This window comes from Phyllopteryx taeniolatus, chromosome 13, assembly GCF_024500385.1.
Source record: "Phyllopteryx taeniolatus isolate TA_2022b chromosome 13, UOR_Ptae_1.2, whole genome shotgun sequence".
Lineage (NCBI taxonomy): Eukaryota > Metazoa > Chordata > Actinopteri > Syngnathiformes > Syngnathidae > Phyllopteryx > Phyllopteryx taeniolatus.
The window spans coordinates 10,297,046-10,416,343 of record NC_084514.1 but is presented as its reverse complement, the minus strand read 5'-3'; the positions used below and the strand labels follow the sequence as shown (position 1 = coordinate 10,416,343).

General features: G+C 43.6%; 2 protein-coding genes and 1 long non-coding RNA gene across 8 annotated transcripts; 1 reads left to right on the top strand and 2 right to left on the bottom strand.

The window, feature by feature from the left end:
• Nucleotides 1-6,653: 6,653 nt before the first annotated feature.
• On the bottom strand, nucleotides 6,654-26,387 carry LOC133488239 (phospholipid phosphatase-related protein type 3-like). 5 transcript variants are annotated; one of them, XR_009791586.1, is made up of 10 exons: nucleotides 25,904-26,387; nucleotides 24,182-24,285; nucleotides 23,281-23,466; nucleotides 22,390-22,519; nucleotides 20,976-21,171; nucleotides 19,769-19,826; nucleotides 18,636-18,809; nucleotides 15,143-15,964; nucleotides 9,519-14,595; nucleotides 6,654-7,462 (listed from the first exon to the last, which is right to left on the bottom strand). XR_009791586.1 is itself a non-coding variant. In XM_061795874.1 (9 exons), exons 2-9 carry the CDS (start codon nucleotides 24,260-24,262, stop codon nucleotides 13,828-13,830), a joined length of 2,415 nt encoding a protein of 804 aa, XP_061651858.1. In that variant the 5' UTR covers nucleotides 24,263-24,288; nucleotides 25,904-26,387; the 3' UTR covers nucleotides 6,654-13,827. The 5 variants fall into 5 exon arrangements, 3 of the variants coding, with proteins under 3 accessions (XP_061651858.1, XP_061651857.1, XP_061651859.1); XR_009791585.1 differs by having other exon boundaries at nucleotides 6,654-9,694; nucleotides 9,786-14,595; XM_061795874.1 differs by having other exon boundaries at nucleotides 6,654-14,595; nucleotides 24,182-24,288.
• Nucleotides 26,388-30,578: 4,191 nt separating this feature from the next.
• On the bottom strand, nucleotides 30,579-117,171 carry grin3ba (glutamate receptor, ionotropic, N-methyl-D-aspartate 3Ba). 2 transcript variants are annotated; one of them, XM_061795827.1, is made up of 12 exons: nucleotides 115,905-117,171; nucleotides 65,266-65,933; nucleotides 60,244-60,740; nucleotides 59,111-59,382; nucleotides 57,619-57,855; nucleotides 53,463-53,609; nucleotides 52,186-52,331; nucleotides 47,765-47,880; nucleotides 38,157-38,308; nucleotides 36,022-36,186; nucleotides 34,098-34,165; nucleotides 30,579-32,899 (listed from the first exon to the last, which is right to left on the bottom strand). In XM_061795827.1, exons 1-12 carry the CDS (start codon nucleotides 116,505-116,507, stop codon nucleotides 31,987-31,989), a joined length of 3,984 nt encoding a protein of 1,327 aa, XP_061651811.1. In that variant the 5' UTR covers nucleotides 116,508-117,171; the 3' UTR covers nucleotides 30,579-31,986. The 2 variants fall into 2 exon arrangements, with proteins under 2 accessions (XP_061651811.1, XP_061651812.1); XM_061795828.1 differs by having other exon boundaries at nucleotides 32,761-32,899; nucleotides 36,022-36,295.
• On the top strand, nucleotides 65,773-74,188 carry LOC133488208 (uncharacterized). The gene is made up of 4 exons (XR_009791582.1): nucleotides 65,773-65,899; nucleotides 65,999-66,037; nucleotides 66,129-66,233; nucleotides 72,703-74,188. It is a non-coding gene; the product is annotated as an uncharacterized LOC133488208 (long non-coding RNA).
• Nucleotides 117,172-119,298: the final 2,127 nt, after the last annotated feature.

Genomic DNA, 119,298 nt, shown 5'->3' with positions numbered 1-119,298 from the left:
GAGGGGAAATATTATGGAAAATGTACTTTTAAATGCTTGTATTAAAAAAAAAAAAAAAAAAAAAAAAAAAAAGTTGGGTGTCTGGAGTGCTTGCCCACCCATCAAGTGTAAAATAAAAGTGTGTCAATGTTATTTGGCGCCCCTCTTCATTTGCAATTTACATATGCTTACAAAATAAATTGTATAGCGCTGTTTTTAACATTGTCTTTCATGTATACAACACCCAATTCAGGAAATAATAATCTTTTAATAATTTCATTATTGTCACTTAAAATGAAAACCTAATCGATACATGTTGTCTACTTTGTGCGTGTATGTATTATAATCTTTTTTTTTTATGTTGAGGTTAAATGCTCAGAAACAAGTTATCAATTTAATAGTACATAGTGCTAAATAACTAGGGGCAGGGAGGCTATTAGCACAGGTGGGAGTAAGTGACAATGCGAGGTGCAAGTGACCTACAAGTTTCAAGTTACTGGGGAGAAAATCAAGCAAACCCAACTAAGCTTCAAGCATGTTAAGTCAAGTCATTGGGCCTACTTGGTTTCAGATTTATCATAGTGGGATGCGACCGTCAGAATGTGTTACTTGACTCTATTTCCCTTATGGTCACCCAAAAGGGACGACTGTAGTCTGCAAGCTAAAAACAAACTGAAAACAAAATCCGACCCAAAATCCTAAACTACTGTATACACAGATAGAACAGGAAGGCCAAAGCAGAGATTCAAACCAGGACCTTTCAAATGAGGCAGACACAAACCCCATCCAAAAAAGTAATTTCACAGAATTGGAGGAAAAGATATGCTTTACATTGGACAGCTATTACGTTGTAGATTACCATATTAAACAACACTATATTCGATTTACGTTTTACTATATGTACAAAAAAAAAAAAAGATACCATGACTGAAATGAAAATGATAACAGTATTTTTATACAAGCTTAAAAATACAATGACCACTGTCACAATTGTTTAATACCAAAGTCTCTCGTCCTTGCTGTTAATGGACCACTAGTGGTGTGTAGCATGATGTTCTGGCCTTTCAAGTAGTTTGCTAGAGATCTCACGGAGTGAGAAAAGAAAGATTACTCACCTGCTTGACTGTGGAATGACAAACTTTGACAAAGGTTCATACTTCCTGGGTATAGGATCGAGCACATTCAGACTCACACCACAGGAAGAATGCCACACGAACACACAAACCAAGAGTTCTTCAGTGTAGCACTGATGATATAACATTCGGTGCGGTCCAAACCATATGACATACAGTGTGTACGGAAAGTATTCAGACCCCCTTAAATTTTTCACTCTTTGTTATATTGCAGCCATTTGCTAAAATCATTGAAGTTATTTTTTCCCCCTCATTAATGTACACACAGCACCCCATATTGACAGAAAAAAATGGAGTTGTTGAAATATTTGCAGATTTATTAAAAAAGAAAAACTGAACTATCACATAGCCATAAGTATTCAGACCCTTTGCTCAGTATTTAGTAGAAACACCCTTTTGAGCTTATACAGCCATGAGTCTTTTTGGGAATGATGCAGTTTTTCACACCTCTGCTTTTCCTCTTTGCAGATCCTCTCCAGTCATGTCAGGTTGGATGGTGAACATTGGTGGACAGCTATTTTCATGTCTCTCCAGAGATGCTCAATTGGGTTTAAGCCAGGGCTCTGGCTGGGCAATTCAAAAACAGTCACTGAGTTGTTTCTGAAGCCACTCCTTAGTTTTTTTAGCTGTGTGCTTAGGGTCCTTGTCTAGTTGGAAGGTGAACCTGAGCACTCTGGAGAAGGTTTTCGTCCAGGATATCCCTGTAATTGGCCGCATTCATCTTTCCTTCGATTGCAACCAGTCGTCCTGTCCCTGCAGCTGAAAAACAACCCCACAGCATGATGCGGCCACCACCGTGCTTCACTGTTGGGACTCTCTTGGACAGGTGATGAGCAGTGAGCGGTTTTCTCCACACATACCGCTTAGAATTATGGGCAAAAAGTTCTGTCTTGGTCTCATCAGACTAGAGAATCTTATTTCTCACCATCTTGGAGTCCTTCAGCTGTTTTTAGCAAACTCCATGTGGGCTTTCATGTCTTGCACTGAGGAGAGGCTTCTGTCGGGCCACTCTGCCATAAAGCCCCGACTGGTGGAGGGCTGCAGTGATGGTTGACTTTCTAGAACTTTCTCCCATCTCCTGACTGCATCTCTGGAGTTCTTTGGGTTCTTCTTTACCTCTCGCACCAAGGCTCGTGTCCCCCGATTGCTCAGTTTGTCCAGACGGCCAGCTCTCGGAAGGGTTCTGGTCGTCCCAAACGTCTTCCATTTAAGAATTATGGAGGCCTCTGTGCTCTTAGGAACCTTAAGTGCAGCAGACATGTTTTTGTAACCTTGGCCAGATCTGTGCCACAATTCTGTCTCGGAGCTCTTCAGGCAGTTCCTTTGACCTCATGATTCTCATTTGCTCTGACATGCACTGTGAGCTGTAAGGTCTTCTTTAGACAGGTGTGTGGCTTTCCTAATCAAGTCCAATCAGTATCATCAAACACAGCTGGACTCCAATGGAGGTGTCGAACCATCTCAGATGGTTGATCAGAAGAAATGGACAGCACCCGAGGTAAATATATCAGTGCCACAGCAAAGGGTCTGAATACTTATGGCTGTGTGATATTTCAGTTTTTCTTTTTTATCTGCAAATATTTCAACAATTCCGTTTTTTTTTTCTCTCAATAAGGGGTGCTCTGTGTACATTAATGAGGAAAAAAAATTAACTTAAATGATTTTAGCAAATGGCTGCAATACAACAAAGAGTGAACATTTTAAGGGGGTCTGAATACTTTCCGTAACCGCTGTAAATACAGTATATATTAACTAACCGACACAGTGCCTGTCTTCCTGACCTGCTACTCACCACCAGCAGAGTGGTGAGGTATTCTGACATCACCGGGTCTTCTATCTTCACCATGCAATTCAGAATGCACGTTTGCAAACTCCCTCTAAGAATACAAACAACCCGTTTTAATATGTGCATTTGTGAAAATCCCATCTATTTATCATCAGCAAATAATGGCACTTACTCTAATTTTTGATCAAGGAAGTGCAAGCATGCTTTCAAGCGGTTGTTTTCCAATTTACAATTTTAATGCTGCCATCTACTGGTGAGTTGAATTCACGTTCACTCAATTAAAAACAAACAAACAAACAAACAAAAAACGGTACTTGTTGAAACGCTTAAGTCAAAATAGAGGCCAAACGCCTCATGATAACGCTGTAGAATCATTCAACAAAGAAAGTGAAAATTAGGTTTCTGTCTTTGTTATAAATGATCTTTTTTTTATAATACATAAAGTTAAAAGTAAAAATTGTGCTGTAAGGTACTACATTAATTTTCTGGGGATTCCAAGTATTTCACGAATGCTTTGTGGTATAAATCAAAGGTTTTATACTGTGGTGAATATCATTATTATTATCCATTCTACAGTATGTCTGCTTTGTTTTGTTTTGCTTTATGTTTCTGTCCTGTGACAATATGACCTCATCTCCATCACAAGTAGCTTATTGATGATGTTTACCAGTGTGGAGAGAGGCAGTGATGTGGGATACTTGGCCTTGTCCCACTGGAAACTCGTCACCTATTTCATGTTGTCCGCTGACACAATCACAGTATCACACACACTCGTACGCACAAAATACACAAACATGAAATAATTTTTAGCTGCAAAATAAAAGCTGTTAATTTGCAACACAGAGAGGTGCACCAGGGTAAGTGAAATCAAGGGAAAGGGAGGGTAAAGACAGTGTGGCACAGCATCACAAATATACAATTCCTCTCAGAGACTTCACAGGGGCCTTTAAAAGAGACTGACGATCTCTCTGTTGATGTATTGTATTGCATTAGACATATTAGTTAACACTTCTGTGCTTGTCTCCCCTAATATTTCTATGTCGTGAGGCTTATAGTATAAACTCCAGATGGTATGTGTGTGTTCATGTATATTAATCCATCACATCTAATTAACCCCACAATGTAAATAACACCTTCTAAGCATGAATTACGTGTCCGCGTGTGGCTGGTGTGATTTACCTCCATTGGCTAAGAGGTTTTCCATCGCTTTGTCACCGTCTTGCTCCATCACCTCCCTCATACACTGACATGTTTTGTTCATCACACTTAAATCACACATGAAATGACAGCAGGTAATTGCATGTCAGGGCAATGACTGACACGCAAGCTTATCATGTGGAACCATTGTAGTATTCAAATAAAGAGCAATGGACCGAATTGAATATAAATGAAGCGATGCCATTTATCTTTAAGTTACCATTAATTAATCATGGGAACATTGCAGATCAGATCAGTTACTGGCTTTAATTAAGGACTTCGCTGCAACTAAAGTGCAATAAACCCTTCAACAAGAAGTCTGATGGGACGTTAATAAACGTCTTCTAAAGTCAAACAAAAATAGCAAGTTTAGGGTTAGGATTCTTACCTTCAAGTTATCTTCATTTGGGATTCTGTGTACTGACACAGTGGAGTCTGTTTCACCTGAGACTAGCTACCTGACGGCCATCCGGGTGGATGGATGTTATGTAGCACATGTAAAATGCATTCCATTCATACCGACAGTCATTGTACAAAATGGCTTTAGGGGATTGCTAAAAAATGTTGTTTGTGCCCACTGTTCATGAAAATATATAAAAAAAAAAAAAAACCACTTGTCGACAGACGTTGGATGAAACAACAAGTAAAATGAAGAACTAACTTTATACAACAAAGTTGAAACGCAAAGAGTGGTCGTCAACAGAGAGTCAATTAATTGTTATCTTCTAGATAATGCGTTAGCACAATATACTGGCAATATTCAGATTTTTTTTAGATGAAGTGATATAAATTATTGAAATCATTTTCACTTTAGTTTTTATTAATTTGGCTTTATGTTTAGTAAATTTTCCAAAAAGGAAAAAATGTAACACCACTTTCTAATAAAAAAAAAAAAAAAAACAGCTCTAGTTAATGATGTTTTCAGGGTATAAATACAATGACCAAGGTTTGCTGGAGTGAGGCAAAAAAAAAACAATTCTAAAAGGGACCTCGATGATGACGTGTCAGATGTTTGGCGTGATGCGTTTGTTGGACGAAGTATGAAAGTCTAAAGTCTGGACAAATATGGACGGCATGAATTCATGAGTAACTTTGTCCTGATCAATAAAATGACACTAATACACTCAAAAGTTTATTGAACATTTTTTTTCTCTCTCTCTCACCAGTCCAGCGTCCTGAATTATGCTCGTCGTAATAAATGTTGACTGACGTTGTGCTCATACTTGACGTTCAGTACTCTGGTCTGGAGTTTAGGGTTTAGGTTAGCGTTTTAAGGTTGCATTAGAAGTTTAGGTTGAGGGGCTAAGGATTGGGAGTCGAGGTTTGGTGTTAGGTTTTAAAGTAAGGGTTAGAATTAATGGTACAGTTTTAGAGATTAGGGTAGAGATTGGGATTTAAGGTTTAAGGATTAGGATTGGGTTTAAGGTTAGATTTTTATGTTGGGAGTTTTAGATTTAGCACTATGGTTCAGGTTTTGGGGTTTAGGGTTATAGTTAGGGTACAGGGTTTGGGGGTTTCGGGCTAGGCTGATCCACCAGGATTCAGGTGATAGTGTTGACATTGATGGTTAGGGTCCAGGGTTTTGGGTTCCCGGGTTAGGTTTATTCACCTGGTTTCAGATGATAGCATTCCCCCTTGGACAAACAAACAGCACTATCAGAGCAATCGCACCAGGGTTAGTTTGAGCTGAACCAAACGTGAAGCGTGAACATGGCCCTAAAAGCCAGTCCCTTAGACTCATAGACCTGAGCCGAGGCAACAGCTCCAGTTGGCTGTATCCAATGAGCACGTTGGTCGGTTCGCGGCCATAAACCATTCCAGGACACTTGCATTGGGATGCACGGCGTTTCATCTCTTGCTCACGCCCACATTAGCATGGCTCAAGCTTCATTGTTTGAGTGAGATGACTCCCCAGAAGGATGCAAGCTTGGAAGTTAAAGATCCTTTTGGGGCTCCTCGAGACACAACAAAAACTCCTTACGGGAGCAACCAAAGGCTGTCAGCAAACAAGCAGCTGCAGTCGTCTTACGGAACGGTGGAGTTGCCTGCGGTTGTTTTGTTTTCGTTGTCCTTCTTCGCCCTTTCAGAGGAAAACTGTTTGAGCAAATCTGAGGCCTTCCGGAGTCGTTATCTCCTCCTTCAGCTGCAGACGCTTTTCCCTCCCTGGCAGCGACCAGGCGGGAATTCTCATTGCCCCTTTTTCTTCCTTGGGTTTGATCTCCTTTCTCTTCTTCTGACAGCTGCCAGAAAAACATCGAATCGCTTTAGCGTTCCCATGGACTTGGATTGAGGATGCCATCCTGGATTGAAAGTCCTTTAAAAAAAAAAAAAAAAAAAGTCAATGCAAAATGGTTGTGTCCGCCGAGGACACAACCAATTTAGCAGCGGTCTCAACCGTCGGTCCTTTGGCCATTTGGTACCAGGCTGCACAGACGGGCTGAACCAAAATATTTTATTGATCATCACAGTTTTGAAGGAACCTGTGTTTTAAAATCTCCTATAACTCCTGTGATTCCAAGCGTGCTCGTTTTTGTGAAAGAACTTCGTTCACAACAATGTATAAAACCAACCAATTTATTCCTGACAGAGGAGTCTATACATTTGCAGAGCTCTGGGTTTGTAACTACCCTATCTTATCCTTAGCAGATAAAGTAGTCGAACTAAAACTATCTGATTCTACCCCAGACTTATACAAATGTTTCCAACGGGCCAGTATGGAATCGCTGTCGTCTGATTGGTCCGTAATCTGACGTCATCGTTGTTCTGCGGATCATTTGATCTGGCTCCAGACTTCTCCTCCAGGTGTCGCCTGCAGATTCCGGTCCACATTCCTGCATTCAATGTTTATAGTAGCTTCCCGCAGTTCCTTTCTTCCTTGACATCTGTCTCCAAATACCCCCCGATGGGGTATCTTGCAATATACTCCTACCCCCTATACCTACTCAATACACATCCTCGCTTACCTTCCAAACTAGTTATCCCATGAAACTCTATATTATATTCTATTACATATAGAATTACATATTAGAATATAAAGTATTCTATATTCCCTTCAATCCCCCAAGTTGATCTTCTGATAATCAGAAGATCAACAACCCCTACACCTGCAGGCCATTTCACGACAATACTCAACAAAACCTAATTTAAACACAGCAAATTGAGAAAAAAAATCTTGTGAAGGGGACACAAGGGCGTCGATCAAGGCAGCGAGCGCGCTCATTGTCTCCCCGTCCTCCTTCAGCAGCAGCTGCAGATCTTGGCAGTGGGGGTTCTTCTCTTCAAAGGCCTTGAGAGCAAACCTGATGACAAGTCTCCTGAGAAAACACCAGTCACTCTCCCAGGTGAAATCCGCCATATGGTTGATCTCCTGCTGAGAGAGAGGCTTGATCACATTGGGGGTTATCATAGAAAACCAATGCACAAGTGCCTGTCCATTCCCCGGGCAGGAAGTCCCACAACAGAACAACACCACACATCCACCACAAATCAGACCTCATCTTACTTAATCGGGCCGCATCCTAATAATCCATAAAAAGTGTGAATTTACAAAACCACTTGATCCTCATTTTTTGATGCTGGTACTTTAGCAAATTTTCTCATTATCGGACTAGATGAACTTTATGTCGGTCGTATCCAATTAATAATAATCTGTCCTAGTGGATCGGCCCCTGAGACATCTATACCCAAGGTCAAGACCGTAAAGGTCGCTACTGGTTTGCCCCACTCTCTCCACGGGGGCCAGTTATATCACCCAAGGTCAACAATACGGGATGTCGGTCCCTCGGGGTTACTGAGTGCATACTACCTCTTTCCAATTTGATCCTGTCCTTCCACCGCCAATTTCTATTCTTCGTCGGCTCCCAGTATCCCGGTTTCGAGTGGATAATCACCTGCTTCCAGCTGTAACACAATCCACCTGCTCGTTCGCTTTGAACCTATGGTTCAAAATAGATTCCTGTAACTATAATCAGGGATATCACCAGAGTCATGATTATAACCTTCTTTGACCAGACATACAGGATGTACATATTTCCCCCTTTGTTAAATGACTAATTTAACACCAAAACACAACACCATACACAAACAAACCCTTATATAAATTAATCACAACTCTGCAAAAGATATCCGTGCCAAAGGGATGGACTACATAATTCCTGTATACATACTCCAGAGAAGGGACAAGTCAGCAATTGTCACCCAACATTGATATTATTCCCCAACCAATTGTTAATTTGTCTCACAAAAGTGTTAATGTCATTAAACCAAGAATCACATAAAATCAGCGTTAAGTCAGCACACCAACATCCTGCAATACAACAATAACACTATCAAGCTCCATCCTCCTGGGCGTCCTGTAAAATAATGTTATTTCAACAAATCAGTCATTCAACAGTCTGTAGACCGTATTCTCTCGTCAGTCACACTGTCCTTGGTAACTAAAGGTCTATAGTCTCTTTTACGTGATCACATCCTTCACTACTCCTGTCAGCCAGCTCAGTAGTGCTCCATTTCTGCTTTTTAATTAAGACGACACAAACATTAAACACAAAACATAAACAATTAACATGACATGACAAGCGAGATTTCACAGACAATAACATTAACCTGGACCCAGGAGTGAATGTCCTCTCACATACAGCACACAGACAAAACTGAACACAGCACACTTATTGGTTGAACCATAACACCTAAACCACTACAGACCAGGCTTCTATCCATTGCATTAATTAAACGATCCTATTGTAAATCTCCCTGGCCCTTTTTTTTTTCCAATAGAGGACATGTTTGGGACAAGTAGAATCACTTGTCCGATCTGATTACTTGTATAAGCTCATACGTCGGAATATAATGGTTAACCAGCGCTTTGTCGACAGACGGCACTTTTTCTTTTGCACAAGGATAGCCTTTGGGCCATCCAGAAAAAGTGCCGACAATTATTAATAAGTACCTTATGCTTTGGACTGGGACCACCATTGTCGGTTCGGTCATTACCACCACATAAATTCGGGCCTCGGCCCATCTCAGTGTGTTGCAATTCCCTCTTCGTTGTAGGGCAAACACTGAAATCTTGACATATATCACGAAAAACACAAAAATCTTTTACCTTACGCAGAAGATAAGGGTGCCACCAAAAGCGCAGCTTGTTCAGCATTGACAGATAACTTTCATGTGTCAGGGCGTGCTTCCTCAACCATTAACGGCGTGAACTTTCGCTTGTCTTCCTCTGGCGCCGCCTCCTGGAGGTCGCGCACCACATCAACTGTTACTTCAGATAACAGATACTGCAGCTTGAGCGAAGGGTTTCATAACATCATTTATGGACCAAAGCGTTTGGATTTCAGAATTTGGGTTTCCGCGAAATCTTCTACGGCCTCTTGTTTACAAGGATAATACGGCACGTTAACAAAAGCAGTCGGGTTTACCTCGAATGTTACCGGAGTCACGGATGTACACAGACCCCCGTCTGCAGGACCCTCGGACCACAATGAGTCCGGCAGAGAGCTCAACAGCTGTGCGGCGTCCTCATGGTCCGAGAGTTCTCTGCCATGGAATCGCGCTAAAGTCACATGCTCCAACACCCCTCCGTCCACCATGGTACCTTGAATACAAAAACATTCAGTACTAGGAGAGTAGAACACATTGGGTATTTGATCTTGTTGCCAATCATTTGCCAAATGGCATTTTCTCACCATCGGTCCCAGTTCTCAGGCTTCATGACCTAGTGCAAGTAAAAAAGTGTGGAAAAGATGACAAACTCATCATAAACCACTCACTCTGCTCTGGCGTCAAGGTGGAGGCAGCTGCCACACCTTGCTTCCCTATGTAAATACTTTTACTATTGAGCATCCAGTTTTCCTCCTGTATTGGCTCAAAAGCTTCTCTCTAAACCAAATCGTCATTTTTATCATAGTACAGTGTGAGATGGAGGGGATCGATCGGAGGGCTTTAGGAGGCAAGAGAGTCGATTCAGGGCTTCCACCTGCAGGAAGGCCGAGTAAACGCCTCCTCCTTCCTTGGTTTCTGCAGCGGTCGCTTCCGGAAGTTCCGTGCAGTGGACAATTTTCCACTCTCGGTTCATATCGTCAGTCCGTCCGGGCTACAAAGGATGGTAGCCCTGGTTTAGATAAGCAGATCTCTGCCCATCACATTCACTGGAGCCCCTCTTTTCATCAGGACAAACTGATGTTCATGTGTCTGTCCAGCAATTTCAGTCTTTAATGGTGTCGTAATCGGCAGACTCATGGGCACCCCTGCACAGCTCATTCAGGTGGTTGTCTTCCCTTAGCGGGGTTCAGAGGCTCTGTCTTTCCTCCGTCCCCTGGCTCCGGGCTCATTGGGCATTCGGACCAGTCCTCTTCGCAGTAGTACTGGCGAGATGGCTCTTGTTGCTGTGGAGCCTGCTGCGGATGCTGTTGCCGGGCCGCGCCCAACTCTCCCTCGTGAAGCTTTGTAGCCTCCTCTTTGAGGTGTGGCCTCTCCGGGTTCCACTGGAGGTCGCTGTTGAATCATTGGGTAAACAGTACATTGGCGATCCCAGTGTCCATACTGACCACAATTGAAGCACGCTTGGTCCGTTGGAGGTTGGCAAGGGCTTCCCCTGCCTCCGTTGGTGTACTCTGTCACGACTCCCGCCTCGTCTCCTCATTGACCCCTGCGCCATCCACATCTGTTTTTCTGCTTCCATTTTTATTTTTTTAATTTATTTATTTTTTAATGGCCACTTTACGGGCCTGGGCCAATTGTAGCTTCAAAAGTTGTTCCTGCATGTCCTTTACCTCATCTGATGATTTGTGTTTTCTGTCGACAAAAGGTTTCAAATGGTGTGACACATGACAATTAAAGAAGCTATCTCCCCCTTTCATGAGGTCAGGGTCTTTAAAAGTTCAGTCCTAACTTCAACCGGTAAGGTGTCAAGTAAAGCTATTCTATAAATAACATTTGCCTCCCTTAAACGGGAGGGATGTGACCCGGTCTTATCTGTCCAAATACTTATGCAATTTTCGAAGTGAGAACTGGGATCCATGAGAGGTTTGAAGTCCGGTAGCTTCGGCACTGTTGGGGAAGAGGAACATGTCACGGGTGACTGCAAACATATGTCACCACACGCCAGGCTCATGTTGTCCGTCAACTTTTTCAGCCCCTGGATCCAAATTACACCAACAGCAGCCAGTCCGGGCAGCCGTTTCTGTAAAAACTCAAAATTTTTTAAAGACAATTTTTGTATATTTACCCACCTTTTTGAATGCGGGCTCTTGCGGAATTGATAGGAGTTTTATTTCCCCTCTACAATTGGTCTGCCATTTGAGCCGCTCCCTTGACCGGCAATGCCGGTTATAGTGACGTCACTGGGGCCGTTTTCGGAAAGGTCCGTAAATTGTATTTAGCGGGGGAATTTGTCGCTCTTTTTTTCTTCGCTGAACAGCTGCCATGGCAGGGCACCCCAGACAAATCTCGTAAATTTTTCTACTCAATTTTTCATTCTCTTCTATTTTCTTATTCAAATCTCATTTCTCTCTCTACCCTGCAGCATCCAACTTTTCCTTCCTCCTTTTTTTCCCTTTCAGAATAACCTCTCTGTTACGTGAAACAACTTACATTCCTTTTTCTTTTCCACTTTGCCCACACACTTCTTAATCCTGTTTGTTTCTTTTTCTGCCTTTCTATTTCAATCCACAAATCCGACAAATATCACATTCATTACCTCGACACTCGACTGTCCAATTCACAACCCCGAGTTTTGGTGGCACACTCATCTTATTCTAAATCGGTTTTTGGGGGTCCCAAAATCCCCAACGTCTACCGAAACGTTACAATTTGAAACCGCGTCCGATTTCAAGTCAGTCTACGACGGGACAAGTAGGTACCTTGTTACCCTACTCCCAGGATTTTCTCTGATCCTGGTCTGTCAGGTACCTTGTTACCCTGACTTCTAATTATGCAATTTTAACAACACAACGTCTTATTAACTATTGACAACAAAACAACTGTACCACAAGTCTCCCAAATTTCGCAGAATTCGTGATATAATCAAACAGGCTTCTGCTCACCTTTTTTATTTCGGTGCACCGGGGAGATTTGCAGTCCAACTGAATTCCTCCTCTGTCTTTTTATCTAATGTTCTTCCAGGATCACGTCGGGCTCACCATTTGAAGGAACCTGTGTTTTAAAATCTCCTATAACTCCTGTGGTTCCAAGCGTGCTCGTTTTCGTGAAAGAACTTCGTTCACAACAATGTATAAAACCAACCAATTTATTCCTGACAGAGGAGTTTATACATTTGCAGAGCTCTGGGTTCGTAACTACCCTCTTATCCTTAGCAGATAAAGTAGTCGAACTAAAACTATCTGATTCTACCCCAGACTTATACAAATGTTTCAAACGGGCCAGTATGGAATCGCTGTCGTCTGATTGGTCTGTAATCTGACATCATCGTTGTTCTGTGGAACATCTGATCTGGCTCCAGACTTCTCCTCCAGGTGTCGCCTGCAGATTCCGGCCCACATTCCTGCATTCAATCTTTATAGTAGCTTCCCGCAGTTCCTTTCTTCCTTGACATCTGTCTCCAAATACCCCCCGATGGGGGGCCTTCCTGCAATATACTCCTACCCCCTATACCTACTTAATACACATCCTCGCTTACCTTCCAAACTAGTTATCCCATGAAACTCTATATTATATTCTATTACATATAGAATTACATCCATCCATCCATCCATTTTCTGAGCCGCTTCTCCTCACTAGGGTCGCGGGGGTGCTGGAGCCTATCCCAGCTGTCATCGGGCAGGAGGCGGGGTACAGCGTGAACTGGTTCCCAGCCAATCGTAGGGCACATCGAAACAATAAAACCATTCGCACTCACAGTCATGCCTACGGGCAATTTAGAGTCTTCAATTAATGCATGTTTTTGGGATGTGGGAGGAAACCGGAGTGCCCGGAGAAAACCCACGCAGGCACGGGGAGAACATGCAAACTCCACACAGGCGGGGCCGGGGATAGAACCCAGGTCCTCAGAACTGTGAGGCTGATGCTCTAACCAGTCAGCCACCGTGTCGCCTATAGAATTACATATTAGAATATAAAGTATTCTATATTCCCTTCAGTTTGAAAATCACGTGCATCTGCCTGGGCCTCTGCATACGTCAAACCTCTTGTCGCAGTCACGTGATATAATATATATATATCAAAAATTAAGCCCACAAGTTAGTAAAAATGAGTAAAATGAGTCTTTGGAAAGGTTCTTCAGAAAGGGAAGAAGGCCAAATGATGAGACAGACGAAGAACCTACAACTTTCAAGAAAAAGAATCCTGAATTTAAAAGACAGCAGTCCAATTTGGAAAATGGGTTTATCGATACAAATAATATTGACACACCAAGCCCGCTCTGCGTACTATAAGGCAACGGAGCCTTAAAAACTGCCCAAAAAATCTGGAATACCTTGCTTCCATTTCCAACACCCTATCTTTACAAAGCAGGATTTCGGGCGACCAAAACAAAATTACAAAGTAGACTGGACATACACTATGTAACGTTATCTCCCAATACCCCAAGATGTGACCGGCTCATTGAAGAGGAACAAGCGCAGGGCTCCCACTTAACACAACAACTACGTTCAGCATAATGGCGAGTTGTATTTTTAATAGCTTGATTTGATTGAATTCTTTGCCGGTCTTTCAAAATATTGCTTGACATAAAACTTGTCCTTGGTGCAATAAAAGTTGGGGACCGCTGCACTATAGCATCCGCTCGTTCTGCAACGCCTTGTAGTAGTGCTCCTGCTCAGCATGGCTGCGGGCCGACACAGAGGGCCGGCGGGGCAGCGTGGACGAGTGGGACAGCATCTGGTCATCCATCAGCAGGTCGGGGTGAGGCGGAGGGGGTAGCATGGTCGAGCACGAGGGGTGTGGAGGGGGTGGCGGCGGCATGGAGGAGGCAGGGAGCGGCGGAGGGGGCAAGGGGGATGAGGAGGGTTGCGGAGACACCTGAGAAGGCGGGTGAGACAGGAGGGAGGAGTGTGGTGGGGGTGGCGGGAGATGGGGCGACGACAGCTGGGGCGGGGGAGGCAAAGTGGAGGATGAGGTTGGGTGCGGCGGGGGCGGGAGCTCCGGAGCTTCGCCACCCAGAGACTCCTTTTTAACCGGGAGTGTCCGGTAGTCGCGGTAAAGCTGGGCGTTGTCCTGCCCCCGCAGCACACCACGGTGCTTATCCAGCGCCGCCGTGTCGCCGGCCATCAGATTACCACTGATGGTGTTCCTCCACTCCCACGGCTTCCCGTTGGAGGCCGTCACCCGCACCACCGGGTGGTGGGGGGCATGGGCATCGATGGTGACGATGCTGCCGCTGCCGGCGATGCTGCCCGGGTTGCTGCCAGCGCAGCTCTCCCGGTCGGAAGGGATCCGGTAGTAGGGTGACTCGGAACAGTTGGAGCCACCGCCTGAGGAGGAGCCGCCACCCTCCATGGGGACCCCGCCATGGCTCTGCTGCTTGGACATCGCCATCACCTGCAAGGTGCGAGGAAATGTCAGGAAGGAGAAGACTTTTGAGGTGTTTTTGAGTTATCGTTAGTCTATCCCAGAGGGTTTTGAGTGAGGGGCAGGGTACACCCTGGAGTGGTCAATAGTCAATCGGAGAGGACATATAGACAACCGACCTCTATCACATTACACCTTGGGGCAATTTATATAAAAACACAAGCGTGCGGATAAGAAACTCCACACAGAAATGTGTGAATGGAGAATGAAACCCAGAACCTCTGACCTGGAAACAGACACGCTAAGCACACGCACCAGTGGGCAGCTCGATTTGCTAATGGACAAACGTAAAAAAAAAAATTCAACTAGCCATTCACATTCACACCTATGGACAATTTAGCATCTAGATAGATCTAGGTTTCTGGAGAAACCCCACCCAAGCACACGGAGTAGAAACCCCAAGAAACACTGTATCTTGTACTGACTGGTGACCTGTCCAGGGTGTACCATGCTGGGATCAAATCCAGATCCGCCGTTATGAAAATAGATGGCCGCTCATTCTTCAGGTCCACCTTACCTGAGTGACTCTTGACTGAGCGGGTGGCTGAGCAGGCTGTGTGTTTGGCACCCTGGGGGTGGACACCGCAATGGGCCCAACACTGGGCTCCTTTGCACCGCCCCCCTCAGTGAGCGACAGCCACTTGGCGCGGGTCTTGGCGCTCTTGGGGGAGACCGGTGGCGGACGCGTTGCCTCCTCTGGGATGTGGACCAGCGGCAGAGACACCACCATCCGGGCCCCGGTGGGCGTCGCCATGCCCTTGTTGGCTTGCACTTTGGGGTAGAGAGACGACGGCACCCCCTGGTCGCCCGCCCCATCTGCGGCATCTGCGGCCTCCACCCCTCCCTCGCCCTCGTCCTCATCCCGGGAGCTTTGACTCCTCAGCTCCAGAGAGCGCTGCTTCCACTCCGACACCAGCTGCCGGGATCTTTGGGGGTCTAGGGGCATGTGGAATGTCATGTGGCGCTGGGAGGTGAGCGGCTCGTCGGAGGGCGAGATGGGGCTGTTGCCGTTGGCCACCCGGGGCAGAGTGTTGCTGAACGTCACCATAGTCTCCTTGCCCATGGGCCCGCGGGTAGCCAGGAGCTCCACGTCGGCACTGGCTCGCTTAAGGGAGGCCAGGGAGGCTTTCTCCCGCCTCACCTTGCTGCGCGCCCCCGAACCCATGGCTGCGGCCAGCTCCTCGCGGCTCTCCGACACCCGCGGCGTCTTCCTGTAGAGGGAGTCGTGACTGCGCTGACTCAGCACCCTCAGCGTGTCCTTGTGCTGCACCCCCGACATTTTGGGACGAGGCGACGCGTCTTCTTCGGACGCTTTGAAGTTTGCCACCGCGTACACGGCCTGGAGGGAGACGGAAACAGCATCAGGGGCACTGCCCAGCAAAATCCGGAACGTACTGAATATGTTGCTTTACATTTAATACAGAGAAGTGATTCTATTCCAGTTTTGTTTTTGGTCAATGGGGCAGGTCTAATTGAGCCCTACGAAATCTGCCTAGCAGCATGAACCTGAGGAATTCTGTTGCTGTCTCGTTAGCAGGCAAAAATTGTTTTATCATTTTATAAATGATTTTTTTTGAAGGAAGAAAATAAATTGTTAACTGTTGTTAATTGTAATTTTTATTTGATTTAAGATTGATGATGTTTTATTAGATTTTTTCAAACAGTATTGAAACATCCATCCATCCATCCATTTTCTGAGCCGCTTCTCCTCACTAGGGTCGCGGGCGTGCTGGAGCCTATCCCAGCTGTCATCGGGCAGGAGGCGGGGTACACTCTGAACTGGTTGCCAGCCAATCGCAGGGCACATAGAAACTAACAACCATTCGCACTCACAGTCATGCCTACGGGCAATTTAGAGTCTCCAATTAATGCATGTTTTTGGGATGTGGGAGGAAACCGGAGTGCCCGGAGAAAACCCACGCAGGCACGGGGAGAACATGCAAACTCCACACAGGCGGGGACGGGGATTGAACCCCGCACCTCAGAACTGTGAGGCTGACGCTCTAACCAGTCGGCCACCGTGCCGCGTATTGAAACATTATTTTTATTATTATTATTATTGAGTTTATCAAACAAATGCAATTTGTTTTCTGTGCAGTTTAGTATATTGATGTTGACAGAAAAATTGGAAACTTTCGTGAATTAATTTTTTATTAAAGAAAATACAACATTAAAAAATACAAAAGAAACTTTGAGCTTTTAAAAAAAAGAAGGAACATTGGAACTAAAAATATACTAAGTGATAAAAACAGTGTAATATATATATATTAGCCGACAGGTTAGAGCGTCAGCCTCACAGTTCTGAGGACCCGGGTTCAATCCCCGGCCCCGCCTGTGTGGTGTTTGCATGTTCTCCCCGTGCCTGCGTGGGTTTTCTCCGGGCACTCCGGTTTCCTCCCACATCCCAAAAACATGCATTAATTGGAGACTCTAAATTGCCCGTAGGCATGACTGTGAGTGCGAATGGTTGTTTGTTTCTATGTGCCCTGCGATTGGCTGGCAACCAGTTCAGGGTGTACCCCGCCTCCTGCCCGATGACAGCTGGGATAGGCTCCAGCACGCCCGCGACCCTAGTGAGGAGAAGCGGCTCAGAAAATGGATGGATGGATATAGAGAGAGAGAGAGACATTTTTTCCCCCATTCATTCTTCCTTGACAGGAACACAAAACTGCCTCTGCCTGTAAATGTGAAGGACAAGAGGGAAGATCTGCAACAACTCATTTCTTCTTCTCTTTCTCCTCCCTAAAATTGAGTGTGAAATTGCTGCGGCAAATTCTTATCCGATTACTGCTTCTCTCTCTGTCTCTTTCGTAATGAGAAATGCTAAATATAGCTCGCCGGGAAAGAGAAAAAAGAAAGAAGAGGTGACAAACAATAGAGTTTGTGTTGGCGCACACAATAGGACAAATACAACTCAAGGCGCTTTATTTAAAGAGACGGTATCCTTTAACTGCTGCCAAACGTTGGCTGGCTGTTCATTCGGTGGCCATGCATATCCCGATGACATGCGATACAAGCTGCCTTGTCACAACTAGAAATACATGGTTGCAAGTAGACGACCGCGACTGACTTCTTAGTACAGCATTTTGAGTTTTTTTTGTGCATTAAGTGTAGAAATAACTCGAGAAAGCAATTTCTGTAAAAACTGCATGTGACGCTGAAGGGCGGACATTGAACTGAAATGCTGTGGACTTAATTGATTTGTTGCAATGAATGTGAATTGGTCAAATGTTTTCATTAATTTGGAGGTTTTCTCATGGAAAATATAGACCTACGCAAAAATTGGAAATTCTTGGAATATCACAAAATCCTAGCCTGTATGAACTAAAATCTTTGATGTTGCGATGGTTTGAATCGCTTGAGACATCGTTTATTCAGGAATTTTGTCACGAATAATTTGGGAATCCGATAGAGGCGGAGCCCTGCCGTGAATAGAAATGCAATGATATTTAATACTATAGTTTAAAACCGTAAATATGATACCAAAAACAGTTTCGTTTCATTTCAAACTCAGATGATTTCATTTAGAAAAAGTAACTTTCACTAACAACCCAGGCTCAGTTTAGCTCCACCCTGACATGCGTAGCTTGTCTCTCAGTCGAGATGTATCACTTCAACATACTTCCTTGACAACAATTATTGTACGACTTTCCTATGTAGACAGGGCTATGGCGGCATCTTGGGGTATTTTGAGGGCGTTTCAGAAAGAGGGAAAAATCGTTTTTTTCTGGGGTAAGGGTTGCACGGAAAACAATCTAGTTGGTGAATAGCAAAAAAGCAAATGGGCGCGGGGTAGTTACATTTTCGGAATCTTTTTTGAAAATCTTCACATGGGTGCCAACAGGTGCCTTTGTGTTAGACTTTATAGAAAAACTTGCGAGCAGGTGAGTTCATGTACGTCGATTGATGAATTGTGGAGGTCTGCCTGTATCTTTTTCCGTTATTTCCTAGATTTGAAAGTGGTGTCAATGCGCAGTCGTACGAACAGGTTGCTTTCCGCACCGACTGACCAAGTAGACGCCGATGCCGGCTCCGATCAGGTAGCCCACGTAGACGTCGATGGGGTGGCTCCGGTGCTGGGTGATCTGCGTGAGGCCGGCCAGGCCCGCCGCCATGCAGAAGGCGAACACCAGCAGCGGCTTGAGCAACTTGGTGGCGGCGCCGATGCTGGCGTTGAAGTACATCTGTGCGCCCACACACGCGCGACAATAAATGTTGTTCATTGTATGAGCGTAAATACAATGAAATAAAATACAAGTACATTCAATTCTTACTTTTCAAAAGTTAATTAAATTAAAATGAATACAATAAATGCAAATCCCTAACATGATTTAAATGAATGATAACAAAATGGACTCAAAATGTCGAATGTATAAATAGGCAAAATAAACAAAAATAACTACAACTACATATAATCCAACCCCCAAATTTGTATTACATTAAAATAAACAAAACTACAATGAATAAAATAAACTACAAAAAAAAATGTAATTATAGTATATATATATATATATATATATATATATATATATATATATATATATACATATATATATATACATATATATATATATATATATATATATAAAGAAAATACAAACAAAATAAGAAAATAAGGAAATTTCAATTAAAAAATGATTGAAAATGATTAACTAATTCAACAACAACAAAAAAAACAAAAACGACAATTTATTTATGCAGTAAAGTCAAACTGCGGTGTACTGCAAATATTGCTTCATAGTGACTGCATGTTTGTGCTGCTTCCGAGATATATAAACCAAATGAAACACAATCGAAACTCTGCGTAGCATTAAAGTCTCAATAAGCGTAGAATTGTTTTACATTGCACGTTTGCATTTTGTGAATTTTATACCGCAATGCAAATGGGTTGCTGACTGAAAGAGATTTTAAAATGCTTATTCAGCACTTTTTACAACACAGAAGACACAACAAAAACCTCCAGGGTGATATTTGTATTATTCATGTTGTGGTTTGCGACCCAATTTGAGACTAAACGGGAGGAATCAAAGCAAGCAACGTCCGGCGTTACCTTACTGAATGACACAGCTCCAAACTAAATTTCATTGGTCACCTCATGCAAATTAAGAAATGTCGAAAGTAAAAAAAAAAAAAGTATTCTTACGGAAATGTAGACGGCGGCAAAGCCAGAGAGTGTTGCATGCTGGGATGGGAAGGTTTTCCTGGAAAGGAGGGAAAACGACAGCGTAATTGCAATAAATGAAAGATCAGGTTGTACAACACGAGTCAAGCATGTCAGTGGGATTGTTGGGTGCTGTGTAATCAGGGTGCTGCGCAGTTTTCGACAGGATTAGCCCACAATCTGCTGTATTAGCAATAATCTCCATTGTTGCGTACACGCGCCGTACAGCAAGCGTGCGACGGGAATACGCATTCGGAAATACACGTTTGCTCTTCCGTCTTCTTACGATGACAAAATGAATCAGGTGATAGGATAACGTTATGTGAGTAGTGTACTAATAGGCAGCTACTGTGATAATATGTGTCTATTGTACTCGTATTTCACCAATATGTAGGTATTGTACTTATATGTTGCTATTGTGCTAATATGACAATTTAAGCAACTAACATGTTTCTTTTTTATGACTACAGTATGTAGGCAATTCACTAATATGGAACTATTTTACTCATACTATACATATATTGTACCGTTATGTAGGTATTATGTATGTATGTATTGTACTAATACAGTATGTTGATATTCTACTAACAGTCAATTAACTATGTATCAATTGTACTAATATGTCAGTATTGCAGTATGTGTATCTTTTGTACTAATATGTATGTTGCATTCATATGTAGGTATATTGTACTAATATGTAGAGCACAGGTGTCAAACTCAAGGCCCGGGGGCCAGATCTGGCCTGCCATCATTTCAAGTGGCCCGTGAAAGCAAATCATGTGCATTGAATTCTTGTTTCTTGGTAGCATACCAAAACTTCAAATTTTCTTCAGTATTAATGTTGAGATTTTGTACTTTAAAAAAAACAAACAAAAAAAACATTTAAATAATAGGGCGGCACGCAACTAAAATGTGTTTGACACCCCTGAATTGTAGAGTATTGGACTATTACTGCATGTAGGTGTTTCACTTATATATAGATGTTGCACAAATATGGACTGTAGGTATTGGATTTACAGGTAAGTAGTGAAACAATATGTAGCTTTTAAATCATGTAAATATTGTACTAATATGTAGGCATTGGACTAATATGTGCATATTGCACTCATGTGTAGGTGTTCTCCTAAAATGCAGCCATTTTACCAACAATTGTACTAATATGCATATATTGAGGTAATTCTTGTCCTACCTGGCCGACATAATGGCGTACTGGTCTTTGCCCATGCAGATGTCCTGCGTGACGTAGGCGTTGTTGTCGCAGGCCACGCCCGGCGCTGTGTAATTGGGCTGGCAGACGGTGAGGAAGAAAGGGGCGTGGTAGCCGGTCGCCAGCTGGATGACATCCGTCACCAGCGCCGTTGCTAGGAGACCGAACACGTGAACACCTAAGCGGCAGAAAGGAAAGGAGGGAGGGACGCGGGAGTCAAGGTCACCTCCGACTTCAAAAGTGCTCGAGTGGATCTTTTTTCATGGAGTAAAAAGTTAAAAAAAAAAAGAAGCAGTTTCTGCTATTTTGCCACCTGAGCACACTGACAAAAGCAAACTAAACTAAAGTCAATTTCCACTCCAAAGCGTCAAAGAGGCCCTCCAGATATTTACCATCATATCACGCCTCTTTAGCACTTGGTCACCCTTCGTTTAACGTGCGTAATTAGTTCATTACCCACGCCCTGAAAAGGGAATGAAGTCAGCAGGTTAACGCTCACCGAAAAACAACAAAAGTGAGCCTCCGCAGACACTTCATTAGGTACACCAGTGCACATCTTTTGGGACAAGTTTTTCAAGTCCAACTGAAAATGAAACGAGTTTAAAATTTTTGAAAATAAAATACATTCAAACACGAATACAAAAAAAAAGACAGAAAACTAGCAATGACAGTAAAAAGAAAAAATATATATAATTCAAACACTACTACTATTCAAATATGAATGAATGAATGAATAAATAAAGGGTGCTTCTCCTCACTAGGGTTGCAGGAATGCTGGAGCCTATCCCAGCTGTCATCAGGCAGGAGGCGGGGTACACCCTGAACTGGTTGCCAGCCAATCGCAGGGCACATAGAAACAAACAACCATTCGCAATCATAGTCATGCCTACAGGCAATTTAGAGTCTCCAATTAATGCATGTTTTTGGGATGTGTGAGGAAACCGGAGTGCCCGGAGAAAACCCACGCAGGCACGGGGAGAACATGCAAACTCACACAGGCGGGGCCGGGGATTGAACCCGGGTCCTCAGAACTGTGAGGCTGACGCTCTAACCAGTCGTCCACCGAGCCGCTAATTAAATAACATGATATCAATTTTATATGAAAATAAAATAATGCGTTGACAATTTTTGGGGAGCTCAAGGTCCTGCGCAGTAAGGAGTTGTGAAATAATATTATTATTACAAAATAAAATAAAAATGAAACTAAAAACAAAAAATGAAATAAAATAATAACTCAAACAAAGATGAATGAAATGAATTAATGAAATGAATGTAAAAAAAAAACCTAGTTGTACTAGTACAAAATTTAAAACTAAATACAAAAATAATTTTAAAAAATACATAACAAAATTAAAAAAAAGAAAAAAAATGAATGAAAAAATGGTCAGTCACTCACCCACGAAGCGCACGGTCCTGCGCAGGAAAGAGTTGAAGCTGCATCCCCCGGCGTTGATGCTGCCCTCCGTCTTGGGGCAGGTCTTGAGTTTGGACTGCATGCAGTACATGAGGCCCTCCCCCATCATGATCTGTGTGCAAAGGCCAGGAAATAAACAGCAGGCATTAAAAAAACAAACAAAAAAAAAAACCATCCATTTCCTGTGATTTTAAAACTAGGGGTGATGGAGAACGGCGGCTAAAATGCTATTGATGTTGGCGATCGCTTCCAATCAGAGTGATAGATGACTTTGCTGCTTCTTTCCATGCTGCTGATGGATTAACATTTTGTGTGTGTGTGTGTGTATTGACCGAGGAGGTGTGTGCGGAAGTGTAACATTAGTATGTCAAGTGTGTATTTAGCATTCATTGTGCATTTCTTGTAGAAGAGAATTAATTGTTGTCTCCGTGCACATTATTATTAGCGGTTGTAGCTATTATTGATGTTCTGCTTCTCATCACGGTTTCAAACAGGGATGTTAGCATGCTAGCATAGCATAGCGTCGCTTAAAGTGAAAAATAATGCAAGCCCGAAGTGAGAAAAACAATTTGCATATGGTGGGTAATGAAGATGTTTTGCATGAAAATTACATTTTCATTCATTTAGTTGTGGAAAAGAGAGGCACAGCAGCTTGAGAAAAATAAGGAAAAACACAATTTTGAAACCTATGACACTAACTTCAGCTTTCTGTTTAAAGCCAACTGGTGCTTCTTTTTTTCAATCTATAATTTAAAAAAAACAAAAATCCAACTATTTTAGTGCAAAGTGTTTTTCTTGAGGGGAGGTTCAGAAGCTTGAGTCAAATCCAAATGAAATTGGGAATTTTCAAAAGGTGCGGATCCGACGTCTTACCGAAGCGGCGGGTCCGGCGAAGGCCAAGCTGAGGAGCATTAGCAGCGGGATGAGCTCGTCGCCCGTCTCCACGTAGGGCATGGAGAGCCGGCGGTCGTGGCAGCGGAAGCCCACCGCGGCCGGAGACAAGACGTCGGTCAGCTCCAGGAAGTACAGCGACACCAAAGACGACAGCACGATGGGGAGCTACGTCGAAGGATCGAGGGTCAAAAAACGATAATACGGGCTGGGCCAAAATTAGGTTGGGAACTGTTTTGTTACTTCGTTACGTTTACGTTTATAACAATGACATTAATGCTCCAAATGTTTTCCTTCACACAAAATTCCCATCTGTAAAATGTTTAAATGAAAGCCTCCGAGAGCAAGTTATAACAGAGGCTAAAGATTAGGGTTTAAAAGTAGGCCTTCGAGGTGAGGGTTAGGGTTTCAAAAGGGGATTAGGGTTTCAAGACAGTTTTAGGGTGTTAAGCGTTTCATGGGAGGGTTAGGGTTTCAAAGTAAGGTTTCAAGATGGGATTAGGGATTCCAAATATGGTTTTGGGCCAGGGTTTTAGAGTAAGGTTTTAAAGCAAGTGTCAAAATGAGTTTTTTTTTTTTAAAGCCAGGATTAGGGTTCCAAAATAGGGTTTGTGTTCAAAGTCAAGTTTAAAAGTTGGATTTCTAGCCAAGGTAGGGTTTCAAGGTAGGGTTTCAAAACAGGCTTTCGTGGCAAATATTAGGGTTTCGTGGGCGGTTTAGTCTTTTAAAGTCAGGTTTCAAGACAGGATTAGGGTTTCAAAATAAGGTTTCAAGCCTGGGTCAATGGGTGAGATCCTTGTTTCCTTCCTTAACATAATGATAATAATAATAATAATAATACAAGAAGATGATTGCTGAAAGTCCGTGGAGTGCGCGGGCGTACCTCCACAAAGTAAAAGCACGGCAGCAGCGTCACGCTGTCTTTGGTCGGTTTCTTCTTGGCTCGGCTTTTGGGGGACGCCATCTTGGGGTGCGACCACTCGCAGCCTGCTTCGGGACGCGCGGGACACCGTTAGACACTCACGCGAAGACAAGACACACAAGGAAAATCAAACACATTTAAATATTTACACGCACATGCACGCACTGTAGTGTTTACCATAGTGGCAGATCGGTCTGCGCCAAGACTGGGCGCTGGTCTACGAAATTACCAAAACCGGCCTAACCCGAATCTGGCCCGAATTGCACCGTTTCCTTCCCTGTGAGCACTAAGCAACATATCAGTGGGACGGATGGAAGGTCTCCAGTGTGGCGGAAAAGCAGCTTTGTCGGAGCCAAGCCCTCTCCCCGGTCTCGTCTCAGTGACCTGCTCCACTCACACACACTTAAACCGAATACCCCCCCCCCCCCCTTTTAAATCACGTCTCGCACACACAAACACACCCACACACACAACGTGCTTTTCTTGTACAAACGCGGCGGCTTTTTTATCTCCAAAAACAGCATTTCTTTCTCTGAGGCTCTTTTGCATGAACGTGACAGCAAAATCTCGGTCGACCGTCTCCGCTTCTAAAAATACTCTAACCTTGTGTGTGCGCATGTGTGTGTGTGTGTGTGTGTGTGTGTTGGACAGAATCACAGTAGGTCAATGTGCCAGACAGCCTTAAAGACCACCGACATGAGTGGGGGTGTACTTTTTTCTTTTCTTTTTTTTTCCCACTGACACTGGAAGAATTGCATGCAAAAACTCCTCCGAGCTGCGTTAAACTGCTGTATACCACCCTGGCATGGAAACAGGAGCTCAGAACATTCACATGACACGTATTTAAAAAGCGATTGTTTCTTCGTCGTTGAAACAAGGAAATAAGTCAAATGGTTATCATTTATTGACCACCTTTGTATTCCCAATGCCATGTTTGTCCAGTAAAACAAAATTAAAGTGAATGTACTGCTGGATGATCTAGTCAGTGTTGATGTTTTCACGTGATTTATATGTGTTTTTATCATTAATATAATATATATTTGCAGGAAAGTTGAGTAGAAGATTAAAAAAAACAGACATCAACAGCACAGTTAAGTTTAACCCTTACTGTTAACAATGCTCACGGGTCAGCTTGACCCGCTGTACGTTTAACAGTCCATAAATATCATTTGAAAAGATGAGAAATGAAATGGCAATCTCTCAAGGACTTCCAATAGGACCCGCCTACTGTTTAATCGTCAAAAACCAAAAACAAAACAAAAATTCTTTGAAATGTCCATCCTTTGAAGACGTCCACTGTTGTCATTAATATTAAGTTAATGATCACGTCAGGCCCCTTCTGTTAAGATCGCTTCTTAGGTACACCAGCAAAGTTCAAGGGTCAACGTGACCCGCTGTTTAATCATCAAAAAATAAATATAAAGAAACATAACGCCAGTAGTTTTTCTCAGTAAAACAAGCACTGAAATGAGGCCAGCAGAATGAGTTCAATCCTTTTTTTCAAAAATATTTCAAGATTTGCAAACTTTCAAAGGGTCAGTTTGACCCGCAAAATAACCTGGAGGATTTAAAAATGGCATATTGAGTAAATTACACTGATAAGGCCGACCAATGAAAGACATCACGCAAGTTGCCAATGAGATCATCAATTATGGAAATGTACACACACGCACAAACGCTCACCTCTATCTCGGGGGCTCCGCGAATTCACCGAGTCCCGTCGCCCCCTTCCCCCCCGGCGTGCTCTGGCGTGCTGCTCCAGTTTGGCGGCTCTCTCTGTCCGTCTTTCCCTTTAATCCATATCCGTGTCCCCTAAAAAAAAAAAAAAATCCCAGTTGAGCGGGGGTGCTGGACTGGGATTAATGCTGGCTGGGATGCGAGGGTGCCGTGAAAGGATGCTGATGGCAGAAAAGTCCCCAAAATGTGGTCCGATTCTGGAGTAAAATCTTCACGTGCTCCCACCCTGGTGGTGGTGGTGCAGGCTTGTCCGGATCCTCCCCTTGTTCACCTATTATCATCCAGCGGTATTCCTGATATTTCTGAGAATTCAAATCAAAGGGTTGGAGAAAAAAACAGGGAGGAATCTTCAGTTGGTCTTTTTTTTTTTTTTTTTCCAGGCGAGCATCCCAGTGTCAGTTTTATTCGGGTACGCAGTCACAAAGGCAGGCACGAGATGGGGGGGGGGGGGGGTGAGGGGTGGGGGTGCGAGGGGGAGGAGAGAGCGGTGCGCTGATGGTGGGGGGAGGAGACAGTCTGCTCCACACTTCTTCCATGAGACAAAAGGGGGAATGGTGGAGGGAGGGTTGCGCATGGGATTAAGAGGAGGAGGGAGCCGAGCTCTCATCAATGAAGAAGCAACACACAGCGCATGTGTGTGCCTTTGTCGACTCCTGAAGGGCGTGTCCACGTGCACCACGGCGGAGCACGTGGACCTCCGTTCCGCAAGAATCGTCAGGAACGGTGACATTACGACGAGCGTGTCGAACGTACGTGGCGATAGAGAACACATTTACTGCCATTATTGCAATAAAAGCAGCTGCTGTTGCTAATTTTGGCCACTGGGGGGGTCACACTGCCGAACACATAAACGACCACTTACCACTTAAATGACCGTGGGCTACTTTTTTGTAAAATCCGATCTTTTTATGTAGTCCGTAATACAAAAACAAATGCGACTTTGACTCTGGACTTAATGAGTTTGTGACGTCACATGGATGCGCCGTGTTTACAGACGTAAATATGACACCTCGCGTAGGTCCCGTCAGCCAGAGGCAACATTTTCTTATATTTTATCTATTCTAAAGAATCTTCTTTTCGCCACTGACTGTTTTCTGCTTCTTCGTCCGCCTTTGCTTTGTTGTACAATTGTGACGTTTGCCGTCTTTTGATGACGTATACGCCGAATGAGAGTGACCCGGGCGTCCATACTGCAGTCGGATCGGATACATATTTTTATTGTTCTTAAAAAATATATCTAAAAAAAAAAAAAAACGTCCACATGGTCGGTCCCCTGTGCATCAGTGTTACGACTGGAGTGTGTGTGTGACACATTCCCACACCCACACGCACACTCCCAGACGGCATGCTAATATCCACACATTCCCAAGTGCTTCCACACACTACCCCATCCCCCCGCCCCAAAAAAAGCACCGCCACCCCCACACTATGAATTGGAAATGGGGCGCCACATTTATCCTGCCTGTGGTTGCCAGGGAGTTTCTCTGTAAAGGGAGGGGGTCTGCGGGGGTGGGTGGGGGTCTCCCTGGGCTCATACGGCCCCCGCCACCCCCCATCCTAGCAATATACACACACAGTACACCCAATAAGAGCCACTGCTTGGTCACAGCTGGGCAGAGCTAATAAACTCATCACTCATTGGCTGCCTCCTGTTTACCTAGCACACAAAAGCACGTTAAGATGGAGAGATGAGAGCGGCAGTGCGCCCGAATGTCAAACAAAATTGAGCGTTATTGGCTTCGGAAAGGCAAACTTTTTGGAATTGGATGCCACGAGATGGTGTACCGAATGAAGTGTCCAGTGAGTTTTGTCAGAGCTGCAGTCTTTTCCTTTGAGCCCATTTGAAGAGTAATTGGTTAGCTTCCTTGTGGATGTGGGTCGGGGGGCGTAGGGGGGAGGGGTGTACTTGGGGGATTCGTAATTTTGATTAACATTATGCTCGACTGCGGCTGACACGTGATCTGCGTACCTCGTGGAAGCGTTCATGTGTTATGAGTAACTAAATCGGAATTTTGTGAGTAGAAAAAACAAAAAACAAATATAACACACAAAGAAAATCAGTTAATCATGAATATGAGAACACTCACACATACACTCACACACACACTCACACAAATACACACACACAAACACATATACACACACACACACACACACAGATACCACCAGAATGGCTCATGCATTCATATCCAAGGATATGTTCCCTGATTTGTGGTCCCCACAAAGGTCCCCATGACGTGATTGTGTAAACAAAGGTTTATCCACACCAAGTGAGAATATGAGAACACAGTGATGTGAAGAAAAATATTTGTCCCCACATAGCCAGGAATACTGCAGTACACACACACACACACACACACACACACACACACACACACACACACACACACACACACACACAGACAGATAGACACAGACAGACAGACAGACAGACACACACACACACACACACAAACATCACATTCATATTATTGGGTGCCTGATTTGTGGTCCCCACACCACAACATCACTGTATTAACATGTTTGTCCCCTCCAAGTGTATAGTTCAACACACAGACACACATATGCACATGCGCAAACTTCACAGAACAGCTGCTGTATTCATCAGGTGGCCTGATTTGTGGTCCCCTTACCATGTAACATGACAGTATCAACATGCTTGCTCCTACCAAGCGTATACCAGAACACAAACTTTATAGACTACCTCCTGCGTTCATTTTATTGGGTACCTGATTTGTGGTCCCCACACTGCAACACGACTGTGTCAACAAACGCTAGTCCCCATCAAGTGGATACTAAAACACACCCAAACAGACTTCACAGATACCGCCAGAATCACTCCTGCATTTATCTAACGGGTTGTGCCTGATTTGTGGTCCCCACACAATAGGACCCAATGACATGTCTGTGTAAACAAACATTTTACATTCTACACACATGAATAGCATTGTAAGTATTGCCTGACAGCACACCTCAGTGCAGCTGACACATTTACCCAACCACACGTGAAACCGCACACAAAAACGCATGCACACAACTGTCCAATTGCCTTGGAATTGATTTCTTGTGTAGGCCGTTCAGCATACTTGCAAACAACGCCACCACAGCTACACTGTTTGTTAGCTGATGGGCCATGGAGATCATGATCATCATCATGATCATCCGTAATTTAAATGCAAAACGCGACACTCCATAATCTGCATTTCCCTGCGCAACCCACACACTCCCATCTCACTATCCTCTCCGTGTTAAGTCTCACGCTGCATGGGCGCACTTCATTTTCTGGGCTGTAGAAGATAAAAGTCTCACTTTACCGTATAATCACGTCACAATTGTTATGATGTCAGGTTAAGAAAACACACATTGCATGGGCGACACTCTGTGGTAAAAATAAGTCATTACAACCTCATTATACCCTTTGATAGAACCGTAGATAGATATTTTGGGTCGCCTGATTTGTGGTCCCCTTAACAATATAGGGCTCGAGAAGATGACTGTGTGTGTTCCCATTCAGATATGAATACCAGAAGCCATAGAGTGTACTGACACACGTCATAGATACCTGATCTACATTACAAGGGCATGATTTATGGTCTCCACACCGAAATAGGTCCCCATGGGGTTGACTGTGTAAATGAACTTCTGTTCTCACCGAGTGATCAACACAAGAAAACACATACATACACATGTATTGGGCAGCCGTGGCCCAATGGTTAAGATCATCGCTTGCCACCGTGGGGGACCTTGGTTCAAAACCCCGACTGGACCATCCGCCAACATCCCCCGGACTCATGGCTGTGGTGTCCTTGAGCAAGACACTGATACCCCAAAATGCTCCCCGGGCGCTTCAGCTGCCCCCTGCTCCAGTGTGTTCCACTAACATGTGTTCACTGTGATGGGTTAAATGCAGAGAACAAATTTCGTGTGCATGCATGCATGTTCATGACAATAAAAGATGATTCTTCTTCTTCTTCATGTATACCTTAAGAATAGTTCCTAGATTCACCTGATATGTGGTCCCCAACCAGAAATACTGTATGTCCCCCTTGACGTGACTGCATAAACAAGCTTTTATCCTCACCTTTCCAGAAATACCAGAACACACATACACAGCTCACAGAATAGCGCTTGCATTCATATTATGGATCTCCTGATTTGTGGTCCCCATGGCATGGCTGTGTAAACAAAACCTTTGACTTTAAACAGCCACCAATATCAAAGCACGCATACACACCTTGCAGAATACAATAGGTCCCAATGATGTGTCATGATGAAAATAAAAATTTGTATTCACCGAGTGATGAATACGTGACAACACAGATAGTCTGACAAAGAGACACACACACACCAGATTAGCCCCCTGCATTCATATTATGGGTCACCTGATTTGTGGTCCCCACGTTGCAATAGAACCCAATGATATGAAGGTGGAAACAAACTTTTGTCTTCACCGAGTGCCTAATACAAGAAAAAACAGTTACACCCATAACACTTTCAGAATAGTGCCTGCATTGGCATTACGGGGGCATGATTTGTGTTTAGGCAGAATTAAGTTTGTATCGTGCAGATGTACCTAATACAATGTTTAATGCCTAAAAGTGAGATATCGTGCACGTTTCGTATGTATATAAATGTTTATTTCAAAACATGGAATGGTCCATATCATAAAATCTTCATAAATGTGGTTACAATTTGTGTGTAATTAGATGGATGAAAAGTATTTTGCGTCAACATTTTAGTACCGCGCGATTTTGTTTTTGAATGTAAAATGTGTTCTCATCCTTGTGAGTTCGGAGCTAAACAGTTTTTTTCCACGTTTAAAACCCTTCGAGTGATGTCCTCAGATCCGAACATGGTAGTAGTAGTACTGCAGCGGTATTACACATGATCATCTGAAAATGTACTGAAGTGCTCCAAGAAATCCACAAAGGCCTTAAACATCTCACTCATTTTGTTTTTTTCCTCTTTAAAAATAGATTGCTTCATAAATGTCCTCAGTCACTTTGCAAGGCGTCCGTAGCCGCGGGAAGGACGGCAAGGGCGCCTTCTAGTGGTCGAATGCAGAGTTGAATGGCAATCCTGTGTTACGTTTGACAGTAAAAATAATACATTTCATTTTAATACTATATTCTCTGAGAAGATAGCAGAAGAAATTGGGACGTGTGTGGTGTTCATGGACATGGGCCAAAATTAATACTAGTAAACATTACATTATTATATTAAGTATTGAGAATAAAATTGGCATTATTTAATGAATAACCAAAAAGAAAGAACAATTTATTGTAAATTTTTGAGCATTTACTTAAAAAATATTGTAATCAAATATAATTTGAAATTTTTTATGACTATTTTTTTCTTTACGGATTTTGGATTGGGTTGGATTGGGTCCATTCAAATCCATTTACACTCCCCCACCGCCAATAATAAGAATAAGATAAGCATATTTTAAAAGTAAAAGAACCAAAATAATTACAATAATCTCCCTGAATGTGTGAAATAAATATTCTCCCAAAGAATAAAAATACTTTTAAAAAATACTAATAATTAGAAAAATAAACATGGACATTTGGAGTCACCACATTGCATCCAACCGGGCATCGCTGCATTTACTTTTCAAGTATTCCAATCTTCAAAAGGCAGATTTTGGTAATTTATGTCATAACTAAAAATCTGGTGCGCAAAACCACCATTAGTTTAATTAATATAAAGATTCAAATTATTCACAAATTCAAATTATGGGAAGAAATATAGAAATGCAATGGTACATTAAATTGAGAGAACTTGAATTAAAAATATTCTTTTGTATTCACCAAATAGCTATGATTATTTTATTACGCTAGCCACATTTGTTTCAAGTGCGCACTTGCTGCTGTGATCAGTGAAAAGTTGGGCGTACTGTATTAGATTTTTTGCACTAAAATGTAGAAATGAGTCTGCTGTTAATTATTTTCAAGATGATTGTGTAATAATACATAATGTCTTCCCGCGGCTATGCACTATTTTTTTTCCCCACCAGAGATCAAGTCAAATCAGTTCGCGCCCCCTGCGTCCAATTGGCTGGCTCTTGTCCTCTCCAAAGTGCTGAGAACGGGTGTCGGGCTCGCCTTCTGCCGGTCCAGGCTCAAAGTGTTCCGAGCCGACCGGACGGCGCCGGGCTGGCCGAGTCGACTTCGGTCCAAACTGGCGGAAGAGACGCCGCGCGACTGGCTGGTCCGGTCATCCGTCTGGGGGAGAACTGAGCGTAAGAAGGCGGCTCGCCCTCGGTCCAGGCTGTCGATTGTGTTCAGTTGGCCGCTTCTCCCGGGCATGAGGTTCCCGGTACCGGCTGGGTGAGGCTGGTTGTTGAGCGTGTGGCTGGTTCTGTCGGGCTGAGCGGCACTGCTCTTGTCTGTGCTGATGGTTTGGACCTGCAACCGGTCACGCTCCCTGTCCAGGCTGGTGTCCCGACGCACCGTGCCGCTACGCTCCCTGTCCAAGCTGGTCTGAATCTCCGCCCTCCTGGCCAGAGCTTCCCGGAGCTGGTTCCGGAAAATCTCAATCTTCTCCTGGAGCTCCCGCAGCTCCCCTTCCCACAAGCCGGTCTGGGCGTCCCTTCCCCCCAGAGGAGGGAGTGCCAAACCGGAGGATGCCAGCGCCGAGACAGGACCCCCATTGGCTTGGAGGCCCAAACTCACCAGGCCGGGCAGACCCAAGCCGCCGAGGCCCAGCCCGGGACGGCCCACCATGCCGGGGCGTCCGCGTACCGAGGCGGTGTGGGTACGCAGCCGGTAGCTGTGGAGGGTGTCCAGGTCAAAGTGCACCCGCTTCTCCTTGGGCTCGTGGGAGGGCGACGAGGAGCTGCCGCTGTCCGCCACTGAGCTGGAGGCGGGGAGGGAATTGGGGGGAGGCTTCTGATCCTGCTTCCTGTGCAGGCTGCAGTTCTCCGAGATGCAAGAGAAGGCGCTGGTGGATGACAGGACGACACCAGATCAGATATGCGGAACACATCACAATACAGTAATGCCCTGCATATTTGCCGTTGGGCATTGGCAAATTCGCATGTTCTCAGATTTGGAAACTGGTGGAAACTTGGTGCCAAGGAACTATTTTGAAGTGAGTTGAGGAGCTTTATTTAGACATGATTAGTGTTTTGCCACCATCTTGTGGCATCTTGGTGCCAAAGAACTTTGATGAAGTGAGTTGAGGAGCTTTATTCGGACCAAAGTAGTGCTTAGCCACCATATTCTGGCAACCTGTTGCCAAGGAACTATGTAAAAGTGAGTTGAGGGGCTTCATTTACACGTAAGTAGTGTTATGTTTACATCATAGTGAGGTATCTATTATATACACAGTGGAACCTCGGTAGAACGGACTAATAGGGCCGCACTTTTTTTTGGGAGGCCGTATGCAACCATATAACTGTATAGTAGAAAATTACAGTTTTTTAGGTTTGTGGCCTAAAACGCCCCAGTACAGTACAAAGTTATTGTAAATAAATATAACAAAAGCTTGACATTGCTTGAAAGTTTCACATTGTATCCAAACTTGCCATGCCGGTGTGCTTGTTCATGGTGATGGCGTTAACGTACAGCACTCACCTTCGGCGAGTCCCTTTCATGGGCTGCGAGGAATTAGTGTGCTTCCTAGTTCCAAATCCGTTGCCAAAGGCGAAAGGCTTGACAAAAAAAACTGTTACTGTACCAAAAATAGCATGTTCAAGACTCCAGAGACGTGTGTTTGTATTTCTCAGAGTTAAAACTGTCGACATGTACAATAGACAATACAGTAGATATATTGTATCCATCATGACATGGCCGCCACATCAATGCCCCACATTCAACATGGTCGGCGCCACGTAGGCACATCTTTTGGAGTTGGATCTTTTTTTTTTTTTTTTTTCACTTTGTCAACAGCAGTTTAAGTGTCAAATGGGAAACTAATTTTATTTTCGTTCAGTCCTGACATACCGTTTTATCCGATATCCGATATATTGGGGTCCGTTTTATCAAGGTTCCACTGGTTATTTCTCAAGACAGACTAATGTTATCTCTCGTGAAACAAGATTTTTTGTTCTAATTGTAAACAATACATTAATGAGGGTTAAAATACGTAGATGTTTAAGAATGGAGTCAACAATGCAGGAAAGCTGGTAGCTTCTTACTTTTGTTCAAGGCCTGTCAGCTCTTTGCCTTCGTCCTCATACGCTGTGTGGAGAGCTCGGTGAATTTTCTGGAAAATTATTTCAAAAAACAAACAAGTTGGAATTAAAAATGGCCTCTGCAAACCAAAATGGCCAACTTCCTGTATCTTTTTGGGCATGGCTTCTTGACACTTTTTGGGGGTCAATTCATGATCAACGTCCTTACCAAATGTCATGTTGCTAAGTGAAACAGGCTTTGGGGGCTGAAACTTCCTAAATTTTCAAGGCCGATAGGGTCCCCAAGACCACGACTACATTTTCACCAGGATGAACACGGCTGAAAAATTAGGTGGGAAAACCCTCGAAACGCCAGTTTATTTGGCCTCGAAATAGCAATTTCAAGACGGCCTTAACAATAGGAGACTGATCGCCTCATCAGCTTGGAAATGAATCGAGAGCTGAATTTATGAATTACGGAGAGCTGTTATTCTCGTCACACAGCCTTAAATGTGACGGCTCACAAAGCCTGCTTTATATTTTAATCAAATTATCCGGCGAGATAACTCGGGTTTAAAGGTGTGAAGATGTGACGTGGCAGCTTAAAACCTTTCCTAGACTATCCCTATGAAGAGGAATGGCAGGATTTCACTTGAGACATCAAACGTGGCGCTTTGATACCGCAGCTGATTATGGGATGGATGCAGGCAGGCTTCCCTGGAGGGGTTGCCCTTTTTTGAGGGGGGCGAAAGCAAGAAGCCTTGATCTTCTTGTCACTGCTAAATTTCTACTAACAACTCAAACCTACTGCCGAAGGCTTCTCATTTGATGGCAGGACATGCGTGACTTTTACAGCCCACATTTTGTTGACGTCGCACTCCATCACTACGGATCATTTTCTCAATAAAAGCCTAAAGAGATGCATTGAAAGTTGGGATTCAAACAAGAAGGTAAATATACAAATGATCACAATACTAGGTGGTCCTCCACCATATAACTAGAGTAGACAAAAGAGCAACAACAAAGTTAATTACTGTGCTGTATCACGATGACACTAGTCTTTACTCATTTCAGTAAAGAAAAACAAAAAAAAGCTGTATTTTGAATTCCCTTTCAGGAATTTGCCAGAGTAAGAGCCCTGGAACAAAAAAGGCCTGCTCCAAACCAAAATGGATGACTTCCTGTTTAGTTTAGGGCATGGGTCCTAGAGCTTTTTGCGTGTCCTGTTATGATAAACATGCATGCGCAATTTCGTGTCAATTGGTTAAATTTGTGACGGCGGATATTTTTTTTTCAAATTTTACGAGTATCCTTGAAATCATCATCAAATGTTGATGCCATGCTAAACCTCCACCTCATTAACATACATTTTAAGTGTTGAGAATAGAAGATAATGAGCAAACGTTTGATGTATTGCTTTATTACACAGTTGTTACATTGTTATTACAACCTTTTTTTGCATGCAATGTATCTGATGAGTGTAGACAGTCAAAATTACTTTCGGCTTTTCCCTATCAAGTTCCTACATTGTTATTACAACTGTTTAGTAGCAATGGTAGATCATGACCAAAGCCCAACCTCCCCTTTCCCCAAACAGCGGGCAACACTGTACATTGTAAATTACATTTTAAACATCTTCATTCTTAAAGGTATAGAAAATAATGATGAGCTAATACTTATTGCATCACACTGGGTACAACATCATTCCTATACTACACTATATTATTATGACTGTTGAAAATGAGAAGACAAGTATCACACCATGTCGGGCTAATTATAATCCCATTGATGTTACTTATATGACAAAAAAAATCGAATGTGCACTGCCAGATTTATGACAGTAGAGGGCGCAATTGACCTTCAAGAATAACTCCAGATGCTGCTGTACTTACAGCAGTGTGTGAGCGTGTGTGTTTCATATGTACGTTTGCAGTGTGTGTGTACTCACCTGGCTGGTGTGCAGCCAGTACTGCAGCGTGTGTCTGCGGCGGAGGCGCGGGATGACCAGGTGGTAGAAGGTGTGCTCGCCCGCCAAGGTCAGCAAGGCACCACCCACCCCCATGCACAGCAGCACGAACAGGCCCGAGAAGTGCTGGATGCCCATCTGGAGCGTCTGGAGGGAGGGTTGGAGGGGTGGCGGGTGGCGGTGGCGGTGGTGGAGGAAGAGCGACATACACATTTATGTAGGAGCGTGAAAGTGCATCAATGAGCATCAATGACAGCTGAGGGGGAACAGAAAGAACCAGTCAGCAGGGAGGCGCTGAAGAGGAAACAATGATTCAGTCTTTTATGAGGAACACTTTGTTGTCTTGGTCTTACACAGCACATGCCTTTGCTTCGTCTCCACCCGCTTCAGTCTTTGGTCTCGACTAGGTCTCAACCTGACTTGGTCCAAGTCTCAACATGATATCCACCCTCCATCGTCTTAGTATAGATTCAAGTTCGACCAATTTTGGTCTTAGTTTTAACTTAATTGGGACCCGCTTTGGTTTTCGTTTCAATTAGGTCTCAACCCGCCTATGTACTCGACTCGACCGGCCTTGGTCTTAGTCTTGACTTGTTTGCAACACCTTGTGGTCTTGGTTTCAATTTGATTTTGATCTGCTTTTGTCATGGACATGACTCAATATCAAACCTCTTTTGTTCTTGACATACCTTTGTCTCAAGCTGCCTCATTATTAGCCTCGACTTGACCTTGATCGAGGCGGGTACTTTGATCAAGTTTCAACTTGATTTAAACCCTCTTTAGACAAGCCTTGGACAGACCGCCATCGGTCTTAGCCTTGACTTGGTCTAAGTCTCAAATTGATCCCAAACCTCGTTGGTCTCGGTCTGAATTTGGTTTCGACACGCCTTAAGCTCGACTAAGTCACCTTTCAACTCGGTCTTGACCCACTTTGGTCTTACACTACTGGAACTGGTTTTAACACACCCTGGTCTTAGTATTGATTCAGTCTAGACCTGCCTTGGTCTTTGACTCAACTCAGTCTCGACCTGACTTGGTCTTATTCTCAAGTCCTCTTAGTCTTGATTTGGTCCCAGCAGAATACCTGACTTTGTCTCAAGCGGCCTTGGTTCCCAAACACACACACACACACACACACACACACACACACACACACACACACACACACACACACACACACACACACACACACAGATACACCTGCCAGCCTTCTGTGACATCTTTATGGGTCGGTGGACGGATGGCAGCATCTTCCAAAGTACTCTCATCAGGTTCCCGTCACCGAGCTAATAATAATATGTGCGACGCCTCTGTGATGCTGGCTGTGCAATTAGGCGCGCGCTGACGCTGCGATTTTGTCAGCCAGGTGCTTAACGCTTTCTCCATCCAGAGGGCAACGTGGCACTAAATCCCAAATTGTTCCTAAATTAGCCCAAACAACAACCTTAGCCCCCAAAGCAACGATAGAGCGGCGAGTTGTTGTTCAAGGTTCAGTTTCCAAAGTCAAGTGCAGTACCTCAGCAAAGCCAGCAGATGACTGTGATAAAAAAAAACAAAATAAAAACGAAGTTACTGCTTCTTGTCCTTTGTGATCTAATTGTCGAAATAATGTTGCCAATCCAGCGACCCTCGTGAGGAGAAGCGGCTCAGAAAATGGATGGATGGATGTTGCCAATAGTACTGCTACTATTACTATTACTTCTACTGCCAGGAATAATAAGTTTTAGGATTTAAGATTTATATAGTCCCTTTCAAAGGACCCCAAGATTCAGCGTGAAAGAGGTACAGAAAGAGTGCGGCACCACTTGAGCTGAGATGGGGTATAAATATTAAAACACTGGCCTAAAAGGGGCACAGATCGACAAAATGAAAACACAAACAATGCGATGTTGTGGTGCCTGGTTAATTAAGCTCTGGCAGAAGTGTGTGACCCCATCATTGTGTTTGTTCTTCAGGCATTCGTGTGTGTGTCTATGTGTGCGTGTACGTAATTGTGTGTGACAGTTAGCTGGCAGGCCGCGTCCCAAAGAGAGTATTATTTCTAGTGTCGCCTTTAAACACAGCGCACGGGGACGACGGCTGAAGTCCCAGAAGCACCGCGTCATCCTGTCACTTACCTCGGTCACGGCGAAGACGCGCTTCCCGCAGGGCACCACCTTGTACCATTTGTCGTGCAGCATGTCCATGAAGCCGTCTGACTTGTAGCGGCTCACGAATTCGGACACGTTGCGGGTCAGAGGCGAGCCCTGCGGCAGGCCTATGCCATAACCTGGAAGAGACAGACGACAAACGAGATTGCTAACCAGAGCGGAAGGTCTTGAAGTTTTCCAGGAAATGTTGTAGAGTATGCATGAGTCTGAGGAAATTTGGTGAGAATCCAGATAAAATATGCTGCTATTGGTGATGAAGCAGGGAGCGGCCTCCTAACTAACGATCAAGCAAAAGATAAAAACAGACAAATGCGTCATGTCACAAATAGTTTTTGTCTTGTTCTTTGTTTTCACTTGGTCTCAGCTCCTTAAAATCTTGGTCTTGACTTGGCTTGGGCTCCTCAAAGTCTTGACCTTGTCGCTGTCTCAACCCATGAAAGTGTTCGTCTTGGTCTCCAACTGCCTTGGTCTTAGTCTTGATCTGGTGTTAACCCCTCAATTTGGTCTTGACTCAGTTTCAACCCCTTAAAGTTTTAGCTCTGACTTGGTCTAAACTCCTTAAAGTCTGTCTGGACTCTGTTTCAACGCCCGAAAGCCTTGGTCTTGACTTTTCAAAGTCTTGACTTGGTGTCAGCTCCTCCAAGTTTTAATTTGAAATCAGATGAACCCGTCAAAGCCCTCGTCTTGACTCAGTCTCACTCCCGAAAAGTCTTGGTCTCGGCTCCTTTGGGTCTTTGTCTTGAGTCTGTCTCTAGCCCTCAAAGTCTTGGTCTTGACTTGGTCTCGCCACGTCACAAAATTTTCCAATATATATATATTTTTTAACATTTCGACCTTGGTGGAGGTTTCGCTGTACTGAGTTGTAACTGTAGCATTGCTAAAACCAAATAATGTAATGGCAATCAAAGATTTTTGCACTGTACTATAAGAGGGAATTGTTCAGCCTCCGTGGAGGTTGTTTGTGCATGCGTGTCCGGGGGTGCACTCTGGCCATGTCCTACCAGCGTGTGACAGCGAGGTAGCCGTGTCAAAAGCAGCTGTGGCCTGCTGTGGTAGTTCTTGTGCTGCAAAACCAGTCAGACGCTCGGCCTCAATTAGCTAAAGGGCAGATGCTCTCTGAAAGAAGATTTATTGGCTCACGAGGCTTCAGAATCCAAATCAAGCACTTTGCAGCCAAGTAAGGTGAGCGCACACGCACGCGCACTCAGTAAGCCAGTGCAACATGGCGGCCTTTTCTGGAAGCATGCTGGGAGAATACAACATGTTGCTATATTCCCAGGAACAGAATACATACTATTGCCAAGTTCTACACTATTCTTGTTTTTGCACTATTACATGTGTTCTCTGAAGACATTTTGTGCTAAAAAAAAACTTCAACGTATGAACTTTGAACTGGTATTAGTCTTGACTCGGCTTGGTCTTAGTCTCTGCTCAGTCTGCTTGGTCTTAGTCTCAGCTTGTTATCAAGTTGCTTTGGTTGTAATCTTGACCCGCCTTGTTCTTAGCCCAAATCGTAGGACCAGAAATAAATACTGACATGCCAGACTTTCTCTGCCATGGTCTTGAAGCGTCCTAGACGCCAGATCGCCAGTCTTAGAGTCTGTCACACTGCACGGGGTGACAAAGCTTGTTCTGCGATCAAGGCAACTCATAATTGGCCACGACGGTGAACGTTTGTCTGTCGGGTCAAAATCGGGCTAAATTCGTGCAGTCTGAGTTGGGCATTAGTCTCTACTCCTCAAAGTCTTGGTCTGGGCTTATTGTCACTTCTTTAAAGTCTTGATTTTGACTTCATCTCAATCCCTCAAAGTCTTGATCTCGACTCTGTCATGGCCCTGTGTTTCAAGTTGTTTATCTTTGTGTTGCAGTGTCTGGGTGGGTGTGGACATCGGTGACGCACCTGTCATGCATTGTAATCATCAGCCTTTTTAGGGGGCACCGTGACAGTGTGTGGGCGTCGGAATATTCACTCGTTTTTGCCCCGTGTTTGCTGCCGTTCTGACCGCTGTCCAAATTTAGGCTCAATACGATTATACCACATGGACCGTTTGTCGTGTCTCCCTGCGTTATCTGTTTTTGATTCTCTCTGGTTGTGAGTTCCTTTAGTTTCGTATGTCTCGCCATCACATGCTCTGCCATTTAATTAAAATTGTTCGGACCTCTGACCTGGAGTATATTTTTTGGGATCTGCTCTTACGGCATTGACGATCGTGACAGACTCGGTCTTTGATTAAGTGGTCTTATGCAGTAGAAGAACACTAGTTATTATGTGAAGAAAAAAGATGCCACAGCAGGAGACTGCCCTCTTTCACAGATGCAAACAAGTGCAGGATGACCTTTCAGTGACGGTGCAATGATGAATGGCTGGACAGGTGGACACCTGGCACGGATGCCAACATGTCTGAGCTACAAGAGATAAAATATGAAATAATTAGCAGATGTCGAGGTCCTCTTGTCTGCTGGATCGAAACACGTTTTGGCAGCTTGTTGCAATACCGTCTGAAAGCAACAGCGCGCAGTGTCCTCTGCCGCAATTACCGCTTCTATCTTGCCCATTTCAGTCTGCTGTTTATCGCCATCATTCTTTTGCTTTTTTTTATTCCCCTACTCGCTCGCTTATCTCCCGCTCGCTTTGTCTCGTCTCGTCTCCTCCTCCCGAGTCGTCACGGCAGACAGACGTCGCCGTAATCGTCGTCAGCCTCGGTGCGCCCATTTATTGAACAAATGATGGAGTGCAAGCACGCCGACACTTGTCATTCCTTATGGACAATAAAAGCGACACAAATCTCCCCTATGGCTACGCACGTACTTCAGGTTTCAATCTGTAAGACTTATCAGTGTGCTCACTTACGGGAGAGAACATTGGGTACACCTGCATGATCAAATAATGGTGCTCAGACTTGATTGCCACCGTTAATGAGATGTTATTTTGTTGTTGTTGTTGGGGTTATTATTTGGACCCGTCCTGCCAAATTCTTAGGAACACATCTTAGTCTGATGCAGGACAATTCTACACAACAGGATATGTTTGGGGGAGGCCAGTTGCATCAAGACAGAAGATAACTATTCATGTTTGTATAAGTGACTTGACTTTAGAAGAACAGTTTGACAGTCTCTTTACATCAAATTATTATTCAATTGTCTCTCAAAGTGCTTGTCCTGGGATAGAAAAAAATCCTGTGACAATAGGATACATATTTCTTGACCTAATACTGTTTATGATGACGTACATGACGAATTCCTGATGACATAAATTGGACGGTGATGACGGCAGTTCCAGCAAAACGTGTGCGGCACTTGTCGGTTTCTGCAATGAATCCTTTATTTTTGCTTAGTTTTACATAATAGTTGTTTGGTTTTGCAGTCTTAGCAAATGCTGCATCACACGACGTTGTCATGTAGCTTATTGTAATATATATTATAAACAATTGTGAGTGAAATGTTTGCTTTTTGTTTTAAGAACAGCAAAAAAAGGATTATAACCCCACAACTACCCACGCTATTCATTAGCCCAATGGTGTTTTGCATTGTGCGTTAGGCATTAAGCTCGCGGAAGGCAAAGTTGCATGGTTGTTTTAAATACACGACATGTAATTCTCTTTGTTTTATGTTTATTTTGATAGTAAAGTTCAACTGGAAGTAGCCAAAAACAGCTTGAAGCCTCTTTTTTGAAGAATTGATTGTATTATTTTTGAAGCAGAACTTACATAGTCTACATACAGTACTCAAAGACACTTAACAATAATCCCACACACTAACTGGCAAATATTGTGTCGTGTCCAGCAAAGTGTCATTATTCCTGTGAAGGCAGCTCTGTGTATCGGATCTCATTAGATAGTGCAGTTGTCCCGAATGAAGTGTCTGCCAGCGTCTGGCAAACATGTCTCTACGTAAACAAGCACGCCCACCGGGACTCGCCGTTGTGCTACTCCTCGCCGACAACTTATCGACGACGCCGAAGCATCAGGAAACACTTAAAAGGAAGGGGCTGACGGCCAGACACCGCCATCCATTTTACTTTTTTTTTTTTTTTTTTTTTTTATCTCCGAACGGGGCTTGGCGATGATGTATTGCGACGATCAACATGCAGACTGACATTTCTTACGTTATCACATAATTGTTTGGGGAATGCAGACCTGATCAGTCTTTTTCAAAGCACTTGTCTTAGTTGGGGTTCCATGTGAGCTGGAGCCTAACCCAGCTGACCTACAATTGAAACCAGAAATGTACAGTACATACTGTACACTATATAAAAAGACACATGCTTTTTTTCCCTCATTGTCTGACATGAAATTAGACTGAACTTTTCCTGTTTTAGGTCAATTAGGAGTAACAAAATTATTTCTATTAGCTAAATGCCAGAATGGGCGGCACGGTGGGCAACTGGTTAGAGCGTCAGCCTCACAGTTCTGAGGTGCGGGGTTCAATCCCCGTCCCCGCCTGTGTGGAGTTTGCATGTTCTCCCCGTGCCTGCGTGGGTTTTCTCCGGGCACTCCGGTTTCCTCCCACATCCCAAAAACATGCATTAATTGGAGACTCTAAATTGCCCGTCGGCATGACTGTGAGTGCGAATGGTTGTTTGTTTCTATGTGCCCTGCGATTGGCTGGCAACCAGTTCAGGGTGTACCCCGCCTCCTGCCCGATGACAGCTGGGATAGGCTCCAGCACGCCCGCGACCCTAGTGAGGAGAAGCGGTTCAGAAAATGGATGGATGGAAATGCCAGAATGAGTGAGGGATTTTTTTCCCCCGACAATATTTTCTTAGTATTTGGTAGCAATGCCTTTAAATTGTTTGACATTGGTCAAATGTTTTGGATATCCTTACACAAGCGGTCCACAATAGTGAAAACAAAAAATTTTGGGCCATTATTCCTGACAGAACTGGTGGAACTGAACCAAGTTAGTAAGCCGCCTTGCTCGTGCATGCCTTTTCAGATCTACCCATAAATTTGCAATAGGACTGAGAACTTTGTGATGTGCCACTCCAAAACATTGACTTTGTTTTCCTTAAGCCCCTTTGCAACCAATTTGGCGGTATGCTTCGAGTTATTGCCCATTTGGAAGAAGCATTTGCGCCCAAACTTGAACTTCTTGGTGGATGTCTTGAGCTGTTGCTTCAGTATTTCCACATCAAGTTTCATTCTTCATAACGCCATCTATTTTGGGAAGTGCACCAGTCCCTCCTGCAGTAAATCAACCCCGCAATATGATGCTGCCACCACCCGTATTTCAAAGTTGGGCTGGTGTTCTCAGGCTTGCAAGCTTCCCTCTTTTACCTCTGAATGTCACTGCTCATTATGGTCAAACAGTTCGATTTTAGTTTTGTCAGACCACAGGACATGTTTCCAAACATTTGTCCCAATAATGCTTTTTTTGATGTTTCTTTTGTGGTAAGGTCTTCTTCCTGGCCTTTCAGCCCATGTTAGCACAGTACTTGTTTCACTTCATGATAATGACTCTTACCGGCTTCAGTCAGCATCTTCACAAGGTTTTTTGCTTTTGTTCTTGGGTGGATATGCACAAAATGTTTCATGTGATTTCATGTCAGACAGTGAGAAAAAAAGTGTCTTTTTATATATTTTGTATGTACAGTTTTGGTTTCAACTTTGGTGGCTGGACTGGCCCCCAGACATTCGCAACTATTCACAGCGAAAATTACCACCGATGGACAATTTCAAGTCTGGAAACATTGAAGATTCTGCATTGTCCATTGGTGTCCTGCCCAAAATCAGCTGGGATACGCTCTAGCTCACCCGCGACCCTAATGAGGATAAGTGCTATCGAAAAAAGAATGGATGGATCCCATTTCTCTTGACGCTTGCGTGAAAGTCAAGCGAGCAAAACTCTGAATCGGCTTTAGATGTGCTAAGCGAGTCTCCAGACAGGCACGCTTGTCTGATGGATGACTCCCTCGCGGCACAAACAAGTGTGACAAAAACATTTCAAACGTTTATATGTCATTTATTTACACAGTGCAGACCCACCAAACCATGTCAAACGGCCCAATCGATGTCACCGTTTTGCGATGAGATTGGAAATCATTTGTTTTGGCGAAGACTGGATCCACTAAAGCCAGGGTTTTCAAACATATTGGATCCAGCGACCCCTTCCAGCACAGAATTGTTTTCCCCAGAAACTCATCATAATCTGAATAACATAACTACTATGTAGTTAGCCTAATAGCAAAGTTGGCTAAGTCATAGTTTTCGGAAAAAACAAGAAAAAAACCACAACTAATTCAACAAACAAGAAGAATCCACTTGCTGAGATTCTTTTTTTTTGCGGAATATCATGTTCCGGATGAGTGAGAATTTAGACAGACGTCAAGAAAAAACACAATTATTAGAAAACACATTTGCTTAGGCAACTATGCTATTAGGCTAACGATGCATAGCTCAAAATGTTATAGGAATAAATAGTTGCCTATTTTCAAGAAAAAAATGTTTTGTGTTGAGAATAGAGCAGTATTTTTTTCAAGACAAAAAGCCAAAATCTTTGCAAGAACAAACACGTATTTTGCCGGCATGAAAAGTCGCAAACTTGCGAGAATGAAGTTTGTACTTTTTCAAGATAAAGTCGGAATATTTGGATCGAAATTATTGATTTATTGTTAATAATCGAATTAAAAATAAGGGGAAAACACAATTTACCTATACATTTAACATAGTTTTTATTTGATAAAATAATGGCTTTCCGCAGCACAAATCATTGCATTAATTCTGGCCGTGTCCTCACCTTCTGTGCTGTCCCTCCTCCCGCTCGGGGTGAAGGTTTGTCTTGATTAGGCGACTGCGTCGGCCGCCTCTTTTATCACTCAAATGAAAGACGGCCCATATCTCCACCGCTTTATTGTTCTCTCGCTCCTGTTTACTGTGTAATCCCCGCGCCTTTCCTCTTCCACGTCCTCGTCTGCCTTTTTAAGCGGTTAATCAAGCCGCCGTCCTGTTGAGTGGCGCTCGCTCGGAAAGCCGGACGGCTCTCGAGGGACGCCGGCAGTCGGGGTCGTCCCGAGTCCACGCTTGGATCGACAGTGCGCCGCGGTGGTCGCGTGTGATAGCGCCGGTTTGTCCGTTTAATCGTATGAGGACGTTAATGACCTTATTTCAGTGAACCCTCGCTATTCGGGTTAGGGTTAGGATTAGGATTAGGGTGCGAGGGACCAAAACAGCTGCGAAAAGCAACAAATGAAATGAATCCCAGCACCCCTAAAACTCCGATCCTTTTTCCTTTTTACTAATTACTGAGACGGTGAACTATATCGTACTCAATTGTAGAGATGTAGCATTAAATAGTTTTTCACTATTTCAGTTGTCTGAATTTTTTTGTTGCGGCTAAAACGGTGACTAGTGATGAACTTTGGAAGAAGAACTAGAGTGCCTTTGTTCACGTCAGCGGGTTTCCGCCGCAATCGCGACGTGCAGTTAGCTAGCTAGCTACGCCAAAACCTGGAAAATGCATCTGGTTGATTTTTCCCCAGGTTTGTTCACAACACACTTTTCTGTGGCGTGTCAAATTTAGATGTATATATTTTCATTCTACACGGACTTTAAAAGAAATATAAATTTGAAAAAAAAAATAATAAAACCCAATTTTTCCCAAAATGTTTTTAAAAATTTTAAATTTGAAAAGTTTTTTTAAATGCACACTTTTTGAAAAAAAATCAACAAAATGAAGAAAGAATGAAGAAATGGACCAACACCTTCGTCCAGAACTACCCAAGCTCTCCCAAAAAATTTTTTTCCCCCCACATAATTCTGCTCCCCACACACGCCTGCCCCATAAACGAGCAACAAATAAAAATGACGAGAATGACGCAGACCTCTGCAAAGGCTATTTGCCGATTTGTGTATTATTGATGGAGAGTTTGATAAAAGAAAATGTCCCAGAGATCAAACTCCTATCTGAACCATAAAGATAATCCTCTGCGCCTCAATAAGACAAAAGCTATCACTTTCTTCTATTTCCAATAGGAAAAAAAATCTTTCGTATCAAAATAAGCTTATTTATGCCTCGATTCTCAACCTATTGTGTATTTTGTGCTGTGGATAACCCCTACAAAAAACAAAACGGAAACAAAACAAATCGTTTTTTTTGCTGCTTTGTGCGCACGGACGCTGAAGGTTTGTGCGTTTGTGATTTGTGTGTGAACGTTCAGCACTTTGCCGATGAATAATAGGTAACGCCCCGCGTACTTTTAGCCCGCAGTGCAAGATCATGCGGCGAATAACTCCCGTCGCTCATGACGATAACACACGATTTGATACCCGCCGCCATCCCTCTCACGCGCGTGTGTATGTGTGTGTGTGTCCAGGCGTCATCAACGCGTGTTGATGAATAATGTGCAGCTCATGCCACATTACTTACCGTGTGTGTGCGTGCGCTATGCCTGTGTCACACATGTTATATGTTATCCAGCCAGTTATAAATCATCCCATACATTTATATATGGTCACATGCGCTGATTGGACAGAACAATAAGTCTTCCAACCTGCATTTGAAATACGTTCTATCAGGTTCAGGTACTTCAACTGCACTGAAGTAAAAAAAAAAAAATAAATATTCAAGCAAGCAGTATGCATACCCACAAGCCACTAGTGGTCGTCATAACACACTTTTGAGAATCACTCTCTTCGGACATTATTCATGCTAACAGATGCTAAAAACATGCCAGGGATATCAGGTCTAAAAGGACAGTACGAAATTGTACCAAATTGTATTATACGGGCCTTTGCTCAGTGTTTTATTTAAGGTAAAGGAAGAAAATCCTTGTTTTATATGTCAATGAAATTAATAAACTAAACATTCTTAATACGTAGCATAGAGCTTTGGTACATACTCAAGGATGCTTTTCAGAAATAAATTGACATTTCTTTTCTCCATAAAATATTTTGAACTGTACATTAACTCAATTACCTAAAACATGTATCTGAATTCATGTATTTATTCAATAATTTTATTTTCATTATTCATAGCAAACAGTACTGGAAAATGAACAAATCAATACATTTTAAATAACTATTTGAAATCTTGATTATTTATGGCATTGTCCTTGTTTTTATTCAATATTAAATATATATATATATATATATATATATATATATATATATATATATATATAATATGTAATTGATTATTTTCTTTACATTATTTATAATAGAACTTGATGAAATATTTCAACTAATTTTAATTAGTAATTTTACATTTTATTTCATTATTTTGCATTTTAACAATAAATTGTACTTATCTAATATTTAACAAACTGCATTCCGAATGTTCTTATTTGTTGAATTCTTTTTATTTCATTGTTTAGAATCAATAGACTCTTATGGTATGCCACATCTTAATGCACATTTGTATTCGCTATTTTCAATTCTATTTATACATTTCTTCAGTAATTGGTATATTTAGAATGGAGTTTGAAATTATTATTTGGAATAAGTGACTTTGATATTACTTTACTCTTGGCAACCAAATTAAAAAAAGAAAAAAAACAGGCCAGGCACTATTTACTACTCTCAGTACTACCACGAATAATAGTGTTTTTAAGTTTGTGTTAAAAGTTTGTTCAATCACACCTTCGATGGCGAACGGCTTTCCCACAGTGAGAAGTTTACACTCGGCGTCGATGGACACCTCGAAATCCAGCAGGGCTTTGTCCATGATGAAGGCATCTAGAGTAGGGGGATCTGTCCTTCACACACACACACACACACACACACACACACACACACACACACACACACACGTACGCACACACGGACACACACACACGTCATAAGAGTTAGACAGGAGCATCTCAAAACATTCCGTTTCCAGCCTCCCATGTTTCAAAGACTCACTGGCCACACCCCCTTTTGTGTTCAACAACGTCACCGCGCGTCCGATTATCCGATCGCGTGAAGCAGCGGCGGCCGTGCGAACTGCGCATTTCGGACGCGGCGGTGGGCGACGTTCCGACTGAAAGGCACAGACGAGTGAAATAAGGATTTCGAAATTCACTTGACTTCGGATGTTCCTAATTTGGATCTTAGACTTGTGTAGCTTGCCACCTTTATATGTTAGAATTTTGTCTTTAATTTGTGCTTGATTTATGGTAAATGTAATGCCATTTTGAAAAAAAAAAAAAATCGAAATTTGGGAGAAAATTTTGTAATTCTATTTATCCACTAAAGTATATTAGTTTCAATAAAAATAAATCATAATTTAAGATTTTTAAACACTCCTTTTATGTTTTTCATTTTTCCAAACATTTTATCTGAATAAAAAAAAAAAACTTTTATTCATCAAAGTTTGGTCATTTTGATTCATGCATTATTTAAAGGAAATTGACTACAATTTCAGAAAATGTTTTAAAATGATGAATATTTTTTTTAACTTTACACTAAACAATTCAAAAAGTATTTTTTCCCAATCAAAAAAATAAAAACATTTAAATGTAAGTTTTTATTTTATTTGAATATAAAAATCATGCCCCGCGACCCTAGTGAGGATAAGCGGAACGGAAGATGAATGAATGAATGTATGAATAAAAATCATGCATGCTTAATATACAAAATAATTATATTTTATAAATTCAACATTTTCTTCTCAAATGTAAATCTTTTTTCTTTTTTTATTAGCAATTTTTTTTTCCAATATTTAAAAAGAATTTAATATTTGAACAAAAAAAAACCAATAAAAATAGTGATTTTTCCAAATATTTATTCAAATGTTTCTGCCAAAAATGTTTTTTTTAAATCTAAATTATTTAAAAAAATATATACTCTCAAACGTTATAAATCAACATTTAAATACATTTGTAATAAATGTTTTTTAATGTGCACTTAAAAATAAAATTGGATAAAAATCAAATCGCTGCCATTTTTGCCCGCGCTAAAGGCATGTAGAGTACGAGGATCTGACCCTTACCAACAACACGCACACACAAAGACGCATCATAAGATTTTGATTAAGCGTCTCCAAACATAGCTTCACTAAAGCGTAAATATAAAGCGGTGGACGCCATTAAGTGCATCCTTGTGTAAACACATATATCACTTAGCTAAACTGACAGCCTCCGTGGCAAGCCGATAAGACTTTGGACACACTGCCAAAGACTCTTCTTCTTCTTCTTCGTCCGCTTTCCTATTGATCCGCCTGAACCTAATTGACCTCTAATTATAGAGCGCTCCTCTTTGCCGGCCAACGACGGTCGGCTGGAGATAAGTGTCACCGCAATAAAGTGGATTTAAAGCGTTTAAAATAACAAACAAACAAACAAAAAAACAATTACTTGGCAAAGCACAACAACATGAAACCCACGTTGACATTTTCTATAAGGCCATTAATCGTTCTTTGTGTGTCTGCAGGATTATGTAATGACTACTAAATCCATTTCGGAACCCATCAAACGGTTCAAATGAACACCGTTTGTGTTCAGATATCCGTCGTAACAACGTGACAGCGATGCTATTAGTTAGCTCGCCTATGGCGTATGGCATTGTTTGTTAGCATTAGACTGAAGAGCGATGTAAAGCTATGCGTCTGTTTTAAATGCCGGACGTGTAATTCTCTTAGTTTGAAGTTTAGTTTGACGCTAAACTTCAGATGGGAGCAATGAAACATCTTTTGGGGGGTTTTGGCGGTTAGCGGCATGCGTCAATAAACCAGCAAATTCAAAATGCGCAACCTATCACCGTTCAAGTTTGGCAATGTTTACCGGCAGACAAAAGGCTGACTTTCCAGAGCTTTTTTTTTTTTTTTTTTTTTGCTGCGCTAGCAGAGCAGAGTAGCGGTGTTTTATTGTTTACCTCCAGCGAGGCCTGTCAGCCACGAAGAAGAAACACGGAGGAGAAGAAAGGAGAGACAAGGGTTTCTTGCGGGGACGTAAACACACTGAAGTCGCCCGACGCTCCACCTGAGCGGCGCGCATCGCAGTGCGCACGCTTGACCGGAGGATGCAGGGAAGCCTTTGTGTTTCATTTCTTCTGATGGCGCGCACACGCCCGTTTGATGTGAGCCTTCAGGTCCAGGCTCCGGGGGACTCTTTGGCCCTTCGGATCACAGCGCGGCGGATCCGCGCTGTGATCCGATCGTCTCGGTCGTCTTGGCTTTTTTTGGCGCTGCTCGTCAAACTAAACACGTTCGAGTTGTATTCTGGTCCAATACACTTACGAACTGCTTGAAGTTATTTGTCGGTTTAATAGACTTACAGGTTGGAGTTACTCATGATTATTGTTATATTATTCAGTAAAGAAATATTTGCATATGAATATTCATATTATCATTCTTTTTAATTTAAATTTTAGCAGGCAGGTTGAATTCAGACATGTAATTAATTGATTTATTGTCATTAATATTTTAAGAGACTGTGCTGAAATTATTAATGAATGTATTATTCATTTATTTTCATATTACTATTCATATTCACATTATTATCTATTTAAAAAAAGTGTTCTCAAATGTTGTCAGATAATTGTGTTTTGAGGTACAAAATATTATTATTATTATTAATAATAATAATAATAGATGAATAGAAGAAATTAAAACAACTTTTTCATCCCTAAATTGTCCAGACCGCGTTGTTAAAAAGTTGACCTTTTAACCTTCAGTTAATTGCTTGTGTGTCCCCCCCGCACAGTCTCGAGGTCTGTTTTATCATTCCAATAGGGCATAAACGTTAAATAATTTCATTTAACTATTTGCGTGAACTCTGCGATAACCTTTTTTTTTTTTGTGTGTCTCTAAGAAAAAAAAAAGCGTCTTCGTTTATGATTTGTCACGTCCTGTCACGGCCAATCGTCTTGTGCTTGCGTCACTTCAAGGTTATATATATTTTTTTTTCCTGGCTTTTCATCTTCTTGTCTTTCGGGCTATCTGAGGGCTAATCTTTACACAAAGTTGTTTATTGTGTTTGTCTTCATCCTGCAAACTTTGCACAAGCTTTTTCTACGTGTTGTTGTTGTTTTTTTTTTAACTAAAGATTTCCGTTAAGGATGCGTGCCACTGTGTTCTTCCCTGTTTGTTTTTTGTTGGCAGGATATAAAAATGTAAAAGGAAATTGAATTGTTACGCATGAGAAAGCGGATCTGATAACGTTTGACATACACACAAACGCAGCAACAACCCGATTTGGGGACCCGCTGACAGGGCGGAATTATTGGTCAGTCTATTACACTTAACAGGTTCAAGTTACTGCTCGGTTTAATGCACCTTTTAACATTTATTGGTCGGTCTAATATACCTTTGAGCATGTTTGAGTTGTTACTTGCAAGCAGGTTCAAGTTATCGGTCAGTCTAATAGCCTTACTAACTTGTTCCATATATTGGTCATTTTACTATGCTTACTAACAGATTTGAGTTATTGTTCAGTCCAATATACTTACCAATATGTTCAAGTTATTTGTCCGTCTAATACAAACGTGCAAGTTATTGGTCGGACAAATACACGTAGTGACACGTTAGAATTATTGGTCAGTTAAATACACGAGTCAACATGTTCAAGTTATTGGTCAGGGAAGTACACTTACTAACATGCAAACTAACACGTTTGAGCTATTGGCTAGTCTAATACACTTAACAACATTTTGGAGTTATTGGTCGGTCTAATACACATTTTAAAACATTCAGGCTATTGGTTGGTCGAACTTACTAGCATGTCGAATGGACTTGCTAACAGGTTCAAGTAATCGGTCGGTTCAATATACTTACTAACGTAAGTTATTGGTCGTTCTGACTGAGATATGGGTTTTATGTTGTAATAAACGTTCTAACATGTTCAAGTTATGAGTTGTTCGAATGGATGTGCAAGTTTTTTACTGTTCTAATACACTTACCAACAGATCTTACAAAAAGGGTTGGCATTATTGGTCGGTCTAATACACTTGCCAACAGGTTGGAGTTATTGGCTACTCTAAAACACATGCCGACATTTTGGAGTTATGGATCCACTGGATAGACTTATATGGCCTGATTGGAGTTACTTTTGGGTGTAATCCAGATCCCCTGCAAGTCTTACTTGAGCATTTGCACCCCGTCGGGGGTGGTGGGCTGGTTGAAGCGTCGCATGTAGTCGTGCATCTCGGGGAAGCTCTTCTTCATGTAGTCCTCGGCGCTGCTCTCCCGCACCGTCCCGAATCGGAAGCCCAGCGAGGGATGGTGCAGCTGCGGGAGGGAGTGAGGCGTCCCAGGAAGTCGTTAGTCACAGAGAAGGTAGTCACAGCGCTTCATTTTGTTGTGTTTTTGGAGTCTTTTCGAATACAACGCCACACGCTTCATGGAGGCTATGTTGTCTTTGAGTTATTGTTCGGTCTAATGCACTTAGGAACATGTTGGAGTTATTGGTGAGTCTAATACACTAAATAACAGGTTTGAGTTATTGGTCAAATGCACTTAACGTGTTTTTAACAAGTTTTTTCCCCCCGTCTAATACACTTTTTAAACATGCTTCAGTTATTGGTCAGTCTAAGACAAATACTAACACATTGGAGTTATTTGTTAGTGTCATACGGTTCAAGTTATTTTTTTATCTAAGTCACACTTACGAACAGGTTGGAGTTATTGGTCGGTCTAAAACACTTAGACAGGTTGGATTTATTGGTCAGTCTAATGATCTTTGACTTACAAACAGACTTGAGTCATTGGTCGGTCTAATGCATTTAATAAGAGGTTTGAGTTATTGGTCAGTCCAATCCACTCAACAGGTTAAAGTTATTGTTTTGTCTAATAATTTTACAAACAGGTATGAGTTTTTGGTCGGTCTAGTACTCATACAAAATTCTGAGTTTTTGGTTACGCTAAAAACCTTACTAACATAATCCAGCTATTGGTCGATCTGATCCATTTACTAGCATGTTAGAGTTATTGGTCAGTCTAACACACATCTGGAATTCAGAGTTATTGGTTACTCTAATAAACATGCGAACATGTTCCAGTTATTGGTCAGTCTAATACACATATGGAATTCAGAGTTATTGGTTACTCTAATAAGCATACTAACATGTTCCAGTTATTGGTCAGTCTAATACACATATGGAATTCAGAGTTATTGGTTACTCTAATAAACATACTAACATGTTCCAGTTATTGGTCAGTCTAATACACATGGAATTCAGAGTTATTGGTTACTCTAATAAACATACTAGCATGTTCCAGTTATTGGTCAGTCTAATACACATGGGATTCAGAGTTATTGGTTACTCTAATAAACATACTAACGTGTTCCAGTTATTGGTCAGTCTAATACACTTCCTCACAGGTTTGAGTTATGGGTCAGTCTAACACAGCAAGTCTAACCTTTTCGTCGTGGATTCCCGACACCTGCTCGAAGGTTTTTTCGCCAACCATGACGGCGGCCAGGTTTGCTGTGTAGCTGGACAGCACCAGGAGGCAGAAGATGGCCCACAGGTTCATCAGGAAACGGCCCGTCCAACATTTGGGAGTCTGAAGAGCGGCGGTGACAACAAAAGGCGTTACGAGACTGGTGGAATTTAGTTTGACTGTGGATTACTTCGAGTCATCTTATTTCTGTTGTGCGACGGTGGTTATCTTGAATTACTGGTCGAGAGAAGCCATCGCGTGAATGACATGTTACTAACATTCCGGGAGGCAAATCTTGCAGAAAGTCTTCCAAGAAGAGTAGAAAAAGTGAGGACCATGTTTTTCTCAGTCACATTTTCTTATTTGAAGGACAAATATGTCAAAAAAAAAACAAAAAAAAAAGGGGAGCCTTCCAGGTATTGACACAAGTTGAGTTCCACACTTAAACATCTCTATCCTTTTTACAAATCCCACATTAGCACCCAATTAAGTTAATTGAAAAAAGATGACTTGGCGTATTAAAGGACAGCCCAAAAAAAGGGGGACTGTTTGGAAGGCACCCTGGAAACATCTCGCCATGAAATTGTCAGCCTGGGGGAGAGAACCCCCCCCCCCCCCCCCAACACCCTACACCCAATGAAAGCCAATCATTTATTCCACCAATTAAAATCCACCTCATGTAACAGAAGATGGGACGACTTTCTGTCGTTGTAAAGGCTCGACACTTCACCGTAAAGCCGGGTCGTAATCGCTTATTACAAGGTGAAATGATGGGAAATGTCTCGGAACAGCACAACATTCATCAGCCCCTAACCTCAATGGCGGCCTTACTCTAGTGATGTAACAACAAAGGTCACCTTATCTTCAAAGTACACGAGGGAGTCACGTTTGTTTCTTTTTGTGCTCCAGCGCTCTCCCTGTAGAAAATACAATGCAGTGGATTTTTTTAAATTTAATAAAAACAATTTTAAATGTAGATTATTTCAAATAGAGTGCACCCCTCCACACTCGCAGTTCGGCACCTGCGTATTCGCCTATTCACAGATTTAAAAGGGGGGGTGGAATTATTATTTTTTTCCATTTGTTTTTGTTTTTTACTTTTTTTTTCTTTTAGTTTTTTTTTTTTTTGGGGACGGGAGAAAAGGATGACTTATTCCAAATTAAAATGAGTACAAAATTTAGAGAGAGAGAGAGAGAGAGAGTGTAGTACATAACACCAGACCTCGGTAAATGAGACACTGGCAAACCTCATAACACGATCACTACAGAAGCAGAAATGGGCACTTAGATTTTCATTTTGTTCGTTTGACAGTTAAGAATGTTCAAATGTTGCTGAAACCTTGTCTCAACACTAATACTGTATGTCACTGTAAGTTAGAGCAGCTAATTGGATTTAAGAGCCTTCCTTGGCAGCTTTTTAACGACGTCGCCGGGTCGGCCCCGCTCAGAAAGTGATTGTTTGGGTGTGACGCGGCGCGAGAGACGCTCCGGCGAGGTCGTTTTCACGGGTGGCGAGATTGCTAATGGGGGCAAGTCTGTTCATCAGTGAGGATCAAAGGCACGACCTTTCAATTAGGCCAAGGTCTCCCTAATAACTCGGGCCTCTGTTCTCGTTCATCCCTGAGTTATTTGCGAGACTTTCTCTTGGGACACGGGAGGGGATTGTATGTTTATTATGATGGCTTGCCAACTCACGGCAGGACGTTCAAGAGAATGACATTGAAGTCGCATATTGGGATTTGTGAACGTGCATAAATTTGAGCGAGCGTATGCTTTTCAAACGCTGAAAATGACCTTGCGTTACTTGAGGTTCAGCAATATGGCTGCCAAGACGAGCTTGACAAGCTTTGAACAAGAATGATCTATTTATCCGTCTGTTTTTCAGAGTGTTGGGGGAGGAAGGCTCTGGAGGACACGGAGGTGTTCCCATCCCAGTGTTGAACATGCCCAGACGTGCGTAACCGGGGAGGCGTCCCGTCTCCGGCCTGGAACTTCTCCAGCGCCATCCGGAAGTTTAGATTCAAATTGCAGAGATTTGAACTAAATCTGGACTAGTTTAACCATTCATTTTCCTCCGCTTATACTGGTCAGCGTCATGGAGGAAGACGTCTAGGGAGGTGTTCCGAGGCCAACTGGGAGACATGGTTCCTCTAGAGCACAGGTGTCAAACTGGTGGCCCGGGGGCCAGATCCGGCCCACCATCTCACATTATGTGGCCCGCGAAAGCAAATAAAAATTGCTAATAATGTTCCAATGTAGTGATGTTGAGATATTGCAAGCATTTTTGTTTCCAATCCTTCTTTGAAAAGAAATGTAGTAGTTAAAAATATGTTTTTAGAGGCTTCTGATTTCACAACTAGTTGTTCATCAATTTGTTGTGTATATCTAATTGTGAGGTGATAATTTCTTCATACGGGTTCACAGTCATAACGGCCCTCCGAGGGAAGTCATAACTACGATGTGGCCCGTGACAAAAATTACTTTGACAGCCCGGCTCTAGAGTGTCATAGCTCTACGCCAATGTCTCCTACCGGTTTGACATGCCCGGAACACGTAACCAGGGTGGGTACTTACAGTAGTTGTCTTTGGCTAATTTCCCCAGCTCCATTGGTAGGATAACGTTAAGATTGACAAGATTTAAGATAGAATAATGCATTTATCCAATCATTTTCCTCCACTTTATACTGGTCAGAGTCATGGGGAAGAAGTCTCGCGAGGCTACCGGAGCTGTTTCCAGGCCATTTGAGAGACACAGTCCCAACCGTTTGGATATGCCCAGACCTGTCTCTGGCCAACTTCTACAGTTTCATTGGGAGTATAAGATTAAGATTGAAAAGATAAGATAAGATATTTATCCGTTCATTTTCCTTCACTGTAATCCTGGTCAAAGTTTTGGGGGAAGAAATCTCGGGAGGTTATTGAGATGTTCCCAGGCCAAATGAGAGAGATTCCTTCCAGAGGGTCGTAGGTCTAGGCTGACGTCTCCTACAAGGACCTGCCTTGAAACCCCACCAGGGAGGCATCTGCAGATAACAGATGCCCGAAGCACCTGCCGTGGCTTTTCTCTGAGCGAGCTCCTCGCACCCACCTCCAAAGGTGGCTGTTAGACATTACACTTCAAACTGTTACTGACACTCAGTGAAGGAAACTAATTCCTGTCATTTGTATTTGACAGAATTTTGCTTGTGACCATCGGTGAGGGTGGGAATGTATTTCAACCAGTAAATCACGCACGGCAGTCCAATATAGCGAAATCGGACATTGCGGCGATCTTCATTGACCAAGTCTACCATAAGGTCTCCTTCAAGGTTGACATGGCTGGAGAATTTTCCCAGACAGAGGACAGGGCCACCTCGACAAGCTTCTCGCCAAGTGAATTGACGATCACTACCATTTGCATTTGATAGTCAGCGCTGGGCCAATCGACGTTTGAGGGCCTGAAGTGCATAAAGTTTTACATTACCCACGTTGCTCAGAAGCGCATACTTTTAGGAACTGTGCTGTTTTATTCACTTCGGCCTCAAATCTGTCAGGGAACCTGAGGGCCTGCTCGTAAATAATAACGGCGATGCATTTTGCAAAGAGAGAGCGGAAAGAAAGTATTGGTCGCTCCCGTTAACACGACCATGACCACCCTCATCGTCACCCTGAGCCAGTTCAGTTTCTCATCTCCGCTTACTCGATTAACCTCTAAACACGATGCGGACAGCCTTCCGTCACCGCTCTCATGGCTCCCTTTGTTTCTTTCGGGACTCTCACCAGTCTCAAACTTTGTGCGACTCTTTCGGAGAGTTGACCTTCACTGCGCCCCCCAAACCCCCACCCCCCAACTTCATCCACCCCAATCATGCCGGTCATAACTCTTCCAATCTCTGTCGAGACAATTACCCTTGCATTATCCTCCCCGTGGCTCCCTACTTCATCACTGCCTAACATCTAACCTCGCCCTCAATCAATCTTCTTTGCTCCCCGTTTATATTTTTGTATTTTTTTTTTCATTGTGCTGCAAACCCCTCCTAAATCCTCTTCTGAATTACCTTAACTGCTTTTGTCCTATTGCCTTTCCTCCCTTCCTTATCCCGCCTGATCTAAACAAAATTCCCATCGATCAAAGGGATGATTGCAATGTTACCTTGGTGGCGACGGTGCGGCCGAACAGGATGGCGTAGCAGAGGTTGAGCGCGGAGGAATAAGAGAAGACGCGCACCCTGTTGCGCCCGTGGGGGGTCATGCCGAAGGGGCTGTTCCACTCGTACAGGGTGAGGAAGAGTGCGGTGAGGTGCAGCGTGACGAAGATGCCCACCCACATGGACCAGTGCAGGGGCCACATGAAGGCGCCGATGGGGGCGGCGGTGTCCCGACTGCGAACCTGGGAGAACCCGAAATATGTCAAAATCTTTGATGGGGAGGAAGATAAGTTTGGGATGATATTACATTTTTGGGGTGTAGCTGTGCTTTAAACTATTAATATAAGCAATAACAAACATTTGGGGTGATTGTCAATTGCTTGCGTTTTTTTCTGTATGTGTGGCAGAGCTTGGTCCCTATCCCCAGCGAAAAGCGCCAGTTGATTGTAGTTTTAGTTTAAGTATAAAAACCCAGAGTGCATCAGACTATTGTTATGCATTTGTGGTCATTTTGACAAAAAGACAAACTTGTAACTATTATGTTTTCCCACATTCTTTGGCAGTGATTCCAGTTTGTCAGAGCCTTTGCAAGTCCAGTGCTGCAAAATACTCCAGTTACACGCCGAAATTCGTGTTGCATTTGCCTCCAAAATCCTCGAGAGAACCGTTTCAGTATCAGCGTCATATTTTTACCACCAGCCTGAGATATCTTGTCGGTAAACACAGCCAGCCGTAATTGGCTTGTAAAAACCATACACATAGTTTTCCTTTTTGCACAATTCATCTACTTTGGAAGGGCAAGGGAGTTTTTCCCTTTTCGTACAGACAGATGAGTCTTTATTCTGAAATGGGACCCTACTGTCAGATCGTATTATACATTGCTGTGTGTCAGCCGCACGGGGAGATGTTAACAAATCAAACGAATAACGGCGGGGTGCCTCAGGGCTCTGCTCAGACGTCTCCTCCCGCCCGCCTCTCTGAGCCGTTACGGCGTCTTAAACTGCTGCTCGTTTTTTGGAATTTCCATAATTAATAGGCCCGGCGTAAAGCGAAACTAATTATTCACTCGCTAATGAACTCCTGTTGCTGAATGAGCGGGGCCAACGGGTGAAATCAAGCAGCAGGGGGTGGCGGACCGCATTCGCAGAAATGACTGGATGCTGAATCCAGAGGTGGCAAAAGTACACACATTCTGTGACTAACAATCTATTTTTACTTTCGATTACATGTGCCCTGTGACTGAAAAACTATTTTGACAAAAGTAAGTAGCAGGAAGTGCTGATATATGTTTTCAAATTTAGGGAGTAAAAGTAAAAAGGCGCAGGGAAATGAATAATCAAGTAAACCTGAAAAATAGTCTTTGTACTTCGATATTTCCCCCCACTGGCTGGCTGGAGATGGTAGCGCATTGTCAGGACATGCCCTGTATGCCCTCGCCATCGTTAGGATACCAAAAATACCCCAAATTGAACTAATGATGACCGCGGGCCACCGTACCAGGATGCCCAGGCTGGTGGAGTAGAAGGGCGAAGTGAAGTCGATGACTCTGCTCCTGGCCGAGTTGATGGAAAAGGAGGTGACCGCCATGTCCGCCACGCCGTTCCTCAGGTCGCCCACCAGGCCGGTCCAACGGCCGCTGCCGCTCATCGCCCCGTACTTCCCGTCCCCGACGATGTAGAGGTCAAAAGTAAATCCCATGTCCTCCGCCAGCTTCTCCAGCAGGTCGATGCAGTAGCCGTAGCAGCACTTGCGCAGGTCGTCTGCAAGGCCTGCAATGGGAAGACGGTGACGTGAACTGAATTCCGATGAAGCTCGGAACAGCGATATAAATGCCGAATCTCGTGTAATACCCTTTTCACACTCAGCTGGTGCTGGTTAAGTGTTGCAAGTCAAAATAAGTTTTGATTTGTTGCTACACTTGGTGCCAGACTGCGCCACCTTATTGCTGGTCTCGAGGGAAGGCTCCGATTATGTCGTCTATGTTAGGGGTCAAGGGTTGGGATTTCAGGGTTGGGGAAAAGGCTAAGATTTTGGGGTTAAATTGAGGGTTAAGGGTCCATGTTAATGTTAATCCTTAGCGGATGGTCGTCAGGGGTTATGTTTGAGGGTTAGGAATAGGGTTGACTATTAGGGTAAGATTTAGGGTTAAGGAGTAGTTTCAGGGATTGGGAATTAGTGGTTTGGGTTAAGGTGTTAAGGTTGGCAATTATGGGTTCATGGTTGGGGTTAGCGTTGGGGTATTGAGGTTTCGGGTTGGGGGTTTGGTGTTAGGTTTAGGAATAGGGGTTAGAGTTTTGGTGTTATGGTTTAGAGTTAGGGTGAAGGATTACAAATAGGTTTCGAGTTCGGGTTTAGGTTAGGATTTGTGACCCTGGTCCAGATCCTCAGTTCAGGAAATCTACCTGAGGAAGTGAAAATGGAAGCACGTATGGAATTGATTTGGACAGGGCTCACTCGTTCTATGTTATCCTAATGGTGTTTGGTAGTGTTTAGGTCAGGGGGCTCGTCAAATGTCTTGGTAAGATGAAAATTCAGGGGTCAAATTCTAAGGGATCTTTGGATGCAGATCTGTCCAGTCTGTCAGTGTGTAATCAATAAGGTCTACAGAACCAAGCTGAAAGCAAACTTACTGTTGCCGTCCCAGTCTGTCACTGATGCATTGGGGTTATGCAGCTGGTTGAAGAGTCCTTGTATCACGTCCGACCTGTTGTTCCTGGGGTCCAGGCATAGCTGTCCGGCCGGACACTGCCCGTCCTCATCCACCTCGCGAGTAAACACAAACGGGTGCTCCACCAGTGTCACCACCCGCAGACGGTGCCCCTCCACGGAAAGCCCGGGCCTCCAGCGTCCCCCGGCGTGAAAATCCCCTTGACCGTCGCCTCCCCTCACTCCAGCGCCGAGACCTTGACCCTGGCTGCTGCCAAAGCCTCCCACCAACCCGTGGACGCCGCCCTCCAACTCTAACCTGCCTCGGGACCACTGGCCCACGGTGACCCAGGCCGGCTGGCCCAGGGCGCCCCTCTTGAGGCTCCAAACGTGGAAGAGCTGTGAAGAAAGTACTCTGGAGAGGCCGCCGTCCACCTGGATCAAGCCTGTGGCCCCGGTAAAGGAGGTGTTGGGGAAAAACCTAGACCATAGACCATGAAAAAACAACAATATTTGTTTCTAATTTTACCCCTCCCATATACATATTAGAAATAAATGCGTGCCTAAAATGTATAGAAAACACTGTAAACATTGTCGTGTCTGTGTATAGCAGAAGTGCCTGTAAGAGGCGGCGCCTCGTGGGCTGGCATGCGACATCGGCAAGTTTGCTTGTGAGTGTCTGGGCTGTGAGCTGTGGCCAAAAGCAGCTCCTGCGTGAGTTTACTAATGGCGCCTATGGGTTTTAATGTTCAACAAAGTGCAAAACGCGACTGTGGCTCTCATTTCCCACATGAGAGGGCATTACAGGCGGAAAGTATAATGGAAAAAAAATGATCGCTTGAAAATGTTTCCGTATAGTGAGGGCACGGACGATGAACCATGACATAGCGGGTGAAGACTACTTTATTTATCCCCATGGGGAAATTCGGTTGCCCTTTTAACAGCTTACATTGCTCACGGATACATAAAAGACATTGCACACACCATTAAAAACAAGACAGATTAAAAATAAACATAAGTTAAAACCTAGTAACATAGTTACAAAAAGGACAGGGTTTGGCTGTGGTTGAGACTATCTCAGCTGACTTTGGCCAAGGGTCGGGGCACAGCCTGGACTGGTTGCCCCTTAATCTCGCGCAAGGGCGTTTGAATTAGTGTGACCGCCGCCACACTTGTCGCACTTTCGTTAATTAACATGAATGTTTTTGGAATAGAACAGAAGATGGAGAGAACAGAACACGCAAACTCCACACGGGAAGGCCGGAGCTGCTATTCAGCCTCCCGCCAGGAAAATAAACAGCCCGACTTAAACCAAATGAAGGAATGGAAAACTGGGGAAGAGGCAATCAAAAGGCTAAAAAGGATATTGCAGAGGGCCACGCGAGTCATCTCAGTTGGGGGAATTGCATCTCCCGGAAAGTCCGAATTAAAAGTTAATGTGGAGCAGCGCGGGGTCTTCTTCGAATTGGAAACGTCCAGCCCGACGAGACATTGTTATGCGCCTCACTCGCCCGGTGGCTTCCACACGGGGCTCTTTACCGGGAAATACATTAGGAGGAGCAATCCCGGTCGCCACAAGGATCTGCGCTGGCTTCTTGAACCGCGTGGGCAACGTTAGCTCGTGTCTTAGCATTCCATGCTCGATGCCAACGCGTACGAGTAATGTTTGATCAGATCTAGATTAGTGTTGGGTCACTGGAAACCACACAGCGGATTGTTGAAATGTTAAAGAATCACCGCTTCGGATATCGGCGACGAACCGTGCGTGGACCGCCGACGATGTCCGCAAAACGATGACCTCGTCTTTCCTTGTTTTAGACTCTCCCGTCGTGGGCTCAACACGGGAATCGACGTGCATAGAATGTATTCCCCTCCCCATTGAGCATGAGATATGCCCAGTGAAATAAAAAGATTAGCTCGATCATAACGGGTCATTAACCTCAGCTCCGAGTCTTCTTCCCTTTGCGAATTCTTCTGGTTTCCTTTACTTCAAAGGTGCGATAATAAATTTATATCATCTGTCTTCTGCAAAAACCTTATTCCAAATGCACCTGGTGTCATCCCCGTTGCCTGCCGCTTATGTTTCCTCATCAGCCGCCTTGACAATAAAAGCGCGAGCGCTTCCCCGGCCGAGGATGCCGAAATCACTCACGGTAATGGCGCGGCTGAATCATCATATACCAAAAGACCGATGATTCATCGAGGCGGGCCACGCTCTGGTCCCGTATTGCGTGATAGAAATTAAAGCTCACATCTTTTCAAAGTCCCCTTTCTCCACTTGTGAGATTCATGAGAGGAAATCCTTTTCTTTTTTCTCACTATGCTTCTGTGCCGGGCCACGGACAACACTCTTGTCCTGTAGCTAACCAAGAAATGAAAGCGCACGTCTTTCATCCAAGTCCATTCTCTCCACTTTTCGAGATTCTCGTGTCAGGATAAGCGTCGGATCCTCCACCGTGATGTTTTGGTGCCGGGCCACCGCAGGCCACCTTTAATGGATGAGTGCGAGCGTCAGGGCATGTTGATAATTTACACCGGCGGCGTCAGAGAAAGATGGCTTCCTGTCAATAACACCTGGCCCGCCCATCGCCACGCTCAAGAGTGAATGTCAACAAAGCGGCCCTGGTAAGTAATGACTCTATCAGAGAGTCTCAGGCATTCGTCTCGCCGTCTTATCGCTCCATCTTCCTCCGCGGGGAAAGTTGATTCCCTTCGGGGACGATGCCCGACTGAGCTTGTTTTCGGGGCTTTCAATCTCTCGCGGGGATGGAATCGGTGTCCGGCGACATGGCAGCGATTTCAGATTTCTCGCCATCAACCATTTTTTTATTTCTTTTTTTGCCCCTCTGGGCTGCTTCGACTTCATTGCGACTTAATTTGTGTGTTTCTTCTTCCCCTTCCGGCTTCCCCTGTCCCCGTGTGTGTATTTTTTCTTTAACTCTCTCTCTGGAATAAGCAACGTTGTATTTTATGATCATTACAGGCAGCTGGAATAGAACAGCAGCCAAACTTTTTTTTTTTCTCGGCGTGGTGACTCAGTACGGCACCTTGCCCCCCTTTCTTTTACAGCTTTATATTTATCTTCCTCCCTGCCTACAATTCTGTCCTAGGGATGGAACGGTACGCCAAAATTCACATTTCAGCGCATACCTTGGTTCAAAGGTCACAGTTTGTTCACATTCGGGACAGTGAGGAAACAAAATGAAAAACAACAATCTATTTGTCCTTTGCGTAAACGAGAATGACAGAATCCCGAATCTTCTTTTTTTCGGAAATGACAGACAAGTGCAACACGTAGTAGCTTTGAACACGAATACACAACATCCCAACGATTTCCTTTTTATAAAACTGCAACATAAATAGTTTGTGTTCTTTTTAGGAAATGAACGACACGGACACGTTCCGTAGTAACAATTTGAGTAGTAATGTTTAAGTCTTTTCTTTTTAGGAAAGTTCAACATCAGTAGTTTGTCTTCTTTTTAGGACATTAACAACGCAGACCAGCGCAACAGTGACAGTTTGAACTGTAATGTCTTCACAGCTTAAATGTTTTCATGGAGTTTGCCTTCTTTTTAGGAAATGCAGAAAAAGTGCAATACGCAGTGGGGTTGAACAGTAATATATAACATCTGAATTATTTCCAGTTTCGGGAAGCGCAACACGAAATGTTTCTCGTCTTATTAGGAAACAAAGGATGCAGTCTGTTGTGCGAACAGTTAGTGAGGTTCCACAGAAAAACAATACGACGAGTCGGTGGTTTGCGGGTCCACTTCGAAATGTCATTTCCTGTCGTTTCGTAGACTTCACGGCGGACGACTTATAACGACTTCATCCCCTTCTGGCGACGGAGTCATCTGCTCCTATTGCTTTGTGACCGTAAACACCCTCTTGACTCGTTCTTGCCCGTAGCCTCCGCCTCTAAATTGTTCTGGCGCGACCCGCGCTCGCTTTAACTGCCGAGACTCTGCGATGATGTTGTCGATGATGGCGGCTCAGCTGGCGTTCGCATCACTCCTGATGCAAATCCTCCTCCCTCACCACCCGGTAAAAAAATAAAAAATAAAAAATGGATAGGATCCATTGTGCCTTCTTAAAAATAACCTCCCTATCATCTGTCAGAATGGAGAGAGTCCACGCGATGTCACGTCGATGTTTCCGCGCGTCACACGCAGCACCGAGAGCTGTGTAAACACGACAGGATGGCAGCTTTGTTCGGGTTTAAGTGCAAAATATTAATGGCTTAATATGTAGCTCAAAACCGCGTGCGTGCATGTGTGTTTGTGTGAAAAGACGGCAGCCTGACAGAAGCCCTTGGAAGCTCTCAGAGGCTCGCTTTGAAATCTCCAGGAAGTGAAGTGACGCTGCCGAAGCGCCGACGACGACCAAAAGCTGTCACTCAGAAAGCTAAGAGCTAGCTACACATTTACGCTAGACGCTACTTACCGAGCAAACCGGCTTAAGAACATTATTTTTGAGGAAGAGTTTTTGACATATGGGATAGGATATTAAACATTTTAATTTCATACTGCTGTTGCCAAAAGAAATACAATTTCCTTCAAAATTCAATGAATTGGGGTTAGGTTAGGCTAACCCCTTAACCCTGTTACATTTTCATGACATTTCACAAATCGATGATGATTTTTAGGAAACATATTTTTATATTAATAAAATCGTTTAGCAAGCCAGTTAAACTGGAACACAATTTTGTTGAGGATTTACATATTGATCACAGAAAAAAAAAATATTCCGTTCATTTACATTCACTGTTAGTGGAAAAAAAATAAAAGAAAACTCACATTTCACATAATGTATTGAAAGACATCATCAAACACTTGTATTGAAAATGTTCATACTGATTCATGATGAGAAGAATATATTTTGATAATATGAAAATGGAAAAAAATGCATTCAGTTTGGATGAGAAATTGTGGATTAATGATGTCATACTTATTCGCCTGTATTTTGTATGTGTGTGTGTGTGTGTGTGTGCGCGTGTGCATGCGTACCTGGACAGGTATTGTCCCGAAGAAGGCGGTTCCCGTCGCGTCGCTTTGTCGTAACAGTTCACCACGTTCTGGATCAGCGCCAAGTCGGGTCTGGCCACGGCAGCCGCGGTGACGGCTCGGCCAATCAGCTGCAGCGCATCGCGGATGTAGAAGCTGACGGGCTTGCGTCCGACCTCCCCGTACGCCAACAGGCCGAGAGGACCCCCCAAGGTGTGCAGGGAGTCCGGCGACAGGGGGCACCCCATGATCCACCGCAGGGCCGGCAGCGACGGGGCGAGCCGCCGGGCGGCCCGCAACACCGAGGAGAGACACTCCGGGTCCGAGCCCAGCACCAGGACGCTGGAGACGGGCGAGGCGGCCCGCAGTAAGCGCGTGGAGAGGATCCTCAGGACCTCTTCTTCCCTCTGGTCCTCCCGCTTCTCCTCACTGGCCTCGCCGCGTCCGCCGGTGCCCGAGACGTGGGTCAGATTGACCACGTCCCGCAGGTGCCATGCGCCCCCGCCGCGGGTCTGCAGGTGGGACAGCAGCCCGTCGCTGCCCTCCTCCCAGCCGGGGCAGAGCACGGCCGCGCCACCACGGTCCCCGTCGCCCCCCCGCAGGACGGCCAGCAGCAGGCCGCCCAGGGAGGACGGAGGTACGCGGGCCGACATCTGCAGGTGGAATGCGTTCTGTTGTGGAACAACAACAAAGAGAATTTCAAACATGTTAACAAGTCTTCTTCTCTTCACACCAGCAATTTAGAGTGGCTAACTCCGCCTCCGATTTACAAGCGGTAAAAACGGTTTCTTTTCGTTTCTTTTGTCTCTTTTGCAACCAAGCAGTCTATCCATCTATCCGTTTTCTGTCGCACTTTTCCTAATTAGAGTCGCGCGTTGAGCTGGAGGCTCTCCAGCGGAAAACCGGAGACAACGTGCAAACTCCTCACTGGAGCTGAGATTCCAACCCTGAACCTGAGAACTGCGAGGCAGGTGAGCGGACCGCCCCGCAGCCGCAGGAACAGGGCGTTCCAACACGAGCCACACGCCGCCTCGGCGAGACTTTATGATCATCCGCTAACGTGTAGCAAGCAGCCTGCTCTGGTAAATTTCCATTGCGGACTTCAGAGCATGAAAATAAGCACGTTCCAAAGACGAAACATTTGATTGAAGAGAGAGAAAAGAGGCCCAAAGAGATTCGCAGATAAGCAAGAAGACACACTGCGAGCTGAATGACATCAAATCACATTAACCGCACTGTTTATGAGCGCTGGTGGAACAAAAAGAAATAAATAAGCAAATAAATCGACGCTTGCCGCAGTTGTTCGTCACAAGGCCCGGCGCAAAAACAATCAAATCAAATGACTTAAATGATAAAGTCAATGAGTCACATAGGCAACTTTGTAGTGGAAGAAAAAAAAATCAGGATGGGGGGGAAAATGCTCACACTCGGCCCGGTGATCGGTATGTGTGTAAGATGATGCACCTTTTCACCGTGTTTTCAATCACGGAATCTCTGTGTTGATTTACCATCGTAAAAATTGAACATTTTTCACATTTATGATGAAGGGAAAATGCTCAAATTGACCCAATTGTCGGTGGGTGTGCTTAATCCACTTACTAATCGTTTTTGTTCCATTTTACGTCACAACTTGGTGTTAACCACACACATTAGAATTTGTGATTATCAGTATTGAATATGTTTAACGCTTATGATTGTTGGCCTCGACTCTTTTCCAAACAGATAGGTCGGGGACGGGGGCGGGGGGTGTACACCTTTAACACATACCACACCAGAGGATAATCACTTTGGATAATCTTTTAGAGACTTCTGATGATCAGGTCTTTGCTGACTTTGATTGCAAAAGAGGCAAAGTGCTCAAATTCAGGCTGATCGCTGTGCGCGCACCCGGCTTAATCCGCCGCATCTCAGTCGGCTTGGCAGGGTGACAGTCGCGTGCGCAGTTCTCCACCCCAGCGACAACACTGGCCCGTTTCATACGCTTCCAAACTGGATAACACTGTTGTCCTTGAATGCAGCACACAGATGGAAGTCACCCCCCCCGCCCCCACCCTCCTCCAACAACCCCTTCCTTTGGGGAGGATGACAATATTTCATCCTGTCAGCGCTCCGGGCAAGGTTGATCTTTCATATATGGAAAGTCCAAAGTTCATCTTTACAAACCTTTGGCTGACGGGATTAAGAATTCACCGAACGCACATCAACAAACGTCGGCAAACGCATTCATCTGTAAGCGTCCGCGTAAAAAGCCGTGATCGAACGCCCATTGTGTAGATTTGCGCCGCTTGCATAAACACACCCACACTACTCATATACTCCTATGTCACCTGTGAGTCTTTAAAGATGAAATATTCGCACAAAAAGTGCAGATTGGACACATTCATTCAAATGGAAATGCCCCACACGGGAGTAAACAAAAGCAGCCCACCGCCGAGTCTCTTCAGAGAGAAAAAGTGACTGAAGTGTGCCGAGACACGCTTGATTTAATGCAGGCGGAGGCATTAGGCACTCCCCGGGTACGCGTGGAAAATAAGACGGGACGAGATGGACATCTTTGAACTCGGAACACCACCACCGCTTCCAATATTTCCAGTAGTCAAGAACAGAGGCTGAAATCCTCAAGTAAACGAATACGTGCCACATCGCAGGAAACATTTACGACCGACGGGTTGATTTATGCCGATGAATGAAATGCTCGAACCCCAAAGCTGCCTGGTACAAACTTCTACCTTTTACCTACATACTGTATAGTATATCAGCCGTTAAAATGAATGGAGCAGGCAGATGCGAGATGAGACGAGAGTTCCGGACCATAACATGAAACACTTGAAGAAACAAATATATATAGACATTACAGGAAAGTGCAACGAAGTCTATGCAAAAATCACATATGAGGCTATAGTTTCTCCACTGGATTGTCACTTTGCCCCAGTTAGGCCCCATTGCAAGTGGACTGTAACAAATGTTTATTTACGACACATTTCTGACTTCTAATAACCCAAACTGTAACAAACGTTAGCAGATGAGCAAGATAGCACACGTTAAATGTTAAATGTCCCTGACCTCTGAGCATCTGTATGCACGCTACCCCTTCTTCTTTTTTTTTTTTTTTTTCCCCCCCCATCTGCGAGCGCGAAGAATGCACGATAAGCAAGCGAGGGGGAACGTCAGCATTATTCCGGTGTAAAATAAAGTCCAACGCCCTTTCTCACGCAAATTAGCAGCCTTGGATGCGAGCCGTTATTCTGATGAGCTGGACTTCATGCGAGGTTGAGGGAGGCTGCCGATTTGCAAATATAAATGCAGTACACACACTCGAGAATTTATGTTTACTGTATGTTGAAAACATGTTTAGGCCTTGCGCAAATGCTGGTCGAGGGCCCCTTGAAGTAACTATTGGATGTCATTATCTAATTTTTAAATTGGATTGACTTTAATTTTGTATTTATTTATATTAATTTATAGCTCTAATATTTTTCAATGTATTTTTTGGGATGAATATAATACTTTTAATACAACCCCAATTCCAATGAAGTTGGGACGTTGTGTTAAACATAAATAAAAACAGAATACAATGATTTGCAAATCATCCATCCATCCATCCATTTTCTGAGCCGCTTCTCCTCACTAGGGTCGCGGGCGTGCTGGAGCCTATCCCAGCTGTCATCGGGCAGGAGGCGGGGTACACCCTGAACTGGTTGCCAGCCAATCACAGGGTACATAGAAACAAACAACCATTCACACTCACAGTCATGCCTACGGGCAATTTAGAGTCTCCAATTCATGCATGTTTTTTTTGGGGATGTGGGAGGAAACCGGAGTGCCCGGAGAAAACCCACGCAGGCACGGGGAGAACATGCAAAATCCACACAGGCGGGGCCGGGGATTGAACCCAGGTCCTCAGAACTGTGAGGTTGACGCTCTAACCAGTCGGCCACCGTGCCGCTGATTTGCAAACCATGTTCAACCTATATTTAATTGAATACACTACAAAGACAAGATTGAACAGGTGGGTGCCATGATTGGGTAGAAAAGGAGCTTCCCTGAATTGCTCAGCCATTCACAAGCAAAGATGGGGCGAGGTTCACCTCTTTGTGAACACGTGCCTGAGAAAATAGTCCAACAGTTTAAGGACAATGTTCCTCAATGTACAATTGGAAGGAATTTAGGTGATTTCATCATCTACGGTCCATAATATCATCAAAAGGTTCAGAGAATCCGGAGAAATCGCTGCATGTAAGCGGCAAGGTCGAAAACCAACATTGAATACCCGTGACCTTCGATCCCTCAGGCGGCACTGCATCAAAAACCAACATCAATGTGTAAAGGATATCACCACGTGGGCTCAGGAACACTTCAGAAAACCAATGTCAGTAAATACAGTTCGGCGCTACATCTGTAAGTGCAACTTGAAACTCTACTATGCAAAGCAAAAACCATTTATCAACAACACCCAGAAACACCACCGACTTCTCTGGGCCCGAGCTCCTCTAAGATGGACGCATGCAAAGTGGAAAAGTGTTCTGTGGTCCGACGAGTCCGCATTTCAAATTATTTTTCGAAATTGTGGACGTCGTGTCCTCCGGGCCAAAGAGGAAAAGAACCGTCCAGACTGTTATGGACGCAAAGTTCAAAAGCCAGCATCTGTGATGGTATGGGCTGTGTCAGTGCCAATGGCATGGGTAACTTACACATCTGTGAAGGCACCATTAATGCTGAAAGGTACATACAGGTTTTATAGAAACATATGCTGCCATCCAAGCATCGTCTTTTTCATGGACGCCCCTGCTTATTTCAGCAAGACAATGCCAAACCACAATCTGCACGTGTTACAACAGCGTGGCTTCGTAGTAAAAGAGTGCGGGTACTAGACTGGCCTGCCTGCAGTCCAGACCTGTCTTCCATTGAAAATGTGTGGCGCATTATGAAGCGTAAAATACGACAACGGAGACCCCAGACTGTTGAACAGCTGAACATCAAGCAAGAATGGGAAAGAATTCCACCTACAAAGCTTCAACAATTAGTGTCCTCAGTTCCCAAAGGTTTATTGAATGTTGTTAAAAGAAAAGGTGATGTAACACAGTGGTAAACATGACCCTGTCCCAGCTTTTTTTTTTTTTTTTCCCAGCGTGTTTGACGATTGTGAGGTTTTTGTGGTGATGGTGGCAAAATGGTGGAGGACCCAAATGCGAAGAAGCAGGAAGGCTAGGCAAGATGAATCTCCCTCTCCATTCCCCAAAAAAGAATTTATTTCCTAAAACAATGCAAACAGGGAACTGGAGAAAAATCTAAATACTAAATTAAAAAAGTCCCAAATTAATCACGACTCAAAGTAACAAAGCAGCAAAGGGAACCACAACTCTCAACACTACAAAGTGCAGCGATAACTTGCCATGACATGACGCGAGAAAGCGACAACAATGGCGAGGCTTTACACGATCAGGATTTTTGAGGCCGATCACCGATCAGCAAGTTTAAAAAAACGATAACCGATCGCCGATCCGATCACAAGATGGAGCAATGTGTCTATTTACATGGCTTGTTCATTTATTGTATGTACTTGTGTACTGTATACTGAGTACTGTACCTTCAGAATTATTCTCTAGCATTTTAGACAAAAGTGAAAACATCAATGACCTCTAGGGGGCATTTAAGGATTGGCCACTGACATAAGTGTAGGTCAGATCAACATTACAACATGACAGAAATAATGGGTGCTAACTTACTGTAATGAAATTACTTTATCAAATACTGTTAATGACATGCTTACTCTAACTTGCTCACTGTCCCGGCCGGCTATATGGACGGGTGTTGTCCAGCGTTTGCGTCCGTTTGACTTTTCCTTTGTTGTTGTTTTTCCCTCCGCGCTGCGTTGCTTGGACGCGGCACGCTCCACCCTCGTGTACATTCTTCAGGTGCCCGATCAAATTTGCTGTGTTGAAGCATCTAGATGACGTTCCCCACAACGTACTTCAGTTGTGCACAGACTGCAAATAACTTACGCGTTGTTTGTCTGAGACACCGCCAAATAGTCACACACCGACGACGTGTTTTTTCAAGATTGAAAAAAATGTATTGGCTGTCAGATAGTTACAGTACTGCGCCACAAGACACGTGACGTCATTGATCGGATCGGCGAATTATGACATGAAAGTCGATCAGTATAAAATGCTAATTATCGGCCGATACCGATCAAACCGATCAGAACGGCGTAAAGTCTAGCAATGACACAGACATAGACTGAAAGACACCAGGATCCACAATATATCTGACGAGACTACGAGGCACACCTGGAGGGAGCTGATTGGTTGACACAAGGAACAGGGCCAACGAGCAAGATAAGATATGGACACAGGTCACAATAAAACAAGAAGTAACGTGACACAAAACCAAAACAACACATCATGACAGTTACTGATTATACACACTGAGCCGTGACATTAAAACCAATCTACAGGCCGAACCTTGATTTTTGGCGTATTGTTACAAAGCTAGCAGGTTAAGAAATTCTCGTGCACAAGCCGCCGGTGTGAGCACGGTAAACCCACAAGGATCTCGGGGCTACGTGGAGCGAGAAGACTGACACGGGTGCGCCGGATCACAACACAAGGGAGCAGCTCACGGTTACTAAGCTCATTCCTTATTTAGGCGTCAGCGCGGAAAGCTTCAACCCGATGCTCGCACACACACACACACACACACAAATAGATTTCCCAACAACGGCACACAAAGCAACACGCAGCACCTGCAGTTTGAGAGCTTATTAAAGCTGTGAAGTCGAGGCTTAGCCTTAAGAGATGGCGCGCGGCAAAGGCAGGCCTCAGGTGAGCATCGAGCTCGGGTTGGCTTCTAAGACGCTGACCGCGGCTCCCGAGTGGACGCCTTTCACTTCGATACCGCCACACGCACGCATCAGAGGCGGCAAAAGTACTCACTGTACAAAACAAAAAAACAATTACGCGATCAGTAGTGCACATTAAGAATATAAATAATTGGTTATTTGCTTGCCATTTGACAGCAAATTATTATTATTATTTTTTTTTTTTTAAAGGGAGTTGCTGTATTTAACATTTAGAACACGTTTTGTTGTTGTCAAACTCAAATCAAGTTGTGCTCTTGCTACGTACACAGATGTGATGACAATAGGAATAGTCACTACGGTAATATTTCATGTTTTCTGCAATGTCTCCATTGGTTTAAAAAAAAAAAACAGCAATGAAATAATATGAAAAAGTAACTTTTCTTCTTTTGTGATGATTATGTCTTTTTTTTTTTTTAACCATAAAGTAACATCTCAACCATACGGTACAGGCTTATTTTCATGATCTGTGTTTGTGGACTTTTGTATTGTTTTGAATATATTTATTTTCGTTTCATGTTACTGTATGTCTTGTTTCCATATGTCTCATGTTGGTGTTTTGTCTTCTCGTTTGGTTTCAGTCTGCATCTGGTCACATCATCCCTGCTCCTTGCGTCAACCAATCAGCTCCCTCCAGCCACTCATGTCTTGTCCAGGTGTGCCTCGTTGTCTTGTATTGAGTTTGTTCAGTGGGTGTCTGCTCTATTTTTGTGTCATTGCTGTCGTTCCTATTCACCTCATGTTTCATGTAGTGGTTAGTGTTTTTTTGTTTTTTGTTTTTTTAACTTTGAATCTTATTTTGCTACTATGTTAGTTTAGTATTTAAAAATGTCCACGTCTTGTTAGCCTTTTTTTCCACCTTATAAAACCAACATACAGTATTTCTTTACATTCTCTTTAATCATCGTTTTTTTATGGTTTTATATGATACGCTGGCGCAGAGGTTGTGGACGCCTGCCCGAGCCCGTGAATAGCCGCTTTGCTTCCTCCTCAGACCGTAAACAAAGCTTGTAATGAGGAAGGAGGGATCGGGATTGAAAGCGGGCGAGGCAGCATTCCAAAACAACACTCCGGCGAACACATTCATATTTCGGCAGGTGTCCGTGCGGCGCGACGCGGAAGATAGCGGCTGTAAATATATGTTGGCGATGAAAGACGGGCAAAGAAGACTGATATGTGGGGTTTAATATCCGCACTTGTGAAAAGGGACTGATAGTTTGCAGCTTGAATGAGAACGAGAGGTGTTGCGTGTCTCTGTGTGTGTGTTCTCTCGGCAGGGTGCGAAATCTGATTTCAAACACCATAAACTCAAAATAATGAAACACGAGATATGCAAGTCACTCTTACCCCCTTTTTTTTTTTTTTGTTAAATCTATATTTATATATAAAAACACATTTACCATAAAAAGACTGTCCAGGACATGCCAAAGCAACAGGTAGCTAGCTTTAGCTAATCACAACCCTGATTTTCCTGTGGTGCAGGGTGTGTTAAGCGGGGTACACATATACCGATAATCGGGCCGAATTTGAGCATTTTCGCTCTCTTGCCAGCAAAATCAGTAAAGGCCCGATTCCCAGATGTCTCGAAAAGATAATCCTGAGCGCTTATTCTGCGGTGCGGGTGTGTGTTAAGAGTGAGTTTTTCTTCCCAATCTTGACATTGATTAAAGATGGGTCTACGCATACCAATAAGCATATTCCCTCCGTTACGATCAAAGTCAGAAAAGGCCTGATTTTCGGATGATCCCGAGCATTTATCCTTTGGTGTGGGATGTCTAAAGCAGGGTCCACACATCAACAATTGGGTCCTTCCTTTGTGATCAAATTCGGAAAAGGCACGATTGTTGGATGTTTCTGAAAGATTGTCCTGAGCATTTATCCTTTAGTGTTGGGTGTTAAGAGTGAATTTTCTTCTGTGTGCTCGACTTGAATACTCATGACTTTTTGGAACACACACATGCCAGCATACGCCGAGTATCTGAGAAAATGTACATGGAATGTCAAAACAGTCCATTATGTATTGATGAAATACATTTTCATGTAATAACATCACGTTTTGTAATAAAATCCTTGAACGCAAAATGTCATAAAGTTTGCCAAATTTTCCAACAAGTTCTTACATTGCATCAGTCATTAGAAAATGTGGGAGAGTTACACGTTGTGTAGCTAGGCCTTTAGTCCACTAGCTCAATGCTAATGCTAACGCATGATGGGGATTGCATATATAAGCCTTTAAGCGACTGATATTTGAACACAAACGGGGCAGCAACACATTTAGACATTCAATGTAACAGTACTCAGTCATCTATTCTTTATCCTCTGCGAGGAGCTGAGAGGTCTACACTGTATAGAGGTCCATGTACAGTATATCTGTCCGTCTGTCTGTCTTATACCGCCACCAGGTGGCCAAGGCGGGGAGCAGCACAATGGCCATTTAATTAATGCAAAGTGTGACAATTTGTTTAAATCTTTTTAATTCTATTTAGTTATGTAAGGACTGAATGTTTTTATTGTGTATTATTGTTGGTACAATATTATAAAGTGCTATTTTTCTCGTCAAAAAACACAATACAATTACATTTTGGGGGGTTTTGATTTGGGAGGGGGAGATTGTTATTTATTATAAAAGAAAATGTGCTGGAAAGCTACACTAAATGAGGGTTCCCGACAAAATGAGGCCTCAATTTTTTGAGGTGAAAATGTATTACATTATTACATAATGCACCGTTATTATTGGTTACGGGTACTGTGGTGCTACGCACAGCAAAAGACAGGGAAGTATGATTTGCACTATTTGGCAGCAGCGCAGGACATAAAAAGTTTTTTAAAAAATTACATGTAAAAATTTGAAAATACGAAGAGCAGATTGCGGCGTATGATGTGTGAGAGGTGGCTGCTCGAGGACGGAAAACAGCAGGCGGAGCGCGTTACCGCACGCTGCGAATTACGTTTGATTGGACCGAATGGACGGGTATGAGCGCGTAGAGTCCATTAAAGGTAAGGAGCCTGTATGGCGGAGGAAGACACGATTGCATTGTAAAAAAAAAAAAAAAAGAAATAAACACACACATCCGAGTGATGGCGGATAAAGCCGTAAAATCATGACGGGCTCTCGTTTTCCCCCTGCGGGCACATATTGTACTGTGCACGGGAGCGCTCCAAATTGTGAGAATAATGCTTGTCACAGAAAGCTACACTGTGGCTAAAACTTCTGCTTGGTAATTGCAATCAAGGCATGCATGTCATTGAGAAAGTATTTTAGGTACTTTTGGTTTCAAATTAATCAAATTACAGTATATCCAATCACTAGAAAATGCTAATTGTGAAAAAAAAAAAAATAGCGCACAAATCCACACGAGGTCTCACTGAACAATCTCATGTATGAAAATGTAGGAAATATAAAGGACTTTTTGCATTTTGTAATACAGTAAGTGCTAACAGTTGCTATGCTAACATTTAGCGAGACAGACCTTTTTCTACTGAATATCTTGTTTCAACGTCAAGATTGAAACATTCATCAGCTGAATTAAGCGTCATTTCTACGCAAAAAAAAAAAACCGCTTGATTTGGGCAAACTGGCTTTTAACGAGCCTCGCCAGCATCCGGATGTCGAGGGAGCGACTGAGTCGGTCCGTCGCGGGCCGCTTCAGTCGGCCGGCGTTAGTGCAGAGCGCGCCGCCGGCGACGGCGAGAGGCTTGTCATCTCAGCAAGACGCCTCGCCGTCGCTTTTGTCAGGGGCGCCTTTGATCGTCCCCTTCGCACGGATACAAACGAGTTCACAGCGAAGAAAAAGCAAAAAAATACAAAATAAAAATGCTGAATGGATTTGCGTCAACAAACAGCGTCTGACTACGCTATTTATGCTCATAATAGCGCCTGTTATTTATTCAATCAGGACTTGTAGAAGTACAAGAAATACTCTTGGAAAACAGGAACAGGAAATGTAGTACAAAATTGAAAATTATTATAATATAATTATAATACATATATTACCTGTTTTAATGACTTGGCACAACAGGAAAACAAATCCTTCTTTTGATTAACTTAACATAATGCTTATACTTCTGATGAAACAACGTAACAGAAATGGCTCAATCCGATCATTTTGATGTATTGATTTATTTAACCTTTATTGATCCAGGTAAGGCAATTGAGAAAAGATTCCAATAAAAACCAATACGTTTGTAAATACCTCTCCATATATACGAACTGTACAATATGTCACCTGTGGAAAAAGTAATGAGTCAACTTTGACGAAGTATTTGTGTTTGGTTCCTTGCCGCCGCCGCTATTAGCGAGCGACGGGAAGCCGAGTGATTGATTCCGGTGTACGGAGGAAGGCTAATCTGACTGATGATTGCCACCCGTTAATCGCATTTTCGCTCCCGACTCATCCGAGCGCCGCGCAGCACCGGCGTCCGATTACGCCGTACATCTGTCAATAACGGCCGGCGCGCGACGGACGTCCCCGACAACCTCCGACGGTTTGGGGGGGCTTCCATCGCCGCAATTTTCCAAATCGTAACTCCCCGCTCGCAGCAAAGATGAGCTTCGAGCATTGGCAGTAATCATCACGCCATCATGTGAAGGGGGCAGGGCCGGGGAAGGGAAAAAAAAAAAAAAAAAAAAAGCTGTTTTGGGTGTTTCTGGGCTGCCGCCGGGATTGTCAGGGTGGAAAATAGCCTCTTGCTGGGTTGGAACGGCGAGATGACAACATGATTTAGTTTAGCAAGCAGGCTGATACAGAGCTCGGATGCAAAGTGACACCACGTCAAGAAGAGTCAGCCTCCAGGGAAAGCAAAGGGAAGGCGCATCATGCTTGTAATGGGATGTCGTGAGCTTCGGTGGGGGGGGGGGCGCTTGGTGGTTGCCAGTGTTATGCTCGGGTTGGGTACCCGTGGCCACCTGAAGGGTGACTCGTGAAAAAACACAACAAAAAAAGGTGGGTAGTAACATTATCAAAGTAGCAACAGACTCTTCTCTTGACAACAGCGCTGTTAAAGACCCTCAGTGAATTCAGATATTTGTTTCTAAATACATGAGAGATATTTAAAGATAATTGCTGAAAAAGTGTAAAGACTGAGAACTATGTAGTACTGAATTGTGGAGGCATAGTGTTGAATGTTTTTCACCGTTTCGGTTTTGCTGATTTGGACTCTTTGGACTCAAGGTACGCACTTTATAAGAACTGGGCGCCTATGTTTGCATCAGCAGTTATCCGACGCAATTGTGAGTTAGTTATTATTACTCGACCCATTCTACCGCTACAGGGCGCATTTACCGAGCTAGCTATGCTATACACGGCTCAGTCGTCCCCCCGGTGGTTTCGGTTTCTGGTTGACAGTTTAGTGTTGACAATTGAGAGTGTCAAAATGATATTTCAAGGGGTGAGTCTTCATTGAAGTTTTTTTTCCTTCAAGTCTTCTCTTTAACAGGCAAATATGCATGCTTTATAAGGTTTATGTCGGGAGATTGACTTGGCCAGTCTAAAACCTTCCACTTCTTGCAAATGACAAACTCCTTTTTTTGCTTTGGCGATGTGTTGTGAGCCAATACAGGCGGTCCTCGATGTGAGTTCCGTTCAAACGGCGGCAACGTAACCGGAATTTCCATCACTAACCTAAACTGACACAGAAGTAAAGTCGTGATTAGAGTAAATTCTGTCCCCAAAATTCATTTCTTGTTCATAAACATAAAACAATTGTGTTCACCACTTCTCAAAGTAATCCCCCAAAACACTATATATCAGTCCAGTCATACTCGCGTTTTCCCGAGATTTTATTAGGGCTGCAAGTTACGATTATTTTAATAATCTGTCCATTATTTTGTTCAATGAATCGGATAAAAACAAAACTTTTGATTTGCATCACTTTTTTCAAAAACAAGACGTCATTTCCAATTGACAGTGCAGAAAATGCACAAACCTAAATTGATTACGATTCAGTTACTGGTTTGGTCCGTAACATAGCAGACAATAAGCAAATGTTGATCATTGTTTTCCAAAATAAAAGTAGATGTTTGCAATGGTCTTACTTTAACTAAACACAAAGATAATCAGTCTACTTTATTGGAGGATTACCAAAATCAGAGAATATTTACTGTTGAGAGGCTGAAATTCTAAGGATTTGAACAATTTTTAGTTTAACAAGGCCTCTAAACGATTAATCGGTTATTAAAATAGCTGTCGATTAATCGATTAATTGTTGCACCTCTAGATTGTATATTGATTTTACATAGCTAATTGTATCTTGTGTTCAAATACATTTACGTGTCTTTAAAAAGCAGTTCAAATGTGTTTAAATCATGTGGAAGGGGTATTTCAAGGCTTAGAGTACAAAAAATTTTTGCTTTTTTTAAAATGGCCTCTGTAAATATAGTAGATTTTTACCTAACGTGGGCGGGTCTTAATCTGGAACGTAACTCCCGCGAGGCTATATTTTCTATAGTTAAATGTGTTTCCAAACGCAAACACATCGGACGTCAAGTCAGACTTCTTCTTGTCCAACACTTGAATTTTCTCTCGTGACGCTTCTTTCATCCTCAGCCCCCCATATGTGACCACCGGGCTCTTCTCATTCATTCTAATAAAAACACTGAAGAATGCAGTCCAGTTGAGTGGCGACAGAGTGGAAGAGATAATGTGGCACGCTCTCGGTTTAAGAGTCTCGCCGCCCGGGGATGGACTCAGACCAGTGAAATGAGACAAGCGAGCGATGGAAGCCATTTAGCGGCGGTGTGTTCGCGCCGAGTCGAGGATGATTGCGGCGCGGGGGCTACGACCCCGGGATGGATGATCCGGCCGTGACTAAACGACCCGGCGCTTCGATATTCACGACCACCCCGGCGCGCCCTCTCCGCCGAAGCGGCCTTTCATCCATCTCCATGAGCCCGGCGAATGACGGAAGAAACGGAGTGGCTCCTCGTGGACGGAGAAGAGTGCGAATGATTTCACGTACGAAGCGGAGCATAAAAAGAGGGGGGCTAATTAGGGGATGTGGCGGGAAAACATTGGGAGTGAGAGTGACAGAGACGGAATTAAAAAAAAAAAAAAAGTCTATTAATCGCTAATCTGAATGCAGGACATAAGACGTTTGACAAATGGCACCCTGTTAGCGGCGGAATTGTCTGGCTAATGTGACGGCTAGTTGAGTCAGCTGAAGGGGCCGTCTGGGGTGAACTTATCCGGCGTTACGAAAACATCCAAACGTCTTATCTCCACTGTTTGGTAACCCTGGTAATTAGGGTTAGGACCTGGATTAGCGCACATTTGTTTTACTTGTTGAAACATCCAACAGGCACAACTCCTATCTGTCGATCTGTTTTCTATAGCGCTCGCTTACCTTGTTCAGACGACAACCTTGGACTGGTTGTCAGACAATTAAATGGCACATGCAAAAACCGTTTACACTCACATTCACAACATCACAGAGTAGGAAATGAACACACACCCTACACCCAAGTCAGGGCCCCCAGGAATCATTGTGTTTATTGCAATTCTTCTGACGAATGAATCGCCTTTTGGGGCACGTCAATGTTTGTCCCAAAACACACTCGGTAGCACCTCTGGGAAAGTTCGAAAGACAACAGTTTCAGCAATCAACACACAGTTGGGTGGACGTGTCCATCTGGACAGGACGCCCGAAAAGAACCCATACCCAAAATCGAACAGCAGGTCTGCCATATTTGCTTTGAAGCAGCCTTTTTGGGCACGAGAAATTAAAAAGTCAATTTCTCATAGTATGTCCCCTTTGAGCAACAGAATAGGGTCAAGTTATGACTATTTCAATTATAGACTCTATGTCTATATAAGGTTGTGATTATTTTAGTCTGGCTTTGGATTTAGCCTTTTCTGTGAAACCTGGCCATTATTGTTCTTGAATTATATCCAGGGATGGGCACTTAATAATGGATTAATCGATGCACTGATTAAGAATTCTGCTGTTTGTGTGGACTTGCATGTTGATTAATCGTATCGTGAAGTACCTGAGGGCGAAAATAGAGTGCACTACTTGAATGCAACCAGCAGAGGCGCTGTTGATTCAATAGTGATCAAAGGACGCTTGCTTTACAACGGCGTTCTATTCCTACGGCAACGTAGCTAACAAATCGACCGAAGTCAGAACCTCCTGTAATCTGTCACTAAACTATGTTAACGCAGTAGTCCTCAATACAGTAAATATTTGTATGAGAAACACTTGTGGGCCATAAATATAAAACGAAGAACATTACGTCTGGTGGTAATTGAGCGTGCTTTCTTGTGCCGGATGACAAACATATTCTAACAGTTCATTGCAGGCCATTCGTAGCTTAACTTGGGCCTATAATTGATTGTATTGTTAAGTTTTACTTCTTACTACGCCTTTTCAGACCGGCATTACATTCTGTAATGTTTCAGTAAGGTAGTAGATTGGCTAAAGCGGGCTAACATTTAGATGGCAGATGTTTTCTGTTTTGAGTTCTTTCGCAATGCATGTGCGAAATCTTCATTCAATAAATCAATCAATAGAAAATTGTCATATGATGCGTTGATGACTATTGATGAATACGTCTTAATATCAGCTTCCAGGTTTAATACATTTAAAGTATCTACTTGTGTTGATTTGTCCAACAACATCTCGCCACTATTTGGCCCCTGGAAATGTTTTGAATCTTCCTTTAATCTAAATTTATGATTACGTGTGTAACACTGGTGTCCGATAAGCACATTGCAGTGCTTTGGTTATGATGCGATGCGATATATATCACCTGCGAGAGTAGCCACTGACAAAGTTGAATTCCATCACCACGTAGGAGAACGATTCGGGCCATCAACGTGTTAGCCATCGATAACCTCATGCTGGGAAAACCTTTTGGTGTGATGCATAAAACATACGCAAAGGAAATAAAATCCACCATGCAAATGTCCTTGAGGTCTGCTACAGTCTGTTTTTTTTTGTTTTTTTTTCCCTAAGCAAACCAATCTGTTCCCGTGCAATTTCTCATTTGTTCTCGACACCGGGGTTACGTTTTTGTCAGCGAAAGGAGAAAACGTGGCCGACAAGGTGATTTAAAACAGACGCGAAGGGAAAAAAAAAAAGATTCAAGTCCTTCTAGTAGAAGACAAATTCAAATAGGAAGCTCTCGTTTGTCATTGGAACGACCGCAGACGCGGGGATGTTAGTTCAACACCGGCGAGGCGAGAAACAGCAAATAAGATGAGCAGATAGAAATATTCCAACAATGCATAATTGATAGCGACCTGTCCTAATTGCATCTTTACATCTATCCCCCCTGTTCGGGCTCGGCGTGCCCATTAAATCAGAGCATCTGCAAAACTACGTCAAAACAGATCAGGAGACAAAACACCAGGGGGGTTCAGGTCCTTCTGGCAGATGTTAAGGGTTGCAAAAAACATGCTAACACGGCACCTGCTTCCGCAGCTGTGGCCCACGATGGTGATGGGACGCACTGCGAGAAAGACATCCAGATTATTACAGTAAACCCTCACCGATACATGCAATTTTTCCTGTAAAAAATAAGCATTCGCTGAAAAACTTAGCGTAGGAATAGCTAGCGTTGACCACCACCTGACAGCAAACAGAAGTGCGATGGAAGATTTCGGTAGACGTTCGGCAGGCAGGCAAGGTGCTTGACGGGTTAAAACCTGGAATAAACGTCTCAAGATGACGCAGACAAAGGTACGGATTGTTATTGGCAGTGGTGGAAGTGAACGGCTAACGGCTAACTGGTCGACATAAGTTAACATAAGTGCCCAACTCAAGCTAAATAGTAATTTGCGATACAGTGGACCCCTTCTATTCTATTAATGAACAGGTCCGACCGCAAACAGTGAAAATCCGCAAATAATTGATGCCCATTATGAATGCCATGAAAAAAAAAATTAAATTCTTAAAATGTTTCACCCCCCGAGAAAAATTAATTACGCCACGGAGACTTCTCGAAATGTGTCATAGGCGTATTTTTAAGTAGATGTTTTTTTTTACTTTGCGGGCATTCCATTATTAGTGTAAAACTGGGTTTTACGACGTAAAAATATTTTTGCTAAAGAAAATGGATGGATGGATGGTTAATTCATCATAGTTTGTTGTTGTTGTTGTTGTTGTTGGCTGCCCCAAGAACAGACGCGAGGCAAACGTCCATCTCGCAGACCTGCCATTTGCCGAGTTTGTTATTAAACTGTGAATAAACTGGGCTAATGTTGTTTCCGATGATTAACTTTCAATGTAGGATTACTTCCAGGGACGGTCTCGGCACAAATTAAAGCTAGTAGGGCTTCTGGAACAGCCACTGTTGTAAAAAAATAAATAAATAAATAAATAAAATGAAATAAAATCAACCCAATACAAACAATAAAGGTGATATACAGTATATACGATTTATTTATCCAGAGGTAATTTGCAGAGTGTGTGTGTGTGTGTGTGTGTGTGTATTTTTCCTGAATGCAACATGTAGGCTGACATTTAAACACTTTCAAATATATCAGGGCACTGCTGCACTCGTATTTACTGCAGCGGGATTCAAACCGGTGACCTTCACGTCACGCCGTGCTTTTCATCACAGCTGCGCGTAAAAGAAAAGGCGCACTAGTTTTGTGGTAAATAGCTCTCGGGAGGCAAATGTTTCGCCCACCGCCGTCGGTGGAAAACATAATAGCCATCTTTTCGCAGGTGGCGCCATGATTCTCTCGCGAGTAGAATTGTGTTGGGATTTCTTTTTTTCTGTGCGTGTATGTGTGGTGGAAAACGAGCATTGCAGTCAATTTCTTCCGACCTCCAGTTTGATGTCCTTCATTGTCAGAGTAAAGCTGCTCATTCTGGTTTCCCCTCCAAAATACAAGATTTGCTAGCGTAGAAATGACTAAAATAAGCAGAGGATAATAAGATGTCGCTCCGCTCACTTAAAGAATCCATTAAATACACGACTTTTGTGTGCGTGAGTTAAAGTGCCGTACTTACCATACTCGTGGGGAATTAGCTAGATGAAAAAAAATGAAAGTATGATTACCCCCCTCGCTAAAAATGCACTTAGCAATAGCCCGTGAGCCCGCGAGCCCGCGCCTCCTTCTCAATGCGCCGTTCGTCATTTTGATGACTCATCTCCCTCACAGAGGTCTAATCGAATTGTTTACGGCGCGCTCTCCACCTTAATGCTGCCGCAAGCGGGAATGTATTCAGAAAGTTGAAGATGCGCTATTGTTTCATTAATGCTCGTGCCACGCGAGTCCAAAACAAGTGCGTTGAATAAGTGGAAATCTTGCCAGATCTGTTAATACGATTTCTCTGAACTGGAATGCTTTCGTGTAATTACATTTGTCCACTAAAGCAAATATTTCTTTGTACATCCATCCTCTATTCCTATATGCTAGGAACAACAGGCAGAACAATTAAATGCTCCTCCACTAGATGGCAGAAGGTACATTAACCATCAATATATAAGTATACATACAGTATATTGCTGTTCAAAGGTCTGGGGTCACAATGACAATTTCATGTTTTACATGAAAGCACGACATTTAAATGTTTGCGGGTCATATAGAAATGTCCTATTTTTTTGTTGTTGTTTATTTTTCAACCACTAACAATGTCGTCAATCTTTGCCAATTGACTTGACAACGTCGAGACTGTATTTGTGATTAATTTAATGTTATCTTAATGTCATTTTTTTTTTAAAAAAGGACATTTATAAAAGACCAACTTTTCATGCTAGTGCACTTGCAAAATCAGAGAAGGTTTAGCCTTTACGGGCGTTCGCTTTTGTACACTTTTTTACTTAACAAAATCCCGACTCACAGTTTATGGGGCGGGGTTGCACGGGCACTCATTTGCATGAGATAGATCAGACAGACATGTTATTAAGACACCTAAGAAATGTTTGAAGTTCTTTAAGTGTATATTAACAACAACGAGCCGCTTCTCAGTTGATAACGGCATCAGATATTCGCGATAACTTGTTTTTGTGGGAAAGTTGGACGACCCCCGACGAGAAATTAAGATTCCCGGGCAGGCGCGAGACCCCCCATTTCTGCAGAAATGTAATCACAACACCATCATTGGCCATTTGGCCGCCTGCCTTTGGGATACGGGGAAAATTAAGTCTCTAATCTCAGCTTTCCGCTACCTCCGCTTCCGTATTAATTGCGGCATCAAGTAAATGGGGCAAATCTCTGCATTAGGTCCTAATCACTTATCTGCTATTAAAGGCTCCTAGCCAGAGGGTATAATTGGAGGAGTTCATAGTGGTGGGAAATAACTTGGTGTTATCATCAACAAAGGCGCAAAGGGTGGCCCATATAGAGCGGGGGAGGAAGCGATTGTCATTTCGGAGTTAAATAAAGGGATTAGATAGAAGTTTATCAGGCTCTGGATGTTGACTGTATGCGAGCAAGCATGTTCAACTTTGCCCATGTATGGATTGCACAAACGGGGATGAAGTGTTATCTGAGTTCAGGACAGTTCGGCGCAGTTTAAGCATTCATGTTCATACCTGAGCTGGACTCAATTCCCACTCCCAGAATGTAATAAATCATCTTTCTCAAGGTTTCACATTGTCTATTAATTAGTTTGTTAGCACTTTTGTTCAGGCCAAATATTGAGCACATATTTCGTTCTACTGCTTTATTATTAGATGTACTATGTACTATTTAGATGTACTTTATAAGCCACCCTTTGTTGTAATTATTATTTGCAAATTGCAACGCCAACCTAACTTGAACAGAGAATCCTAACCGAACCAAAATCAGATCCCAAAACCTGAACCCTAACCTTAAACTGGACGCGAACCCTAACCTGAATTACATCACAATCCTAACCTATCGCTAAATTGTGGGGGGTTGTGCATGTTTTGTGATTGTATTTTAGTCCATTCAATTTGTGCTTTTACACAAGCGAAGTTTAAAAAAACTATCGTAAACTATCAACTAGGCATGAGCTGGTATCGGATTCTGACGGTAAGATAACCTTGAGCAAAGATATTGCTGTATCATGGTATTGCAATCGCATTAAAATTGAAATTATAACAAATTTTTTTAAAGAAAATTTGGGTTAATAACAACAGCCTTTTTCCATTGCATTCAATCTATTTAATTTTCATAGATAAATAAATATAGAATATTTGGTACATTAGTGAACATAAAAAGAAACGAACCAATGATATAAAAATATAGAAATATAGACCAGTGATACTCCAAGTGTGGTACGAGTACCACGAGTGGTATGAGGGATCCCTCTAGTGGTACGTGAAAGAATCACTGCCTAAAAACAGTTCAGTTGTATTTAACATTTTAGTTGTGTGTTTGTATACTTTTATTAAGGTACAATTTTTATTTATCTTTTATGTGGAATACATTTTAATTGAATCGTAATTTAATTAAATTTCCCCCCCCCTATATATTCCTATATAAACTTGCACAACTTACAATAATATTAAATATACATTATCAGACAAAAACACTTTCTCATGCTAGTGTGGAGGTTGTGTACTTCTTAAAGCCCCAGTCTTGTTTTTTTGATGACCACCTAGGCCAACTACGCTGCTGTATTTTAATGTTGGTCACGACGGTGGTACTTAGAGGGCCAAGTTGTTTTTTTTTTTTTTTTTCAGTACAACTCAGTGTAAAACGTTTGAGCGCTACTCCATTCGAGGCGTCATCTGTATGGCTAAGCCAAGTGACATTTGGCCCTGCACGCTTCTGACAAAATGAAGAGTAATGATCGCCAATCTAAAAACGTAAACCCCACCCTTTGCCTCTTTATCACCAGCCATGTTTCACTCCAAATCCAAAAAAGAAGAGATACCATTGTAAACGTTGATTGATGCTGATTGAAACGTGTAAAGGGCATCAAAGAGTGGCCAGCGCTGGCTTGTCAGCAAATGTAAATTGCCTTCACAGCGCGTGTGTGTGCGTGCGTGTGTGCGTGTCCTCTCAGTTAAGCAGGATCACATCACTCACAAAATATCATAGATAATCACGTCCAGATTAACGACCCCGCTGTGATTAACGCGCGCTGTTTAATTAACTCCACTTTGGGTCACGGGGGCCTGGATGGATGTGCACCCCCCAACCCCCCTGCGTAGCAAACAGGGAACAGGTGCATCATGGGAGATGGTCGAGGAAGGAAGTGGGTTACGTTTCGTATTAATCTCCCGGAATGCTATTTGCAGGCTTCCAAAAGGAATAAATTATTAATAATATACCCTCCCCAAAAATGAAGAGTATCAAAATAATAAATAGGGGGATGTGTGTGCGCGTGTGTGTGTGTGTGTGTGTGAGTGTGTGTGTGAGTGTGTGTAAGCAGCTGCCGAAGCAGCAGCAGATTATGCCAACACTGCTTATAATATGCATGAGCACACATGAGCTGGTATTATGTTAGCGATTATACGGCCCTCTCGCTGTCTTTTGAAGCTTACTTTTTTGTTTTTGTTTTTTTTGTCTATCGCATGAAATCGGACGCCCCGTTGCGCCGACCGGCACGTCCTATACATTTCGAGTAAGTGTTTGTCAATAGTACACCATTCTGCCTCTCAGCTTGTTATTATAGTGCACAACTCGGAATATATATATATATATATATATATATATATATATATATATATATATATATATATATACACACACACACACACACACACACACACACACACACACACACACACACACACACACACACACACACACACACACACACACACGGTTCGGCGGCACGGTGGCCGACTGGTTAGAGCGTCAGCCTCACAGTTCTGATGTCCCGGGTTCAATCCCCGGCCCCGCCTGTGTGGAGTTTGCATGTTCTCCCCGTGCCTGCGTGGGTTTTCTCCGGGCACTCCGGTTTCCTCCCACATCCCAAAAACATGCATTAATTGGAGACTCTAAATTGCCCGTAGGCATGACTGTGAGTGCGAATGGTTGTTTGTTTCGATGTGCCCTGCGATTGGCTGGCAACCAGTTCAGGGTGTACCCCGCCTCCTGCCCGATGACAGCTGGGATAGGCTCCAGCACGCCCGCGACCCTAGTGAGGAGAAGCGGCTCAGAAAATGGATGGATGGATATATACGGTTCACACACAAAACTCGGTTCAGACACAAAACTCTATTGCTAACTAAAATAGCAGCACCTACAGAAGGATGAATTCAAGTGTGAAGTCTTGACGAGACACGTTCCTTATTCAAGATGTCTTGACCTTATGTGGCTATGGTGTCTTTGACGACGAATCGCATTTCAGGAGACTCTGACCTGGTCGGTCCACAACGTTGTGCGCACCCATGGGGGTGGTATCGTTTTATTTTTCCCCATCAGGAAGAAAAATCATTGCCAAAATGAACGCCCCAAGTCACCACAGTGATTCGCCGTTCATCGCGGGACCACATGAGGTGAAAAGCTCCCCAAAAAAAAATAGCGAGACCATATACAAAAACATTTGTTTTCAAGTTTAAGTCTTAAAATACCGTTGCCCCCATACTGTAATCACACTGAAACTTAGTTCAACAAGCTTTTAAACTCATAGCGGGGCTGCGCTAGTTGGACCGCGATACAGTGAGGCATTACTGTGGTGGATTTGCGGTAGTAGGCTTTGATGTATTTCAAGGCAATCTTTCAAGTTTCACACCCGAGCCAACCGTTGCAACGTCAAGTTGATGCCGCATGTCATGATATTGTTGGACCACTTGCTCCCGTCACTCATATTTCTTGGAGTGTTCTGACAAAAGTGAGACCCTCCACCCAACTGCAATCTTTGCATCACACTCAATCCTGGTCCGAGGCCAACAGCCGCCATTCTTCTCCCCGTCTCCCGGCCGCTACTGCAAGCTGACATTTATAAGGAGTCCGCTCAAAGGAGGGGATGATGGGGGATTGGCTGGGGGGATGCTTCGGGCCATCCGTCAGGTTTGGAGAGGGAGGCAGAGAAATCAATGTCTTTGGCGAGCGTGTCCTCATGTTTAAAAAGAGAGTGCGGGGATGACACTGGCAAGTGGGGAAACATCTGGGAGGTAAATGGAAGTTAGGAAGCACGTTAGAATCAGATTAAGCGTCCGAGCTAAGGGGGCATCTGGAAAAATGACACCCACCAAAGACGCGTGGAGCCAGCATGGAATTCTGAAAGATGGCCAGCAGATAAAATGACATTTACAGATCAGGATTTCACCCATCTTTCATTGTTGAACGTGTGGCGGTCGACGCCTGGCTGCCTCGGTACCGATCCGTTTGCTCGGCCAGATGAAAAACAAAGAAAGAAAAAGTGTGAATCAGGAGATATCAGCTCCTTTGTCTTGTTCGACAAGCAAGAGAAACAGATTTCCTCAAATGGCATTCCAAACTTTACACTCTATACCCCCTCCACCATAGACCTCTCCCTTTTTACCATCAGAGAAAACAAACTAGTAGTAACTTCCATCCATCCATTTTCTACGCCGCTTATCCTGTTCAGTTGTGCTCCAGCTCACCCGTGACTGGTGAGCCGGGGCCTATCCCAGCTAACCTTTGGCGAAAGGCGGACTCCGCCCAGGGCACCTTTAGAGAAAGACAATCTGAGTGGGAACTGAACCCACGCTGCTTGCACCCAAGTCAGGCGAATGTAACACCGCAGCGTGGTAACTTCATAGATTCTAATACGCTAACCCTAAAATGAAGTTGAACCTCTTCATCCAAAACACAACACGAAACCCTAACTTCAACCTGAACCTCAATCCCTAACCCTAACCCTCCTCCTAAACCAATGCCTAACCCTAACCCCTAAAAATAATTCTAACCCTAAACCAATCCCTAACCCCTAACCAGAACCCAAAACCAGAATCTTAAGTACCATGCAATTATATTATGTTAGTTAAACACGCAAACTTAATATGTTTGCATTGAAGTAAAACAATGAAATTGAGTGGCTCTGGTCTACATCACAAAATAAAACATAATGTAAAGGCAACATTTTTGGGAGTGTCAGTGGCCCCAGTTCTGATATTGCTCATGGGTCAGGGATTGGAGGGTGGCAGGATCGAGACCCATGATAAGACTCGGTCAAGAGAGGCTTTGAGGTTTGATTCCTCTGCACCGAGGTGTCCAAACCCTCCACTCCTATAGGTGACACTGTTGCACATCCCCGTCGATATGTTGACAAAAAGAATTTCCCTAAGGGCTCGTCGAAATCCATAAAGTCAAAACAACAATCATAAAAACCACAACGGCAGAGGCAGAAAGCAGATTTCCCGCTCGGAAAAAAAAATGACCCAATCCCATCTGCGGTCACAATAGAGATTCTCTGCTCATGTGTACGTCCGGTGGTCAGCTTTTTGCAGGGACTAAAAATAGTCCCACAGCAGGGTGTCATAAAAGCTAAGCAGACATACTAAAGGAGAACGATAGAGAATCACGCGCATGGCAGTGAACAGTGATTTCCATTTCCCTGCCTGTCACGGTGTGCCTAGATTACTCTGGGAAAAGAGGGATGGTTACTCGTGGCCGGCCCTCCGCAGGGCGCTCTCAGCAGCCGTCCCATGAAGGTGGGGAAATGAGCAGCAGCGAAGCGATAATAGGAATCGAGAGAGGGCGAGCAGGCATGGAGGGAGCAAGAGCGCGAGGAGGATGGAGTAACAACAAAGGAGATGGAGAAACACGAGGAGGCAGAGGATGAGGCCTGATAAGGGAGAAGAAAGATGAGAATCAGAGAGTCGGGAAGCGGTTACACTGCGCGCGGCCAAGAAATTTGGAACGATGACATTCCTCACTTTCAAAATACGGAAAAGGGAAAGGGCCGTCCTGGCTGGCGATGTGTTTTTGGTGGTACAGGAAACCCCCTTAGCAATTCGCACATTACCGTTTGCAGTCACCAACTTGCAAATTTTTTTGGGTAACAACTATTCTCTAAAAAACACACCTATTCGTGCTTATACGCATATTTTTGTGCTCTTTCTATAACGCGCTAAGTAGCTAGCATTGGGCCACCGGCTGTTAGCCAGCCAGCTTGAAGCCAACAGCAGATTCCAGTAGAGATCCCCAGAGAAAGCAAGGCAATAAGCTTCTCAAGATGATGCAGAGAAAGGTCCGGATTGCTATTGGGAGTACAATTTAACAGCTGATTAGCTGCTGACGGCTAAAGCCACCTATTTCTATTCGCATCAGGATTTGCTCTCTAAACTCGGCGAGTAGTGAGGGTTCACTATACGTCAAACTTGCCAAGCTATCACCCAACCCTCCTGGTTTCCGGAGCTGCCAAGGGAATGCTAATGCTAAGCTAACCTGCGGCGGACCTGCTAGAAGTTGCCGTCTGGTAAGCTACTGCGACTGAAGTTCATAATGGCAAATTAACGTCACTTATTACAATTACAGAGGGATACGGCACGGTATGTCTAAATTAGCAACATTGGGGATAAAATAAACACGCAGTACACCAAACAAGGGCGGACAGAAAAGCCACGCTAACTGCTAAGTTAACTTAAATGTAAAGTATCGAATCAAGAGCAAATGAGCACTTAGGTGATACACTTCAACAGGAGTCTGGCTGGAAACCTCGTTCCAGCTGGATACCAACAGTATATTAGAATTCAGGTGGCCTTGGCATTGCGCCACTGGCATCCGTCGGCAATCCCATTCCTTATTTAATGGTCTGTGCGCCTCTAATGAACCACATTTAGACCACACTTTATGGTCTTCGTTTTTCTTTGTAGTTTTGATGGCCCTGGGTGCAGTACATTACTTGTGCTGTTTGGGAATATCTTAATGATTGGCACATTTCCGATCTGTAAGAGGCCTCATTAAGGTCAAGTTTGGAGACCATGTACTCACACCATTAGCTTTGATGACTGCGCCATCCTCCTTCCTCCTAAAGTACGCAAACTTTGGATTATGGAGTAAATCAGATAAAGTTTGAGCAAGTCAAAAGTTACAGTCTGAACCGTCAAGTTTTTGTCAGCCAAGTCCCAAGTTACTGTGGCAACAGTAACTACATCTCCACTAAATTTCAAGCAAGTCAAGTCATTACTTGGGTTAAGCAAGTCACACATCAAGCTATGCAATATTGCTTAGTTAGAACAGATATTCGAATATTAGCCACTTTGCGCTCAGTATCAGTACTTGTGTTCCTTAACACATTCACGATCACATACAGTAGTTTTTTTATAATGGTCTTAAACCAGTCTTCATATTGCCTATTACCTTATTGTCTTCTCAAACACAGAACAGACATGATTGACCAGCTCTCGGTGAGCTGCACTGTGAAGTTAACGTAGTTTACCTGTCTTTGCGGGTATTATACTGACGGAAGAAGTTAGATGTCCTAATTGTGTCTCTGATTTTCGGGTAGCAAACCTAGCATGTTGCTATTCTCTTTTTTCCCAATTTTATCATCTATGATCATCTGCGCAGCTGCCTCCATGTTACTGTGCATCACAGCCTAAAAAAAAAAAAAAAAAAAGGCTAACTATATTAAAAATGCCGATTTTCAATTGTGAATGAACAGGCAATTTTTGTCAAGCCATTTAGTTCAAGTTTAAGCCAAATCGAGTCTCATGAATACCGAGTTATGTTGAGTATTCCATAGGTTTTAGCCAAGCAAGTCCCAAGTCCTAAAATTAGTGACTCAAGCCCGACTCGAGTCAAGTCACGTGACTCCACTTCGGATGGACAAGCTCCAGTATATTCCTAAATCTGTTGCCAAAGTTCTCAAAATCTTGGCAGCACATCACTCCAATACACCTGCACTGGCTCCCCGTCAAGATCCAGATAGTCTCCAAAGATTTCCTAATGACTTCAAGAAATCCCTCCATGCGTTAGCCCCCACCATTCATCACCAATCTTGTGCATCCCTACACCACGGCACCGAAACCGCGCTCATCTGACACTAGCCTGCCCCCGTGTCAAACACTAAATCCGGAGGTTTGATGACTTCAGTGCAGTCCATTTCATTAACAGCCAGAAATCAAGTGAAAAAATCTTGGCGTGATTATTGACTTGGACATGGATTTGAAACTCCACCTCACAGCTGTGACTAAGTGTTTGGTCCCACCTGAAGAACATCTCTAGAATCATAAAATCTTCTGTCCAAACAAGACGCACAAAAGCTGGTTCACACTGGTTCTCCATTTTAGTAGATTGGACTATTGCCACAGAGATTTAAATAAAAACTCAATCGGCTAGCTGCAACGGGTCTTAAACGTTGCTGCTCGAGTTATTACAGGTACCTGGAAACCACATCACACTGGTCTTTAAATCTCTACACTGGCATCCTGTGAGTCAAAAAAATGACATTTTTAAAATTGTACCTTAATATGTTCAAGACCTTTTAGTTCCTTATGAGACTTCCAGACCAGAACCAAACAAAGCGAAGCAGGATTGTGTTTCTATGCTCTTCAAGTGTGGAAAAAAACTTCCTGACCACACGAGATCTCCTCCAACTGTCGCTACGTTTAAATCTAGCCTGAAAAAACCTTTTCACGGGTACTTTTTCATGAATCAAAAGGATTATTTCTTGTTTTCAAGTCCTTTTCACTTTACTGTTTTGTTGTATCTTTTCATTCATCCTGCTTTTATGACAGGATTCTATCTAGATTTTCCATCTGTTTATTTCATGTTGGTTTTAATCCGTATTTCTTTGCGTCTGTTAAAGCACTGTCAGGATTTGCCTTGTGTATGAATGGTGCTATACAAATAAACTTCAGTGCCGCAGCCCCCCACCTCTGAAACTCTCCCTACTCAAATCTGTGACGCTAGCGTCCCTGGACATTTCTAAAAACTCCTCAAGCACCATCTGTTCACCAAAGCATACAGCCGATAACATAAACACACATACAGATACACACTGTATGTAGATACATTTGAATCCCCCCCCCCCCCCCCCACACAAGTATTGTTAAGCACCCTTGGGTCTCTTAAAAGGCGCTACATAAATCAATACTATTACTATCCAATTCAATGGGATTTTTCTCCTCTCCTTACACTGCCATGACGCATATCCAAATGCTGCAACTTGTCTCACTACAAGCAGCCGGAAAAATGTGCTTTAGCGGAGGTCCAATTTTCCGAAGGCGAGCGTCAAGCCCTTCTTGTTTTGCAGAGGCTAATTAGAATCTTTACTCAGCGATACCATCCTTAGAAATACGACAGATGTTTCTTTGTTCATCATTTTCTTTTTTTTTAATTCCCCTGAAAAAAGGACTGATCATGTAATTCTTGACCAAGACAATCTGTTGCGCTTTTGCAAACAAACCACGTTTTAAATAAGGTGACCTGGTTAGCAATTGAAACGCATTCAGCTCGTGGCCTTTGCCAAATGCACCTGCGACGTCTGCGTCGGTGTGAAGCACTGTCACTATTCTACCCTATGCTCAGACATTAATGGCTTTGCCCTGCTGATTCAGTGACAATGTGGTACGGATTTTTTATTTTTTTTTGGGTAGTGACGAGCCAAGAGAATGACACTTTTTGCTGCATATTGGAAAGAAAAAAAATGCAAATTACAGTGGGGACTCAGACAAACAACAGGCTAAAAAAAATTGGATGAATGCATTTGAACTGCATACACAACTGACATCGCTGTTGGAGGCGTTCCATTACCAAAATATGCCACTGAATGCAGTTCAGCAATCAAAGTAAATCGTGCCAAAGTTATTGTGCCCATTTAAACATTGCTTTATGAGTATGTTGGAAACTACAGAACTGAATTTAACGGTTCATTTTTATAATGTTAAATTGTTCAACATGTAAGATGTTCATTTATTAAGGGTCATGTTGACAAATGTTTCGAAAAGGAAGCACTTATTATTAAATTATCTGTACCAAAAAAAAAAAAAAAAGTATTCCTATTATTTCAATAAAAGTTACAGCAAGACACTCCTGGGGAAAGAAAAAAACAAAACAAAAAACATTTCAGAGCTTGTTTAGTTTCAGGAGATTTAAGGCAAATCCCACAAGGGAAAAAAAACATCAGTCAATGAATCATCAATGGCTTGTGTTTTTTTTATAAGCAAAGGGGGCAAAAAGCTATCAAAATCTGAAATCTTTTTTTATGAAAAATAAAATTTAAGGCCATACCATCCAGCCCCGATTCCTCCGATTTGAAACAGTGTATGGTGCTTGTAAACCTGAATCCGATTCAGATTATTTTCAGTCTGCGTCCACACTTGTCGAGTTTGATTCGGTCAAAATGTTTTCTGGTGCGACACCGGTCTAATAGTGCATTTCATTTGGTCAAGTGCGAACGCTACCATCCGAACACTCAACAAACAAGAGGAATGAAACCATTCAGGGATATTCTGGTTTGAAAAAAAAAAAAGAAACATTGAAAAAGAGGAGGGTAGGGGGGGTTAAGGTGCGCTGCTCATTCTTTATTCTTGGGCTATTTTAAATAATGCTACAGACATGTTATTTAGACACCTGGGAAACTATTTGAAATTGTAAAAGAAAATACATGACATTGTATGTCTCCTTTGAATTTCTCAGGTCACTCACAAGTATGGAGCCCCGGGTCAAGAAGCCTTCAAGCGCACACAGCGACCGTGCATCCTGGTGTGGCAGACTGACAGATCAGTACACACGCACACGCACAGACACTTCACTTGCAACGCACACAAAAGTGATGGCCGACTTTTCATAGCGAGACATCTCTGGGCAAGGTTACTTCTCTAACGCATTCACACGTTTGTCAACACAGAGAAACAGAAACACACATAAAAAATATTCTAGATACAATTTGAAAGATTCCTATGTGTACCACTGCTCCGTGCGCAAGGGGAAGGAAAGGGCAAATGCCACCGCGCTTTGTTTATTTCCCTTCTGCGGTTCCTTTGAGGACAGCGGAAGCACAACTGGAGCGCCGACCAAAACAACCGTAGCGTGACTTTGTTAAAGAGGTGGTCTCGATTAGTGGCTAAACAGAGCGAGACAGAGAGAACGTTAGCTTATTTATCTGTTATGATATAGTAGCTATCTGGGAAAAAAAACAAAAAAACAATCACTCTTGGTTACGTACCATGCTTTTAGGGCCAGGGTTGGGTTCGCATTGGATACTTTACGGGAATAAAAAGTTCAAAAGAAACATGCATTTCTTTCGTGTCAAAAGGAACGCATTTAATGGAATGTAAAACGAAACAAAATTTGAAAACTGCTCGCAGTAAATGAGTCAACTAATAGAAGATTCTGAAATAGCTTAAAAGAAAGAGCTACCGCAAAAAAATACAGGTTTAGTCATATGTACAGTATAACAACTGAAATCTTTTCAGTTTGAGTTTGCATCCTTGAGACTTGTGCAATATCAATAGCGTGTGACATCTTTATAAGAAACTAACAACGCAGAAAGTGCAACAGTTTGAACGATAAATATTTAACAGCTTATATCTTTTCTTTTTGGGAAAGTGTAACATCAATAATTTGGCTAATAACTAAAGGACGCATTTTTGAAATGATCTTAGGGCGGGAACGACACAGACGAGCGAAACAGTAAGTAGCAATGTGACAAGTGGCCGCCGTCTTTGTGGAATTTTCTAAAAAAAAAACATGGAATGAGCACTTCAAACGCCTCTAAAATCGACCATCATAAAAACATTCACATAAATGCAGTTAAGGACAAAAGTGATGATGTTGTGCTTTCCTGAAAAGAAAAGATTCAAGCTGTTCTATCTTTATTTGACTGTTTTATGTTTCATTTAACATGTTTCTCTTCACATGTTTCACGTTTTGCTATTTTGTACCCTTACTGCGCTCCCTTAAAACCAAGGCGCGTACCGTGATCATTACCATATCGTTACGCCCCCTAGTAATCATGTTAAGTGATCCACGAGACGTCACCGTTGGCAAACTCTGATGACGCCGAGATTACTATCCCCAGTAAACACAGCAGGCCCAAAGCACAGTAGATGAACAACAATAATGCAGAAGGAATGTTTGCTCATGGAGAAAACCCTCAAGAATTGATTCAAAGAATTGATTCAACGCTCGGAGAATTCCAAACGTTTTGGGGACGCAACGCCGGTTGTAAACAGATGCGAGCGCTCGGCTGCCGTTGTTAAAAGGTCCGACAGAACAGACAGGATGGAGAGGTGGAAGCACGGCGAGGCACTTAAAAGGTATCACAGCCTTCGCGCTACAATAAAAGTGGATGATCTGAGTAGACGCGGGTTTCAAGGACACTTGATGGAAGTCATTCAAATGAAAGATGACGTGTTGGCACAGTTTCACTGCACAATCTCTCTGTCAACTTCTAATCCCTAACCTCCTGCGCCATGGTTTCCCCTTTCGTCCCTGCTCAAAAAAAAGCCTCTCAGGTGGACGGAGGGATAATTGAAAAGTCTTCACACTGGGACTTAAGTAAGAAGAAGTTGACAGGAGATGTCTGGTTTTTGGCCCAAAATGAAGGGTGACTGTGTGGGGGCGATCGAAACGTAAAGGTTGCGTCCCCACAAACAGATATTTTTTGAAACGCAGTGTGAAACTGTACCCCTACCTCTCTTGACAAAAATCTACTTCGGTAAACTGAAGACTTAGAATTTTTAGTGGCTGTCAACTCGAGCGCTTGTTTGTCTACAAGTGCCCGGCGTTTGCCCGGTGATGACCAGCCCGGCCCATCACCCCGCTTCTCTTGCCAAATGTCCGCAAAGGACAACTGATGTTAAAAATATTTGTGTACTTTTGTCATCCTTTGTGTAACAGGCTTTGGGGAAGTCCCCCAAGTTTTCCACTGCGAAACCTCACCGCCTCTGCGGTCAAGGGAAACGGCGTCGACGTCACGAGTCCGCCACATTGAACGCATCAGTCGGTACGAGAAACAAACAAAAATGGAGCAGCTTGAGGGTCCCCTGTATATATTTTACAGAACTACCCGTCTAAATATATACGGGCTAAGCCTGACTGTATTTTACAAGGCAGAGGAAGTTTTAATCTTAGACAAAAGCAATAAACAGCCAGTCTTTGTGCGAGTGGAGGGGGAATGGAAGCCATCGCTGCTGTCCACTGGCTCATGGTTTAATACCCACTTATGCAAATGCTTCCGCTGCTCCCACGATACACAAGGCGGCCACGACGACACTTTGGCTGAGTGTGTTTGCACTTTGTCACGCGCAACCTCTGGGCCATTATGCGGACGTTTTGTCGTGCCGGGTAAAGCGCATGCCGACAATCGGGCCAAATTTCTTTGAGCTTTTTGCGTGACCTCACGATCAAAGTCACCAAAGTCCCAATTCTTGGACGTCACTGGAAAAGATGATCTTGAGCGATTATCTTATTTTGACTCCCTGATCTGCTCGCGTAACAGTCGAGAGCTGCAAATTGTAAATGTTAAACCTGTTGAGTATGTAAGATGGGATATCTTTACTATCTGCTCAGAAACCGGTCGGGGACTGACAATCATCAATGTTAAACCTGTTCAATATTTGCAATACGATTACAAATCCTCATGTGTGTGGTCAACAACGAGCCACAGACTCTGTGATCGTGACAATTTGGCCACTTTAGCCAGTCAGAAGTCTGACCCCAGAACCAAAACCTTTGTGGACCCCATAGTTTGAGTACAGCACTTATGAGAAAACCAGTAAGTACACACATGCTAATTGTTTTTTAAGGTCTAAATCCATTTTTAAAATGCTTCAGATGTTAAAAATCGGTATGCATGTACCCTGTTTCAGCATTTCATATCTGCCTTCACGCCGGCCCTCCAGCTCACCTTAGTCTTTCCACGGCCATCTCGGACAGCTTCCGATCAATTGGGGCCGCTCGGCAGACTTTGTTAGCGAGCGCCCGTTGTGCGTCTGCGGCGGCACGAAGCCGTGCCCTCGAGGGGCCCCGTCGCCCTTGTAATTAACTAGCCCGAGGACCGAATTCCTGGAAAACAGCCGTGTACGCTTCCCCTCCCTCCCGTTGATAATAAGCCTCCACGCGTGGTGCGTGCGCCGCGGTAAAATTAATCACTTAGGCGCGTTCAATCTCAGACATGCAATCATAAGAAAAAATGCAGCAGCGTCATTAGGTTTGAGGGGTGGGGGTTTATGGGGGATTCCACTGTTCACACGGGTGGCAGATAATAAAATACAATACTTTGTTACTTTCCTTGAGGAAGCCTTTCAGGTATCTGTACTTGGCTTGAAAAATATTTTTCAGACGAATTTTACAGAACAGGTAGCTGTACTTTCTACTCCCTACTTTGTAAAAATAGCTTGTTACGATTGTCAATCCCTACGAATGATGACAATGTAAAAAAAGACATTAACAAGGAGGTAAAGTCATCCTCGATTGTGATTTAGATTGATTGACTGAGATCTCGGCGACTGATAAGGCAGAACCTGAACCGGGGAGTATTAGCAACGATGACACGGCAAGATATTCATTCATCTTCGGATTTTGGTTTTAATTGCAAAACTTCCCCTTTCGGTCGTTGAGTTAAATTAGCACCACTTTTACCAGACTCGTATCTGTACTTCTACAGTACTTAAGTACAGCCTGAGTGCTTTTGCCTGCAGTATCGAGGAAGAAAGTGTAGCGTGCCTGATGAAGTCGCAGTCAATGGCAACAGACAGCGGCTGGTCTCGGGGATCCTGTCAATCCCAAGGTGATTTACGCAAAGCAGGAAAATAAGTTGTCCAAGCGGGGATCAATATTTCATCCTTTAAAGTGCCAGCAAAGGAATTACAACTGACCGGTGCGCAGCTCGCACCGTATGACCTAGAACCAGCAGACGCCGGTGACACATTTGCAATGCAATATTTTTTTTTCTTTTGGGAGACAGTTGGAAGAGTGGGTCAAAAGACCCGTCGAGCACAATGGAACGACGTTGTCACATTTCTCATTGCCTCTTCACACTAAGCTTTTGGGGCATATTTAGCTTATCGATTTGAGTTTGCATCCTTGAGACTTGGCTATCGACCTTGCTGTCAAGCAGCATCTGGGGTGTTTTTGTAAAAAAAAATAAAAATAAAAAAAAAATGATGAGGAGCTATTGAACAAAAGCAGGAACAGCCAGGTAAATGATAAGTTTGGGAATAAGTAAAATATGCGACTGAAATCTGTTCCTGTTTACACAAAAGATAAGAACTTAGATGTTTTCGATTTGGTTCCCTTATTGTACCAATGTAAGCCAAACGAAGGTAGGCACTGAAGCTCTTTGAAAATGTATTTTTCACATGCCATTACACCTCTAGGTGTACTTATACTTCATCTAGTGCCCAGCTAGTGAGGGGATCCATTCATTATGAGGCCTTTCTGGTTTACCCCCCGAAAGGGTCGAGCTGTCGCATCAAAATATGATCAGTGCTCTTTTCTAACTGTTCTGTGAAATCTTGTTCAAGTCAGGCAAATAAGCAAAACAAATGAATGCCTGTGAAAACTGAAAGTGCAAGAATTGCCTGTGCCAAGTGGTGACCCCACAAGGCAACACAGTTATGGAACTTAAAAAGGAAAGCAAGTTGCCAACACGTGTTTGGACACATTTTCGTGGCAGGCTCCAGATTTGCATTGGAACCCACCAGGGAAATCGAACCCAATTCGGAAAGGAAGACAGAAAAAAACATTTTCAAATCAAAAGTATTCACAATAAAACGTTGCAATTGCAAACAGCAAGACCTAGCAGAGCGTCAGGCGCTGCTGGGAAAAACCGTTGGCGTACGACCAGCGAGTCGCAACTGCTCTGGTCAAAAGCATCTGATTGAGTGTGACAAAGAGCGAGCTGGGAGGGACAAAGCCACACAGGAAAAATATTGGACAGTGGTGCCTTGAGATAGAAACTCAAAAGACAAAAGTATTCGCTCACGCCCTTGGATGGTATATGAAGTGAAGTGACATCCCATTTTTAATCCATAAGGGTTTTTATATCATATTGGTCCAAACTTTTCAGCTATAACAGCTCCATCTCTTCTGGGAAGGCTTTCCATGAGTGTGTTGATGGGAATTGTTGACCATTCTTCCAAAAGTGCATTTGTGAGGTCACACACGGATGAGAAGGTTAGTATCTGCTAGATAGTTAGTTCGTTGTTAGTCTCAGTCTCTGCCAAAATTCAGGTTGAGGTCAGGACTGGTTTTCTGGAGTGGTGCACAGTTATGTTGGAACCAGAAGATGCCGTCCCAAAACTGTTACCAGAAAAGTTGGGCGCGTGGAATTTTCCAAAATCTCTCGGTATGCCGAAGCATGATGTATTTTCTCCGAAACTAAGGCGTCAATACTTTGGACGACTGCACAAGTAAAGTGCATAAAGACATGCGATGTACAACATGCTGCTGGTCACTAGTTTTTCCTGAAACGAACACACACGCACCCAAATCACTACACTGCAGATTAATTGGCCGCTGTTTTATTATTTGGAAGGGTCCCTCCCACTCGTGTGTCTGTTCACGCTTGCTGAAAGTTAATTAGTTTCGTCTGCCTCTCGTCACTTTAATCAGCCACTGTTGGCAGTACTCAGTTTCGGTCGGTCTCTCAGTCGAGTTCCTGTCTTGCAGTCTCCCTCGTGTGCTCCCACCTGTGTCGAGCGTTGCTTTAATCCCATCCTTATGGTGATAGCGCTTTGTTTTGAGGATTACAGTCTGTTGAGTTTCAGTTTAGTCTCCGGTAGCAACACCAGAGCTACCGGAGACTAAACTGAATCTCCACCATTTACCAGAGAGCTAATCCTAACCCTTCAGCAGATTCCACTCAAGAGTTTCTAAATTTGTCTGTGGGAGTTTTTGTCTATGGATACATATCCAATTGTCAAGTTGGACCCCTGAGGTCCTGGTTCCCAATCTCTGTTGGTCTTCCCTCCCTTGTATTCTCCCACCTGTGTTGATTTTTGCTTGATCCCGTCCTCCTAGAGATAGTGCTTTGTTTTACAGGTTATGTTGAATTTCAGTTAGTCTCTGGTAACTCTACCACAGCAACCAGAGGCTAAACTGAAAGTCACCTGTTTACGAGACACCTAACCCAAGAACAACTCAAGTGCTCTGTGCGATCTTATGTCCATTTCTCTAAATTCGATCACCATGTTGGACGGCAGAGGTCCTGGTTCTCAGTCTCTGGTTAGATTGGGGTTAAGGTCAGGTCCAAGCATTCTTCTATGGACCTGTCAGGCAAACAAAAAGGCCTTCCTCAAACGGTTGCTGTAAAATAACACTTTAATCCGTCAGCTGTTGGCAATACATTCTGTCTGTCACACAGCCAAGCTCCTGTCCTCCCTGCCTTGTGCATTTCCACCTGGGTCCAGCTTTTCTTTAATCCTGGCCTTCTGGTGATTATGCTTTGCTGCTTTTGTTTTGCATGTTTAGACAAGTTTTTATTTTACCCACCACTACCCGCTATTAAACAAACGCTATTACCAGGTTCCCCTCATCCCGGACGAATTTTCATGCTATTTCGCCACGGTCAGCTGCAATCTTTCCTCTAGGGACCTGGCAGGAACAAAACAGTGCTTTCTTCAAACTGTTGATGAGCGACGCTTGAATCAATTAACTGCTGGCACTGCATTCTGTTGGTCTTCCTTCCCTTGCGTTCTCCCACCTCTGTCGAGCTTTGCTTTAATCCAGTCCTTCTTTTCACAGTGCTTTGTTTTGTAGGTTTTTGTTGAGTTGCAAATTTTGCCTTCACTCCCTGGACCCTTAAAGAAAATGTCATTACCAGCTTCCAATCTTCAGGGATGGCTTTTCTAGTGGTCTGGCAGAACATATGTCCATTTGGCCACGTCCAGTAACCGGAACCTGATCTGTTCCAAATACGAAACAGGTAAAAGAACGCATCATTAGGGGGAAGGGTTACGATAAAAGGTTTTGGTGATTTGTCAACTTCACGTATAAATACTGATGTCTTACGTGCAGTACATAAACATCCCACAACAGCAAGTCGTGTCTCTTCAAGAAGTTTCTCCATGACAAGGTCTGGATTTCTAAGTTCACCCAAGCATCCAAGCAACAGAAAATGGCCGTAAAACGGTCCTAAATTGTCTCAGTAAAGACTCATTTTGTATACAGATAGGCACGGAGCTTTCTGTCCACACCCTGTGTTCGTTTTGCATGTATTTATGTCTGGCATCCTGGATGGAACTTATACTGTAGATATGGCCCAAAAGATATCCTAGGGACATCAGTGTTGAGATTCTCCCATGCAAAATTTAATTGTTAGATGACAGTGATTGATTGGGTTGATTGGGACTGAGGTCAGGGCTCCCAGGTGCATCTAAGGAACAGAAAAAGGGTCTTCTCCAGAAGGTTCCCACAATTTCTGAAGAGAAAAACTGTCTCGGAATAAGCGATTTGAAGCTCTACGTTCGATGCGCGTGGCGAGAATTCCGTCCATACACTGCATTTGTTTCAAAAGTATTTCTGTTGGGTCTCCTGCAAGATGCCTGTCAATATTCTCACCAATTCATTCTCCGGCCATTGAATCAATTGCAACGAGACTGTTCCAACTACTTTGGTGGCGATGATGCAAAATTACAATTCAGAGGGGGAATTAAGAAGTCTATCCCAAAATCCGATTGATTATTACACTGATTAAGAGGAGCACCTCGGTACCTTTGCTGAGATCTGCTGATTATTTTTTTTATTCCTGCTGCCGTTGTGACTACCGGTTTCTGTACCGCTAAACTTCACGAACTCTCCCGTTCCGTTTCGCCGTAGCGCTTCTAATCTCGCAACCTTTGCTTGGAGCGCTCCCCCTTTTGCTTTAATCAGCCTTCATTATTATGGCCGCTGAGCTTGGTTGGCGATGCTACGTGGATAAAAGATATATTTTAAAAACATGACGCCACCTAGTTGAATAACATTTGGAGAGGAGGAAAATCACCCTGACAAAAGGACAAAATTTAAGAGAATTACCTTTCTGAGGTTCTTTTGTGATGCAGAATGTAAAGCGTAAATGACAACACACAGCACGGCTAACTTATCCATCCATCCATCCATTTTTTTATAGCACTTGCCCTCATTAGGTGTTGTATAACTGGAGCCTATCACAGCTGACTAGTTCCATGCATTTCGAGCGACATGTACAGTATCCAATCAATTACTAAACGTTGCATAGCATTTAGGTGAGCTGGGATGACTCTTCCCACTTGTGCAATTATTTAGCGCATTCAATGATTGACGTACCTCGAATTTAACATATGTAGGCAATAGTTAGCGATTTTCAAAATAATAAAATAATAATTTAAAAAATGTCTTATATTATTATTCATTACAGTAATTATAGGGCTCACCGCCTATCCGCCGCTATTCGCCGGGGATTACCGTATTCCACCACGCTGCTCCGCAAATTAAGTTGTCTGTTCGCACAGGGCCGGCGTCTGACAAGCCAGGCACTCGACTAACTGCTTTATGAAATGCAACTCCCATCATCAGCCCATTCCACACCGATGCAGCCATGACAGCTCAACTCTTGTGTCACCAGCAGAATGAGAACCGGCTTCCTCCGGGCAAAAGTCAACCCGACATCCCCTTTATGTGCCTCTGCGACCAACATTTAAAAAATAAATAAATAAATAAAAATAAAAAAAATCTTCCTTCCGCAGAGTCATTTGCAATGAAATATTAAATCGTTGTTGCTTTCATTGTGCGTAAAAAAAATAATAATGTTTTCTTCTCTTGTGTAAAGTACTTAATAATTGATTGATTCTCCTTCTGTTTGCTCAATACACTCATATTGCCTTGTTTAGCCGAATACTCCTCGTTGATTTGTCGCGTTGTCTTCCACAGCTGGGAAAGCCAAATGAATCTTATTGTCCGAGGCCTTAAAGTAATTCATGCAGTTCTTCAACCTCTTTTTTGTTGTTGTTGTTTTAAAAAAAAAAAAAAAAAAGCAATGTAATAGAAAGACAAACATACTCTAGTGCACCTGAGTTAAGGTGACGTATTAAGTGCGATGTGCTTTAGCGCTACCTGGAGGACAGTTTGCCCTCGGCCACGAAAGGTAATAAAGACGGAAAACTCACAGCGTCTCCTTTTTGTCTTTGACTCTTATCCGTTTGTCACTTTGCTCTTATATATCATTGACACTTTCCTTTGACTTGAACCCTTCCTTCTCAGTGCTTGCTGCGATTTTATTGTCTATCTGGAAACATGGCATCTGCGGCTGATAAATTGTATTTATCTGCCGAGTTGTTGCATATGAATATCAGATTGTCAGCTTTAGTGGTCCGCCTGGGAATGTCTCTAATTCATGGAGCGGCTCCAACATGGAGGTCAATTTATTTTTGTTTCAGTTAACGTGATATTGCTGGGCAATATCTGTATTTGCGCATTCACATTTTTGTTTAGTTGTAATTCATGCTTGTATAAAAAAAAAAAAAAAATCAGGAGTTATTAATTATTTATATGTACAAAACCATGTTTACTTCTCTTGAGAAATCTTGCCAAGTCAATTTTTCCTGTTCTATTGGCAGATAATTTTGCTAAAACTAGGTAACATATCTCCTCCTGGAAGCTGTCACCTGATCGTGTTGGAGGGGTTTGTGTGTCCCAATGATCCCAGGAGCTAAGTTGTCTGGGGCTTCATGACCCTGGCAGGGTCACCCATGGCAAACAGGTCCTAGGTGAGGGACCAGACAAAGCCCGGCTCAAAGACCCCTTATGATGCGATAAACGATGGACTCAGTTTTCCCTTGCCCGGACGCGGGTCACCGGGGCCCCCCTCTGGAGCCAGGCCTGGAGGTGGGGATCGAAGGCGAGCGCCTGGTGGTCGGGCCTGCACAGCCCGAAAGGGTAACGTGGGTCCCCCTTCCCATGGGCTCACCACCTGTGGGAGGGGCCATAGGGGTCGGGTGCAGTGCGAGCTGGGTGGGGGCCGAAGGTAGGGACCTTGGCGATCCGATCCCCGGCTACAGAAGCTGGCTCTAGGGACGTGGAATGTCAGCTCTCTGGCAAGGAAGGAGCCCGAGCTGGCGTCTGAGGTCGAGAAGTTCCAACTAGATATAGTCGGACTCGCCTCCACACACAGCTTGGGCTCTGGGACCAGTCCTCTCGAGAGGGGTTGGACTCTCTTCCACTCTGGAGTTGCCCACAGTGAGTGGCGCCGAGCAGGTGTGGGTATACTTATTGTACATTGGGGTTGAACAAAAGTCGTATTTGTAGTTCAATTATTTTCGAGAATAAAGGCGTCTTTTCCAGAATAAAAGGCTAAATAGGTTTATGAGAATAAAGTTGTATTTATCAAATTCACTTGTTAAGTAATGACTTTCTTCCCTCATTTGACATTAATATTATGATATTATGACTATCTTGGAAAAATACGACTTTATTCTCGTAACATTGCGACTTTTCTCGAAACTAGGCAACTTTTTCATTCCTATGGCATTTAGTGGTATGATGGCACGATCATGTTTACTCGGTGTTAGGATAATGAGGCGCTCCTTGGTAAAATGTCTCCCCTGGCCTCAAAATGTTTGAGAATCCCAATCGTACAGTAGTTGCCATCACTTGTTGGAATTGGGAGTCGTGATTTAAGCACGCTCTAAACAAACACGAGGACTCCAAAGTTAGCCCAGAGGCGCTACATCAGAGTTCTTTCACTGCGAGTTACTTAAGGGTGCTGCGCTTAAATTTGCACCAGCCTTAATGAGCCTTGGCGAGCTCATTGCAAAGCTCAGCGAAGGTCGATTGAAATCTGACTCTTGTTGGATGGGAGCGGGTGGCCTCTATTATTATTCTGTTTTCTTAATACCCATTAAATCTCAAGCACAAAGTGGCCACGTCATTAAGTAGAGCCTACTAGCTGCCTTAATTTGGCGCTGGTAAACATTTTGGTGCATATTTACTAAATCGCAGGGAACACTTTGGACTCTGTTGGAATAAAATTAAGTACACTTTTTGTACAGCTCAAAATGTCGTTTGTCCGTCCTCTGAAGAATTTACGGACAACTAGTTTCTATAGTTGTGAAGAGATCGCGGTGGTATTAGGAGATGGATTAAGTTTGGTAAGTCCCTCCTGAAGGGCCAGGTATGAAATGCATCGGCAGCCACTGCTTGGTTGCTACCAGCAGAGGCGCTGTTGAGTCAGTCTGAACAAGTTTGCTGTTCTCCAGAAGTAGACGGTGACGTCAGCTATTAAAAGTTGAACTACAGTATGTGATGGCAACATTATTCTTCTCGATTTGGCAGTGGAATTAAAAAGGAAATTCAGAACATTCAGAGAGAGATCCATCCCACAGTGTTTACACATAACAATTCATCCAATCATTGGGCGTTAATTTTCCTCATAATGCCCATCGGTTGTTCCCCAGTCGGGAGTGTAGCTGTTTTGAGTGGCATGCCAAATAAAGTGGACGTTGACTTTATTGTTGTATGATTCAGCTCGAGCGTGGGTGTGATCGTCTGTTTGCGTGCTTGCTACTGACTTCAGCTTTTGACATGCATCAGACTCGATTTTTCACGATGGGTAGGCTTCAACTCACACATGACCCTGATCAGAATAAGCAGTAGAAAATGGATGGCTGGATGGATAAATAGCTATTCGTCCATGAATGTTCCCCTCTAAATGTAGAAAATCCTATTTAACATTTTCACCAGCTTCGACTCCTGTGTTGGTATTCATCTACACAAGTCATTTTGGGATGTCCAGCACTAAAGCCAATGTGATACAAATCGGGATATAATACGATATATTCATAACGTGTTCAAGCAACTCTCAGTGCGATAAAAGCTCCAACGGTTGAGACCAAATACAATTACGATACATTCTGTAAACTCCCCCTGAAAGGAAATTGTTTTTTTTAAACAACGCTTTGCTGTTCTATGCCAAATTATATCCATGATGCAGTTTTACCAAATTCTACTGAAAGCTATTACAGTATGGTAGAATTGACTCCAATTACCATTGATATAGATACTAATATCAACGACCCAGGAAAGAGAATCGCTTGCAACGACGTTTAGTCTAGCTCAAATGATGTCCGTAACAATTATGCTGTCATACGTGCACTTAATATCAATTAATCCAGAAAGAAAATCAGTATTTTACCGATTTCAGTGACATTTAAAGCCATCCATTGCTATTCCATCTCAAATTATGTCCGCATTACAGTTTTTCCAAAGTAGGCAATATGACTAATGCTTTATTTATTTTGAATGCCAAACTCTAGTACCTGCGCAATGCTACTCATCCGAACTAGCCCAGTGCAAGTGCCCAACTCGTCAAGGTCCTAGAAGGCCTGCCAGAACTCCATTTTGTAACTTCTTGTTTAAGGGTTTCTTCTCAGTAGCGAGGAGTTTTTATTTCAGGACATGATTCTTTAGTGTGAAGGAACATGCTTTTTAACCCACCCCAAATAAAAAGTACCTTAAAATCTCGAATGGCTGAAAACTCGTATCCCTAACCCTAATTCATCTCCTATACGAAAGGTGAGTTTTTCAGCAAATAGCTGAGGATGGATTGCACAAAAACAAACGCACCGTATATAAGAATATGTCGACGAGAGGCTATAAATCATCCCTACGTTTGGGTTTGCGCCTTCTTTCTCTTGCATTTCTTCCGCACAACTTGCTTTCTGGAGCCCTAGCCCACTCTCCTGCCTTCCCCCTCGGACTAACCCGCCGTTTTTTGGGCATTCGCAGGATGACGGGTCCGCTGCCATCTGCCGGTATCTGTTTAATTCCAGCCCGGCACACGTCTCCATCACCTGTCCTACCTCCCCGTCCGCTCGCCTCTGACCTGTGACCTGCGGGAGTCGCGGTTTTGTGCCGCGCTTATCGCGGCAGACCAGCTGGCCTCCAGCGCCGGTGTTGCGTGTTGGTTCGTCGCGCACGAGGCCGCTGCACAAAGTCAGGACGGGAAGGGAATTGTGGAGAAAATGCGAGGGAGGGAAGTAGAGCACAAAGTCCACACGGATGTGTGCGTGCTGTATGTGTAGATAGTGGCCAGGTTATCAGCTGCTAAGCCTTTAAAATGGCACATTTGGAGGAAACACCTCAATAGAAGAGAAACGTTACGACTGCCTCCCAGCATTCCTGCGATAATTTCCATCAACGTCCTTTACTGCCCACATCCTGATTCCTTCCTATACTGCCTATTTTTCCATCACCTGGACAAGGAAGAAAATTGCTTCTACTTTTAAAACTGTACAAGAGGACAATAGTTTCCTTAAATTGACAGTCAATAATACATTCATTAGCTCTTTTGCCGGAGACTGGACGGAGCCCCAAAACCGACTGATTCCGACAGGGTGCTTGAAAAGAGGGTGCAAGCAGTACTGTCATTTTTTAATTTTGACAGAAGCGCAACACAGGCAGACACCTGGGAATTGTTTTAAATTGTGGGAAAACAATGCCTAATTTATCCGGTCGTTATGCATAATCTTGGTCAGCGTTTATTTTCAACACCTCAGAGAATGTAATCCCAGGATCAGTAACACTGCGACCATGTTCTTTCAATGGACAAACGTGTTCAAACAATGAAGACGTCGATCGGAATTTGAATTGTTCGGCTTTGTTCTTTCGTCAATATCGTCAGCCGTGCCTTCCCTTCCTCTGTCGCTTTCTCCCTCACCTGATTTTAACAACTGATGAGATCTTTACTTGTTTCCGAGCCCCGTAATCCCCTCTATTATTCTTTATTTCTCCTCTTACTTGGTGTGGACTGTGGTGATGATTTCCTCCTACCCAAATCCTCGGCTCCCTTCCTAATGCTTCATTTCCTCACACTGCGTACAGATCCCTCCACGTGCTCCGGACGTCGTTCTTTCCCTCGTTTGCGTTTTCATCATCGCGTCCGTCATTTCCCGCCCAGCTCATCCAATGTGATTTAATCCTATTCCGCTTTTATGATACAATGAATACAATTAAAATAAAGTAAAACTACTCATCAATTAATTTGTGTTTACCTTGACGTATCTTGACATGGCTAACACGGCTCCTACTTTGGTAAAGTGGTATCCGTGTGCATTTTTTCGAATCCAAGTGCGTACAAGTACAGATATACAGTAGCGCCACCGATCTGGATACTGGTATTGGTGAATCACTATTAAATACTGCCCAAAGTAAAAGAGTATCAGCAAAATATATGTATTTCACCCAAATTAAGCTCAGGAAAACCCAACGCAAAAGATTCACTTTTAATTTTAAGTCCCGCTCCGTTTACGATGCAGTTGGTAAACGGCAATTTTTATACGAGCTACTCTGTTGGTACCTCCTCGATGCTCGATGTGCATTGAAAGCAATTGAGATTATATGTTCAATTAATAAGGCGGCACGAGTACAAATTCCGGGTGGCAGTCGTGGCATGGAGGAGCGAGAAGCTAGGAAGCTAGGAAGCTAGGAAAAAGCATCACGCTGGTGTGGAACGACTTCAGATGTGCTCCGCGGACCAGTGGCACAAACACAATGCAAAAAACAGCCTACATGAATAAACCCAGAAAATTGAACTAAGGGGTTCAGGCAGCCTCAAAATATGCGGTGCCATTAACGCCGCATAGACGCCGCCGAACTGTCACCGCGCCGCTAATGAAGACGAAGACGAGGGGGGTAACAAAACAAAAACAAAAAAAGCAGCTTTGAGCTGTTTGCAGTTAAGTGGCGAGCGTGGAGCAAACTGTCACTTGACTCTGGCTCTGGCCTGACTTTTTGGGGTCTTCCCACCCTCCCCCCCCCCCCCCCCAACCCCCACCTCCCAGGCGCTTACTGGGCTGCGGAGCAAATCCCCGCATCATCCGAAAGAAAATGTGAAAGGCGGCAGGCTTGCAAAGCCTCATTAGGCTTAGTAACTCATAGCGCTGCACAGCACTCTGCGTGTTACATGCAGATATGCAACAGCGTGCGACCGCGTGTGTCTACCTCACAGCCACAATGAGAGTCTTTTTTCTGCGGGGGTCAAGGATTAAAATGTCATTTCATTCAAGGGATTTCCCCCCCCCCCCCCCAATAATTGTCATTTTACTAGTGAAGGGATGTCATTAAAAAGCCTATAATAATAATAAAAGAATGAATGAATGAATGGAGGGACACACGCGAGGGGGGGGAAGCAGTTCCCAGATGAATGATAAAAATCCGAATTATTACATTCAAATAAAAGACAGCTGTGTGAAAGGTGACCGGTTAAATCACAGGTCGGGAGCCATTTCAGTTTTTATCGAATCCAGGGCCATATTAAATTTAGCACCTTAGTGCAAAACATGTTGCAGTCGGCACGTTTGAGAAGAGGAAATTGAGATTTTTTCGACTTTTTCGATGAGATGACAACCCAAAAAGACACGTGGGCTTCTTTCACAGAGGCTGGAAATGCAGTGTCACCTGATGTCTGCACCAGGTACTTTCAATTTGTTGTGGATCTTGTGTCTTTAAAGTTGTTTCCAAATCGGAGCCTCCATTACTGGCGCGCACGCACGGGCTGAGGAGGTTGTAAAAATATTTCGCAGAGGAAGAACAGATTGACGCATCACGGATTTGCGCTCGATTCAAGCAGAAATGTGTGCGTTTGAGAATGGCGCCCATTGGGAGGGCTTTAAATCGTCATAAAACGTTCACGGCAGTATCTCGGTGTTGCAGTTTTGCATGTTCTCCCCTTGGTTGTGTGTGAGGGTTTTTTTTTTCCAGGTACTCCAACTAGTGTAGGAACTGTCTGTTGTCAAATGCACATCAGGAACATAACTCGAGCTGCGTTTTCTCATCTTGGCAATATCGCTAAGGTACGGCCCGCGGTATTCGTGAGTGACGCGGACTACACTCCATGCATTTCTTACATCTTCCCCTGACCATTGTAACATGCAGCTTTCTGGTGGTCTTCCCATGTCGAGGATTAAAAGCCTCCATTTAGCGCAAAATGCTGCGGCAAGATGTAGCGCACAAACAACAGACGCGCTAAACGAGCCACAAAGGCAAATAACGTGCGCGGTTTAGCAAATTAAGACTGTGAAATGAAGCCTTGTGAAGAATTCCAAGGATGGATTTCAATAGTATTAAGTGCGGGTGTGGGCGTAAGGAGATGGTAAAAGAGCGCATCCTTGGCGGTAAAATAATGAATTCTCGCCACAGCAGCCGCCTCGCTTAATCACATTTAGTGAATCAGGAAGAAGCTTGTCCGCCCTCCCTCCCGACGCATTCTGGCCGCCACAGAAACGATTTTAGCCGATAATATCGGCGAGTCAAAAGGTGTTCGGCGAGGCCACGCTCCGAAGCGGCGAGATAGCAAAGATATTCGTCTTTCATTTAAAGCGACGCACACACTGTTTACACACCGGCGTGGAAGGTCGATTCTAAACGTGGTTTCATTCACTCGGGGGGATTAATAGAGGTTACATTAGCTTGAACGTCAAATCTCATCACGTTGCTCAAGTGGGAATTTAGAAGGCCTTATTGTGTTTCCGCTTTCCCCCTCCTCACTTTTTCACACTCAGCCGTGTCCTCTGTGTCAAAAGATAGACAGCAGAGATTTACAGTCAGGGGGGGGTCACACACTGCTTTTAATTAGCTTAAGTAGAAAGCGAGGCTTTGCGAGCCGCAACGCATCGCTCAGACCGCAGACTGAAAACAGACCAGCATCATTCACCGTCCTTTTCAGTATTTCCCCGAGCTTGACATTAACGAGAACTTTCCGCATCAGATTCCCGATAACAACTCGAAAAGTGGTGGTGGAACAAAACAACAGAAATAACTCCAAATCTGACATAAGTCTTTTCAACAAGCAAAATTCCTTCAAAAATGATCCATGCTCTTATTTTCTCCGGACATGATTACTAAACTTAGCTCCTCCCCGACATACAAAGAAGAGATGGATCACTTCAACATAGTTCCTTGACACCAATGTACTACTTTCCTATTTGGCAGGGCTTTGCCCTTGGACCTGAGCCACAGTGCCACAAGAATCTTGGAGCGGATATCCGTCAAAATAAAACCGGTTCTTGATGTGTGTAACTCTACTGTTACGCCTCCAATTAGCCCGGCAGGTCGTGTGAAAGGGGGCTAATCGCACACTGAGAGGGCGGCGCCCGGTGTGTTTGCTCAACAGAGGATGCCCATTGTTGTTGCGGTGTGATTGAATACGGAAATGGAAGTCCATTTACATTTTCGAGGATTCTCCCAGCGGAGGGAGTTTGGAGCGGGAAAAACAAAACAAACCCGTCTGCCAAAAATCTGCTCGGTCGCAGACTCGGCCAAAAACGAGGAGACGGTTTTCTGTGGGGGTTTTGTTGGATGAGGAGAGGATCCCCCGGGATTTATGGAAATTATGGAGATTTTTTTATTTTTTAGGGGCGAGAGCGGAGCCCGTGTTTTTCAGTTGTCCATCCCCACAGCGGAGAGTTCCGCTGTTTAAACGTGAACTTGTTAAACGTGTCGACTCACATGGGACGACTGGCAAAAAGCAGCTGACTGCGCTTGGGGCTTGGCGGGCGTCCGTGGCAAGACACCAGGAGCGAATGTGCCTTCCTTTGAATGGTGGAGCAAGAACCCTGTTGATTTTAAGACATTCCCAAAAAGTCCGCCGGAGCATCAGTACGCGTTCTGCCTGCCGTGTTTCTTTAATGCAGCTTCTTCCGATAGTCGGGGTCTGCTCTTTTCGTAATGACATACAGTGGTGCCTTGTCCAGGTGTGCCTCGTTGTCTCATCAGTTAACTTGTATTTACTTCCCCGGTTTGCTTCAGTCCACTGATGTTTTTGCCGTAGCCATGTATCTCTTGTCATGTTAGCTCGGTGAGTTTCTTCCTGGTGTTTCTTTGTTACTTTGATTTTTCTGGATTTTGAACATTTAGCGCTTTGACTTCCCTGCATTTGGGTTCTCCTCCTTTTGCCTCAATGCCACGAAAACCTGGCAACTCTGACAAACGCAGTTGAGGTTCACTGTCAAACTAAACACACACCAAAAAAAAGACAATTGCACTTCGCCTTTTTAAACAACTGAGCAACTTGCGCTGTTATAAACCTTGGAACAACAAATGAACACAAACGGTGGAGCAACACGTGTAGACAGACAATAATGCAATAATCAGAGGCATATATTCTTTATCCTCTTCCAAAAACAACTGATGTTATTACAAATCACTGAGAGTAGTGGTGACTCTTCTTCATTTGTGTTTGTATGACAGTATTTTGCTGGGCCCCGGTGGGCACAGCAGAAGGAGCAGCACGATGAATTGAATTCATGGATTAAATCATGATGCACAAAATCCTTTAAAGGCCTTTTCACATTGCACCCAGCAGAGCACATTAACCCATTCATTGTGTAGAACGACAGAACGCTGTGTCGCGTCGCCAGGCAGCGATTCCCACTATGCCGAGATTTGGGACACAATAGAAATGACATTCCATGACGTGGTTAATGAAGGTACGGTGATGGAGGTCCAAACCAGCAGGTAAAGCCTCCAGGCTACTTCCTGGTAGGTCACGAAGCAACCACTTCCAAATATGGGCCAGCTTGCACCAAGGCGCCCTGCCCCGCGGTGAAAACCGAGAAAACCAAGTGCAGTGTGAAAGGGCCTTAAGACTTTTGCATAAAGAAGCAATAGCCATGTTGATTTTGAATAGCAGTCACTGATGGTGTAGTGGTACACTCGCCTGACTTTGGTGCGGGCAGCGTGGGTTCAGTTCCCACTCAGTGACGGTGTGAATGTGAGTGCGAATGGTTGTCCGTGTCTATATGTGCCCTGCGACTGACTGGCGACCAGTTCAGGGTGTAGTCCGCCTTTCGCCCGAAGTCAGCTGGGATAGGCTCCAGTGTCCTGCGACCCTAACCAGGATAAGCGGTGTTGAAATGGATGGATGGATGGATTTTGAATAGCAAGTCAGCAAGTGTATTTCCAACAATTGATGTGGGGAATTAGTATATAAATAAGCACTACATGTTTTTTTTTGTCAATTTGCCAAGATCACGGTGTGAGGGGGAAAAAAAAAAAAAGAAAAGAACTGCTTCGATGCTTTCTAGAAAACATGGCAGACATGCTGTGCTACACTTTGCCACCCAGAAAAAAAAGTAACCCTAAAAAAAAAAAGGCTGATGCATACAGAAAGTGAAAGAGTGATGGTGGTTTCTTTTGCCCTGTGGCTCTATGCCAGAATCCCGCAGAGCTCAAAGTCCTCCTTGCAGCTGGGGGAAGCTCTCAGCTGTGACCTGGTTCACCCTTTGCCGTCTCTTTCCCCTCTTCCACCTCTGTCTCTGTCTCTCTCTCTCTCTCTCTCTCTCTCTCTCTCTCTCTCTCTCTCACGGCCTCGCCAAGTGACCTCATCGTCGCGTCGGCGTGACTGTTATTGAAATCAGATACGACAATAGTTCATCTTGAGACGTTCTCATTCCGCTTTCTGTCATCTTCTCTTGCCTCTCCCGTGTGTGTGTGTGTGTGTGTGTGTGTGTGTCTACAGCAAAACTGGGTAAAAAATGACTACTTTTACATAGGCGCTCATTATTTAAACACAGTCGTTGAAGTTGGCTGTAAGACGTTTCGCTCTGACCAACCAATCAGAGGATGGATTACGTCATGGAATTTGAAAATCTGATTGGTGAAAGAAACAGTCCCGTTGCGACTGAGACAAGATCGTCAACAACAAATATTAGAATTTAGGTCACCGGTGTCAAACTCGAGGCCCGGGGGCCAGATCCGGCCCGCCACATGATTTTATGTGGCCCGCGATAGCAAATCATTTGCGTCACTGTCAAAAACATGTATTAATTGTACGTGCAATTTCTATAGTAATGTTTCATTTCTAACCGTTGCCCAAGTGTAACAAAGTAAAACAAAACTAACAAAGTGTCTTGTGTCACTTGGCCGGGACGTTTATGGAGTGGCACCACACACACAGAAAAATACAAAATATGAATTAGGCCAAAGACAAAAGTTATTGCTTCAGATAAATGGTTCTCATAGTGTGGTATGAGTGCCACTAGTGGTACGCAGGCTCCCTCTAGTACTACACAAAAGAATCACTGAATTAAATGTTCAAACGTTGCATAATATAATAAAGTGGCTTCAACTTTTTTGTTGTTGTTGTTTTTTTTTAATCCAATAGAGTGCATTTGTTAAGTGTAGTTGTATTTAACTTTTAAGTACAATAGAGTTGCATTTCATCTCCTAAAAGTATCTGTTTTGTTGTGACTTTTGGGAGCCATTCAGAATTTCCACTGTATCCTACACGTGAATTGTGTGTGTGGGGGGGGGGGTTGTCACGCACACGCAGTCAAGCCTTTGCAGAGAAGGAAAAAATGAGAATACTGTAAATAAAAACGGCTTCCGCTTGGAGGTGCTTGAGAGTTGAGTCCAAAGTGAAGGTATTGAACACGCATGCGCATGGGGCCTACAGGTTCGCCCAGCACTGAAAGTACACGGAAGTCGACGTCATGTTTCCCAACCTTCATTGAGACAAGGGGCGTGTTTTACATTGGGACAAAAAAAATAAATAAATAAAAAATAAATCTCACGCAACACCGCAGGAACAAATTTTTTTTACAAATAGTTTGATCAAATGAGCTCAGTTTACTCTACAAATAGTGTGAAATGTGCTCCAGTTTATTTGAACAGTATAAACGGAAACAGGTGGGCACACAGGTGAATTGTACCTTCTGCCATCTAGTGGAGGAGAATATGGTTGTTCTGCCTCAGTCTACGTCGCTGGCATAGATAGACCAACTCAAATACACTATTTGCAGTAAATAATCATTTTCCTTTTAATTCAGAGAAATTGGAAGCACTGCTTAAAAAAAACACAATTATTGATGTTAAGATGTATTCCGTTTGCTTATTCATGTTGCAATTTTTTCTATAAACACTCGAGTGCGTTGATTTCACTGACATTTCGTGCACGTTTTTATAAAAGAACAAAAAAAAGACAGTTTGGAGCGGAGGGCCGCAGAGGTGCAGCAACAAGCAGCATGCAAAGGAAAAAAAGCCAAAAACAGTTTTATATGTCGCGTTGTCTTAAAAGAAGATACACGCACGCATGCACGTACCTTGGTGACGAGAGGCTCCGTGTCCTCCAGGATGGAGACGAAGGGGGTCTCCAGGAAAGAGGAGAGGAACTCCACCTGGACCAGCTCCTCGGTGGTGCGCGGAAAGGCGAGCACGGCGGACACCCCGCGCACCACCAGCTCCTGGCAGGCGCACCGGGACAGCGACGCCGGGTCCCATCCGGTTGGGGAGCGAGCCACCACCTCCAGGCTGAGGTTGTAGGGCAGCAGCGGGTGGCTCCGGGACGGGTTGCCGCCGCCGGGGGCGGTGGAGGTGGAGGTGGAGGTGGAGGTGGCGGTGCTGCTGCCGGACGAGTCCGAGGCGGCGGCGGCGGTGGCGCTCTGGTGGCGGAGGCTAGCTAGGGCGCGGTTGAGCGCGTTCTGTATCCGAGCTGGCTGGCGGGCGGGCAGCAGCGCGCCGAGGCGCACGGTGTGTCCGATCCGGGCGAGGACGTGGCACGACGGCGGCGGCAGCAGGCAGGGCTCCGGCGACGACAGGGCGCCTACCGGGAGCAGCGGCAGCAGCAGCAGCAGCAGGAGGGGCAGGAGGCGCGGGGGTCTCCCGGGGTCGAGGCGGTGGGTCCAGGGTCCGGAGAGGGGCACCATGCTGCAGCTCCGACACGCGACGCAGGAGGACTGGGCTCTGCGGGAGATGGCATAGCTCCCCCTTGGCTCCCGGCTCCAGCGCTTTACCGGGACTTGATGCTGTTTCTTGCCCCCCACCCCCCACCCCCTCCTCCCCTGAATTTCGATCTATTTGGTTCTTCTTTCACACTCTGTCTATCCTGCGTCTCAAAGTTCTTTAAATGAACCCCCCCCACACACACACAGACACACACACACAAAAAAAAAAACAACAAAAAAAAACAGACTCGGAGCTCGGAGCAGCCCCTCTTTTTTTCTGCTGCCTACTGGAGTCAGGCACACCAGCTGCGTGCGTGCGTGCGTGCGCGAGCGCGGGTGTGTGTGCGCGCGCGCGCGCGTCCGCCAATAATGTAACCTCTCACGGAGACTGCCTCTTGTTGAATTTTAATGGAAAATTCGGAGGCTAACAGATCAGTGTTTGTTCATTCCCAACCACACGCTGGCCCCTTTTTTTTTTTTTGGGTGCGTAAATCGAAACGCGCACAATACACTAACGCAGTAGTGAAGTCATACTTGCAGTCAATGTTTTTATACAACATTTAGCAGGGAGGTTCGATACCAGACCAATACCAGTTTTCGCCGATACCAAGTACCGATACCACTAGTTCTTTTGACGCACACAATTTCAATTAACACAATGACATATAATTGCGAAGAAAGAAATGTCTTTCATTCTGACGCACATGATCATTCACTGATATGTCGAACCACCCCAATGGAGCGCCAACTACTGGCGAGGAGGACTTACTCAGTGCTTTAAGTATCGGTGGCTGGTATCGGCAGCCTTTGCGAGTACCCAATACTTGGAAATAAAGTCAGTATCGGCACCATATCGATACCTGATATCGGTAGCCCTAATTTCGAGGAAAGACAACCAAAAAAAAACAATCAAATGAAAAATAGTAAGTTTATTATGGTTCTACTTTAGCAGGTAATAGGGGTGGAAGGGCTCGAGAGTTTTTTTTGTAGTTGACTATAATGTGATGAAAGTTGGGTTAGTCAATTAATCTGCGATGTCGTTGATATTTTTTGAGCATACCTTTTTCGCATATGTAACATACGTCGGCCACATACACTGAATGTACACCGTCACATTCGGTGTTGTATTCTGTCCACTGATGTTTTTGCTGTCGTAACGACATAACTCAAATGTCCGCGTAAGTCGGAACTCCTCTCCTTTAACAAAGTTTTACGCTTGGAAGAAAAAAAGGAATGCCCAAATGCACGACGCGTGTAGTTTACTGCTTTAAGCAGATCTCCTTATATGCTATGCATCTCTGCTACGTTTTCACTCCAGCACCCAGCATAGCTGTAAAAAAAAAAAAAAAAAAATCTACCTAAGCTTGGAAATTGATCTTAAAACTGGCTTGAATTTGACCTGTGCAAAAGGTGCATGCACACACACAAACACACACACACACACAGGAGTATTGGTCGTTCAACCTAACCCAACCTACTGATGTTATATTACATTGTATTTCATTGCCAAGTAAAAAAAATTCATAAAAATTACAGCAGTACCTTGACATTAATTCATTCGCGTAACAATCATTTTCCCCCATTGAAATGAATGGAAGCGCCATTAATCGGTTCCGGCCACCCAAAAAACACCAACCAAATTTTTTGTAACATGTTTTCTTAAAAGGAAAAGTACTACTCTACACAATATTGTACTCTATAAAAACATACAGTAATATCATCATTAAATGATCATAATTTCATGCTTTAATTCAATTAATTGTGCAGTTCCTTCTGCTGTTCCCAGATTGGCCACCAGGAGGAAGTATGATACATACAGACATACTACATGCAGATTTGAAGACGAAACACAGAAGCAGTAATTATATTAGGGGTTTTCACAGAGGATAAAACATATCGTTAGCATAATTGCCCGAGTCATTTTTAACTTCCTGTCACAATATCAATAACACATACCAATGTGCTCATTAAAAATGTATTTTTTTTTTCATTATGCCTGTGTCGATTCTCAGTCATCCAGGTTGACTCAGAGAAACCGACCTCTTCTTGTTTGTTGAATTTTTTTTCTTGTTTTCTGAAAACGCTATTAGGCTAACAATATATCCCTATTCCAGTACACGTAAGTTTAACATTTTACAATGATCACATCAATGCTAGTTTTGTTAACTCATCTATGTTGTGTTGAATTCTGTGTTAACGTCAAGCTAGCAGATTTTTCTAAGACAAAGTTATGTGGTTTGGTTCAATACAAAATAAGTAATTTGTTTTTGTTTTATGTTTAGTTTAACAGTAAACTTCAACTATGAGTGGCAATAAACAGCTTGGAGGCAGCAATTGGCCTTTTTTGAAAAATTGTTCACGTACTGCCACTAGCTAGCTCGCGCAACTTAAATTTTTGCTCGCAACTCAAGACAAAAAAGAAAAAATCGTCCGAGTGACGAATAGTCGTTAGTTGGGCTACACATAAGTTGAGCTACTATTTGTTGATACTTATCAAGGCCTACAACTGTAAACCCACAAAGTAAGGAGGTGTTAAAACGGCATCCAAAACAAAAAGCCTCTTCCTCGGCAGGCTAAGGCTGTATTTTCCTTGATAAAAATGAACTGTGTGTTTTAAATGGCGTCTCCTTTGCACGCCACCGCTGCCAGCCTGGGGGCCGTAATGCTGATGGCCGACTAGCATGCCAAAATATTTCGCTGAGATTTATATTCCCACTTCTCCACTGGGCGTCTTTTTCAGCGCCAGTTTGCAATAAAGCTGAGCTGGAGTGTG

Bases quoted from the DNA above. Each gene is read 5' to 3' on its own strand.
- grin3ba (XM_061795827.1), bottom strand. From the start codon at position 116,507: ATGGTGCCCCTCTCCGGACCCTGGACCCACCGCCTCGACCCCGGGAGA. The intron at 65,934-115,904 runs GTACGTGCATGC...GTTCCACAACAG, and splicing joins CGGAGCCTCTCGTCACCAAG to AACGCATTCCACCTGCAGAT. The intron at 38,309-47,764 runs GTGTGATTGAAC...TGTCTCTTCCAG, and splicing joins AAAGCCGTTCGCCATCGAAG to GTTATGGCATAGGCCTGCCG.
- LOC133488239 (XM_061795874.1), bottom strand. From the start codon at position 24,262: ATGGCGTCCCCCAAAAGCCGAGCCAAGAAGAAACCGACCAAAGACAGC. The intron at 23,467-24,181 runs GTACGCCCGCGC...CCTTCGACGTAG, and splicing joins CGTGCTTTTACTTTGTGGAG to CTCCCCATCGTGCTGTCGTC. The intron at 18,810-19,768 runs GTAAGAATACTT...GTGGGCGCACAG, and splicing joins TTGCCGCCGTCTACATTTCC to ATGTACTTCAACGCCAGCAT.